We start from the raw sequence: 121,211 nt of genomic DNA on the forward strand, positions 1-121,211 counted from the left end.
TTAGCCATCAAACTGGCTTCTAGTTAAGTGAGCTAAAACCCCCCCGGGGTCCTGAAGTCAGGTCCCTGAGTTCAGCGGAATGGATTACAAAGTGGAGAAACTCTGAGCTGAGCACCCTTTAAAGTTTAGTCTGCCCCATGTCATTTTTTTCTACAGTCATACAACAGTTTCGTAGAGATGAGTGTCATTTATTATGAAAACTGCTGTTACATCACAGCCAGCATTCCAAAACAGTGTGTTAACAAAAGCTTGTCTTGATTATAAAGGAGCTCGGAAATCATGATCCTTTCCAAAAGTAATTACCGCCTGCTGAGTCATTTCACATGAGTCAGGGTACTGTGCTCGCCTATGAGTACAGCAGAGGAGGAGGAGCACCTGTGGTATCCAAACAGCTGAGTCATTGCTACAGTGTAACCAACAACCCACAAGAGGATGTCTGTAAAAAAGCAAACCGTGGCTCTGGTGTGGTGTCACAATACTTCTGAGGCGGAGAATCCCAGGTTCATCTCTCCTTCCCTCCCTTCTGAGGTCAGTGTGAGGTAGAGGGAAGGCCGCACGCTGGGCTGAGGACACTGCAGCTCCCTGCTTCCTCATGCTTCCCGGTCTTCAGTCTATACAGGAAGCTCATGGGCCTCCTGGGAATGCAGTCGCCTCGGATCAGTGAGGTTTGTAGCACCTCAGCACGTCAGTGTGTGCATTCCAGTGTATTCCTATGTTCTGTTTTGTCAGCAGGCAGAAGATCCTATTTGGATGCATTCCACATGGGACCAGGATGTCATAGTCACCCCATGGGAGCTTTCTGACCACAAAGGCCCTGGTGAAGGGGCTTCAAATGGTTAAGACTACAGTTAAAATGTCTTCTTCTTCCCCCCTCCCCCCAGCAAAGTAGCATGCTGCACAAGTGCCTGGACGAGGTCTAGGAAGGCAAGGTATGGCTGTCTCAGGGTCAGGTGAAACCTGCTCCTTGCCAAAGAGAATGGGGTAACTGCAAACGGGTTTAGACAAACCAGGAGCTTAAAACAGTCATCAGCATCTTTTCACCTAAGCAGCTTTCCTGGAAATGTTTCCTGTAACTCCATGGAGCTGAGAACCTTCACTATAGGAAAGGGTAACAGGCCTCCTTTTCTAAGTAGGCATGTGGATCTCAACACAGGCCAAAGACCATCTACTCTGCTCCTATCTCCTTATCCAGTCTCCATCTGAGTGACACAGTATGTTTTCCGCACTGGGCTCTAATTATTAGTAAGGCTCAGAAACTACAACCAAAATAGCACAAAAGTCCATTCCAACTTCAACATTGTTCTTTTGTACCACCAGCAGACTCCAGACGGTGCTGTGGCTTCCGTAGCAGATAATCCCACTCTCAAGCTGTCAGGTGCCCTAGTTAAGCTTCTCCCGCTGAATCTGGTAGTAACATGCCTGAAAAATCAAAACAAATGCAAATTCACTTTTTTTTAAGAGTAGGGAAAGAACAATCCCTTACTGAAGGCCTCACCATCTTACCAGGCCCCTCCTGACCTCATCCCTCCAGCCAACGGCCAAGTGTAGCCTAATCGTAATTAACAAGAACAAAAACTTGCACACTTCCCCTCTATTTCTAATTAACAAGAACAAAAACGTGCACACTTCCCCTCTAGTTCTAATTAACAAGAACAAAAACTTGCACACTTCCCCTTTATTTCTAAAGCGAGACTATTATCAGCTGTGTCCGGGTCTTTACTGATTAGGCCGAGACCACTGACAATGCCAAGGCCACTGGAAGCTCTTCACAAACTGATGTTAAGGCTCTACTGCTGAAGACAACAACACAGACTCACCGAACATGGAGAAGTTGAACTGGTGCCTGCCTAGAGCTTTAACCTCTACTGACTAGTGTTCAGGGCACTAGAAGGCACTCTGCACACTACCGAAGGAGAAAGGCAAACACCAACCCCTTCGAACCCTCTGGTCTACAAGAGTGACCTGTCTGTAAGATTTGCTGGTGCAATGGTGGCACAGGTGTGGGAGTAACCACCACTGTCTGATCTGAGTTAAGGCCACTCCATGAGATGGAACTCATGCACGATGCTGTTTGGATGGCCGAGAACCAGAGCCTAGATAGGCCAAAGACCTAGAGGAGAACAAAATACAACTGTCTGGCTGAAGGAATATATTGATAAAATGACTCTCAATGGCATCCTGCTACACTCATAGATCTGCACCTTGCTCAGCCACCATCACAAAAGCTTCCTCCTGCAGCAGATGGGAACAAATACAGATCACAGCCCAGTGAGAATATAGAAATGGCTGTTATCTAAACCAAGGTGTGTAAATTCTAAAAATAGATAACCAACCGCCGGTTATTCCCTTGTTAACTACGTGCAGCTGAACCACTCCTTTGTCCCCTCATCACTGTGAGCTCTAATGTCTACAAGAATGAAGTAGGAACCTTGAAGCCATGTGCCCTGGATACAGCCAAATCTCCAACACCCATAATGTTCAAATCTAACTGGATAATCCTGCAGCTCCCCCTCGCTTTGTGTTTCCATCCTTGAAAACTGTACACTCTCCCTTCGGGAACGAGGTTCAGATCCAGAAGTGGCCACCTCCCTGAGCGCTCAGAAAGCGAAGTTGTCTTTATTAAGCTTTCATATCCAAAGTGAGTTTTCTTGGCTTCCTCCCCAAACCCAACACCGCCTGCTTGATTTTAACAACAGGCAGAAAGCATGTGGCTCTGGATGGGAACTGGAAAGACTAGGGAGAAGGGAGACCATAATCAGAATATATCATATGAAAGATCTATCTTCAATAAAAGAAAAAATAAAGTCTACACTGGATTTTTCCAAGAAAATGGGTCAGGCACGCTCACACTTATGCAATCAATCACAGCTCACACTTGCAATCAATCACAGCTCACTAGCAATCACAGCCTTCAGGAAGCACTGGCGAGAAGGCGACTGAGAGTTGCAGGCCAGAGTGGAAATAAACATCCCCCACCCAACCCTCCAAAAGAGAAACAGAAGGATGTACAAAAAAAAAAGCTGTTACAGATGGATTTCCACTAGGGTAAAGGACAGACTTATTGAGAACCATTCAGTGATGAGAAACATACAGTGTGACGTGCTCACCTTCAAGGTGGTGAACATTATGCCTTGCTCTCCATGCTGGAGAAAGGGGTCCATCAAATCCTCAATGAGGTGAACTTCAGAGCCTAAATTCCGAATCCTGTCCCAGACAAAAAAGATGGAAAGTTCATTCTGCTTCTAACTGGACCTTCCTTTTGAATCAACTGATGATGGCAGGAAACGAACAGCTTAACCCAAGTGAAATTCTGTCTGATCAATTCAAGAGGAGCAGACCAGGCAAATAACACTGACGTCAGGAAAGACTGGTACCTGGCCCGCAGCACCACGTATAAGAAGACAGGGAATAAGTCATCCATGGACCAAAGGAAGTCCTCCTGCAGCGACGCCAGGACACTCTGGGAGATCTCTTCAAAGGTCTGCTGGATCACTTTGAGTTTGTCTGATGGAGTAAATGTTGTGCTGTTGTGAAAACAAAGGGTAAAGATAGCCATGATTTTCCTGATGGAGCATCTTGTGTTCGTTAAACAATAGCCCCTCTAGGTCACATGCTTCAAATCAGACAAACTAGTCAACCAGAGTGTGGAAGGATGGCCGGGATCCTACAGTGTTTGGGGAAAGGATCCTGCAGCTGTCAGGGTTTCTGGTGGGAGCGCCCTCACAGAATGTTTCCTCTGACCTGCTGGAATCCCTTTTCTGAATGAAAGATAAGACAACAAAGATAAATCTCCAGGCAGGCTCTTTGCTCCTCAGAAAACACAAGAGCATATTAGAGAAAAAGAGCCCAAATGTTTCCAAAGAGACTTTCTGATCTTCATGTTTATTCTGACAACATTTAGGAGTGGAAAGGAGAATAATACAGCAAGATCCTGTCTGGGAAAAAAAATGGAGAGAAAGGGGTGGGGACTGCATCCTTTCTACTCTCCCAGTACAGGAACCACTGCTTTTGTCTGACTGTTCGACAACAACATGGGGCTTTACCTGATCTGCTGCAGACATTCTACTGCAGATGCAAAACAAGCATCCTTTGTGGTTGGCAACACCTGCACAAGGAGAATGAGTGTCAGAACACAGGCATCTTCTGTAACAAGAAAAGGACCATCCTGGAGGAGCGGGCCTGCCAGGGAGGACCGGCCTGCTGGGGAGGACCGGCCTGCTGGGGAGGACCAGCTGCTGGGGAGAACTGGGCCTATTGGGGAGGACTGGGCCTGCTGGGGAGGACCAGCTGCTGGGGAGGACTCGGCCTTCTGGGGAGGACCAGCTGCTGGGGAGAACTGGGCTTGCTGGGGGAGGACTGGGCCTGCTGGGGAGGACTGGGCCTATTGGGGAGGACCAGCCTGCTGGGGAGGACTGAGTCTATTGGGGAGGACCACCCTGCTGGGGAGAACTGGGCTTGCTGCAGAGGATCAGCCTGCTGGGGAGAACTGGGCTTGCTGGGGAGAACTGGGCCTGCTGAGGAGGACCCGGCCTGCTGGGGAGGACTAGCATTAACATGAGCACTGCTCACATAAAATGGCATCCTTCACATCAAAGAAAAGTACGTTTGATGAGGAACTAAAATCCACTATACCTTTTTACTTTCTCCAAGGATTGACAAGGTTGCTGGCCAAAATTTCCTACAATGAAACCATAAATTGTTAGTATAAGACATCAGTATGGTAGACACACCCTTTACAAAGGTGATGTTATCTTGGCTTCCCTGCTCCCATTAACAACTTTTCTACAAACTGGTTCTGGGTTTCATGTTTTTATTTACTTTTACCCTATGTTTTAGAAAACATCCTGGAAATGGCTAAATAGTCTGACTGGGAATTCCTGAGAAGCTGTATCTGCTATGAATGAGAGCTCCCGGAAGGAGTCTGTGTCTGCAGAGAATAAGGGAGTCTCAGTGCTCTAACAGGAATTACTTTATCTTGGCTAACTTTAGCTCTATGGAACAGCCACTCCTGGTTCTGAATCTGAAAAATCACCTAATGATAACAAATAAAAACCTCTCAGAAGCTATTAACTTAGCAGAACACTTTTCCAGTAATCCTAGAGCTAAGAATGTCAGGAGACAGCATCTTGAGCCTATAAAATAGCCGCATAGTCCCAACCCTCTCCCTGCCTGTCCCAATGTATCTGTCTCAATGTATCTGCCTCTCTGGTGTACCCAATGCATTTAAACTTTCCTTGATTGATGACCTTCTTTGTTCTTTAAGACTATAAAAACTGCTTCCATGTTAGAGCATGAAACTTGGGATCACCTACATCTGTGTTCCTGATCCATGGTCACTTATACTGGCTCTAGAATGAACAATCTCTTATTCCCTTTAATGAGAGCTGTCATTTTTATGTTGGCAATAGCAGCTGCTATACCCCAAGGGGCTTTGTCACCCTATAGCCTCGGTCTACATAAATAACCACACACTACAGCCCAGAACATGACCTTCATTTACCATTATCACATTTTGTTACTAAGTTATTCCACTGGAAAAAATGACTTCCCAATAAACACACACACACTTTTTGATAGTGCGAATGCATGGCTCTCGAGTAGACTGGAATCAGCTTCATCACTACCCTAGAGAAAAGATGATAACCATTCCCTAGAACATGAACCAGTGGTCTGAGATAAGAAAACTTTCAAATCTAAAACTTTACATTGCAAATGACGAGGGAAGGATAAAAAGACAAGGAACTCCCAAAGATTTGAAGCAGTTAACTATTTGTAAGAAATGGGAGTATAAATTATACACCTCTATTAGGTAAAATGAGTCTTAGTTTACATATGAGAATGTAAGAAAAGCATGTTCAGAGATGAATAAGCAACTTCATAACCATCCTGGAATCCTCTCGGAAACGAAGGCCATCAATACTACAGTGCTGACAGGGCAGATGAGCAGGCTGAGCAAACACACCAAACACAGAAGTAGATGCCAACAAATTCTTGGCGGCGCTGAAGGAGTTTCAATTCAAACTTTTGGTTCTGCTCACAGCTACAGTACCTACCTCTGTACACCAAGAAAGCCCAGGAGAGCAATATCTGGCTGCTTGTTTAGTCGAAGCACACACTCCCAGTAAATGTCTTCCTCTCGGTCATTGTCCAGGGCATAGAGCATGAAGAGAGGTGGGTAGAGACGAGGCAGCAGCACCGGAAGCAGTAAGCCAGAACTTGTTACTACATAACTACAAACAAGAGGTGGGAACATTAATAGTCAGAGATGGAGCTACATATAGACAGCAAGGTCCACAGGATTTTTGCTGCTCTATACATGTAGAGTTGACTGTCTTGAACCAACTGCCAATTCTTTTAGATGACCGGAAACCAAACTGAGAATCTCTTTTGATTCCATCTTGAGGCTGCTCTGGAAGGGTCACCTAACTCAGCACAAGCTGCCTTTTCTCAGCAGCCTTTATGACTAACCATGTGTGGCTGCTCCCTCCTTGAGAGTAGCTAGTACGGTGAGGAACCTTAGACCAGGCTGGGGAAAGCAGCCATCTTTGAGGTTCTGGGAGAGTCCGTACAGCCTTCATACAGCTCAACTTACCCTGGCTCTGGTGACGCTGATCTGGAATCAGTTTTCCCGGTGCAGAAGGATCTTCTTCCAGTGGGCAGAGGAGCAGAGAGGGGAATTGTGCTGCCCTCTTCAGGAAGCTCAGGAAACAAGAACCTAAGTGAAAATTGAAAACAAACCGTATGAGTCTAGATCCAGAGTGGCTGAAAATAGTACATACCAGCTTCCAGCAGCCGATCTACCTAAGGGCCTATGAAACTAAACTGTTTTAGCTCCTTGGGAGTCTCAAATGTCGCTCCCTACAGAACGGGAATGGAGGGAGTGCCATTTCCAAAACCCCTCCCAAACAGGGGCTTATCTAATGAATTGTCTGCCTGAGGTCAACTTGCACCAACTCTAATCAGAATCTCAAACTAACTCTAAACATTAGTGTCCGAATACAACCCCAAGTGAACCACAGAGATCTCAATGTAAATCTCAAAACTCTTTTCTAAAGTGTAGACTTGCTGAAAGTTAATTCTTCAGACGATTAGAGACTAAATTCCTGACTATTTCCTGGGTTTGCTTTTCTTCCATGCCCTGATTTTGTTCTAGAGAAGTGGATCTCAACCTGTGGGACAGCAGTCACACATCAGACAGTCACACTACAAATCATGACAGCAGCACATTACAGTTAGGAAGTGACAACAAAGTAATGGAGTGGTCAGCACAACATGAGGAACTATATTAAAGGGTTTCAGCATTAGGGAGGTTGAGAACCGGCCCTCTAGGCTTTCGTCTTTGACTTCTGGCATATTGCTGGGGACTACCAAATGTTTACTGTCTGGTTTATTTCAGACTTAACTCTTGACCTTTCAAAAGCAGCTTGTAATTTTGTCTATTTTTTTTTTTTTTTTTTTTTTTTGTGGAGTTACAGCTTGTCATCCACACCTGCTCTCTTTATAGCTGGGAATACTAAAAAACAAAGCAAAGAAAGTTCTTTCTAGTGCACATACCTAGCCTACCTAGCCAAGGCTGGACCCGAAACACTCCCACTGCGGGGATGCTTTTCAGACACACTGCTCCTCTGACCCTGACACACTCCGAGTGTGTGAGCATTCTGAACTTGGTAATGTAAGAACATTTCTGGGGCAAATCCCCAAGTGACTCAGTAGAGAACTCACTAGTTTAAAACCCAGCTCACAAACTCCAGTTGCTGCTGCTGGAACCTGTCTTCTCTACCACAGCTCCTGGCTCAGGCTCATTTAACCACGTCTCGTCTCTCACTACTCCCTGGTCAGCCAGGCAACCAGACCGGCCCAGATAGCAAGCACTTCATTCTCGCTTCTGCCTCACTGTCTTTCCTTGTTCTTTAAAGAGATAATCACACTGACATATTGCATGTGTTATCCGTTCTTCCGACTCTAGTCCATACGCTGAAGACTTTTCTTTGTTAGTGTTTGGTTTGGTTTAGACTGTAGCGCTCATCTGGCTCCTGTGGAGTCAATGTGTATACACAGTGCTGTTGTTGTGAAGGGACAGGACTGGACATCATTAGGGACTGAACTTCAATAAACTATTGTGTAGATAACTATTATATTTATTACCAAATTAGACTTGGAAAACCAGAGTTTATTTTAGCCTTCAGTTGTATTAAATGAGAATGCATATAAGGTAGTAAACATCATATGAACAATTCAAAAACGATTTAGTCTATTTGTGGATCTGTAGCATGAGGCCAGTTTTGGATGAATACTTCCTATGATAAAGGGGGACACTTAAGCACCTCACAAGGTTGCAACATCTAGACTTCGGCTGAAGATGCCACATTAACAGAACGCTCTACACTTTCACACGTCAGTGTAGCGATCTTACCTCACAAGCTGGAAAATCCTCTTGAGATAAGACTTAATCTCCTTCACGGCTTCCTGCAGTAACCGGCGGTTGGCCCCGACGCCCACATAAGTCATTCTATACACTGCAACCAGGGTCTCCACAAGCCTGCCCAGTGGGTGCAGAGGCGTGTCACAAGCCTGAGACCAGAAGCAAGAAGCATGATCAACAGGCAGCAAGAGCAATAGCAGCAGAAACCAGTCCATAATAAATCATCTTTCAACAGTGTCAGGAGTCAGTCTGGGGTCAGGAAAACTCAAATACCTGAACTTTCCAAATCTTTAGTCTATCTGAATTGTAAGGAGCTAGGGTTGGGAATACTTGTTTTGAAACAAGTCTCACACTGTAGACCAGAAGCAACATCAGTACTTGGTTTTTCAAGGTAACATTCCATATACGTCCTGTGACATGTTTTATTTTTGCTTTTCTTTTTACATATTTTAAAGGTCTTTACAAAATTGTGTGTGTATGTGATTGTGTACAGACAAGCAGAGGCCAAAGCCTCAGAAGCCTGGGGTAGCCGCTGGCAGTTGCAGACAGCCCGATGTGGGTGCTGGGAAAACTCGGGCCCTCTGCTCTCGGCCGCTGAGCCAGCTCTCCAGCTCATGTGTTTTCTTTAATTGTTGGTTTGGAAATAGGGTCCTGGTATGTAGCTTAGGTTGGCCTCAAACTCCTGCCTTAGCTTTTCAAGGGATAAAATTATAGAAATGTGCCAGGCTGATTTTTATTACATTTGAAATATTAAAATCTTTCTTGTGATGATACTCTACACCAGGAATTCCATTTTGTCCTTTTTGTTTGGGTTTTTCTTTTTCTTCTTTTTTTGGCTTTAACATTTTCTTTCAGGAAGACAACACCTCACTTCAACCTAAGGAAAACACTCTGAAGTCTGTGTCCTTTATTTCTTTGTACATTAGGCCATGAATTCGTACGGAAGGGGCTCCAGCAGCTTGGGCTCTCTCCCGTTAGTCCTCACAGAGTGTGATTCTCTGGGTGGCACAGGCTGAAGCTTCAGCCGAACCCAGGTGCCCTTTTCTTTGGCTTCCTTTATCTTCTGATCGTTCTCTTTCACCTGCTTCGCTTCAGGAAGCCGTCTCTGCTTTTCAAGTGCTTGATGTACTCAATCCGCACACTGATCCTCTTGGCCAGATTCTTGCCCTTAACTTGCTTGTTTACAATGATGTCCACGGCATGCTGGGTGATGCTGTAGACTCTTCTGGTTTTGCCGTGGTTACACTTGGGGCATTCCTTTTTGAACAGTGCCCATTCCCTAGATATCTACACTATCACCCTTCTTGGAGATTCCCATGTACATGGCCAAAGGAACAACTCCATGTTTCCAAAAAAGACCTGGAGAACATATACTGAGTGCCTCTCCTCTTTCCCTTTGCGTTCGTCATTTTGTTGAGTTAACTGGAAGATGGTTCTTTTTTATGGCTTAGGATTTCTACTATAGAGGAGTTAGTAATGGTGCTTTTTACAGAGGAGGATTAGAGTTAACAATATTGTACAGCTCAAAACAGAAGAAAGGACTTTGTTTTTCATTACAAAGACACCTTAGTATCCTGAACTGATCAATATATAATGTATAAATGTACCAAAATATTATACTATTTCCTACAAAATGTAATTATCATCTATCAATTACAAAAAAATAAATTAGAGCTAAATACAGTGGCTAAAACCTATAATCCCTGCATTTGGGAGGCTCAGGCAAGAGGACTGGTCTGAGCTCAAGGCCAACCTGAGCTACACAGTGACCATCTTAACAGAGAAAGTAAAACCAATATTAGGTTAACACTGGAATGATGGTTGTTTGTTTTGGAAAGTCTACAGGCAGACTAGAGATGAAACAAGGTTTCATGTACCTCTGTCTGGCTACATATTTTTTAGCAGATGGCCTAGAAGTCCTGGTCCCTTCCATGAGCTGAGACTTCAGGTGTACATGACCACACCCAGTTCTACAGCTGTTTGATCATTAATTCACAAAGCTGAGGCCATTTTGACTTGTTTACCTTTATTAAATATTTCTTGATGTCATCATATTTATCCACAGAGAAGGCGCCAACGTGCTGGGGGATGTACTCCAAACTCTCCAGAGTCTGAGTCTGTGAACGGCTTAGTATTTCTGGACTGTGAAGATGAGGAGAAAAGGCCAGCATTTCATGTTAGAAAGCAGAACAGGTACATGTGCACCTCACACAGTCACCAACTGAGGAGGAAGTGGAGGGCCTGGCACAGACCCACCCTGCTCACCATGAACATCCGCTGATCTAGCACAGGCTAGCACAGGCTAACACAGTCATCAACAGAAGCTTACCTGAAGTTACATAAATCTACTCAAAATGGTATTGGCTGACTCAAAGCACACAGTCAGCAAGCAGAAGCCTGATGCACTCCACACACCCGACCTGCTACTCACATGCAAAAGAGAAGTCGCATAAAACCGACTGCTAGAAAGCCAGATGTAGCAGCCACACAAAGATCAAAGTCAGCACCTCTTCTATGTTAACATTCAGAGGAATATTTTGTGTTCAAATGTTTTGTCTGAATATGTGGGTGTGTGTGTGCACGCGCGCGCACACACACACACACACACACACAGATGCCACACAGTGAAAGCCACCATGTGGCCGCTGAAAACTGAACCTGGTCTTCTACAAGAGCAGCCTCTTGTAGACCTGTGTCTTCTCCCCAGGAGCACTTCTCGGTATGTGACACTAAGGAACAGAGCTGACAACCACCTGCAAAGCGTACCGAGGACTGGCTCAGGGAAATTCAGTTCTGATGCTCAGCGATGCTTGTGAGTTAGGAAAGGCGAGGAGAAAAGCTAAGGAGAAAGGTGAGTGAAAGTCCATCTATTCTTTTAGTGCTTTGGAAAAGCTGGGCCATTTCTCCCTGGGCTGTAGGCTCTGGCTTACACACTGCACACACTCACCCACTATGGGGCTCTGCGTGTGGTGCAACACATTTTTCTAGCCACTGCCAACAATCTTCCTCTTTGAATGTGACTGTGCTGCTTCTGAACATACTTAGCTCCTGAGCTTACAGGTTTATCTTTTACCAAAACTCAAGCCATTTCAACCATTACTGCTTGAAAAATGTCCCCAGTCCTTATTCTTTGTCCTGTTCTAGGATTCTGGTGGGTTTTTATCCTCTATAAGCGCATACAGTGTCTTAACCACTGAACCATCTCTCTAGCTCTCTTCTAGAAGTCTAATTGCAGACATTTAAACCCATCAGTTCTCCAGGCTCTGCACCCATCCCTCCCCCACCCCGGTCTTCCTGTGGCTCTCCAGACTGTTCCTACTGACCTACTCCAAGTTCACTGCCTCTCCATTAGCACCGCAGTTCTGCTTCTGAGCCCATCGTGAATTCTTTAAGTGACTGTATTTTTGAAATCTAAAACTTATTTGGTTCTTCTTTACGTCCGCTGCCTCTTTGATGGTAATTCCATTTTAACACATTTCAAGGATGACTGTGGCTGCTCACAAGAGCATTTCTGCCATCACTGTACCAGCCAACGCCAGCATCAGCCACCTCTGGGGTCCATGCCTGCTGAGCATCCGATCTCCAATGAGTTAAACCATCTTTCCACATCAGTATTTAGCCTTTAAGCAAACAACCTCAGCCATAAAACTATGAATGCCAAGACAGTAAAGCAATTTCATGGTTTTCATATAGAAAGACTCAAAATATTGATTAGGCTGAAGGAATGGTTCAGGGGTTGAAAGTATGCACCACTCCTGCTAAGGCTCTGGGGTAGGTTCCCAGCACCAACATAGGGTTATTAACTGCCTGTAACTCCAGCTCCAGGGCAGATAAAAACTATGATGTGATGTAAGAAGCCCATGTCCCATGCACAGTCCTTGCTTACCACTCTCAGGAAAACATATTCTGTGCATCTGTTCTATTGAATACAGCAAGGTTTCTTCCTAAGTAGCCTAGAGAGTTTCTAGATGCCTACATCAATAATCTGAGAATATCTAAGTTAAAATGAGGCAACTGAGGCAAACCAAGGAGAGAAAGGGCAGTGTGGGGAAGGGAAGAGTGGGAGGGAGACAGGGAGAGAACAATTAAGGGGAAAAAGAGAGAAAAAGAGAGAGGTGGGGAGAGGGAGAGATAGAGAAAGGGAGAGGGAGAGAGGGAAAATATACAAACACATTTTTCTTCCTTCAAATGAGGTTCTTCTGTTAAAGACAAACCAGTCCAAGCTACTCACAATTCACTCTGGTAGGAGCTTCCAAATCATATTGCATACTGCAATTACATTACATTTCTAGAGGAATATAGCAAATCTGACCACTGTCTGGTTTCAAGTTCCTGACTTAATGTGCTTTACCATGTGCTGTAGGCGTCTGCTCACCTGTCTCTATGTGCAGTGCAGGTGTCTGCTCACCTGTCTCTATGTGCAGTGCAGGTGTCTGCTCACCTGTCTCTATGTGCAGTGCAGGCGTCTGCTCACCTGTCTCTATGTGCAGTGCAGGCGTCTGCTCACCTGCCTCTATGTGCAGTGCAGGCGTCTGCTCACCTGCCTCTATGTGCAGTGCAGGCGTCTGCTCACCTGTCTCTATGTGCAGTGCAGGCGTCTGCTCACCTGTCTCTATGTGCAGTGCAGGTGTCTGCTCACCTGCCTCTATGTGCAGTGCAGGCGTCTGCTCACCTGCCTCTATGTGCAGTGCAGGCGTCTGCTCACCTGCCTCTATGTGCAGTGCAGGTGTCTGCTCACCTGCCTCTATGTGCAGTGCAGGCGTCTGCTCACCTGCCTCTATGTGCAGTGCAGGTGTCTGCTCACCTGCCTCTATGTGCAGTGCAGGCGTCTGCTCACCTGCCTCTATGTGCAGTGCAGGCGTCTGCTCACCTGTCTCTATGTGCAGTTCAGGTGTCTGCTCACCTGTCTCTATGCTGGCGACGGTTGGTGGTCAAGGCCACAGCAATATTATCCCATGCTTTCCAAACGTCCCCTTGGCCGGGGCTCTCACAGCCCAGCTGGCGCCAACATTCATCAAACACTGCTCTCCACTTGTCATCTGCGGCCACTGCCAGGCTTCCCAGTTTCCTGCTGATAAAGCCACACCAGAGGTTATTCGTTTCTGCTTTGGGAACAATCATCCCCAAGAATAAAGACTTTCTACCATCAGTTTCAAATACTTCTGTGACCCAAACTGTGTGCACACTGGGTATGTGTGTGTGTGCACTCCCACACACACGTGTATATACACGCGTGCGGGTCTACGTATGTCTGAGCTTAGCTTGACATTTCAGTCCAGAATGCTCTGTCACCAGCATCTGCACCCTTCCCAGCAGAATCATTTCCATATCTGTAACTTTAACACCTGTGCGCTAGGGCGTATGCTTTAAGATAGGATTACAGATGTGGCCATCTACATAGGTGGCAGCCGGCATAACTTCCTGTTTAAAATGAACAAATTAAAATTTTTGAGCTTGCTTTGGAATATCAACCTGCTCTGCTGGAAGCAAACCACTCAGTAATCCCCAGAGTCAGTACTCACGAGGCTTTGGGCCTGTCCTTCTCACTCTCGTACAGGCTAGGTTTGAAGTAGGTTCCAGTGATTTTTATCCCAGATCCCCATTCTCCACTAAAATAACCTTCAATATAATCTCCATTTGGCATAGTCAGCGTTCCCTGGATAAAGCAAAAGAGAAGCGGGGCTGGAAAGAGTATTTACGTCTACAGAAGTGAGAAGAACAGAATCACACACGTAACACTTTCCTTTCTAATTTGCTTGTTTGCCATTCTCAGTTCTGATAAAGAAACAAAAATGCATGCACACATACCTAGAAAGAACACATGAAAACATTCATGGGTAAGGTACAAAGAAAGACCAGGAGAATGGGAAGACTTAGTTGTGTGAAACACACACTGTACCCCAGTCACAGGCCACTGTGACAGACAGCGCTCAGGAGAGGTCACAGCTGCTAACATCTGCCTTAGAAAGTGCCAGAGTCTAAATCACACTCTGAGAGTCTATCCTGGGAAAGTGGGATATGTAGGATGATGTCATTAGGTAGCTAGGCAGGTCCAGCCTATCATTGGATGAGAAGGAAGAGGAGGGGGGCTGGGGAGTGGGAAAAGGGGCTAGGAAAGGGAGAGGAGGGGAAGTAGAAGAATCAAGATGGAGTCAGTGGAGGAGGATGGTGAACTAGATTGATTTTATCTTGTCTAGGTGGGCAGTTTATATCTTTATTAATTGGCTGTGAATTTGTTTGGATGTTGTACTGGCTGACTTAGTGTCAACTTGACACAGATGGAGTTATCACAGAGAAAAGAGCCTCCTTTGAGGAAATGCCTCCATGAGATCCAACTGTAAGGCATTTTCTCAACTAGTGAGCAAGTTGGGTTCTATAAGAAAGTAGGTTGGGCAAGCCAGAGGAAGCAAACCAGTAAGAAACATCCCTCATGGCCTCTGCATCAGCTCCTGTTTCCTGACCTGCTTGAGTTCCAGCCCTGACTTCCTTTGGTGATGAACAGCAATGTGGAAGTGTGAGCTGAATAAACCCTTTCCTCCCCAACTTGCTTCTTGGTCATGATGTTTTGTGCAGGAATAGAAACCCTAGATGTATTGTGGATTGAGAATTTAACTTATAAATCTACTTGCTAAATTACAAGTTTCTGGAACCTTGATTTTCCCGGGCTGTGGAGGACAGTGTGTGAAAGCGATGACTGAGAGGCAGCTGGAGCGCAGATCAGAATGAGAGCGATCAGGGTCTGCAGGAACGAGGTGTGTGCGCCAGGCATGGTAACTACCCACCTGGGGGACCGCTCAGAGAGGGCGACTAAAAGAGAGACAGCTGGCAGTTTAAGAGTACTTGGGGCCAGCGTGGAGCCGCTGAGATAAAGATGCCCCACCATGCCATGTGGCCTTAATGGTACCAGCATTAATACGGGGATAAAAGATTACCACATTTTTATTTACCGAAACAGGGATGAGGGAAGGAGCAAATTATACCCAACCCGAGAAGGAAGGATGTGAAGAAGACACCACTGAAACAGAAACCCAAGCACTGCAGGAAAACACACATACCCTGAATCAGAGTTGGGTTTTTGAAAACACACACAAGATTAAGTTGAGTATTGTGGTACATTCCTCTAATCCTAGCATGTGGAGATGGGGGCTGAAGGACAAGAGGTTCAAGGTCATCCTTGACTATGTAGGGATTTATAGCCAATTCCTTCCAAGAGGCATCAGAGATTAAATGGAAAATATACCGAGGCAATTGAATCTTAATGCACAAAATGCATTTAGACTTTAAAAACTTTCTAAAGTCAAGAAAAGTAAATGAGAGCCTGTAAACAGTTGTTTCCCACCTTTCCACTAAGCGTCCAGTCATCAGAAAACTCTCCTTCATAGATAGTATCATCTTCTGAAAGCAGAACCCCATTTCCCTGTATGAAGAAGCAAAACACAAGTCACACGACAGACGTCAGAAGACCTGAAAGTGCTCACAGCCACACCCAGACGGCCTCCCACTACCTGCAACTTAGCAAATAGTACTAAGAAAGTCACACAGGGCCAAGGCATGGAGGCAGAAGCAGTTTTTCCGAGAGTCCCAGGCCCGGCAGGTAGTGACACAGGAGGTTCTAGCCTAGCCTGGATTACAGAGTGCAACCTCATCTCAAGAAGCCAAAAACAAAAGTGGAACATTAATTAAAAAATCTTAAAGGTTAGGGAGATAGGGGGTTTCAAAAGGTGACACATATCAACAGCCCGCTCACCGTCATTTTATTAAGGTGGAAGTTGCCTTCATAGTACAACCCAAACTGGGTGACGACCACCCCATGCCCTTGGCATGCATCATCTTGCCACATTCCCATGTACTTCTCTCCCCTACATAGAAATAAGAAGAAAATAAGGATGAAAGCCAAATAAAACAAGGACAAAGTGAGAAAAACTCTTACCGGGACCTGAGTCACAGCCCCGGTCTGGATTGCTGCGGTCACCCTGGTCAAAGTGGCTCACTCCTCAGAGAGAAGACGGTGTGATGGCAAAGGATATGCTTGCCACACTTGCACAGGAGCCTGACACACTTCCCAGCACAGAGCACACTCCATACACTTCCTTGATAACTTTAAGATGTGTTATGAAATCGGGCATGGGAGTGTCCTCTAATTCCCAACACTCAGGAAGCAGATCTCTGAGAGACCAAGACTAGCCAGAGCTACAGTGTGACCGCCTCATAATAAAATATGTAATTAAAGTATAATAATTGAATCAAACCTTTGAAAAATTTTCCTTCCTAAAGTTTGTCATAAAAGGTTTAATTTTTACCCACTTAAACTTAGGGTTTTTTACCATCTCTACTAAAAAAATAAAATATAAATTAGGTATGGTGGGCCACTGCTACCATCTTGCCACTTGGTCAGAAGGATGAAATTAGACCTGGGCTAGAGAGAGGACCTTTACCCAGAGAGAAGGAAAACGTACAATAAGGCAGGAGGTAGCTTGGTGGTGCTCAGAGCCCTGGGTAGAGACGGGAGGTGGGTAAGAGGGAGGCAGAGGTATATAAATCATACAGCTTGCTGGGTATGGTGGCGCACACCTTAAACCCTGTGCTTGGGAGGCAGAGGATCTCTGTGAGTTCCAGGCCAGCATCACTTACATTATGAGTCCCAGGTCCCCACAAGGCTACATAGTGAGATCTTGCCTCAAAAATAAATAAATAAATAAATAAATTAAATAAATAAATAAAAGAAAGAAAAGAAAAATACCTATAGTTTGGAGATCAAAGCAAAAAAAAATTTTTTTTTACATTTACATACTCAGCTTCTGTGTTGGGGGTGGGGGGTTTGCATGAATGCCACAGCGTATGTGTGGAGGTCACTGCACGCACTGAGACAGAAGCAGAGCACTGTACCTGGTGATATCATCAAAGACACCATATCCTGCTTTCTTATCCATTACCCACTGGCCAATGAACATGCTAGGAGAAGAAGAAGTCAGCTTCCCACTCCGGAGAAGACCGTGCCCGTGGCGCATGTTATCTTGAAAGCAGCCTTCAAACACTTCTCCAGAGGCATAGCTGTGGTTGGAATGGACAGAAAGATAACACGCTCATTACAAAGTGCTTACGGGTAGCTGTAATTATATTTACTATTATTGAACATTAAAAAAATAAAAACCCCTCTAGTGGGAAGAACTGGGCCTCAAAAATTAAAGGCAACGTGAATAATATTTTGTATTAACATGAAAAATGTGTTTAGTCTCTTATAGGAAATAAAATAATGAGCTATCAATGAGAAGGAAGAAGGTATAAGGTTTTGTCTAGATTAGAGTCAAGTAAAGAGTTAGACTTAGACTTGTGTAGAGTCAGGGGTTATTCTATAGGTACAATGGAGACGTGAGCCACATTTAATAAGACCATCATCACACCACAGAGGGGATGCTCTTTCAGTGAAGACTTTGCACATGGTTTTGATTAAAAAGACAAAATCTGCACCTTAGAAATTCTGTCCATGGGCTGGAGAGATGGCTCAGTGGTTAAGAGCACTGACTGCTCTTCCAGAGGTCCTGAGTTCAATTCCCAGCAACCACATGGTGGCTCACAACCACCTGTAATGGGATCTGACGTGTCTGAAGACAGCGACAGTGTACTCATATATATTAAATAAATACATAAATCTTAAAATAAAAAAAAAAAAAAGAAAAAGAAAAAGAAAAAAATTCAGTCCACACAAGCTTTGGCTTTACTCTCTAAAGCGGCAGCACAAGGCCGGCAGCCTCTGAGGCGCCGGTTATTACCTGTAGACTCCTTGCCCACACATTCTCCCCTCTCTCCAATGGCCTACATAATGGTCTTCTCTGTTCAGGGCCTTGTTTGGGATTCTGTATTCACCGTATCTGGGAAGGAGGATAAAAAGCATGACAAGACGCACAGATGCAAAGGCTGAGGGGACCACAGGCCTGCCCTGAGTCACCGGCAAGAACCTTTATTTTTAAAGCTAATGAAAAGCAGGGCATCTGTGTCTCTGTCAGTAATTCCCAGCATCCCTCTGGGCAAGTCATGGTAAACAACTGATGTCAGTAGGGTATTGTTACAATAACATCCCTGCACAGTTCCCCTTGAAACAAACTGAAACTACTCGGAAGCAGGCCTAAGGAGAAGCACAGCGGTAGGGCACTAGCCCAGCATTCCTGAGACGCTGCAGTCCATCCTCAACACGGCAGGCCACGGAAAATAACATTTCTCTGTGTTGTCTGTGTAAAGGTGACACTGCATGTCATCTGGCTCCCGTACATACCACCCTCGGTGTTGACAAGCCCGCATATCTTCTGGTGAATCCCAAGACAGAAACAGACGCCTATACAACAGAAGTCAACCTTGTGTTTGGGAAGCAGTCCCAACATCACGTAACTTGTGACCAGATTTAAATGAATCTTCTACTTTAAACAGCATCCTTACCCATCTTCCAAGCCATTCCTGAACGTGCCAGAATACATCTTCCCATCTGGCCACTTCAGAACACCCCTGGAAGACATAAACAAAAAGGAACAACTGTCAACTAATGTTTCAGATAATCAATGCTTTCCACCATGTGACCGCCAACCTTCCCTCCCTGCAGAGATGAAGCATCCTTCACCTGCCATGAGGCTTTCCTGAAAGCCAGCGCCCATCGTAAGTGGCGTCCTTTAGGCGAGTGTCCTTGTAGAAAGTGTATTTGGCGCTTCTTGAGATGGGTGGCTCCTGCCTCTGAACACTGCTGCTGCCTCCATAAAGTGGGAAATCGGATGTCCCCCTCAAAGCCTGATCCACGGCTTGGCTGATAGCCCGAAGCCACTTGGTCTAGAAGCAAAAAGCCCATGTCAGCAAGCTTAAAGCAACAGCCCGTCCAGCACCGCACTAAGTACTGCTGGCTTTTCCGCAGTACTTCGTCTATTGCCTATCACTGGGCGTACTGAGAGATGTAACCAGCTCCTAGAATTTATTGCTCTTAAATTTAAGTCACATTCTACAAAGCAAGAAAAACTGCTATGAGAGTTTGGGGCTAGCCTGGACCACAGAGTTAGACTCTAACTAAAAATAAACAGGTAAATATGGAATGGAATGAATAGGATTACACAGAACAATCAGGCGTCGTGCAATATTCCTATACTCCTGATACTTGAGAGGTTATGGCAGAAAGAATTCAAAGCTAGCCAAGACTACATGACAAGACTCTGTTTCAGGAAAACAAAACAAAAAGGCAAAAACCTAGTTTCGATGTAATGGTTATGAATGAAGCAACCACCTTTATTTATTTATTTTACTAACATAAGAGACAGGAAAGGTTAAAGTTAGAAGCAGTCACCAACCTTTTCCTGGGGTGTTGAAGAAATAAGCGTGAACTGTTCCTCAGGTGTGGTTATCTTTAAGCCATTCCTAGAACGTTCACATGGATAAGCACCAATAATAAAATAGGACGTCATTCCAACAGCAGGCATCCTCCTCTCCCTCCCCACCCCTGTAATCTCAGCTCCACACAAGGGACAAGATACAGAGTAACAGGATCTGTCACCACAGCATGCCAGCCATGGCGGTGCCCACCTGCCGCTTGCCATGGTCCTCACACAGGACGTGTGATTACCAAGGAGCACTTCACTATCTCACGTGTTGGGAAGTGAGGATGAGAAGCCAGCTCCTAACCCAAGCACCCCACTTACAGGAATAAGGAGGAAGAGGCACTTACACACTACCAGCTTCTTCAGAAAGTGGCTCTGCCCAGAGTGTGGCCAAAGGGAACACGTGGTGCGTGGAGAACTGAAAGAGAACATAAAGGCACGTCTGGGATGAATCCACTCCGCCCCAGTCTCTATAAGTCTTTGCACGTCATTACAGTACAAGCCCCTGAGATGGTGAAGAACAGGGGGTGGCATCATCTCTGCTCTGTCACCCTAACACTGCCACCTCTGATGGGTCTTCCCAACTGATACAAGGACCCTTCACATGGCTGACACTTATTCTCAAACTAGAAAAAAACGTCTTGGCTCAGCATGCAGCTTAATGAGAGAGGAGGTGTTTCATATTTAAGAGTTCCTAGATTCAACCACAACCAGCAACCACAAAAACAAGACCTTGAACTCAGCAAACATCAGAGGAGATAATTAAACATTCTTTTATTCAATGATTACAAATAAATCATAACAATGAGTAACATAAACTGACAGTATGCAGCCATGTGCTATATAATGACATTATCAGTCATAAGACAATGACAGTTCCAAAAGCAACCACAGAGAATTCCTTTTGCCTAGTGATCTCATAACTACCGCAGTATACCACGCACTCCTGTGTCCATATATATTCGGATACACTAATGTTTACCATTGTGTTATGGCTGCTAGGTCTTCGAGTACAATAACCCACCGTGTGCGTCACAGCCTGGCAGCACTAGCCTGGGTCTACAGTAGGCTTTCAATGATGTCTAAGAGCGCACGGACATTTGTTTAACGGTAAAACTGCCCGATACCATATTTCTTGCCACACAGCCAATCATGAAGCAGCTGACAACTGTCCACTTCCCAAGGCTTCTTCTCAGCCAAGAATCCAACCTACCTGAGCATGGACCAGGGCATCATTGAAGAGAATGAACCAGTTCACAGAAAACCTGCCAGCATGCTGCAGGGAGAGCGCCCGGTTACTGCTCTCACACAGCAGTCGGCGCTCCGGCTTCCTCAAGGAGTCCTGCGAGCAAGTAAACACAAACCCCAGTGAGCCCTCAGACTTGCATTAATGTGCAGAGGAGGGTGAACAAGATCTAAGGGGCATTTAGGGGAACCTTTTAGTCACAGCAGAGGTTTCCTAAAGCTAGATTTTAGGAACACACAGGAAAAACAGTATCGAGCAAACCAGGTGAAGGGTAGAAGCTGCAGAGGGCTCCGGAGAACCAGGGAAGGTGCAGAACTCTTAGCACTGCATCTTAGAAGGGCATCACCCAGTGCTACTGTGACAAGCGAGGAGTAGAGAAAGGGTAGAGGAAGCAGCCACAGTGGGCAGGTTACCGTCATTTTTCCAGGAAAGGTCTTCCAGAAGCTCAGTGTGTACTCTGCTTCCTTCCTCTTCTTGCCGAGATGGAGAGCAAGAGACTCATAGCAAGAACTGGAATCCTGCAGCTTCTGATACTCTGGAGATGTCTAGAGACCAATGAACAAGGGGGTAAGAGCGTAAGCCGCTGTCCACGAGCTTCGGCCTATGAGCAGCTCAGATGAGTTACAGTCTAACAGGGAGACAATCCGGCCTGAGAACACAGTGAAGGGAGCCAGGGACCAGCAGCCTCAGAGTACTCCAGTAAAGTACGCGTGAACGGGGCAGACACTGGTGGCAGTCCCGGGAAGAGCTGCAGAAATGCAGGAAGCAGAGAGAAGAGAAGCCTCCTGCTGTGTTCTGTGTTCTTTGGGGTTGGACAGGTGCCCTGGTCTATCAATACTACCATGTTAGAAAATACAAACCTAAAAGACTTACTGGTTTACTTCAAACAAAATATAAACAATTGTCAGTTTCCTAAACACGAAGAATTCTTACTGAGAAAATGGCACTGGCTCACACTACTGAGTCCCGTTATTACCTGGCTTCTGAGACAAGAGCTGTGCTTTTGCTTTTAACCTGTTATGCTATACTGCTTAGTTGAAATAAACAAAGAAAATTTCATTTTATAAAGATAATGAATTTGAAAATGGAGATTTTAAAAACCATTTCAAACAACTGTGGATACTGTCCTGGTACACATTTTTAAAAAAACTTGCTAACAGTAGTTTCCTAAAGAGTATTGCAATCTGTAATCTGGGGCACTGGCAGTCAACATTTCCACTGCTATATTAAACTAACTGAGCTGATGACATGACTCAGTGGGTAAAAGTGCTTGCAGCCAACCCTGATACCTGGAACACACCTGGAGAGAACCGATTCCTGCCAAATTGTCCTCTAATTTCAACTTGCACATGCGTACACACATATGAAGTCAAATAAATTTAAATAATATCATTAACAATTTAACATAATACAAAAAAATTTACTGTGTTAGGATCTAGATGTCTACCTTGGCTTTGAATATGTGATTCTGTAATACTGTGGTGTGAGAATATAAAAAAATACTGAGTGAATTATATACATAGTCCAAATGATACCTTTTTATGCACCAAAAAATAACATTGGTACTTTTCTCATCAGAAAAATATTCTAAGTATTGAGAAACTGTCAGGCTCGAAATTGCAAACAAACGTCCCCATGTATTTTGCTCTTAAAAGTTCGGTTTGACAGGCATATACTCCCAGCACTCTGCAAGCTGACAGGAGGACTGACTGCCCAAGTTCAAGGACAGCCTGGAGCACAGTATACAGTCATTTGTATGATTCACCCTGAACATGTTTCAGGGAATTAGTAGTGTTGGTCTTAGCTGCAGGCTTGAGGCTGGTGTGGTGTGGTGTCACTTGCCTTGGTTCCTTCTGTGACTTCTGCTGTGCATTACCAATGCACACACCACAGGGAAAAAACAATGTCCTCCTGTGTTAGGAAAGTATTCTGACCTTGCAAACCCTCAAAGGTATGGGTGTTTATGCACCAACCTTTCAGAGCTAAACCATCTGTAAGAGGGACTCTGACGCCCTCTTCTGACTCCCATAGTCCCCAGTCAACCACATGTGGACAAAATGCTCACACATATACTGTCATTTTTAATTAAAAACAAAAACAAAAATAAAACTCGGGCAGTGGTGGCAAACACCAGAGGCAGACAGATCTCTTAGTTCGTGGCTAGAGATGAAGTCTGTAGCCCGTTGTATCCGGTCCCTCACACTTGCAAAGCTAAACTACATCAGCTTTATGTTGAACTGGAACCAGACTGAAAAAGAAAACCCTACAAGATCACAGTAGGATCGCATGGAGAAACTCCTATGAGCTGTTCCGCTCTGTAGTCTGAAGTCTGCCTAGATCAGGAGGCAGACCAGGATGTGAAGGTTTTAAGGAACCTTGGGGTTGGGAGTTTCTCTGGAAACAAAGTGAAATCACATTTCTCGGCACGACTCCACGAGAACCCAGGCCAGCTGGCAATGCCTTCTCTCCTCCCCAGAGTTTGTGACTTGGAGTCGGCATGTGCTCCACACTCCGACACAGTGAAGGAGCGCCCTCACAGCGCCACAAAGTGAACATGATCTGAAGAAGGTCCTGAAGAAGCGAATCCACGACGCGGGAAACTAGCTCGCTCTAGCCTGCTTTTCCTTTCTACATCCACTACTTCAGAGAAAGAAATCTTGATTAAACACTTAATGGGGCCCAATTTTAATCCACACAAACTGCTTCGAGTATTCAGAGGAGCACACGGGGACCTACCACTTCAAAGCAAGCGGCGAGCTGTAGCAAAACTTTTGCGTAATTATGAAGTCGTCTGATTGGCAAGAAAAACAGCGTGTTCAGGATTTCCATCAACTGAGTGTTCTCATCATTCACTTCTGACAAATCTTGCAAGAGTTCTTGGTTTTTATTTAGGAAATCACTGGAAAAGAGGGAAAGAATCAGTGGGTCATCCGGTATGAATGTTATTAGTGATGTGACACAAAGTCTCGCTGCGTTCTGAGCACACTGCCTAGGTGTTATAAAATGAATATGCATACAGTGACACGACCCGGGTATGAATAACAGAATTAGAATATTTTTACCTATAACACATGGGCTTTAAAGTACAAAGCGTGGCACTGGTAGCAACGTAGAAGAAATGGTTGGTAACAGATCTTTCCCCACGTTCTAGGAAATGAACCGGGCATTTCACAGATTAAGGGGATAAATGATAAATGACTCTATTCTGTTATTTTCACAACCCAAAGTCAAAGGAGTCTGGCAGGTGTGATCACTGCTGAACAGAAACACCAGTGGAAAAGCAAACTCCCTGCTCAAAGCATTAGCACGTTACTAACTTCTTCTAAGTTCCTCCTTTCCTTCGACTGTACCACAAGGTGACCACTGAATTATAATTTCAGGACTGAGACAAACCAGGTGTGATGGGACACACCTGGAATCCCAGAATTCAGGAGGTAGAGGCAGCAGGGTCAGGAGTTTAAGGAGAACTTCAGCTATACAGCAAGCTGAAACCAAGCCCGGGCCACCCTGTCTCAATAATAGTAATAATAATAAATAATAAAAAAAAACTGAAAGACTATATAAGGTGAACACAGATAAAAAAGCAGAAATTGATAAGATGTAAAACAGGAGTCTCCACGGTTTCCTAAGGACTCTTCTGAATAGTTGGTTAATATAAAGGGGGGGGGGCATTTTCTCCAGTGGTAGAGTCACTAGTGATAACCAGGAATAACTATGCTCCTGGTAAAAGCAACCTTAACAATAACACTAAGACAAAAAGAAAGACATAAAACATTAAAAATAACATTTAAAAAAGCCAAGAAAGAGGAAGGGCAGTAATTGAAAAGAGGAAGGGATAGAAGGAGTGGGGAGAGCAAACAATGTGATCAAAATACATTCTACACGTGTATATAAATGTTGTAATTAAGCTTTCTTATGTATAATATATGCTAATATAACATTTTACAAAATGAGAAACAGCAACCACTCTTTGAAAATATTAAAAGCAAGCAAACTTCTGGCAAGACTGACTATAATTTGAAAATTATAAATAAATAAACTAGACTCCAGCCGGGAAAGCAGATCACCATGTTGTCAGCCTCCACTCACAGAGAACAAGTGACTGTTGCCGGGGCACAATGGCCTAATTTTTACCCGTAGGCAAATATTTATAGTCATCCCTTCAAGGCCTTTAAGGGATCACTGAGGAAGAGAGGACAGGAATCTAAAAATTAGAAGAGTGAAGTGTCATGCAGCAGTTTCCACTGAGACTGAAACATTCCATTCCACAGGAAAGATCCTAAAGCAGGAAGGTAAACAAGTACAAAAACTTACAGGAAGTTCCTGAAACTGACCAGATTCTCCAAGCCCCTTTTTTCCAAGATTAAAAAAGCTTAGCTGCAAAGAAGACTCTTGAGACTAGACCAGCTGTCTGGAAGAGGTTTAGACCAGAGTCACTTGAAAGGGACACTCTCCAACCTGCTGAGCTGTCTGCAGGCTATGCAGTGATCCCCAGGTTTCCAGCTTTGTGAACTGTCACCCATGCTGAGAAGGGCTTTGGTGGTGTAGCTGTCTTTCAGTCATTTCTGCTTCAGTATGTATCTCCTCACCCATATTTCTATTAAGTAATTCCCTACAAAAGTCATTGGTTCACAAAAATAAACTAATAAAAGATAAAAGGTCCAAATAAGTGACAGCAATGAACAAGAGAGAACTGTAGCTATGTGGTGACAGCACTCGGGACAATGCTAGCTGTTAGCAGAGCTGAACAGATGAAACAGCAGCTTTCCTGCCATTGCAGGGTACAGTTTCTTACAGAAACATTCTATCCAATCTTCAGAATATAGACAATCCCTGACTCCTACAAACTATTCCAGAAAGCAGAAGAGGAGAAAGAGCACCTCAACTCATTTTATAATGTCTGGTGCAATCCTTTGCTAAAAAGTGGCAAAAAATTCAGAAAAGGATGTTCGCACTCCATCAGCATCGAAGAATAACAACGACCCTGCCAGACAGAACTGGTGTGGGTGGTGAGTGAACATTTGAAATATTTTCTACTAAAATATAGAATGTTTCAGCTTGCATTACATTAGACCAGTGAATTGTACCGGAACCTTTTGCATTACCCATCTAAATAAAAGCTACAATGCAAATATTCTGTGTGAGATAGGCTTTTCTGGAACCATCACAGACATTATCTGCTCTTTACCAACAGTGGAGAAAACATTCTTGTTTTTCACATGGAAATAAAGCAGGCTTCCTGCTGTGAAAGGAGTGGGGAGACAATACCCCAACTAGACATCAAATGCTACCAAGTAAAACCCCCAGTACCAAGAACTGGTTACATAAGAGGTCCTATAGATCGTCCTCAACATGTTGGTTATCCTTCTACATCCTGACAGGAAGACCCTATTGCAATGCACAGTTATATCATCAGACATAGAGAAATTGAGCTATTGTTTAACTGGAAGCTTCACCTCTACTGACTAGCTATCGCTGAGCTGGAATACATAACACACAGTGCTGAGGGGAAAATAACCAGTCGCACCCAGTTATAAAGTCTGCACACTACAACAGTGATGGCCTACAAGGCATGGCCACTGCTGCAAAACTGGCACTATGTGATGGGGTAACCAACCAGATTTCTTTTTAACTGCATTTAGGGCTTACTGCCCAAGATGGAACCCATATAGCATGCCACTGTTAATGAGGTCGAGAACCTGAGACTAGAGCAGGAAATTCTACCATTCCTTTCCTGCTAAATGACTGTAGCAATATAAAAGCTCCTAGTGACACACAGCTGTACCCACTGATGAGCTGCTCAGCCCTCTTTGGAGAAGCTTCTCCTTGCAGTAGAGGGTGACTAATTAACAGAGAGACCCACAGGTGGACAACGCAGGCAGTGAGAGACTTTGGAGCACTCAAGCCTTTATCACACCTTCCCTCCAAGGCTCAGGGATCTATGCAGAGGAAGATTTTAAGCCCAAGGCGGTGACTTCAAGGGAACTCCATCTTCCAGACGCAACAGGGCTGATAAGCACAGGGACTCACAGACAATACGCAACACAACAATCAGGGAGAAGCTTGGGAGGGGCAAAGAATATGATAAAAATATTTTGTCTGAAACTGTAAAAACTTAAAATCAGAGAATGAAAACAAGAACTGGAAGCCTGTACTGTATGGCTGTGAGAAGGACGGCGGGAAGGTGCAGGTGACTTACATGGCAGGCTTAGCAAGGAGCTGGAATCCTCCCATAACCAGGAAATTTGAAACTGATGTGCAATACCTTTGGGTGGAAAAAACAGATACACGGGCATTAGTGATGGGGTTTCAGATGAGTATCTAGACACTTTTGAGAACGTTGTGACCTCAGTGTTGATGAAGTCCTGTCACTGGAGGGGACAAAGGGCAGATGGACAGCAGCAGGAACGTGATCAATGCAAGTCAATAGGAATATAAAGCGATTTCAAAAGCACCGCCATCCGATGCCTGGCAGGTGCCACTAACCCAACAAGCTGGAGAAAACATGGTTGAAACTGTAGGGTTTTCAATGAAAACTCAATCTTCAGTTCAAGTTCTCCAAGTAAGTCTTCAGAAAAGGAATGGCGAAGGCTAAGAAACACTGAGGGAGTGAGGGAGGCGGGAGATTAGAACGTGCATAGATCAAACCCGAGCTCTGGATACTCATTTATGCAACAGATACTAACAGTCCAGGAGTCTTCCAAAAAGAAGCCACTGTGGTAGAGTCCTTTAAGATGTAGATTAGTTTTATTTGCCTCCCTATAGGAATAACTACTCTATTTTGAACAGCAGCCCCAGGCATCAAGAACTGTTTTTTTATGAGACTAACTCGCTGCCTACTGGGCTAAGAAGGCACGAAAATAAAGCTGTTCAATTAAAAAAAACAAAACAAAAACAAAAACAAAAAAATTAAATAAAAAAAGAACTGTTTTTTAAGGCAAAAGGACAAAAGCAATAGAAAACAAAAAAAAAAAAAAAAAAAACAAACAAACAAAAAAATGAAGGTATGGTGGTAAACACAAGACAAAGACAGAAAACTGCATTAATAATGATGAAATCTTCACACAAAGAACAAAGTCTAATTGTAAAAATAAATTAGTGTCAAATTCTATCATCTTTTTATGTTTGATGAGTAAGAAGAATAAAGCAAAGATATTTCTTTCTAGACAACAGCTTCCAATAAATTTACCTTGCCTGGGGCTGAAGTCAGACTAAATCTGAAAGAAAAATACTAAGGTAACTGCAGGTTATTTCAACTGGTGTTGGGGGGAGGGGGCAACTTGAAATATCCTTTTGATTAGCATGGCCTGCAGCTCTCTATAATAAACACACGTTCATTAGTCCTTGGGATATTTATAACCCAAGGAAAACAGGCATGACAGGAACTCCCTGGCAACAGGTGTTTCTCACTGACCTCATACTGTAACTCCATGCAGTGCCTGGCACTCGCTGACACGGAGTCGGTTTCTGTCAGATGGATGGAAAATAAATACGCTACATATAAAAACAACACATATTTCAGACCAACACTGTCACCTGGTCTACATTAAAATAACACTTAAATTAATGCCTTTATTATGATAACAAAATACAAAAAGAAAAACCGAGAAGTAGTTTAAGTTTACAAATATACTTGGTATATTTTTCTTACAAACATGAAAGAGCCTTGAGTAGACATCCTTGTTACTCAGAAAGCACTGTTAATGCTGAATATAGCTGTGTGTCCCCACCACACGGCAGTCAGAAGCAGGCTCAGAACAGCTTCACACAGCTGCTCCCTGAGTTTGTTCTGTATTTCCTCATATTTTGGTATACTTTATGTAAGTAAACAAAATAAGCAGACTTATGACAGAATACTGTTGTTAACCTTTCCCCCCTTAAGGAAGAGGACTGATCTCGGGCACTATCGCTGGCTGAGGTCAAACAGAGCTCTTTGGTTCAGCTTCCTAGTTCAACTGTCCCTGTCCACTGTCCTGACTGGGGAGTGGCTCAGATTCCCCTTGCCGAGACGGAAGATGGGACTGATACTTGCTCTGTGTAACTGTCCAAGAAAAGACTCGAGTGCTTCATGATGACCAGGCTCTGGGCTTCCTTCATGCCCTGCAGGTAGCTGCTCAGAGAGGCTCCATGCTGCCCAATGAGGTAACACAATTTGCTGAACCGACTGGCAACTTCCTGCAACAGCTGGACAGTGGTCACAGTGCCCAAATTTTCTGCAACAAAATAACAACATAACAACTAAATGCTTTCTTACAAATTTGCCCTTTCTGAGAGTACTTACTTTGTTGAAATAAATTCTAATCTATGGAACCCAAACCACTTCCAAAAATGTTACAAAAATCAACTTCAGTAATCCCTGAGATGGCTCAATAGGTAAAAGTCCAAGCTATGCGAGCAGGAAGACCTGGCCTGCAACATCAAATGGGAAATGGATGTTGGGAGGCAGGAGGATCCCAGGGCTTGCTGCCACCAGTCTAGCCTAAAATTGACGAGCTCCAGGTTCAGTATGAGTAAGCTAGATAGTGACAGAGAAGAACCCAGTGTTCTCCGAGCTCAGTACAATCATACATAGGCCGTGCACACCTCTGCAACACATGTGCACATAAGCCACACCCACGACCTTTCCATAGGAACTGTCAGGTCTCTGATTCAGTAGATTTGGTATTAGCATCTCAGGACGAATGCTTCTTTTAAAAGTATCCCAGATGACTCTCTTTTTTTTTTTAAATATCAGCCAAACTGGAGACTGAATGAAACTAATACCTGTTAAATTTTAAAAATAGGTAATAGAAAACAAAGAGAAATGAATTATTTAATTTCACACAATGGTAACAAGGTAGCAGCCAAGAATTAAACTCACTTCTACAAATAGACATTTTTCTTTTTTGAGATGACTCTGGACTTTCATATCCTCTGGTTCTCTCTCCCATGAGCTAAGTTACAGGCACATGCTACCATGCCCTGTCTTATGCAGTGCTGGCAACTGACTCAGGACCTCGAACACGCCAGGTAAGCACTCTAGCAACTGAGCTCCATCCCCGTTTGGACTTAGCTCTTATTTAGAATCTTAAACTCTTTGTACTGGCTGCTAGTCCACTTGACCCAGGGAGGAACCCAACTCTTCAGCACAAGAGTAACCTACACTTAGGGTAGCTTAGGTCACTCTCAGTTGTAGAGGGCATCAGTGGATTATCTGACTTTCCCAGGCTACAGTTCCTCATTTCTAGCAATGAGGCTGAAGAGAATAACCAAGACCAACAGAGAAATCTGACCTGGGCAGACAGTAGACTCCCCTTTCTTCAGAACAACCCAGGAAGTCCCTGTTGCATCTTTCTCTTGCCTAAATCCTATAATTCCTGAGCCCATCCTAGGGAGATTTTACACAACAGGGGCTCTACAACTCTTACAAAGCAAAACAAATCGCAAACAAAAAAAAAATGCAAATCCTCAAGGTACATGGGGACTGTATTCCCAAATCTGGTTTCATTATTCAGGAGTGGTGGTCCAAGCTGCAGTGCTCGGGCGAGGCATGAGGAATAGGAGCTCAGTCATCTTTACAGACTTGAAGGACACATAAGACCCTAATGCAAAACTAGAAAACAAAACCCAAGCCAACAAAAGCAAATTGCTAAGTTAGCTGTTGCAGCAGGTATTTTCCATTAGAAACAGTGAGCTCAGCATACAAGCCCACATTTCCTTACCGAGGTAAAACTGATGTGTTGCACCATTAGCCTAAATCCTGAGCCCCAACAGTGGCTACAGAGTGAGAGAAAAAGAGAAAATCCCATCTCTGCTTTCTGTTTCTAGGCCAAACCTAGAAAAACTAAAGGACGGGGAAAGGTTGTTTGGTTGCTGAGAAGGCTGTTTTTGAGACAGGGACTTATCATATACCGCAGCTCCGAACACTCACTTTCTATGCCTTGCTAATGTCCAAGAGACCACAAATACCCTGGACACAAGGATGAGGCAGCCCAGGGACCATGGGAACTACTTCCTCTGCCTCACTGCATCACTTCCACCTCCGCTGTGTGACCGAATAATCATCTCATTAATTGACTCACATATCTGAACCATATAATTCTATCAACTGTAAAAAATAATTAGGGAAAGCAATCCATGGAAGTTATGCAGTGTGTAAGGACCAGGATGCACAAGTATTGCTCAAGCCTAGTTTCTAGAGACAACTTTCCCAAAGAATATACTTCTTTCTTTGGCCACATCTTCCTAAAGCCCCAGTCTCTACAGTATAGGAAGGAGGAGCTCAGGAGACTGTTAAAACAAGACTTGGGGAATTGCTTGGGCTCTGGGGCAGGACATGGGGGACAAACCATTAATGCAAACAGCTAAGCAAGGGACAGGGGCACATGCTTAGGTACCAAGTAATGGTGACACAGGTTATCTGAGGTCAGCCTGGGCCTTAAACAAGCAAACAAACCACAAAAAAGCAGGCGTGGTAATTTACACCTGCAATCTCAGAAATTGGATGGCAGAGACAAAGGGATCAAGAGTTCAAGATCTTCCTCAGCTACATGGTGAGCTGGGCCCAACCTGGGCTATAGGACGCCCCGTCTAAAAAGCAAATGAGCAAATAAATAAATATGCCTCTGTCAATACAGAAAGAACAGCTAAAATGAGAGCCCTGATGATCTGGGGGTACAGTGGGAGGTGGAACTTACCTAAACTGAGAAGAGGCCTAAGTATCTGTGATTTGATTTCACTTAGTTTTGAGTAAAACCGTCTTTCCGTAGTAGCCAACTCATGGAGACTGGCAATGTATCCCATGATGTTCTTATCCACCAAGGCGAGATAGCTGTCTTTTCCTGCTGTTACTCTGCTTATATATCCAAGCTAAAACAGGTGAAAAGTAAAAGAGTAAAGATGAAATATTTACAAACAGCAAGCTGGCCTGTTGTATGTGCTCACAGTGGCAGACAGGGCTTACAAGTGAAGATTAACAGCAGTGCACACCACAGCTCTCTTCATCTGCTTTGGAGATGGTGTATTCACACACCACTGTCAAGGTGAATAACCTACTTCTATTCATCGCCAAGAATCTCAGACATACAAAGACGCAAATGATAAGAGTTACACATCTCAGTGCCCTTTAATCTCAGGACTCTGGAGGCCGAGGCAGACAGATCTCTGTGAGTTTGAGGCCAGGCTGGTCTACAGGGCAAGTTGGGGGGGGGGGGGTAGGCCAGAATTACACAGAGAAAGCCCTGTCTCAAAAAAGCAAAAACAAAACAAAACAACCAAAAAACTTAAAGAAAAAAGAAAAGAGTTCCACATCTCAAGACTCGCTTACAGAAAACAAGATCAGTGAGAACAGGAGCCTGCGCCATAGCAGGGCCTCTGCACGATCTCGTCTCTCACAACACACGTGCCAGCATACAGCCAGCTGTGATAGCTCAGGCCTGTAATCCCAGTACTCAGAGGTGCAGTGGGAGGAATGATGGCAGTTCACATGCATCCTGCCTACATACCGAGTCCTACTTAGCCTGGCCTATAGTGGGAGACCATGCAGCAAGAAAAAGAAAAGAGAAAGAGCCGGTGTGTGCAAACAGAGGATCAATTTAAAGCCAGCCTCAAGTATGAGACTCTACTTCACAAATCAAAATCAAAAACAAAATAAGGAAAACACAGAAGTGCTTTGGGATATTGGCCTGGACAAAGACTTTTCTGGATATGACCCTAAAACACAAGCAGCCAAAGAAAAGCTGACAGATTAGACTATTATACTGAAAGCTTTGGGTAGGGGCAATAAAGTGAAGAGACAATCTACAGAATGGGAGAAAATGCCTTTGGAGTATTCCTCCAACGAAGAGGTAATATCCAGAGTATAAAAGAACTGAATAATCTCAGTAGCAAAAATTCCCAAATAATCCAATTGAAAAGTGGGAAACTAACCTAAGAATTTCCCAGAGGGTATTCAAAGAGCCAGCAAAAACACTTAGGATGTCCATTACTAAAAATAAAACAATAAAGTACTTACAAGGAAAAAAGAGGGACTTATACGCCTCATTGATAGAAACTTAAATTAGTATGGCCAGCAACGAAAACAGGATGGTGGTCCCTTAAACAAACAAAGAAACCTGTAAAAAGAACTACGGCTCGATCCAGCAACCCCACTACTCAGCATTTCCAACAGAGTTGAGACCAGTATGTCAGGATGACACCTGCAGTCACATGCTCTCACAGTGGCCAAGATGCAGAATCACATAGGCATCCCTTGGCAGAACACACATGAAGAAAGGAATGTGTATGTGATGGAACACCACTCAGCCCCCACAGTGAACATTTGCTATTTGTGGTAACGGGCAGGACTAAAGGGCAGAGAGTGAGCGGTCAGGCACAAAGACAAAGCACAGGCTCAGCAAGTGACTAGAAAGCAGTGGTTACCAAAGGGAGTGAGGACGGAGTCAGGGAGCACAAGGGATCAGCGAGGAGGAGGACAATGTTTGACCTTGCATACGGTAGGATACGCATTAAGAAGATGGTGACAATAATCAGATAAAAAGCCAAGCATGGTGGCACATGCCTTTAATCTTAGCACTTGAGAAACAGAGACAGGAGGATCTACATAGTGAGTTCTGAGACAGCCAGGGCTATGTAGAGAAACCCTGTCTCATAAAACAAACAAATAAAAAAGAATTAACTGAGTGTCTCAAAATAGCCAGTAGAAAGGGATTCTGAATGTTCCTATCAGAAAAAGAATGTCTAAGTTGATGGAGATGCCACTTACACTGATGTGGTCGTTAACCACTGTACATATATGATGAGTGCCACGTGGAACCCACAACTGTCTACAGTTAGCATGTGCTAAGGTTCTTCTCTGAAAACTTTTTCTTTTACATTTGCCCTTCCTAGTAGGAACAACATTAATCAATGTCTTTATTCACATTTCCTTGCTAAACCAGGCAGGCAGGCTGTACACTGTGGATAATAACCTTCCAAGGAAATTGCTGACATACACCAGAGCCTCATCCCTTTCATCCTTTGTCTAGACTCAAGTCTTCCAGAGGCCATGTGATGACAGGCCAGCTACTGCTCAGGGCCAATCAGCATGCACAAACAGACTACATGTAGGTCAAAGGCCAAACCTTGACCAATGCTGCCTTTGGCAATTAAGGTCTTGTCTCAATACATTCAGAGCTTACTAACAAGAAAGCCAGAGTAACCACAGTCCATAAAACATTTTCGATGAGAATAGATAATCCAGAACGTACCAGCACTGAGGGCTACACTTCCTTTTGATATGTCTCTGTGAGGATGTGAGGGAAGCAGAAACAAGCTAATAGTCTAAATATATAAATAAGCGAGGCAGGAATTAGAAAAGCAGACATTAATATGGATCTTCAAAAGAGAAAGAAGCAGCTAAGCTAGCAGAAATGAAAGCCAAGGAAACAAGGGCCCAAGATAAGTCCCATCAGTGACTTTTTGGGACCATCTGTCTCTGTGAGCTTAGCTCAGAAGCCTCAAGTTAGCACTGTCCAGCAACAGAAAGAACTTATGGTATCATTCACCTGAGGGCTCTGGCAGACTTCGCTGCACGACTAGGTTCCAGTACTAGCACAGCAAAAGAGAAATGAAGAAGAACAGCTCAGAGGGTGGGGTGGAGGAACCAGGGGTTAGTTCAGGAGGTGAGTTCTTGTCAATGCACACAAAGCCCTGAGTTCCAACCCCAGCATCACATCCAAAAGCAAGCAAACAGAAAGCACAGCCACAGTATTGCTCCCCAAAAATACTGCCTCAACAACCTCAGATAAGGTATGGGCCGTGCTGGAACCTGATGACACACAACAGGGATCCCAGTTCCTCAGGAGAAGGGGGCAGAGGTCTGCACAGCAAGTTCCAGGCCAGGCTGGGCTGCATGCTTATCAAGGCCTTGCCTCAGAAAGATAACAAAACAGCATACGCAGACACAGAGGTGAAGCGGGGAGCCACAAAGCCCTACCCCATGGCCCTCACGTTACAGTGGGGCAGACAGCAGACAAGAACATCACACAGCAGTTTACACAGTGACGGTGCTGTGGGGAGAGGACAGCAGGAAAGGGAGGTGAGGAAGGAAGACTGAGAAGGGCTGTGCTTTTTACATCAAGGTCAGGGACACCGCAGTCACAGCAGTATTCCTCACGCTACAGAACATGGGCCTTAGGATCCAATTCCTACTGGAGTTCACCTTACTACAGGAGAGAAGCACTGGCATCTTTGTACCACGGGGATTCTCTGGCAGGGTGTCACCTTCTGCACGGTCCTGTCGGCCACTGTAATACAGCCCAGGCTGGAAGTCTTCCGTGTCCACTAAAAACAAGGAATAATCCTGGCCCGCAGCTACACTCCAGACTCCATTTTCATTGCTAACCTGAAACGACAGAAAGATGCTGTCTGTCGAAGGCAACTAAGGAGAACTCAAGTTGCATGGAACAGAACAGATTACTTAGGCCGGCATGAGGTAGTTAGCCAGGCCTGTGAGAGTGGACCTCTTCAGCAACGTACCCACCTACCGCAGAGCAGAGCAAAAGAAAGACACTGCTCAGCTTTTAAATTTGAATTAGATTCATAAAAATCTGAAAATGTAGAATATGGAAAGGAAAAGGCATAGCTCCTAGTTCTAATGTTATTTTTTGTAGGTGTTTATAAACAGCCTATTTTACAGTGAGGAGACTCTAGAGCCCTGCTCTAATAGTAACACCTAGAAAGACCTTTGCCCATCCACGATCCAAAATCTACCGGCCGGGGGGAAAAAAAGAAAGAAAAGAAATCTCGACAATGAAAAGGCTGGATGTCATTATTGCCAACTACACCCTTGGATGCTAAGATTCAGTTTCCCACTTGTAACTCACTATCTCTCTGATGCCAGTTCACTGTGCCAACTCCCAGGATGCTGAAACCGGCAGGACCCCTGAGAAGCCATCTACGTGGACCTAGACCAGTGGCTCTCAAAGAGTGGTCTTTGCAGCAGCAGCAGGAGCATCACCTGGAAACATGTTAGAAACGCAAACTCTCAGCCACAGATTACCCAGGAGGGATCCGGCTTTCAGGTGACTGACAGATGCAAACAAGCTTTAAACTGCTGGTTTGCAAGCACTGGGACTCCACACAGTAATCCAGGAGCTTCCATCAAAAGGCAGTAGCCAAGGCTCTAGGTACCCTGAAATCTACCACTTATTATCATCCACCACTGTCCTGTCTGATGCACGGCCTTCCTCATAAGACTTCCTTAAAGTGCGCTGCAGCAAAATACGGCCCCGGCTTCCTTCCACCTCTACACAGGTAGACCCTGTGCACCTACCCAGGCTCTGCACATCAGATGACCGAGTGTGCATGAGTGTGCGTGAGTGTGCATGCACTGCCACTGCTTGTGTCTCAGCTGCCTTCTCTGAACATGGCAATCTCTTCTCAAAATCAAGCCATCCAAACGATGGACTTCCAGCTCATTGTGAGAAGAATGAATTAAAACATTTACAGGAAGAAACACCCAGTCTATGTATGTGTCTGAGATACGGTCTCTGCTGTGTAGCCTAGGCTAGCTTTGAATGCCCCCACTACCTGAGTACCAGGATTTCAGGGGTATACTACCAACTCCAACCAAGTACAACATGCCAGAAAATGTTGACTGCATAATCTCCAGTCAAAACAAATTCAGGAGGATGGAGAGATGGCTCAGCTGTTGAGTGCCCTTGCAGAAGATCCAGAACCGGAATGATGGCTGACAAGCATCTGCAACTCCAGGTCCAGAGGATCTGAGACATGCATGCAATGCACTTACATGCATGTCAGCAAAGCATTCGTACACATAAAATAATTCTTAAAGAGACTTACATAAGAAGTCCTGTGCAATGGCTCAAAGGACAAAGATGCTTGCCTCTAGAGCCTGGTGACCCGAATTCAATGCTAGACAACCAAATAAAAACCAAAACACACACACACACACACACACACACAACCCAATTTCAGAACTGGGAATGGTGGCACACAGCCAGTAGGAATCACAGGAGTCTAGAGGCTGAATAGGAGAATCAAGAATTTAGGACCGGCCTAGGCTTTATGAGATTATGTCTCAAAAATTCAAATCAAAACAAAAGCTCTAACTCAAATCTCACTAGACTTTTAGCTTTCATAGATTAATTAAGATGGTTTCAAACCATCTGTGGCTGTGGTGTGTGGGTGTGGTGTGTGGGTGTAGCTCAGTGCTGGAGGTCTTGCTACCACATGCAAGGTCTTCGGTCTCGTCTACAGACCACAAGAAACAAACAAATACACACCCAATTTCCAAATACAACAAACTTCATGCTGTACTTTGTATACAAAGTTCTGAGACTAACCTTATAACAAATTCCATGGTGCTAAGGCTAAACACAAGTCAGACTTTCAGCTCCTCTGACACCACACTACAGCATTTTCTTTGGGAAGATTTCCATTTGTTTGCCCTTTGTCACTTTGCTGGGAATGGAGCTCGCACACTCATGATTGCTGGGTGACTACTCCAAGAATGAGCTAGACCCCCAACCCTTTCTGGAGAACTTCTGAAATAGGGCCTTTCTAAATTGTCCAGGTTGGCCTTGAACTTGGCTCTGTAGCTCAGACAGAACTTGAATTTCAATTCTTCTGCCTCAGCCTTCCCAGAAGCTAGGACTATAGGCTTGTGCCACCAAGTCTAACCCCAAAACCTTTACCTCATGAGTAGGGGTACTTCTGCTTTGTTTTTAAAATGACGGGGCAATGAATCTTTGTTTTTAAGTAACAGTAGCTGAGATGCATACTGAGAAAATGTTAGCTGCTAAATGCAGGACTGGAGAGATGGCTCAGTAGCTAAGAGGAAATGTGGAGCGTGTACAGAACCCATACCAGAGCTCACAGTTACCCATACATACTCACAAGTAAAACTTTCTAATTTAAAAGGAAAATATTCACTACTGAAACTAGAAGCAGTGACTTAACATTCCCCAATGTTTTCTTCAGTCTTTTCGTTTGAGTAGAACTGAGATCACTGAAGGGTGAGCCACTGCTGTGGGCCTTCAGCAGACACATGCATGCTGGCTATTTGAACCACACTCCCCTCACACTCTTACTCTCAGCAGGGCGTCTGTCTGGGACAGAGAAAGGCAGCCTATTATGATGTGCTCCTGGCTCACAATATCCTGCCTCTAAACACCATAGCAGGAACCAGCACTACTGGTTGTATGCTGGCATTTCTTCAAGGTGTTAGAGCAGGGGAAGGTTGGAAAATGCTGATCTGAATGAAATAGAACGGACTAGCAACTACTATCCTCTCAACAGTGTTACATACAACACAGAGTTGTATAAGCCTTTAGCTTTGCTACAGAAAGGGGGTTAACAATAGGTTTACTCTGGTATAAGCTATAAAATAAACACATACAACACCAAAAAATTATGGCTTGCCAAATTCAAGTTTAGAGAGAAACTAGAGAAGACATTATTTGATGAAGTAAAGAAAAAAAATATACCAAAGAAAACAACTTGCATTTGCTAAAAAAAAAAAAAAAAAAAAAAAAAAGGAAAGAAAAAAGAAAAGAAAGATTTAAATCTTCAGTGGACAGTTAAAGCTATGGAGTAAAAACATTTTTAAGAATTACATTAAGTAAAAAAGGAATGGCCTTGTGTCATAAAGCCTTTCTTAAAAAATAAAATTTTAGGAAAATTATATTTATAAACTAAATTTGACTACAAAACAATTTCCCTAAACATATAAAGTGCTACAGCACAGAATCACAGAATATATTGCTATTAGGTTTATAAAAGTACCTTTGAGAGTCGAGGAACCGTTGTTGGGAACTCCGAATGCCCCAGCTGACCGAAGGTATTACTGCCCCATGAGTAAACCTATCAGCAACAACAGGGGAGCAAACATGGCATGTAAGTTTAATCTTGAATGTTTATTCTGAGCCTTCTCAATCACCTATAATCACAGAAATTATTCACACTAATTTTCTACTCTCTTAATAACAGGGAATAGCTGGACACAGTGGCTCATTCCTGAAATCCTACCGCTCAGAAAGAGGAGGTGGGACAAGTTTCTAGTCTGAGCTAACTTCTCAGTACAGGCAGCCTGGATTACAAAGGCTCATCCCATTCCAAAAGAAGAACAGAAATGAAACCTGGCCTGCTGGGACAAGCTTACAGTCACAGCACAGTCAGGAAGCTGAGGAAGAATCTCAACTTTGAGGCCAGTCCACCTCCACAAGACTCATGGCACAGAGAGAAAGTCATGGGTCCCATCTGCAGACACCTTTTCTTCAGTGGTGCAGCCACTGGTAATGTGCATGTGTTCCTATAAATAACCCTACTGAAACCAACTAGGATGTATGTATGTATGTATGTATGTATGTATGTATGTATGTATGTATGTATGCATGCATGTTATGTGTATGTGTGTATACTTCATACAAATACACCTAACACACACATCCCACATTATGCAGACACCCACACACCTATATCCCATACACACAAATAACAATACATTTTCTTAAATCCTTGAATACAGGGTGTGTTTGTGTGTGTGGGGGGTGTGTGTGTGTATGTGTGTGGGGGGGGCATTCATTTCTTTAGAAAAGTCCTGAGCAAAGAATTCTAAGTCAATGAATATGCACATCTTCCAGCAAGGTCCCATTTAGATTTCTGCTACCATTGCTTTTCCCTGTGTCTTAAAAATAAATGTGGAGCTGGAGAGATGGCTCAGTGGTTAAGAGCACTGACTGCTCTTCCAGAGGTTCTGAGTTCAAATCCCAGCAACCACATGGTAGTTCACAACTACCTGTAATGGGATCTGATACCCTCTTCCGGTGTGTCTGAAAATAACCACAGTGTACTTATATATAATAAATAAATAAATCTAAATAAATAAATGTAATATCGTCATTAGGTAAAAGTAGTTTTAAATTTATTTGCTGAATTATTTTTTGTCACTAGCCATCCTATTTTTAAATTCTTCACATTTGTTTGTTTGACTGTCTATGGGGGAGGAGGAGATTAACATCAGGGTGAACATGTGGGAATCCAAAGACAACTTTCAGGAGTCATTCTTGCCACTTACAGGAGAGACCCAGAGGAACCCAGGCTTCAGGCCTTGAGGACAAGCATCCACGAGGGCCTCTCTCCATCCACCCCTCCCACTGCACCTCTCTTCAGCCTCGCTATGTAACAAGGGATAGCCTGGATTCTTGATATCTCCTGAGTGCTGGGGTGACAAGCATGTGCCACTAGGCCTGGTTTATGAGCTGGAGACAGAGCTAAAGGCCTCGAGCACGCCAAGCCAGCACTCTGCCAAACGAGCTACGGTCACAGCCCCATGGTAGGTATTTTTGGGCCTATTAATGTTCGGATTGGTTAGGACTGCTGAATTATTATGAAGACAGACATACCTTCTGTTGTAATTTGATATCAAATCTTTTTTTCTACTTTAAGGTTTCTGGGAAGAAGCTACCTAATATTTGGTCTTAAACACATATAATTCTATTTGTTTGTTTGAAGTCTGTGCTCTATTTAAAAAAAAGAATATAACAAATTCTATTTTTTTTTCCCCTACAAAAAAGAAGCCAATGACTCTGACAGCATTTACTGTATACTTGGTCTTATTTCCTAAACTGTTTTAACATACCTGTCCTGAGACATCCAAAAGATATGTGGGTCTGCTTCTAGTGTCAGGGTATTTCTGTTCAACTGAGATCTCAACATCTTAAGACAATTTTCCTTAGGGTTTTTGTATAAATTGTATTTCAAAACAAAAATGAGGTTTTTTTCTTGGTGTCACACTAAGAATCTTCTTCATGAGGAAACTGAGGCTCTACTACATGGAGACTCGGGTTCCACTAAGAAAGGCCCTGGAGTGGCAGCTCGGGTTAGATGGAAGCTCTATCCAACCAGACCAGTGCCTTTTAGATGAGCTTGATTAACTTCTCTTGCTCTCCTCCCCTCGTCTATAAAATGGAAACACTGCCCAGTGATACCTAACTGCTCAAAGGAGACAGACGGCTCTGCCTGACAGTACAGTTGCTCAGAGATAGTCTAACCAGAACAGCCTCCCATGGAACCATGAGCAGCACTGCAGTTAGCCTCTTACCTGAGATTTCGCAGTAAGTGCGAGGGAGTGGGAGCCGCCTGCCTCCAGGTGGATGACCTCTTTACCGTCCAGACACTTGACACACAACGGCTGAAGCCTTAAAGAAAACAAATACACACAGACACAAGTAAGTGTTCTCAGCATGAATCATACCCTTTCTCAAATTATACAGCCAGTACTGTCAACAAAAAGTGTCAAAAACAATTCAAACTACTTCTAAATATTATACATAGTTTCATTAGTTTTTAATTGCAATGTTGTCTGTCATCACTAATTAAGCCCTGTAATCCAGAATCCATTAAGAACCATAAGGCTGAGCTGGAAGTGGTACATGGGCTTACATCCCAGCACTTGCAGACAGGAGGATCTCTGCAAATTCAAGCTCAGGCTGGACCACACAGTACAAGCCTATCTCAAATAAAAATGGAACAGAAATGTAGAAACTGTAGAACCAGAAGAAAGCAGCACAGGGAGAAGAAAGACAACTTGTGGTCGTGGTTCCCTTCGCTCTGCTGAGCCATGTTAGCCGCTGCTTCACAGTCTACTCCCACAACTGCACCCTTCACATAGCAACACGTTAATGCTGGGAATGCCTGTTAGACAAAGTGACTGTCTTCCTGGTGTGCACAGTTTAATGCAGAGACAGTTACCTTAGGAGTATGGCATAGCTGCATCTTTTGGGGTCAGAAACCTAATATAACTAATCTTTCAAAGGCAGACCCCCTAACACCACGGTCTGCATTCCAAGATGAACAAACATCAAAACAGATGAGGACAAGTCTGCACGGACACTCCAGTCTCTTATTGTTTGTTGTTGTTGTTTTGAGACAGCGTCTATGTAGCCCTATCTGGCCTACAGCTTGTTATGTAGACTCACTTACCCACCCCCACCTCTTTCTTGCCACCATGCCCGGCCTCCAGTCCTGTGCAACTGAGGGTTAAGGTGACAGCTTTTTATCAGCAGTAATGGTATATAGTCCTGCTGGGGGAAATAGGTGTGTGGAGGCATAAAGAAGGTTATTGCCTAAGCTCATTGCCATTGGTAAATGCTGGTGGCACTCACCTGGGCAGGACATCACCGTGCCCCAGCTGCCCTTCCTTGCCTTTCCCCCAGGTCCAGACCTCTGTTCTCAGGGAAGGCAGGAGGGCATCTGCTTCTCCACTGTATGTGGGAGTCAGAACCACTGTCCGCGTCTTCACCCTTGCAGCCTTTCTTAAGAGCCTGGGGGAGACTGAAGACAAACAAGGGCTGGGTACAGGGGCAGGAAGCACAAGACTCATGCTTTCTCTGAACATTTATAAAAATACTTTCAGCTTCTTTGCAACAGAGTAGCTTTACTGGCCAAATGAGTTTGGGAAATGCTCATGAAACCTACAATCAGAAGCCTGTTAAAGTTTAATCTGTCATACTGCCAAGCATTTGGCTGCAGAACCCTTCTCTGTGTAACATTTATCAACATCCTAGAGAACTTCGAAAGAATATGCTAAATAAGTGGTGTGGTAGCTGATACTTACATTGCCTGCTGAGGTAAGAAGACTGCTGAGAGTCTGAGGCCAGCCTGAACTATAGAGTCCCAGGCCAGCCTGGGCTAAGTATAAGACCTTGTCTCAAGAAAACAAACAAACAAAAACAGAATATGCTATAAAAGAAAATACTGCAGGGTTCACAAGTACCTTTTCTATTTCAAAATGCAGTTAAAAGCTAATGTTTTCTATGCCAAGTTTCAGTTTCAAATATATAACAAATAAATACAACAAAGGATTAGTTTTAAGACACAAAACTTTTAAATTTTATGATGGGAAAAAGGCTTTGAAAGGGGATTATCAAAAATCTGTCACAGGGGCTAGAGAGATAGCTCAGCAATTAAGAAAACTGGATGCTCTTCCAAAGAACCTGGGTTTGATTCCACATACAATTCTAGTTCCAAGCCATCTGATGCCCTCTCCCTATCTCCATGGATACCAGACATGCACATGGTGCACAGAAATAGATGTAGGCAAAACACCCATACACATAAAATAAACTAAAAACAACAACAAGCTTTTACATATCTGGATGACTACATAGGTTAGTGGGTTTTTTTTTTTTTTTTTTTTTTTTTTTCCTTTTCTTGGCTGTCTTATTGCTGTTTGTTGGGAGACAAGGTCTAGCTATGTGGCCCTGCTGCTCTGAAACTCACTATGTAGACCAGGCTATCCTGCTACTCATAAGAGTTCTGACTGCCTCTGCTTCCAGAGTACTGGGACTGAGGTGTGGCTCACTATGCCTTGCTAGGTTAACTTTTGAAAGAATGTTACTAGGTTGTATGGTGTTGAAAACAATGTATAACATGAAGTAAATCTTATACATCAATGTGGTAGCAGGAAAATCTTTAAACAGTTGTTAAAGAAACGAAGTTATATCCTGTAACTATTTCTGAAGCAGGAACTGGCAGCTTTCTCCTAAAGCCACCATTTTAGTAAACCACCATTATAGAAACTTCAGAGCCAGAATAGCCAGCCCCATAACTGGGAAGACTAACTTGCTACATCATAGCACGTGATGCTGGGAGCAACCAGGACTCTCCAGAAGTCAATCCACCCAGGCATTACCTTGTGACAACAATCCTGGGAGGGAGAGTCTTCGACTCCCTCCCTCTGACTCTTCCTCTCTGATATCCATGAGACTTGAGCTTTTCTTCCCTTGCAGTGATTCCTGTTTCACCTGCTCTTCTCTGAGATCTTTCAGACTGTCTGGGCCCGTGGAAGCACCGCCCGACGGAGTGCCCGTCTCGCAGGGGGCAGTGCTATAAAAGTTCATAACTTTCCTGAGAGACAAGGCCCCAGCTTCGTAGGTGGCAGCCACTCTCACCCCAACAGCAGACGCACAGGAGACTACCAAGCTGTTGAGGGCTGAGGTGCTTGTGGTTGGTGGACTGTGAAGATCAGGAACTGCTTCTTCTACAAGAGGCTAACACACATACACAGTATATAAACACACAAGCAGTCGACAGTAGCTATCTGCATAAATCAAAAACAGAACCAATGACGAGGTGCCTGGCTGTAACCTTAGCGTTAAGGAGGCTGAGGTGGAAGAATGAGGCCAGCCTGGGCTACGCAGCAAACTCCAGGCCAACAACAGAACTGCTTATCTCCTGCCCCAAACCATCCCCTCCTGACGGCTGAGTTAACAGACTTCATGGGAATGGTGCTTCTGCTTGCCTAGGTGTCATGCTTCTTAGCGGCATGTTAGGACGATCTCTGGATGCTTTATAAAGCCAAGCGTGGGAAGATCGAGGCACAGAAGGGTTCAAACGGCTCTGGCTGCAGCCCTGGAGGCTGAGGCAAGAGGAGCTCAAGGTCAAAGCCAGGGGGCCTGGCCTCTCTCCCATAGGAAGACCTGTCCCAAAGAGCAAACAGACATAAAAAAATAATAATAATAACTGAATGTAATGCAAGGTGCCCTGAGAAGAAGGTTGGAAAAACTCAAATTGCTATTACTTTAATACAGTTAGGAAAAATTTAACTGATTACTTGCTACTAAGAAACAGAAGAAATAGATTTTAAGAAAAGAAGGTTGTTTCTAAACCACCTTATAACGAAGATTTAGATATAGGCATTACATAGGAGAAAGTTTTATGCCCTGACCTACTATCCCTCAAAGTACATTCTTAGCCTGACCCATCAGTGACTTATCTCCTATGACACAGTAGGTGAGCATGCTACAACCTTTGCTCTGGTTACCACAGAGGATAAAAGAAACCGGTTAATAATTAAATACATGGAGCTAGTGTTCTTAGCATGCTCTGTGGGAATATTAGAAAGTTCAACAAAAAATTCCCAGTATCGGTGACAAATAGGTTGAAATGTCAAATACTGTTTACTAAAAGGAAAAAAAAATCACTAGATATACCCAATAAACACAAAAAAGCTCCTGACATGTAACCATGGTTACACTGAAAAACTATTGCTTCTCATAGGAGTTGATGGCTGAAAAGACAGCTCAGTGGTTTAGAGCACTTGGTTCAGCCTCTAAGGCCCATGCCAGGGCGTTCACAACAACCTGCAACTCCAGTTCCTGGAGATCCAACAACTCTGACCTCCATGGGCACCTAAATTCGCATGCACATATGCACATGCAGAAACACACAACTACTCATAATTAAAAGTAATATGATTTTTTAAAGTGTTTCTGGGGACTGGAGAGATGGCTCAGTGGTTAAGAGCACTGACTCCTCTTACAGAGGTCCTGAGTTCAATTCCCAGCAACCACATGGTGTCTCACGACCATCTGTAATGGGGTCTGGTGCCCTCTTCTGGTGTGTCTGAAGATAGTGACAGTGTTCTCACATAACATTTTGAAGTTACCTCTAAGCAAATAAGTAATCTAATTAAAACAGTCAGCAGAGGCTTGAAAACTACATACAATTAAAAGCAAGTACTCTGCTGATTTAGCTCCCGTGATAAGGTGTTCAGTGTTACTGTGATTTCTACCCTTTGTGGTTGCTATATCTGTAATGCATTAATCATATCTGAGAGGGAGGCTCTTACTATTAAGGAAATGAAAGGCAGAAATCACTGCCCATAGACTTAAGCTACTGTTGGTAATGTATACTATATACATGTATGTATGCATATATGTATGCATGTACATATATGTATATATGTATGTATATATGTTATATGTGTATTCTGGCATATGTGTGTATACATATATGTGTGTATGCATGTATACGTTTTATCTTTCCTTATTCTGAGGTGCTGAAAGTCTCAAGCATGCTTGGCAAGTGCTCTATCACTGAGCAACATTCTAGCCATTCAATTGTATTTACCCAAATAAAGAAAAATTAATTACTAGCCATTTTGATTGAAGACATAATTTTAAAATTTATAGTCAACCAATAACAAAGAAGAGCATATAAATTTTTCTCTGTTCAGTGTAAGGCTAAAATGTTACTTACAAAGATTAAGTTAAATTTAATAGGAACACAAACTGCCAAAACCAACATACATGATAAAATAAGTTCAGAGAAAAATGCAGTATCTTATGGCTTTTTTTGTTTGTTTTTTGGGAATACAAAATTTTAATATTGGTAATTTGAAACCCAAATGAGCTGTGTACAATAAGCTTTTAACCTTAAAGTTAATAGATGAACGACTTTTAAAAGGATAAACTTGTCTTCAGTGTTTGTTTTTGAGACGGAAACCTCTGGAGCCTGGGGTGGCCTCAAACTTGAAATCAGGCAAAGTCAAATTTTTTATAAACACATATATTCTAAGAATCTTCTATAAACATTCTTGATAAATTAATGTTGCTTTGTTTAGATTTTTTCTTATAATAGTTTACTCTTGATTTAAAAAAAAAAAAGAGAGAGAGAGAGAGAGGTCAAATTCTAAGTTCAGAGTTTGTGTGAAGCAGGGCTGTTTGCAAAAGCATGCCACCTTCTTCCTCTGACAGGAGCTTTGGGAAGAAAAAACTGTGGAGACTGAGAGAAAAGAACAGAAGCAGTTCTGTCCTCATTAGATGCTTTGCTCCCTGCCCCCCACCTTTGGCACAAAGCAAATCCCAAGTAATCCCAAGAGAAAATAAACTGTCTTTTTGGAACAATGTGTCTCCGGGAGAGGGTGTAACCCATTCTGAAGTCTTCAATGAGAATATTTTAATAAGGCAAGTATTTCCCCACCACAAATAAAGCCCAGTAACTTGTAACTGAAAACAAAAACTAAAATTAGGACAAACCTGAAACATAAAGTTAAACCTCTAAGTTTCCTTTCTGTTCTGTTTTTACTTTTGCTTTCGTTTTGTTAATTGTAGCCCTTGCTGGCTTGATACTATGTGGCATAGGCTAGCCTCGAATTCAAAGCACTCCGGCTACAAATCACTGGCATGCACAACCTAATCTGGAGACTGTAGGTTGTGATACATTTGCCTACAACAACATGCTCTGCAACCTAGTAACCTCACTAGATGGGAGAAAACATCCAGAACAGTCCAGAAGCAGCTCTGTGAGCCTGGTTGTACTCTTCTGGGGATTTCCAAAATGTGGGGTCTCAGCCAGGATGGCAAAATACAAGCAAGGAAACAAACAGCAGAAGGCCACTTCTAAAGCAAGCCAAGTACATCTTTTTGAATTAACACAGGCTCCCTCCTCTTTGGGCTTGCTTAAAGCCTAGACACAGAGGTACAGCACCCCGGTGGGGGGAAACTTGCTGGACTTAGGGCTTTAGCTCCTAAAGGAACACAAAACCAAGACTCCACAAATAACCTGTTATAAAATGTAGCAGCTACCTGGACCTGGGGTGGCTTTTCTCCACGCTCATGGCTCTCTCTCAGCGAATGCTCTGATAGCTTCTGCAGGTATGCAGTTACCGCCTGGGTGTCTGGGTATGAGGGAGCTGTTCCCACGATGTTCTGCTGAGTGGAAATGGCACTGTCACTTGTGGTCTGAGCGCTCCCGATGTTCAGTTCAGCGCCGACCACCGTGTTCTCAAACACCTCTCCCTGCCCATCCCGCGTCTCTGGGTTAGGGCTGGTAGCAGGGCTGGCATGCTTTTCTGCTTGAGATTCCGACAGTGTCACACCTAAAGGGCAGCAATGGCTGTCTGATATTATCACATGGTCCTCTTTGTCTGTCATAGTGATGAGCAGCTGGCTGCACTGGTTGCATCTCTCTGGGATTGGCTTCAGGTCCTGGGGAGGGAGGCACTGCACAAGCGCCAGGCTGTGGAATGCACCACAGGCCACCTGGAGCACCACTCGGCCAGCAAGGTGTTCCACCTTCTGTGGCTTTGTCACTGGGAAGGTGGTGGTGATGAGACCCAGCTGACAGCCAGTGCCCCATGCCCAGATCTCTCTGCTGAGTGACAATGCCAGTGTGTGCTCCTCGCCACATGCCAACTGCAGAATCCTAACTGCTAACAAAGGGCTGGTCTCCGAGTCAGAAATGCTGACAGGACTTGGCTCTGGCACCAACTGCTGGTCAGCTACTGCACACTGCCCGGCAGCATTCTCCCCCCACATGTACACCACCCCACTTTCTGTCACGGCTCCACTGTGGAAGCTTCCTGTTGCCACAGTAACAACACGATGCCCAAGCAGGGCACTTTCTAGAAGGGGGTTGCTTGGACAAACTTCTGCTGATTCACTTTTCCAGGGAAGGGTCCCAAAGCTGTAGACCTCACCATCTGCGGTTCAGAAGAGAAAGAGGCGGGGTTAGTGAACTAAGTAGGCACTTCACTGGCGAAGGCCTTCAGAAGCATGTTGTGAAGACTCAGAAAAGCGGGCGGCGCTTTGCTCTACCCCCTTCGGCACAGCCAGCACCACAGGCTGCTACAAAAGCAGCCGGCAAACCAGACAAAGTTCCCGCTGTGCCAACCTCCATGTGCCATGCTGTGAGCTGAAATTTGTCTTTCTTCTTTTCCCTCTTTTCTTTTTTAACTACAGATTGAACCCAGGTCCTTTCCTGCCAAGCATGTACTATACCACTGAGCTCCACCCATTCCCAACTGAGCGAGTCTGCATTTTTCTGTAATCTGGACACTCAAAACCATGCTATTGCTTAACATGAGAACAATGAGACACTTTCTCGTAACTGTCCCAGCTTCTGTGAGACAGGGTCTCCTACTGAAACCTAGGCTGGCTTGGGACTAGCCATGCAGCCCAGGCTAGACTCAAACTTATGGCAGTCCTCCTGTTTCAGCCTCCTAAATGAGCAACAACATCCTGACTACAACTCTAAATAATTTTTTATTAAACCATTACTATTGATGTGTATGTGAGATGTGGGGGGAGGCTCATTCCACAGCACGAATGCAGGTCAGAGGGCAATTCCAACGAGCTGGTTCTCTCCTCAACCTTCATGCAGATGAGGAGACCAGACTCGGTTGTCGGGCTTTATGACAAGCTGAGCCATCTCACAGGCCTAATTCTAGATGTCAAGGTACCATATGCGTCAGAAGTTTCCAAATATCTTGCTTAAACATTTTCAGGTATTAGCATATTAATATTAATTAACATATCCCAAATATCTTACTTACAACAAGGGACAGTTCTATAGCTCAGTGCTGGAGTATTTTCTTAGGATTATGTGAGGCCTCAAGTTCAATCCTCAGTACTACAAAAAAAGACCCCCAGAATTCTCCCAGATATTCTTGAGAATTATACATTTTCAAATCTGTAGCATAGATACAAAACTTAGTTTACATTTTTCAAGTACTTCCTAAGATCTTAATAAAATAAATAATTTTATTAAATTAAATATTAATTTAAAATATGTGATAATAAAAAACAATATAATGCACTAGAAAGATACGCTCATGTTTGTTTTGTAACACTTCTAAATCCAGATTTAAGCTATTTCCTAGTTTTTCTTCTCAGTTCCTAAAATAAAAATATAAGACATTATTAATACTTAGATGTCCTTTATGCAGAAGTTTAAAATTAGCAATCAATGTGCATCTCGACCCAAACCAAATTTTCCAGGACTGGGTGGATAAACTGGCAACAGGATTATGACTCTCTATGTGTCTCTACCTAGAGGACGAGCACCACACAGCGTCTCTAAGCTGGCTTCTATGACCACGATGCACCGCACTGAGACACTATGACCTGTGGCTACAGGGGTAGCAGGAAGAAATCTCTGACAAGATGGAGCTCAGTTTGGATTCTGCACTCACTTCTTCTTATCCATGAGTAACGGAAGCTGAGGTACCGAGGCTCCAAGTCCTGGCACTTGACTGTTCAAAGCTCCAGGTCTTATTAGCATCACTGTTCTGATATGTCAAAGCAGCCTCTGAGAAACACTTCATGAGGTCAATTATGTGTTGACTACCATAACATTTTTAAACTACAACTCTCCCTTTTATTCCAGTTCATAGAAAGTGTTAAATTAACAAATAAATGTAGTTCTTGTAGAGGAGTTGAGATACACTTTGAGAACCAAGGGGTACAAGCTGCAGCAAAGTACAGAAAAAGCCTGCAGTAGTCAGTAACCCTTTCCTGACCTCAAGCAAGGCATGAGCAGGGCTGTCAGCAAGGCTAAGCCACCTTTCACATACCTTCTGTCAGAAGAACTCCATGCCTCACACCAAGGGCGGCCTGAAGAACTGTCTTTCCTCCCCAGCCTGGCAACCTCTCTGGTGTTAGAGAAAAGGATCCTGCCTGCCAGACATGGACTAGGCCTCTTTCCTTGGATCCTTCTGCCTCTGTTGAGCTACAAACATTTAAACACAAAACAAAATAAAACAATCATTCCCACAACTCAAAGCTGTTACCTTTTGCCCTCGATAATTCTTGAGACTGTATCTTTCCCCTCCTGTATGTCTGTGTATGTATTGGGTGGGGGGCTTGAGTTTGATATTGCACCTCCTACCAATGTAGACACAGGAAGAGCTGGGTCGGGTAGTTTAATCAGCATTTGCTTTATGTGTGACACCAGAGCTGAGGCAATACCTTTTCCAGAAAAGGCTAGAGGGTAATCTAAACCATTGATTACTTGCCTCTAAGCAATAAACAAGGCCTGAGATATTTTTATGTTTTATATTTTGGCAGCACAAATGTCCTAACTTGATGGAAAAGATATGAGGAGCTGAAATCTGCCACTTTATGTTGACTTTAAGGCTAACGGATTTACATGTGTTTGTGGTGCTGGGGACTGAGCCCAGGGCTTGCAGATAACAGGCAAGTTCTGTACAACTGAGCTGTCTTCAGTCCAGTACTTCTTAAAGTTTTTAAATATTATTATTTGTATCTGACATGTACTTGAACATGCATAAAGAGTACAACAATGTGTTAATCCTATACATGCATGTATATGTTATGGTCAGTGTAATTACTGTATTCTTCACATCAAACATTACTATTTCTTTGCATTTGGGACACTCAAATATTTTCTAATAGCTATCTGGAAATACACAGAACTGGGTGTGGTGACACTAGACTGCAATCCCAACACTAGGGAGACTAGGGGTCAAGCATTCTCAGTTGGAGGACAGTCTGAGCCTCAGAGTGAGGCAATGTCTCTATGAGAGGGGTGGAAGCAGGGAGGGATGGAGAAGGAGGGAGTCAGGGAGAGAGAGATCATTACCATCTATCATCTACCCTACAGCCTGAAAAAACATGCTAAGGCTCCTATGCAAAGACATTCGATATATTAATCACATCCTCTGGAAAGCACCGTTTTTCCTTCTAGTTTCAAGAGATCAGCTTATTGCCTTCCACATATAAGTAAGGAGATGTGGTAGGTGGGGACAGGCTTTTTATACCTGACTTCACTCAACAGAACATCCACGCATGCTGCTACAAATGACAAGACTGCATGTTTTGTTTTATTTTACGGCTGAATATAGGCAACTGATTGTACACACAACTTCTTTTAACCCATCAATGAATACTTAAAAGTTAACATCCTAGTTTGGCTACTGTCAGAGGAGTACATATTTCTTTCCGACAAAGGGATTTCCTTCCCTTTGGATATATTTATTATACAGCAGTTCCACTGGGGGCTGGGGTATAGGTGTTTGTGTTTTGAGACAGTCTACATAGCCAGGCTTGCTTCAAAGTCCTACTTCTCAGGCCTTAACTTCTCATGTGCTGGGACAGACAAGGGCAGGACACCATATCTGCCTTTTTCTAGTTTGTGAGGACCCTCTATTATTCTCCATCATTTAGATCTTTTTAAAGAATAAAACTCCTAACTGACAACAGTCCTCTATGTCTTCCTTAGACTGTTAAGAAAGAATTCTCTCCACACCTCCCACTGAGACAGTATCTCAATGTGCAGTCCTGGCTGGCCTGGAACTCTCTATGTAGACCAGGCTGGCCCCAAACTCAGAGATCTGATTGCCTCTGTCTCCCAAATGCTATGACCAATGATATGTGCTACACATGATGCTTTTGTTTGCTTGTTTCTAGCAAACACATATTCTTCTATTTTAGTGGAAGCAGAAAAATTTGTTTAAACGTCTCTACTTTTGCTAAACAATATTTCCTTAAATTTTAATTGGGCTAGCTGCACAGTGGTACGCCTTTAATCCCAGCGCTCAGAAGGCAGAAGCAAGCGGATCTCTGAGTTGAAGGCCAGCCTGGTCTACAGAGTGAGTTCCAGCACAGCCTGGGCTACATAAAGAAACCCGTCTCAGAAAAATAATAAAATAAAATAAATTATTACTGAGCTTAACAATGTATGGAAGGAAATCCACAACTTAATCTTTTTAGTATCTTCAGTGAGTAGTTTTCTAAGGCGAGACTGAAACTTAAAGGCTGTCTACAAGAGTTTTTTAAGATAATAAAATCCCTTTATAAGCATAAGAAACTAATAAAACTTTTCTCTAATCACCTTTACTTAAATAATTTTGTCTCTTTACCTACCAACTGCAAATGCAACCATGTGCTCCTACTTAGTACCACTGAAAAGAAAATCAAACTCAAGAAATATTAATTTCAAACACGTGGAGTTGTTTGTTGTGCTATCCTAGAAGAAGGGGGGGGGGACATTTACCTTTTCTTCTTTGAGTCCATCGGTCAGGAGGAATACTCCATCACCAAATCATTTCGTTAGCAAAAGCTCTACCGAGACCTAAATAGAGAACACTAGGTAAGCACAAAGAGTGGAAGGATACTGGAATACTCTGCCAGTGTGTCTATTTGAAAGGGAGGGGAGGGGAGGGGAGAGGGAGAGCAGGCCTCTAACAAGTGTACATTCAAGAAACTATTTAACGGTTTCATACCCTGCCTACTCAAAGTCAAATACCAAGACTGAGCCTGCCCACAGAGCTTATAAAATGCCTGCTGGCCGTCAAATGTAATGTCAAAGAAGAAAAGGCTGAAACCTAACTGTTCCAGGAAACAAATTTATCAGGTTCATAAAAAGTATTATAAAGGAGGAAATTCAATCTGCAAATCAACATATTCAGGACAAAAATGTCACATGGATAGTGGTAGTTTAGATGTCCCCCATCTATGTGAATACCTGTCCCCAATGGATGGAACTATTTGGGAAGGATTAGGAGGTGTGACCTTGCTGGGGGGCAGGCTTTGAGGTTGAGAGCCAAGTAGAATTCCCAGTGCACTCTACCTTCTATTTGCAGTTCCAGATGTGAGCCCTCCACTGCTGCTGCTGCTTTGCCTTCACTCTGCCTAAGCCCAATAAAACATGCTCTTTTACAAGCTGCTGTAGTCATGGCCTTTCATCACAGTGACAGGAAAGTAATACCCATATCAAGGTTACTTTTTAAGTGCTCTGGGACATAAAAACTTAAATTCCAACTGGGAAAGATTTTTTTTTTAAATCTCAGTAATGTATTATATTCAAGTCATTCTAATTTTCAGTAATGAACACAAACGTTAATTACTAAATTTCTTTGTGTTTAACTAAAATATAACACTTTCCATTTACTGGAACTTCTGTGGTAATTTCCCGAAGTCAATCTCAATTCAGTACTAACAAGCTTCAAACACAGAAGGGCTAGAAGAAATGTGAATTTTAAATGAGCTACTTCTAGGCCCACCATTTGCCATTTGATCTACACAGGATAAGAGTATTGGTGTGGCAGAAGCCCTTCCCCCTAGCCAATCAGCAGCTCAGCATCTCTGTGACATTACTATACCTAACATGCTAGCTGTGGGAAGAGCTGACCGAAGCGCTCCTGTGCCCAGTGCTCTCTGCTGCTTCTTTCCAACACAGCTGGCCGTGCTGCCTGGAAGCCAATGAAGTCCCACTGTAGTTTAATAAACTAATGGGAGGGCACTTGGCACACATGGGCTCTGGACTAGTTCTCCAGTGTCCATGCCCCCAAATATTAAAATAAAAGCCTCCACCCAAAACCCAGGTATAGTAGTTTATGACCACAATCCCAGCTCTAAGGAAGCTGAGGCAGAAGACTAAAAATTCAAAGTCAAGCTGGTCATGGCACGCACCTGTGGCCCTAACACTAGGTGGATGGAGGCTAAATGATCTTGAGCTCAAGGCCAGCCTAGGCTACATAAGCACTACCTCAATAAGTAAATACATTAATTGGTAAGAAAGAAAGAAAAAGTTCAAGGCTAGCCTGAATATACAACAATCATTCAGTGAAAAAGAGCTAAATAAAAACTGTTGTGTGAAAATAATGACCCACGAGTTTAAAACTCAATGTTTAAAAAAAAAAAAAAAAAAGTAAAACAAACAAGCAAAGGGAATACTGGACACATTCCAATTTAACAATGCCCATAATAGCACCAAAATTTATTTTAAAATATACAGGCAACAAAGCTCTATTTCTGTGGCCCTTATAATACTTGGACCACATGTATAATTTTCTGCAGAGGGCACAGCACGGTCACTGCTCTGCAAACAACCCACACTGGCAGGGCATCTAGGTCCATCTGTTTCTTCCAGACTGCCTGGAATCTCACTGCTTCCCATCTGTGTATCCGGAGGAAATTACTTTCTACCTTGTAAGTGTTTAATTTAGAATGGCTTGGGATCAAATTTGGATGAAAGGAACTATAAACAGATGGTAAATTTGAGTAAACTTGATGCTATTAGTACAGAGAGTTATTACTGTACTAACTCTCTGTTCATGATGGTAACTAGCTCTGGTGAGATGATCGTTTCCCAGTGTGCAGTGAATGCTCACTCTAGACTCGTCTGTATAGGCCAAGGGCTGCACTTCAGATTACATTTTAACACTACCTAGCAGGAGCCAGAGGACCCTTCTAGGAGGGCATGAAATTGTAGAGCCACACCTCATTCCTGAAATAGATCCACATCAAAGCTTAGCAACCAAACTTGAGGTACACTGACTATGATGGCACTTATGATCCCAGCTATCAGGAAGCTGAGGCAACAGAACTGCCATGAGTTCAAGGCCACCCTGGGCTGCAATGGTGAGTTCCAGTCTAGCCTGAGCTGTAGTATAAGAGGCTGTCAAAAAAAAAGAAGTGGTTTAAGAAAGCAAAACTATCCAACAAAAGTGGAGGCTCACGAGATGGCTCTGCAGTGAAGAGCAAGCACTGCCTTTGCACAGGACACACGTTCAGTCCCCAGCTCCAGGGGCACCAACACTTCTTGCATTTTTCAGGCACCTGCCTACACTTTCATGTCCATGTGTTCACACACACATACACACACACACACACACACACACACACACACACACACACACACACATTTTCCTAATAAACACATTTAAAAAAGGGGGGGGGCTGGCAAGATGGCTCAGTGGATAAAGGTATTTGCTGCCAAGATTGTCTGACTTGACCTGAATTCAGTCACTGGGACCCACGTAGTGGAAGGAGAACGTACCCTCTGACCTACATATGTATACATGTCAATACATGTATATACATGAACACAAAGAATAAATAAGTTAAAGGAGCATACAAAGACATTTTTTAAGGAAAGAAACGATAACAGAACTGGGTGAAAAATGCTACAGAGCTGACCCTCAAAATGTGCAAAGGCCAAGGAAGAGGAGCGGCAGCTACCAACCTGAGGAGAAAAACTGCAGAAAAAGATAGTCAAAGAACCTTTTCTGGCCTAGTTCAACCCATAGCAGACGTTTCGCTTGCAGAACTAGACCTTATTCTTTTTGGCCTTTCACTCACAGAACTTAACAACTAGAACCATTAGTCTAGGTTGCCTGTGGGGGTTGACTTATCTTCAAGGCCGTTCCATAGATCAACAGACTCTCCATAAGACAGGCAACCTAGACTAATGGTTCTAGTTGTTAAGTTCTGTAAGCGAAAGGCCAAAGCTAGACTCAGTGGGGGACCACTTTATAAGCTATAATCTCCTTCACAGCAGAAGGATGTAACCCTCCAATGACGCATTAAAACTAAGAGCAAACTGGTTCTCACAAAACTGACAACACCTTTAGAGTCCACTGGCTACACAGCTTCCTGTGAGGAAGAAATGGGCTGCGTATAGTTAAAGATGATGTTTTAATATAAGGATCTGGGAATGTCCAAAGAGTATGGTCTAGAGTCCTAATCATTGAGGGGGGAGGGAAGCGCTATAAGCCACCTTGGTGATATATGCCTATAATCCCATAACTTGGGAAGCTAAGACAGGAGGATTGCCTTGAGTTTGAGGTCAGCCTAAGTAATAATACAAGATCCTGTTTTTAAAAAGAAAATCTATGAATCATCTATTTTATTAGACTCAGAAATCCAAAGTCCAAAGACTCTGAAAGCTACCTTTTTACCCCCTTTTTTCACAGCAAAAATTCAATATGACCTCGATTCAGCCAACTATAAAATCTGACCTGAACCAATAAGGGGCTGATATTTTGCCTAGGGCAAATACTGTCATGCCCCTCTTGTTACAGAACTATCAATATGATCACAAGCTGGCACAGAACCCCGGGGAGGTGGTACATAATACAGTTTACCCTGTGTTCAGGAGAGAAAAAAGCTCAGTTCCAAAACATATCTCAACATTTCCAAATAAGGGACTTGGAACCTATTCTTTTTTTAAAAATCACTATAATTTTTAGTACACATCTCCCAGATTTTAACTTCTTCAGACTTCGTTCTGCTTCTTCAGTGTGCCTTGTTTTTATTTAGGGTAGGGAGTGGAGATAAAGTCTTAAATGTTGCCCAAGCTAGCCTCAAACTACTGGGCTGAAGTGATCCACCTGCAACCAGGGGCCCACTGTACTATCTTGTGTTTTTCTAATATGATAGCGCTCTATAAAGAAGATATTAACCTCAAGATGAAAAGAAGCTAACTTGTATTCTCTCTCCTCCCCACCATCTTCTCCGCCTCTCTCCTCTTTTAGCCCTAGCTGGCTTAGAATTGGCTATGTAACTAGGCTATTCTCACATCTAAAGACTCAATTCTCATCTCTGCCCAGGGAGTATGGAGAATGCAAGAATGTGCCACCATACCACGCTACGTCTCTGCACGCTGGCTTAAAATAGGTATCTGGAAGCAGGAGTATAACACTTGTCTAACAAGTCCAAGGCAAGCCCTGCATGGGGTATTTTGATTAAAGTAATAGCAACTACCTTTACAAGAATAACGATAATTAGTGATTAAGACTGAACAGGACCAGTGAGATGGCCATGTGGGTAAACCTGCCACCAAAGCTGACAACTTCAGTTTAGTCCCTGGAACCCACAGGGCAAAAAGAGAAAACTGGCTCCCAAAACTTGTCCTCTGATCTCCACTTGCTCATCACGTCATGAACACACCCACACAGACTTAAAAATCACACACACACATAACATACACAACTTAATTTCTAAAAATGACCACACATTAAGATAGGCTACCCTGGGCTACACCTGACTCTCAACCTTGGTTCAAGAAAAGTAAAGCCAGGGACAGGAAAGTGGAACTGAGAAAACTGTATTATGAGCTCTGAAAGGAATTCACAGATTAACCAATGGCACTGGTGACTTGCACACAAAAACTAGATTTTCAAGTAGACATCCACAGTTTGTTTCTTTTTGTCTCCACAGGTCGGGTGGAATTAGGAAACAGAACTTCACACCGCAGCCCAGGTTGCTTTGAATTCTGTAATTCTCCTGCCTTGGGCTTGTAAATCCCAAGATTACATATATGAATCACTACACTTGACTAGTGTTTCCTCTTTGAAGTTTGAGTTACAATCTGCTGTAATGAAATTAGCCAGAGTTCACACTGTGGATATAGTGACTTAAGAGAACCTGGTATTTTACACAGGTAAAATACTTAATAATGCTTTTAGAGTCTTGGTCACTGTGTTTGCCTGTGAGTTAAGGCACTCTTGGACTCTATTATCTCACTACAAACATTCTAGATACCAACAACTTCTTTCCAGATTCCCTGCTACTCACACCTTTACCAGGTGTGCAAGGCTGGGGACAGCTCACCTGCACGAACAGACATGCTAACCAACTCTAACTGTCAAAGCCATCTCAAATCTCAGCCTCTCCTCAAGACGCCCTTAAAGTCCTGAGTAGGGGAACTCAGCACGTTAAAGCGGGAATGAATTCATGCCTGGTTAGAGAGCTACCTTACTTACAACTTTGTATTTATAGGATAATGCCCTTACTTAGTCTTGACCCATTTAAGCTCCTGAGGTCAGAAAGCATGAAGTTTTTTACGCTTTGTATCCATACTAACCACTACAAACAAGCTGACTACATTTAAGGGAAAACCTAATAGAAGGCACAGCCCCAATACTCAGCTTATAGTCTGCTTGCTTTCTGTTGTTGTTGTTTTGTTTGTTAACTTTTTATACATCTATTTAGAGAGATCAAGAATGAGGGTGTGTGTGTGTTAAGTGTGTATGTGCACAGGGTGAAGAGCAGTGCATGAAGATCAGAGGGCAAATTATAGAAGACAGTCTCCTTCCACCATGTGGGTCAAGGGGACTGAATTGATGTGGTCAGGCTTGGCACCTTTACTCTGAGCCTCTCCCCACACTAACCCTTCTTCCAACGGCTTGATGCTTTAACCTAGACCTAGCAGAACTGAGTACACTTCTGATTGTGAGAGTCCTCTAGGTACAGCTATGTGGCCATTGCACAAGAAACGCCCAGTAACACCCATTTAGTTCCTTTTTGTACCTCCTGTGCAACTTAAAAATTTGAGTTTTCCGAAATCAGTAAAATTCCCGTGAAGTATTTTATAATATTGCCATGGCATAAGAGGCGTAAATTGTTATAGCGTCTTGGGAATTGGATATAACTGTCAGAATTATAATATCTTAGGACAATGCATTTACTAATATACCCAATTCAAATTAAACAAAGTGCTCATTACTTCATGACCACATAAAATCTGTCTATATCCAAACTCCTTTCACAGCATTATGAATGCATTTTCTCCCTGTACTTTAATTTCAACACGGTTTTATGCTCGACTCTCCCAAGAATCCCTACCATTCCCACTTCCCTGCAGCCTTTAAAACAGGCCTCACTCCTTATGTCCTGGAGAAGGCATTTCCCAGGACAGAGTCTGTTTCCTCTCTGCAGAACTGTTCTGCAGACAGGAGCTGCCAGGCACACTGCTGTCCCTCTGCAGGAGACAAGAGCTGTTTCAGACTCTACTACTTTAAAGCTACAAGCAAAATAATGTACACAGGAAAAGAGCCCTGGGGTAAAAAAAAAAAAGTGCAGTTCCACCAAACCATCTTAGTCACTTATAAAAATAAATTATCAAGCCTATAACAGATAATAAAATATTTCAAGCTTGCTTCACCCCACCACCGAGGATGGTCTCAGCTTGCGACTCTTGTCCACACCTCCCAGGAGCTAGGTTAGAGGTGTGTGCCACTGCCCAGGAAGGTTCACATGGAGCTGCCGACTCTATAAATACAACCCTACAGTTCGGTTTGCACAGCACAGCTTGCTGTTCACTCTCTTAGCTGTACATCCCTTAGCTGTACACATACACATCAACAAAGCTACTGATCCCAGCTGACGAGGAACAAGCCTTACTGTAGGTAAATACCCTCTGGCACTGGCTTCTTTCACTAAAGATAATGTCCTTTGTGTAAGTACAGACCCAGTTCACTCCTTTTACCAGGGGAAAAGTACACTCAGCTGCGTGAACAACCAGCTAGCCTGTTTTCCGGGAGTGCAGCTGGATTGTTCTACTTCACTGACGTTATAAAGTGTTCTATCATCAGTCTTGTTACCTCTGTTCGGAAAACTGCCCCAAATTTAAGTTGAAAACTTGACTCAACTGTATAACTCACTGGCCGCAAAATGAACTGCCCAAAAATCCCGTCTTAATTGTGAGAATTGGAAAACACAAAGCAACAAACAAACAAACAAAACCTGCATATCTTCTTCAAATTTAAAAGAATTATATAATCACTCAAAATTTCTCAATAACTTACTGATTTTTTTATTATTATTATTTTAATTTTTAGTCAGGCAGAGTGCTGCATGCTTATAGTCCCATCACACAGAAGGCTGGGACGAGAAGATGGTGAGTCTAGGCCAGCCTGAACTACATATCAAAAAACAAAGCAAAAGCAAAATCAAACAAAGGGCACAAGCTAAACAGATCACCATCCTATGTCCCGGAGACGAGTGGACCAGACAGGAAAGTGAGCGCAACACCATAAAGAACCACCTCATACCTTGTTTCGGCTCACTGATATTCTCTTAAGGCCTGACATAAGAGCTGACACTTTTTATTACTTAAAAAACAAATTGTTTGGTTGGTCATTATTGGGAGAGAGAAACAGAAAATAAAAGTCTCCTAAAAAAGAAACACCAGGCTGGGGAGACTGTTCAGTATCCCCAATACTCGGGTAGAAGTCGGCTCAGCTGCATGTCTGAGGAGGCATGAAGGGGTTAGCAGATAGATAGATAGACAGACAGACAGACAGACAGCAGATGACCTCTATCCTGCCTACACACACGCACCCCACTTAAACACAACCCTTCTTACTCTGTAACTCAACCCACAATTCTAGGCTGGCCTAGAACTATGTTGCCCTGTCCGCCCACTTGAAATCTCCTGACTAGGTCTCTGGAGTGCTGGGATTGCAAGCAGACATCACTGTGAAAAGCTGTTTTCTTTCTTTTTTGTTGAGAGAGTACAGGGGCAGGGAGGGTCTCACAACATAGTTCTAGCTGTCCTGCAACTCACTGTGTCGATAGACCAGGTTGCCCTGCTTCACTATGTAGACCAGGCTGTACTGTAACTCACACCCTGTAGACCAGGCTGGCCTTGAACTCACTAAGATATCTCTCAACACCAGTACCTGATTCTCCACTAAAATCCTTTCTTGAAGGCAGGCACGGCTTTAATCCCAGCACTCAGGAGGTAGAGGCAGACAGATCCCTGAATTCCAGGCCAACACAGAACAATTTCCAGGACAGCCAGGACAGAGAAACCTAGTCTCAAAAAAGCAGGGTGTGGTGGTTCATGCCTACAATCCAGCCCTGAGAGACTGAGACCATCTTAAACTACAGAGTGAGTTCCAGGCTAGCCTGGGTAACAGACTGAGACTTGAACTGGTTGGGTTTTGTGGGAGGTGCCAGCCCTAGGCAAATGGATCTGGATGGTGTAAGAAAGGTAGCAGAGGGTGAGTGAGCCTAAAGGCAAGTCAGTAAGTAGCTTTCCTCCAAGGCTCCTCCTGGCCCTGAACTCTTGGTCCTTCTGCCCCTGGAGTGTTGGGGTCACAGGCCTGCACCTGCCCAAGCCACCAGTGCTGACCAGGCTCCTGACTGCATTCCTGCCCTGACTTCCCTCAAGTGATGGGGTGATGTGAACCACATAAACCCTCTTCTCCTCAAATGGCATTTGGCCATGGTGCTTATCACAGAAACAGAGGACAGGACAGACCCTCTCACAAAAGAAAACACACTTCTCTCCAACATCGCCTCTGCTTCATTAAAAAGAACTATAGAAAGCTCTTACAGGCTGCTGCCGTCGTTTAGAAATAACTGTTAGAAGGAATGTGACATGGATGAATGTAGGCCTGTAATCCCAATATTCCAAAGACAGAGGCAACAGAACCAAGAGTTCAAGGCCAACCCTGACTACTCCACTGTATGGCATGTTTGGAAGAGGCCTCAGACTACTTGTTTTAGACTCAGCTGATCACACAGAAACTAAAATCAGAACTCCAGCAATATTCTCACTAGTCTTCTTCACTTAAAGAAGTAAAGACAATCCAACAGCCAAAGTGGGGTATGTGTGGTGGGACACACCTGTAATCCCAGCAGTCCAGAAGCTGAAGCAGGAGGATTGAAAATTCAACACTGGTCCAAACTACAAACCAAGACCTTAGCTCAAAAATAAATAAATGTAGTTTCTGAACATTATGTAATATTTCTTCCCAAATTACCTGTCTAATACTACTATAGACTACTATGTTTTCAAAAAAAAATTATTACACTTATTTATTTATTATTGTGTGTGTCTATGCAAGCCTCTGGAGGTCAGAGGTCAACTCAGGGCAGTCAGTTCAGTTCTTTTATCGTGAGTTTCAGGAACTTAACTAAAGTCATCAGGCTTGGTGACAAGTACCTTTACCTGCCGAGCCACCTCCCTGGCCTATGCTTTCCAATTTTAACAATATGAAACAGCTTTTGGACTATGAACTCCAAATCTGCCAATACTAGCCATAATCCATGAAGTCATAAATTTTAACGAGGTGAAGATTATATCAGGATTTCTCATATTGAAATGCCTTTATGAAATACCAAAGCTACGAGAGATAAGCTTAAAATCATTTTTTCTTCTAAATACAAATTGTAAGGATATTTCTGAAATGAACATGGTTGTTCTATCAGAGACTGACAACTGGGAAGCCTGTGTCCCTGGAGGGTCCTCCTACCTACTGCTGACTGGGCAGAGAAGCTTGTGCCTTGTGAGGGTGCCTCCCACCACCTTACCTGTCACCCTCCCTGCTCACTTCATGCCAGTGCTTAAAACTGTCATAACCTTTTAATAAACCCAACTCTGCTTCATTCAAAATATCTTTCCTGCTTTTAAAAAACAAAAGGTCACTATGTAGCCTGGTTCCTGATATACCAAAAAAAAGTAGTAACAATAAAGAGTTAATATATATGAGTCACCCCAGGGTCCAAGCATAGTAATGAATGATACATAAACCATACTGTAAGTACTAATACCAGAAAAGCCCAGTGTAGAGATAAGGAAACTGAGGCAAAGAGGATCAAAGAAAGATGTGTTCAAGGTATTTCTAGATCCAAAGCCTGGGACCCATATCACTATGGTAAACCAGACTGGGCTACACAGTGAGTTAATGAATCAAAAATGTAAAATAACCAGCAAATTTTCACTGATCTCACTACCTAACACACTGTGATGGCTATTCCTAGTTGTCAACTTGACTACATCTGGAATGAACTACAACCCAGAAATGGAGGGTTCACCTGTGATCCAGATCTTAAAGCCAGAATATGCAAGCTTCTGACCCAGATCTTGACATGAAACATACAGATCTTGAGGCCATGAAAAGCTCAGGGCTAGGCAAGGTAGTACAAGCCTTTAATCCTGGGAGACTGAGGCAAGCAGATCTGAGTTCAAGGCCAGCCTGGGATGAAGCAAATTCCAAATCTGGGCCACACCTTCTGCTAGAGGTCTACATGGGGACACTGGAAGAAGGAAGGCTCTCTCAGCCTGCTTGTACTTACTTGCCAGCACATCTGTTGGAACCTACTTCTTTAGGATTCCAGCTTATTCAGAAGACCAGCAGAAACAACTACCCTCATGGGACAGAGCAACTATCAGGTTCTTGGACCATTCACAGCTGCCCATTGTTGGGTTAGTTGGACTGCAGACTGTAAGTCATTACTATAAATCCCCTTAATATAGACATTCCATACATTCCATGAGTCTAGAGAACCCTAGTACACACATGTATATGAGAAAAACAAAAAAGTATGACTTACAACTTTGTTGCATTTTCTTACCTGCTCCGAATAAACCTACATCACACACACAAGTTTATCCTTGACCGCCATTTAAAGAACAGGTACAACTCTAAGAACAATAAAGTAAGAACCTTAATTTGGGTACAGCAGTCAGTTAACCTGCAAGAAAACGCTTTTCTTCACCACCCCAATTCAACCAGTGTGGTTTTCCTCTTTGGTAACCACAGAAATACAACAGTAGCTTGCTTCTACAAGTCTACAGTTGCTTGTCTGCAAACAGCCCTGTTGCCTGGAGGGCCAACATCAACGTGAGGACCATTTTCTTAAGATTGCTCCTGTGTTCTTCCCGGTCTCCACGAAGCTTATTCTCTCCTTTGATGGGTCACTTGATATATTAAGGGATTTGGCCAAACTGCCATTGACCAATACCAAAGTCCTTTTCATTTTCCGCAAACCTTGTTTCAAACCAGTATCTGCCCCCCCCCCCCTTCACTTTTTACCGCGATTTGCATCCTGGGGCAAACCCACCTAGGACACTCAGCAAGGTTCACTTGGGCGCCCAGCTGGCAAGACTGGGCGCCCAGTGTGGACGTTCAAAAAACCCTCTGAATGAATGGGCGGAAAGCAGCGTGGGTGGAAGCGGGAAGAGGGGACCCGAAGGAATGCCACACAGCTCGGACCTCGGCAGTGGCGCCGAGACCGGGAGGGTGGGACCGGGGCCGAGCCACCACGTCCGAAGCTCTTCCACGGGCAGGCGCCGTCCCCGCAGGCCAGCCCAGCGCGCTCCCACACCTCCGCCGACCCGCCTTCGAACCCGAGGACCGCCCGGACCCGCGCGGGCTCACCTGACGCTCCCGCAGCTCCGCGCTCCTCGCCCGGCGCGAGCCCGACTGCACCGCGGGTACGCGAGATCAGCTGATTCACGGGGGCGGGGCCTCCAGGTAGGGGCGGGGCCTCCGGCGGGCGGGCTGGAGAGTCAGGCCCGCAGAATAGGGAGGGCTAGGCAAGAGCCCGTGACGGTGTCCGATAGGGATCAAGATTGCTCCGAACGCAACAGCAACTGCAGGCAAGTCAGGGCAGAACCAATTGTCCTAGGGCGCAGTGTAGAAGCAACCAACCGAAAGACTTGGGGAACCGACCTAGCGCCATGAGCGTTTCCATGGTAACGATAGGCCGTGCTTTGAGGATGGAGGCTGCTGCAAGTTTTGTTACCTCCCCAAACTGCGAGAGATAAAGAGAAAAATCTTACCTCTTAGGACATGACTGCACACGTCTTTAGTAATCCCAAGGTTTGTAAAATGAAGATAGCAGAATCAGGAATCCGAGGCCAGCCTTAAGACCCTGTCTCAAGAAAAATAACAAAAGTGGAAATACGAACTCTCTTTAAGCTGCATTTTCATGGATTATTCCCTAGTGATGATAGCTTCCTTCCCTCCCCATGACGTCATCTCTTCCCGAATGTGCGTCTGCCGCGTGTCCACCCCAAACGGTAGAGTAAGGGTGAGGTAGGAAGAAATTATTTCCTCCGGGCTCTTCGATACACAACGTTAAAATTGTTTTGTTTGCTTCACGGTCTCACAACAATCCACACTTGCCACGGTCTTAACCCTCCCGCTGCACCCCCAAGTCCTCCTTTGAACATTTTCTGTAACAGCTGCTTTTGGAGCACAAGCAAGAGAAAAATCTGCTGCTACAGAGTGTGCGTCGCTGAACCTACAGTGTACTCCCATTTAAAGATAGATATATTCCCCGAATCTAATGCTCCTGCGTATAATGCCCCAACTGGTTCCTCCAACTCTGAGGCCCTCACCAAAGCCTTATCAACTTCAGTGCCAGAGCAGAAAAATGTACTACAGCCTTGAGAATGGCGCCACCAAATGGTACAAACCAGAGATGTCCTGCAGTTAATGGAGCCTGGGCTATAGACCCCCTCTAAGAAGCTACTACACAACTAAAAAAAGACAACAGGGAAAGAGATGTATTCAATGAGGCTGCACTAGGAAGAATAAAGGGTCTGGTCCAGTAACGCCCCACGTCTACCTTTGGTGTCCTAACATGAGGTTTAAATAGAAGGCTTCTGGTGTGATCCTGCCCATGGTAAACACATCTTGATTGGTTCTGCCAAGAGAACTGACAAGTTATCAGAACTAAGAAACAAGCCCGCCCGCTGGTTTGCACCGGGAACCCCAATCTTTTCCTTCTTGAAGAAATTCTAATTCTTTGGGACCATTATTCTGTTAGTCAAAAGGAGGGGCACATGTGTCTCTCCTTGGAGTAGCTTCACTCCTCTCAGGATGGTCACACAGCTTCGGGCTGAGACATCCATGTGGCCGAACTTTATTTTGGAGCCTGAACCAGTCATTTATACACTAGTACATGATCTCCGAGTTCTCTCCTTGGGTAACCCCACCCCATGTGCTCTTAATCCCTTACTGAGCTCTATCTTGCTCACCTCCTATAAAAATAAAAATTAATTTTCTTCATCTCCAGTTCTGAGACTTCCAGAGGTGAACTGCCTTCGTTTCCCCTAACTGCTGCCAAAATATCCACCTGCAATCAATGGCTTCCTCTTCCTGTCCTGGAAACATGTCCTCTCAAGCCAACCCTGCTCCCTGAATTAAGGCATCATCCTCCTAATCCACTTAGAGACTCACCTACTTTTTTCAAAATCAATTCAACTCCTCATTCTTTCTCCTCAATAAAATAAGTCTATGTCGTTTTGTTTTTAGTAATTTTTCTTCTTCCTTGCCTCCTGTGCAACCTAACGATCTACCTCTATTTTCTTTTCTTTTGTTGTTTCTCTGTGTAGCTAGATGCTTAGTTGTGTTATTTTACCAATTATATGCCGCTCATGTGGCCTTTCGGAATACACAGAGGGATGAATATCACATTTAGCCTTATAAAGTCTATGTCTTAGCTCTGAAAGAATAGGTTTAAGAGTGTCCCCCAAAACACCCCAAAACAACCTGACTGTGGGCACTGCTCTTGGTTGCCCACTCGAAGAAACCAGATGGTAAGGCACTATGGTTGAAGACACCGTACACTTTCATCACAAGAAATGTTGTTGAATGTGGAATTCATCAGGAACTTATTCTCTAGCACCTAGTTCTCACAGCACCAGGACTATTTTATTTATGTGCAGGCCACTTCAGGGGAAAAGATATCAATGTTCCCACTCACCACTAGGCGAGCATGCTACAATGCAGACTCGCCAGGCAAGCTAAGTCTCTGGAGTAGTGGTGGCCTTGCTGTTTAGGGTGTAACCAGCTGCTTTCTGGTTTGACCTGCTCCAATGGCGGAAGTTCATTTACATACTATAAAGCCCATAGCTGCAAAGGTCATAGGCCCTAAGGGAAATCTACTACCGTTGTTTTTCTGATTGCCAAAAACCTGCCTTCTAGGTACTTGTGTTTGTGTCCCTAGATTAGTGGGATCTCTTGGATAAGAGAAGCTTCTCTCTGCACCGAGGAGCAGTTGTCCAGACGCTGAGGACAAATAACAGTTGAAGGCTCACTCTAAGTGGGATGGCGACGTCGCCATCTGCCCTGTAAGGATGGGGAGGAGCGCTGGGAAAGGTTCTCCTAGACACGTGTCTGCGTCCATGAACGCACAGTAGCGGTGGTTCACTGCATGTGATCAAAACCGAATTTTAGCACAGGTGGGGGAGGAGCACATAAGGCTCCACCCCTAGCCTAAGATTCATTGGAAGGTGATGGCTGTTGAGGGAAAGAGAGTTATTTTTATTTGGGGACATAGCCACCACTGGTAGGTTGCCCATTCTCTAGTGAAAAGCTCCATGCCCATAAGAGCAGCACTAGCTGGACTCAGTGGGCATACATATACATATACACAATACACATATGTGTACACATCATATACATACATACAGATGTGTGTGTATATGTGTGTGTGTGTGTGTGTATATATATATATATATATATATATATATATATATATATATATATATATATATATGCAGTTGGGATGAGGCCCAAGGGAAGTTGAGAGAAGCAAGGGTGGATATGATCAAAATACACTGTATACATACAATAGTTTAAAATATTACCAAAAAAGGATATTAGGACTAGGGAGATACTCAGTAAAGAGATGCTCTTGCAGAGGATCCAAATGTAGCTACAAGCACCCACCTGGAACAACTCACAGCTGCCTCTTCAGGCCTTCACATACATGGCATTCATATACAGTGATACACACAAAATAAAATAAAACTTACAAAAAAGATGGCTACCCCCTGAGTGGAGGATGGGAACAGAAGTGTCGGAAGAACGGACTTTGACTTAATCGTCTGTTTTAAAAACAAACAAACAAGAAAAAAAACCCTTTCTTTTGAGGATCTATTTGTTGGCTTTGGTTTGCTTTGGGTTTTGGTTCTCTAAGACTCTAAGACTGGGCCTCATATAGCCCAGGGTGGCCTCAAATTGTCAGTGGAACCAAGATTGGCCTTGACTTCCTGGTCCTCTGGCTCCTTTCTCCTGAGTGCTGAGATTAGAGATATGCTCTGCCCCACCCCACTTCAAAACTGTCAAACGTGAAGAAGATTCAGCAGCTCAGTGACACAGAGCTTGTCTGTTGCCCCGGTTTTGATCCCCATTGGCCTTTTTCTAAAGAAGCCTCACTTTGGGTGGTGGTCTGGACATGCTTGGTCCAGGGAGTAGCACTATTAGGAGGTGTGGCCTTGTTGGACTAGGTGTGACCAAGTTGGAGGAAATGTGTTACTTTGGGGTGACCCTCCTAGCTGCCTGGTAGTCAGTCTTCTCCTGGTTGCCTTTAGAACAGGATGTAGGACTCTCAGCTCCTCCAACACCATGTCTGCCTGCCTGCACACTGCCATGCTTCCCGCCATGATGATAAAGGACTGAAACACGGAACCTGTAAGCCAGCCCCAAATAAATGTTGTCCTTTTATAAGAGTTGCCTTGGTCATGGTGTCTGTTCACAGCAGTAAAACCCTAATGAAGACACCATGTTTTAAATAAACAAGAAGCAGTTTGAAGAGGGAGGACATAGGGAGGATCCACGCGGTGTCAGGTATGGCACTGGAGCCTTCTGAGACCTTCTGCACTGACCCAGTCACCAGCTAATGGCGAGTGATCCAGAAAAACAAAAAAACAAAAGCCAGCTTTGTCAAGCCGTGTCTGAATCCCTGACCAGTCTCCCAGACATGCCTCGCTTCCCCGAGTCAGAACATTTGGAATGTTTGGTTATGCAGTAGCAACTGACACAAGGGCAGAGTGGTGGCTCATAGATACGGTAGTGACAAGGACTTCAGATGTGTGTGGAGCCTAATTTCAGCTTCTGCACGTGTCCTTGTGACCTTGACTTGAGTCATTTTAACCTATGTGTAAGGAAAAGATGATGGGGCACCAATGAAAGGGAAAGTCACTGAAAGGAAAGTCACAGGGCACCAATGTTGTGAAAAGATGACGATCTGAGTCACGGCACCAATGTTAGGGGAAGGATGAAGAGAGTGGGGGGCATATGGCCCATGGAGGTGCGGTGAGGCCTGAGGGCAAGGGGGATGCCTCTGGGGGGGTCCATGTTGGGAATCCCTTCCCCCTGAGGGACCAGCCACACAACAGTATAGTACAGAATAGAGTTTATTCAGGTCATGGGAGAGTTAAAAGGGTGGTAGAGGCAGAGAGAGAGAGAGAGAGAGAGAGAGAGAGAGAGAGAGAGAGAGAGAGAGAGGGAGGGAGAGGAGTAGAGGCCAGCCATGAGCACGTGGAGGGAGAGGGGGGAAGGGAAGGGAAGAGGAGGGGTAGGGGTGGGAGAGCAAGGCTGCAAAAGCACAAGAGCAAGAGAAGAGGAGGGGTCAAGCAGCTCCTTTTATAGTGTCAGGTCACTGGGGTGGAGCATACCTGGCCCCTGCTGGGTAACTGAGGGGTGGGGTATACCTTGCTGTTGCTAGGTAACTGAGGGGTGGGGTTTACAGAATCCCAACACTATGTGCCTTGACTTCCTCACCTGTAAAACAGGGATGGCAACTCGCCTAGTTTACTAGTGAAGTGAAGATCAAATGGTTTGCCAAATATACGGAGTTCATCTTTCATGGTACAAAGCAAAAGCTGTATGTGGCTGACCTATAAGAATACCATTAAGGAAGGCTGAAGGAAGAGGATCACAAGTTTGAGACAAGCCTAGATTATACAGCAAGACTTTGTCTCAAAGGGGGTTGGGGTGGGGATGATTGAGCAGCTGGATACACAGCTGGATACACAGCTGGATACACAGCTGGATAGCATTCCTGAGGCAGGGGTAGGAGATTGGGAGGGTCACATACATCGGCTACAAACTGGAGGCTAGCTTAGTTCACATAGTGAGTCTCTGAAGAAGGAGGAGGAAGAAAAGGAGAGGGCAGGGGGGAAGAGGAAGAGGATAGTGGGAAAGGAGGGATGGAGTATTGATAACTCAGGCTATGTTCTTCATCTACTCTAACTTGGAGCTTGAGTTGGGGGCCGGGGTGAGGGGTGGTGTTGCAAGGACTGCAGGAGACAAGGAAGGCTCCTCAGCACCACCGCAAACACATACATTCCAGAGAGAATAGGAGGGGAGGAAGGAAATATATTTCCTTGGAGAAGTTTCAAACTATAATTATTTTAACTGAGTAGCAGTAACAGAGAGGGTGTGAGGTAAAAGTGTGGGGGCAGGTTTCCCAGGCTGGGAGTGTAAGCTCAGTGGCAAAGAGCCTGCCTAGCAAGTGTGATGTTCCAGAGCGCAGAAAACAAACAATAAAATCCCAAACCCAAGCACTAAAAATCAAAATTCAGTAGTGTGATAGCAAACCTAGATCTCCTATTAGTTAGACTCTGACCTCAAAAGGAAAAAGAAAGGGTAGCTGAAAATCACAGGTGGAGAGGGTGCTGGAGAGGTGGCCCAGCAGTTAAGAGCACTGACTGCTCTTCTAGAGGACCCAGGTTCAATGCCCAGCACCCACATGGCAGCTAACAACTGTCTATAACTCCAGTTCCAAGGCATCTGATGCCCTCACACAGACGCATGCAGGGAAAACACCAATACACCAAAAAGAAAATATAAATAATGAGTTTTTTTTAATGTATGTGTTCTCCGGCTTATTTGTCTTTGACACATATATCAAAGATCTGTCTGCATGTATATATGTGCATTACATGTGTGCTTGGTGCCCAAGGAGGGCATTAGATGTCTTGGAACTGTCATTACAGACATATAGTTGGAAGTCACTATATGGGTCCTGGAAACCAAACTCTGCCAAAGCAGGAAGTACTCTTTACTGGTGAGCCATCTCTCTAGTCCTTTGTGGGTTAATTTTTTTTTTTTTTTAAGATTTCTTTATTTTGTATATGTGAGTACACTGTCAATGTCTTCAGGCACACCAGAAAAGGGCATCAGATTCTATTACAGATGGCTGTAAGCCACCATGTGGTTGCTGGGATTTGAACTCAGGACCTCTGGAAGAACAGTCAGTGCTCTTAACCGCTGGGCTCATTTTAATAACAGTATAATATTCATTTTATTACTAAAATTTAGACAGATTTGAGTGATTTGTTAAACCAGTTCAACATTTCTAAGAGACAAAACACAATCCACTTTTCCTAGTTCCCTACTCTCCTTACTCCAGGTTTTGACAACATTCAGAATTAACACTCAGAAAAGCTGCAGAGACGCTTAGATGGTAAAGTGCTTCCTATGCGTCCTGAGGGCCTGGATTTGGATATCTAGCACATGAAAAGGCTCAACACAGCAGCTATGTGCTGTAATCCCAGCTCTGGGGAAAGGGAGACGGGACCAGGGCTTGACTGCCAGCTGGTCCAACTAAATTGGTTAGCTCTGGGCTCAGTGAGAGACTCTGTAAAAACATTAAGAGGGGAACAACTGGGGAAGAGGTCGGTCGCCGCCCACTGCCTTCACTTGCATGTGCATGGGCACATGTGAGCATACAAACACGAAATGGAGAGACTAACAGAAGGGAAAACTGGGGCACACAGAGCTGTGTCTCAGACCGGTCAGATAACAAACAGCTCTGGCTCCCAGCCCATCTTTTTCATATCTGTATTTGCAGTATGCATTCATGCTCATATATAAAGACTGTCATTTAGACTTTGAGTCATTTATTAGGACTCTGAAAAGTATATAAAATATAGTGCAGACCCTGAAAGGGCACAGTCATCAACTGGTTATAAAAACAGTGGGGCTGGAGAGGTGGCTCAGCGGGTAAGAGCACTGACCCTTCTTCCAAAGGTCCTGAGTTCAAATCCCAGCAACCGCATGGTGGCTCAAAACCATCTAGAATGGGATCAGACACCTCTTCTGGTGTGTCTGAAGACAGGGACAATGTACATATATAAATAAAATTAATAAATTAAAAAAAAAAAACAGTGGGGCTGGAGAGGTGGCTCAGTGGTTAAGAGCTCTGGATGCTATTCCAGAGGTCCTGAGTTCAATTCCCAGAAACCACGTGGTGGCTCACAGCCATCTGCAATGGGATCAGATGCCACTCATAAATAAAATGTAAAAGAAAAAGAAAAAAAGAAAAGAAACTGACCAAGCAACAACCTGTAAGTGATAGAGGCGCTCAACCTCGGGGAGATGAACATGGGAGAGGAGAGGGCAGAGCAAGGCAAGGCAAGAGCAGCCATTAAAGGCCGTCCAGGATTTAAAGGATGCAGAGGTAGCTGGGCATAGTAGCTCACACCTGTGATCCCAGCAGGAAGACTGCTGGGATTTGGTTTTTTTTTTTTTTTTTTTTTTTTTTTTTTTTAGGCTAGCCTGGTCTACATAGTAAGTTCCAGGCCAACTTGGGCTACCAAGGGATGGCTCAGTGGTTAAAAGCACAGATTGCTCTCACCCACATTGGGTGGCTTACAACCAAGTGTAACTTCAGTTATGGGGATCTGACACCCTTTTCCTACCCTGTGGGCACGTGCACTCGCTCATGCACATGGCACCCCCCCACACCCGCACACATATACTCATAATTTAAAAAGAAGGGCTGGAGAGATGGCTCAGAGGTTAAGAGCAGCGACTGCTCTTCCAGAGGTCCTGAGTTCAAATCCCAGCAACCACATGGTGGCTCACAACCATCTGTAATAGGAGCTGATGCCCTCTTCAGGTGTGTCCGAAGACATATAAAATAAAATAAATAACTCTAAAAAAATAATTTAAAAAGAAGCCCTATAAACTAAATAAACGAATCTCTTTTAAGTTTTATTTATTTACATGTTTACTTATTTATTTTTGTCCTTTGTGTTCTGCCTGCATGTCTGTGTGAGGGTGTCAGATCCTCTGAAATCAGAGTTACAGACAGTTGGGAGCTGCCACGTGGGTGCTCTGAAACCAATCTTTAACTTACACTTTTGTTGTCTATAGAAAACACTTTCCCCATAAATGAGCTTTATACAAGGAGATGCTAAGAACCACACTGGTGGATGTGGTAAAGTGGGGACTGAGTAATCAGAAGATTCTACTCATCTCAAACTGAAAACTAGTCAGTCAGAGGTTGATTGCCACCTGTAGGTAAGCAGAAGTTAATGTCATTTAGAGGAAGCACATGCTGTATGAGAATACTTAAGTCTTGACCAGGAACAGCGGAGATCCAGGGAGACAGGCCTGGTGAGAAGGTGTTCCGACTAGCCAGGGTGCACAGAGATCTCTGCAGAGAGATCTCTGCCAAGTGTGCAGAAAGTGCGCCCTCCCGCCCCAGCTTGGTTCAGGGAACCAGTAACCCAGCATCAGGCTATTCCCAGTTGGAGGACATTGAGTGCAGAACGGGCACTCAGACCATCCGCCACCAGGAACAGATGAGATCAAGGGACACAGGCCAGGTACAAGGGAGAGGCAAGAACCAATCACTGTCAACAAGACCACATATAATCACAGACAACAAGATGCTTAAATAAATTGTGCTTAAATAAAATGTCTCTCTGAATTTTAGGGGAAGAGTGTTTCAAGACAGGGGTTTCCCTGTGTAGCTCACAGACTGGCCTGCTGCCTTTTGAAGGCCGGAATTAAAGGTGTGCACTACCACATCCAGCTTATATCTGTACTTTTTTCTCTTATTCTTTTTATGTCTTAAGTCTTTTTGTCTGATAAACTCCATTATATAGCCCAGCATTCTGGAAATATTTTTAAGTCACTAAACTCCAGGCTACTAAAAAAAAAAAAAAAAAAAAAAAAAAGTAGCATCCAGAAGATTTATTGGCAACTGAATTCATTTGAAACTTGGAAATTGTTTTCCCTCAGATCCATGAGATAAATAATGGTTCCTGCCCAAACTAACTTATGAATTTTACTTTTGATTTATGGTGCCAGTCTAAGCAGCGTTTTGTGATATTTTGTAGTAAACAGTCATTTTTCATGAATTCTGGTTCTCGGAAAGAACTATGACTGGGGAGACAAAACGAGGTGCCTCACGGAGAGGAAGACTAGGGGACAGAAAGCAGTGCCCCTGTAGCCTGAGGCCAAAGGGAACGTGTGCTCCATACAGTGTGGACCAATACATCTCCCCGGGGATGGTGAGATGGCTCAGCCAGTAAAGGTGCTCCCTGCACACACGTGCGGGCCATGAGTTTGAGACCCCAATCCCACCTTAAAGTGGAAGAACACTGACCTCTGACTTCCACATGTTCTCTTTCTCCACACTGAAGTTTTATTATGCATACAAAAGACCAGAAGTGGATACACAATACATACACCATAATAAAATCCATATCCAGGAGGTTGTAATTCAGTGGTAGAATGTTTGTCTGATATGTCCAAAGGCCCTGGGTTCAATCTCATAACTGAAAAACAATCATAAACGTCTGAAATTAGCCTGAAATAGTTTACCAAGAAACTAAATTCTAAGAATAAGATGTTAAAAAGCGACGTTGGTTTAGCCAGAAACAACCTTTCTTCTCAACGGGGTATGAAGCCACCAGACAACTTAAATTCATCGAGAAGCGGCCATGTGCCTGGGTCTTAGAAAATTTATAGTCACCTTTTTAGGTGGAGGGGTAGGCAACAAAATCACCACTTTTCCACAGGAACTGCCTTCACACCTAGATGGAACGTTCCTTTGCTATTTCTCTCAGATTAAAGTACATGTTTTTAAAGTGTAGTATTATTTTTAAATTTTTTTACTAGTTTGTATTAGTTGTGGGAAATAAATTTTACCGTGACATTTTCACGTATGCATAGAATGCACCTCGATCATGTCCACGGTCCCTGTCACCATCTGTTTGCCTTGCACTAGCTGTCTGCCTTCCTAAATGGCACACGTTGCTTTTTATTTGTATGTTCGAATGTATGCATGGTTTGTTTATGAATGTATTTTGGGTGGATTTGCTTAAAGGCAGGGTGCATGTAGCTTTCTGGCTAACATCAAACTCACCATGTTAACTGAGGATGTTCTTGAACCAAATTCCCCTGCATCCACCTCTCAAATGCTGGCTGACAGGTGTGAGCCACCACGCCTGGTTTAACCTGTAATTGTGTATTTATGCATTTATCTATCACTGAGATATAGCAGTAGGTAGCTCAGGCTGGCCTGGAACTAGCAGCAATCTTTCTGGCACATCTTCCTGAATAGTTATTTATTTATTTTTTTTAGTCACCTTAGTTAACTGAGAGACATTGGTGTCTGCTCAGGCTCCTCTTCAGTTCCAGCACTGGTAAGCCCTGAGGACTCGGAACACAGCTTCCACCAGGGAGTCAAGACCAACCTTCCTTCCTCTGCCCATCCCTCCTTCCTTCCATTTTCACTCTTTCTCCCCCTTGTTCCTTCTCTTTCTTCCCTCCTGTCTTTCCTTCTCCCTTCCTCTCAAGCTGTATCTTCTCTCCTTGTTTCCCGCCTCCATCTCCCTCCTTGGCTATTAGAGATTACTGCTATGTCAGGGGAACAAACTGGAAGGGACTGTACTTCTGAAGAGGAGGCGTGAACTAAAGGTGTCGCACAGTATTTTGAACGGCTTGTTTTCATGGTCCTTTTCATGTCCGTACATGAACATTTCAGGCATGGTGGGACGCGTCCAGGTGGTGAGGTATTGCAGCCACCGCTGGCTGGGTTGATACCAGCGGCTGCCCACCCGGCTTCTTTCCGCACATGCTGAAGATAGTTGGGAGAGTAAGAAAAAAGCATGGAACAGCCGAATAAGATGAAGAAAGACTTTTTTAAAAAGATGCACGTACGTGTGGGAAAGGAACACAGGAGATACGGTCAAGTCAGCTCTGAGAAGCAAAATCCTAGGAAAACTGGAGTGTTGTGCTGAGACTTGGAGTTTAGAAGAAAAAGTTGACCTGGTCAGGTCTTGTCTTAGCCACCAAGTGGCGCTGTTGGTACAAGGCTGTCATCCTGGATCCAAGGTCAGCAGGAGCTCAGGCCCTGGAGAAGGAGATAGAAGCCTCCTAAGATCTCACACACACAGTCCCTGGGGATCAGATTTTACGCCAGATTTTTTTTTTTTTTGTAATTTGTGCTTATTTTGTATTTATATATCTGTAATATATGCATCCTAAAAAGTAGCACTAACTTCCAGTGTATATATTTTTTAAAAAAGGAAAACAGACCTATGCCTACTGCTTAAACTGGAGTGTACACTCCAGTGTCAAAGGTAAGAGGCTCCACACTAGGCTACTCTACCTCCACAGAGCAAGATGCTTTAGGACTAAAGATGGCAGGAGCATTTTAAAACACAGAAATTAACAAGCGCACAAACATACCAACATTATTGGCTTTGCTTCAAAGTTTTTACAGTATGTATTCAGTGTGTGTGTGTGTGTGTGTGTGTTGTGTGTGATGTACATACCATTTGAGTCATCACACTGTAGTATGAAGCTGTGTGTTTTCAGAGGTTATTAGAACCCGTTTGACAAAACTAGGTGCTTGTACTGAACAAGGTGAATTTAAGTGACCATTGTCTACCTGATATGTAAGTATCTCAAAATGTGCAACTTGTCTTTGTCAGATTAGCAGACAATTGCTCTCATAGCTTCATGCACAAAAAAGAATGTTTCTTCCCAGCACCAGAGAAACACAAACTGTGTTTCAGCAAAATCCACAGCAACCAGAAAGAAAAGGCTCATGCTCCTTTAAAAAATATTCTTTTATTTATTCTTTGACAATTTTTCTCACAAGTATACAATGTATCTTGATTATATCCCCCCTAACCACTCTCCTCCTGGATCCCACAACATGCCCCCCATCTTCATATCTTTATGCTTCACTAAGTTCAGTTAGATCCAACTACAAGCTCATGGGTGTGGTCAACCTTCCAGCAGCCACGCCCTTAAGCAGCCATCAACTGCCAGAAGTTTCTTCCTTCTCAAGTAATGCTTGCTACATAGCCCTTGTGTGTATCCGTAGCTTCATATATGTCATTCATATATGTATCCCATAAACATGGGATATAAATAGAAGGCTAGGGAGGGAGAGGGAGGGTATTGATTAGAGTGGTTTACAGGCTACGGTTCAGCAATAGCTGTCTCCCATTGGGGCGTCTAAGAATCTAGCCCTTGTTCAGTTTATGAGGCTGAATGTCCCAAAGAAGTAGGCTCTAATAACAGCAAAGTAAGAGCAAGGATAAGTAGGTCTTCCCTTTTCAAGTGATTCAGCCAGACACTCAAGTTTTAGGTAATTCTCAATGTGGTGAAGTTGCCAACCATCACACGCAGTTTCTAGGTCTCCTTTGCACCTGGGCTTGCCCGTGTGCTTAACGTTATGTATTATTATTATCAAATGTTGATGCGCTTACTTGTGCTTAATTTTCATTGTGAAGTTGATCTTTTACTTCCACTGTCTTAAAGAGTCAGATACCAACTGGTGGTGTTTAAAGGCATATGTGAGGCAAAAATGACATGTTCCCCAACTCAGGATTTCTGAAATATTGAAATTGTTTGCACAGAAATGTCAAGTATCCAATTACTATGTTTAGTTTGGTAGCTTTAAATTCTATTTTCTCAGGGATAGACCCTTACTTAGCATGTACAAGGCTATGCAGGAAAAATATATTCCATGTTCCTTGCCCTGATAACAAATTCCTGCCTCCTATTCTCGTTTTTCCCACTAGGGACCTCACCTCCAGAACAGTATTTTACCTGTTATGGGTCACGACTCAGCCATGTTGGTATGCCCAGGAGTGCTAAGTGGTGCTGTGTATGTAGATCCACATGCTAAAAGGACTGGAAGACAATGGCCTAAAAATCACTTCCCAGGCAGGGAAGTCTGTTTACAAGGCATTGCTTTGAGAGATGGCTGGTACAACAGTGAAGTTATGCAGGCCCACTGTCTAAGGCAGTGAGGGACCCTCACAGACATCTGCCTGCCTTTACCTCCCAAGTGCTGGAATTAAAGGTTTTCACCCCCATGCCTCAACTTTGACCTTTTTCTTTTTTTTTAAATTACATTTTTATTTTGTGTGTATGGGAAGGACTGAGGAGTGTGGCACAAACTGACTTTCACGGAAGTCAGAGGGCAACTTTGGGGAGTCTGTTCTCTCTTCTCACCACATGGGGCCCAGGGATCAAACTCAGCTTGCAGTGTGTGTGACTTTCTAAATGATTTAAACACTGAGTGTGGTGGCACAAACCTGTTATTCCCAGCAACCAGGAGGCTGAGGCAAGAGGTCACTGGAAGTTAGAAGCTAACCTTGAGTACACAGTGAGTTCTAAGCAGCCAAGACAGGACAACACAGCAAGAACCTGTCTCAGCTCCTCCCACTCTCGGAAGATTGTGCTTTGTAAGGAAACAACAGAAGGATGACTACAGCAGACTTGGGTCCTATAATGAGGAGCTCCTTACACATTTAATCCAAGTCTTGAGTCAAAGTAGAAGCAGAAAGTGACATTAACAAGGCCAAAGAATTTAGGAAGCTGTGACAGGAGCATTGACTCGAGTTCCAGGAGTTTCTATGATGACATTGAGCTTGCAACCAAGCATCTTCCCAACGATGACAGTGCCGGATGTCACAGCAATGGTGACTGTTGTAATTTTATTGAAAGCCTACCTGTTCTGGTCAGAAATGAACAGGGAGATAGACAGATGGTAGACAGACAGATGGATAGACAGATGTTAGATAATACAGAGGATAGAGAGGATAAGTGATAGATAGTTGATAGATATATGATTGATAGATGATAGATATGTATTGATTCTGGATGGATGCATTTTAAGAAACATTGCTTTTTTATTCAGGACATTCAGGCTTCTTTGTTTGTTTATAAGTTGTTGTTGGTTGGTTTTTGAAACAGGGTCTGAATATGTAATCCAAGTTGGCCTTAAACTGGAAATCCTCCTGCCTCCCCAATCCTGTGTGTTACAAACTTGCACCACCAGCTCCTCTGTGTCATCCCGGACCCAAAGTCTAGCTATTTATCAGGTTGTCGCTAACCTTATGACTATCCTCCTGCCTCAGCTGTTCCAGTGCTGGGGTTGCATGCATGAGCTACTACCTCAGAGATTTTTGTCTCATCCTTTGATAACAAGAGTAAGACACTAACAGGCTTTGTTCTTGGTTTTGTTTCATTTCATCACGTGCCTTCATCAATACCGTCATTAATAGAAATCATTCTATTTGTACCTAAGTATTCGAATTCCATTATGTGGGACCAGTGCTTATTTTTCACATCTCTGATCGTATTTTTCATATTAGTACTGTGGAACACCTGAGATTACCCACGAGATAAAGAAAAATTATTAGATGATGTTTGTTATGAAATAGAACGTGTCAGGAGTATTTGAGTACCTGGCAGGCCCCTGCCAAGGTGTTCCCCTGAGAAATCATGCCAGGTGACAGACCTAGTATAAAAAAGATTTATTGTGGGAGAAGGGAGCCGGGACCTGGAAAAAGGGTAGAGGTAGAGAAAGGGGGAAAGACAAAAAGAGAGAGAGGCCAGTTAGGAACACATAGGAACAGTGAGAGAGTGGAAAACCAGGAGGGAGGGACTGGGGTAGTGAACAGTCTTCTTCTTCCTCCTCCCCTTCTCCTCCTCTTCCCCCTTCTCTTCCTCCTCCTCCTTCTTCAATTCTCTTTACATCCCATTCATTGCCCCCTCCCGGTTCCCCTCCCACAATCCTTCTCCCATATCCCCTTCTCTTCTGGGGGGGGGGGGCGGTGCCCAGTGAGTAGCCTTCTAATAGGCTGCCACACCTGGTTCTTAACCTGGCCTGACCACTGGACGATGATGATGAAAGCTGTTGCTAGGTAGCTGTTGGGCGGAGCCTAGCGGAATTGTCTGTAAGTCAATAATATGCCTTCCAAAGTGTTAAATGTAATCAAAACAGAGGAAACAGGAGAAATATGCAAACTCTTAAATAAACACAGTAGTTTGAATTCACAACATTTGAGAAAGAAAAAAAGGACCGTCAAAATGTTATAGAAAAACTAAACTGAAATTATCAATAATCTATAGTTTTATTGCTAAGTTAAAAAGAAAAAGGCAGAGTGGCTGTGGTACACACACCTGTAATCCTAGCACTCAAAGGTGGAGGCAGGAAGGTCAGGAATTTATCCGCATCTTTGACTACAAAGCGAGTTCAAGCCCAGCCCACGTGAGACTTTCTCAAACCACCTAATCGATAGATAAATAAGGGAATGAATGAACGAACCATTTGTATTAACCCAGCTTCACTGGAAAGAGGCTGAGAAGAAAGGGGAGGGGCGGTAAATACAAGCCCGGGGAAGGTGGGGGTGGGGGAGAGCGCAGGGGTGGGGGATGGGAGTGAAGAGCGGGGGGGGGGGGGGGGGGGGCAGTTAGTGAGCCATGCTGAGTGGGCCTGGAGGGATTTTGCTGCAACCTGAATTGAGCTACAGTTTGCGCCTTTCCATTTAAGGGGGTGTCAGGCACAGGGGGGGGGGGTGTCTCAATTCCAGGAGCTTCCTTCTTGTGGTTCTTCTCTGAGGAGAGGGAGGACTGTAGCAACAATGTGCGAGCCCCAGGCGGGCAGAGCCTCCTCTAGGATATCCACCTGTCCATCTCTGTCCTCACTCAGAAATCTTTGGTAACAAAAAACGATTGTTTAGGACACAGAGCTAAAGAAAAAAAAAAAACAACCTTAAAGAGTCATCCAATGTTTTTCCCTGACCTTCAGCAAACCATGAATTATTAACATTTGAAAATTCTGAAGGATATTTTACAGTTTCCCTTCTCTGGTTAGTAAGCAGCAATTTAATCCTTCAGAAATAAGTCATCTACACACACACACACACACACACACACACACACACACACACACAAAGAGAAGCTAATATAGCTAAAATAATCCTCTATTCAAGCATCTTTGTGAGTTAACTGCATAATTCCTTCAGCTTACACAAATGCTGACCATTTTGAATTTTTAAAACTTATTTGTTATATGGTACGTCACCTGTAATTCTGGCACTTGGGAGGCTGAGGCCAGAGGCTTGCCACAAATCCAAGGCTTCTGTGAGCTACATTGTGAGTTTCAGGCTAGCCTCGGCTACAGAGTGAAATACTCTCCCACCACTCCCACATCCCAATCTAAAATTTATGAAACAATCTTAAAACAGGACTTAGCTCATAGGTTTTTTCTTTTCTTTCTGTTCTTTTTTTTCTTTTTTCTTTCTTTTTTTTTTTTTTTGCTTTTTGTTTTATTTTTAGGAAGGTCTTAATAAGTAGTCCAGGCTGACCTTAAACTCAGGATCCTTCTGTCTCAGGTTCCTAAGTGCTGGGACTATACATAGGTCTGTGTCACCACATCCAGCTAGGATATAATTTGTCTATGATAAAATTCACCATCTTCCCGGAGGAAAGAGTCAGCAGGTTGCATATGCCATGGTGTGCATGTGGTGCTCAGGACAACTTGCCAAAGTCAGTTCCCTCTTTCTACCACTGGGTCCCAATGCAGAAGTCAGGTCAACAGGCCCGGTGCAGAGCCAGTTACCCAGGGAACCGTCTCACCAGATCCAAAATGAGCATTTCTGAACATTTTTATTATAATGAATAGATGAAAATTTACTATAATGAAAAGTAATTTCTCTCAGTTGTATGTCAGTCAGCAGTTTAACTGTGTTTGAAGTGTAACTGTTTTTATGCCTCGTCTCTGTCCTTTGTGCATCATTGGTCTCTCTTACCTTCTATCTCTCTCTCTTTCTAAGTGTCTCAAACTTTAGTAAATCTTTGAATGGACTTGCCTTAGATAGTATGTAGCAATTTGTTTCTCTTGTCTTTATTTTGAGATACAGTCTCACTCTGTAACCCAGATGGACCTTGCTTGCTTCCCAAGAGCTGACAATATAGGCATGGACCCCATACCTTTCTTGCTTGTAGCAATTTTGGAATAAAACTTAAAATATACACTCAAGGTTAATGTCTTAGGGTTTCTATTGCTGTGAAGAGACACCATGACCACAGCAACTCTTATAAAGGAAAACATTTAACTGGGGCTGGCTTACAGTTTCAGAGGTTCAGTCCATTAGCACCAAGGCAAGAAGCATGGTGGCATGCAGGCAGATTTGGTGCAGGAGAAAGAGCTAAGAATTCTACATTTTGATCCCCAGGCAGCAGGAGACTGCCCCACTGGGGTTAGTTTGAACATATGAGACTTCAAAGACCACTTTTACATTGAAACACTTCTTCCAACAAAGCCACACCCACTCCAACAAAGCCACACCCATTCCAACTAAACCACACCCACTCTAATAAAGCCACACCTACTCTAACAAAGCCACACCTCCTAATAGTTCCACTGCCTATGGGCCAAGCATTCAAACGCCTGAGTCTATGGGGCCCATTCCTATTCAAACAACCACATTTAAATGACATAGAGTTGAGATTTAATGTCTGAAAGTTCAGACGTTAACATCCACGGTTCATAGCCCTTTTTCTCACAGAAATTGTTGTGTACCTTATTGTGATTGGCATATTGTGATGGCAATAATATTATGCACCTCTCACAGAAAAAGAGTTCTGCCTACAATCTCAGGCTACAAAGCACTTTGATCTAGATTAGATTCCTGGAAATGCCAAGTACTAATATGGTATCTATAGACCCTAAATATTAATTATACCTTTATGAAAGAAAGGAAGGAATGGGGGAATGAGGAGAGATGTGCACATACACACACACCACTCACACACACACCATACTCTCACACACATTCACACACACAACTTCTGTTTCCTCTTTATTTGAAATTTGAAAAGAATCTTACTATATAGTCTAGGCTAGTCTTGAACTCACCACCCTGCTGTTTCAGCCTCCAAAGTACTGAGACTACAAGTGTGCCACTGGAGGCTGGAAAGATGGCTCAGTGGTTAAGAGCACTAAATGCTCTTCCAGAAGTATAGAGTTCAATTCCCAGCAACCACATGGTGGCTCACAGCCATCTGTAATGGGATATGAAGCCCTCTTCTGGTGAGTCTGAAGATAGCTACAGTGTACTCATATAAATAAGATAAAATCTCAAGTTAAAAATAAGTAATGTCTTGCCTATATTTAAAAAAATAAAGTGTGTCACCACACCCAACTCAAACTCCTCTCCACCGCTGACTCTCCCCTATTTGCAGAGTACGATCAGCACAGGTATTTATTACATAGTGTTTGAAGGAATGGCTGCCCTGTCAGACTGAGATGAACTTTTGTTAGGAGGCAGAGAAAGAGAAGGAATCCTCAGCTTTCTTTCCATCCTATCGTTCTGTGGTTCCTTTGACTCCAAAAGTTGGCTAGGTTGCAAACTTGTTTTAATGTTGGAAAACCAATCTGAGACAGAGCTCTAATCCTGGGATTGGAGAAGCTGAGGCAGGAGGCTAGCTGGGTTACTGTGAGAGACAGTGCCCCAAAAGAAAAAAAAAAGTTTGAAAACCAAGATGTTTTTAGATGAAAGCAAGGGATAAAACACCCCTCAGCACAACCACTTTAGCACCGGGGAAGCCCCATAAACACTAGTGTGATGCAAATTCTGGAAAAGTGAGTGTAGCCTCAGAACTGACTTGTGGCTGGAGTAAGCGCACTCCAGTGTACCCGGCTGTATTCTCTCTGTAAGAGCCTCCTTGTTTTCGGGTATGCACTCACGAGCGCCAGCCGCTGCGGTTCTGAAGCAGGGTTCTTTGCACTGATGAGCTAAAACTGCTGAAGTCGTGAGACTGCTGTAGGCAGAGCCCCGTGTGAGTCACACGAAAGCTCCACTCAGCTGACCTCTGACAGAGGGGGAGCGGATGAGGAGAGAAGAGGCGAATGGGAAGAGGCTCGAGTGCGGGTTTTCTCCTTGAACCTGGACTAGTATGGGTCAAGAGCTATGTGCAAAGAGGCTTCAGCCGGGATGCAGTTGCTACCACCGTTCGGAGGGAGGGGAGGCGCACAGTTGTCAGAGAAGCCAGCCTGGAAGCATCGAGCCTGCTGTATTTGAGGTACTTGTATCTCGGGAGGAGCATCTCTAGTAAACCAAGCAATTCAGACAGACACTCCCTTTTGTAGCAGGGTCTGGTTCCTCTGCGGTAGGTCTAAACTCATAAAAAGAAAATTCTATTAAAGTCACAGAGGATTTATGGCTGTAGTTATCAAGTTTGGGGATGTACTTGTAAACCAGAAGAGGGGAATAAGCCTTGGGCTTGGCCTCTTTTGACTTGAAATAGAGAAAGTGGTTCTTCTCGGGACATCTTGGAGCTACATTGCAGGCTGAACTGTAGAGGGCAAGCTGCCACTCCGGGAGGTCCGCTGTGGACTCTCAGTTTCGGTAGTTAGCTCGTGATTATTAGCAGTGTCTTATTAGATTATTCTAAGGCGTTACATTAAGTAACAAGAAGGTGGGCAGGTATGGGACAAAAGGAGTTAAATGAAGAAATTGGAAAATCCCTTCAAGGAGACTGGGTTAAACTGTGCAGGTAAAGGGAAAATTTAGTATTTTAGTAATTGGTACCATGGTTGTCTCTAAGAGATCTGACTTTCAGGAAACCTGCCTTTCATGGGTGTGGGAAGCCTACAAAACAACAACAACAAACAAACAAACAAAAACCCCAAACCAACCAACCAACCAACCAAACAAACAAACAAAACCTGGCAAATAAAACAAAGAAAAGGTTTTGCCAGGCACCAAAATTTGACTTTGTACACATTTTGCTCCTGTACTTTCTGTTTCCTCTAGCTAACAGACCTAAAAGAAGCATCATGTTCCGCGTCTTCATTTCACCCCAGGGGACTCCAGGCTGCCAGTGCCCAGCACTCGGAGAGGGAGAGGCCGTGGAGTAACAGTGGCTCTTTTCAGGAAGAGAGTCTGAGGCCGGGGTTGCCATGGGTGAGTGAGAATTGCATGGGTGCTTGTCTAGGGAAACCCACCCTCACCTTCCAGGGATGCCTGTGTGGGCTTGCATGTCCACTCACACACACACATGCACAGGCACACACACACACACACACACACACACACACACACACATGCACAGGCACACAGACACATGCATACACATACAAACATACACACACAGACATGCACATATAACATACAGACATACACTGGCACACATGCACACAGACAAACACAGACACAGAGACAAACACATACAGATACACACATGGACACATACACAAACACATAAACACACATGGACACGCACATGTACAGATACTCACATACACATACAAACATATGCATACACATAGACACAGACACACACAGACACACACACACACTGCTAATGTTCCGGGGAAAAGATTAGTCAACATATTTCTGATATGTTCTTTCTATCTCCTCACCTCTCACCATACCCTCTGAGCAGAAGAAGAGCCTCCCTTTTGGGGTAGCCTCATCTTACTTGAATTTGGAGAAGCTGGGTGAAGGTTCTTATGCCACAGTTTACAAGGGCATCAGCAGGTAAGTGACTTGCTAAAGACTTTTGATGAGGGCATCTCCTATTGCATCATAAAGCCAGCTGACATAGTCCACACATTCACAGCCTTTGGGACTGTGGCAGGACATCTGGGCCACCATGTTGTTTCTGGGAATTGAAAGCCAGGACCTCTGAAAGAGCAGTCAGTGCTCTTAACTGCTGAGCCATCTCTCCAGCTCTAGACATGGTGATTTTAAAAACCTTGAAAAACAAAACGAACAAATAACAACAACAACAAAAAAAAACCCAAAGAAAAAAAAAAACAAAACAACAAAAACCTAGCTAAAATCAACCACTGAAGAGGGTAGACTTTCTCCACTGTTGACCCCTAAATCAATTACTACCTAGCGAGAGAGTCAGTTGGTGTCTTTAGAGCTTTTCTTAGCCTGTCCTAAATCTCAAAGTGTGGGCTATCTACGAAACTATGTTCTGCATTTGTAAAATATACCACATGGTTGGAGAAAAAGAATGCTTATCCAAAGCCCAACTGTACCTGGTTTGGTGATAGGGTTCTGGTTTTTCATTTACCTTTATTAAGGGTAAGAGAGTTGGAAAACCTTATTCCTTAGCTTATGATGCTCTGATAGAGAAAACAATTACTTGACGAAGTCATATTATAAAAGGACAAATACTATAAAACTAAATATTTGTGTTTATCTTAGAATTGCATATTTGTGCTGTCTTTGTTAAAATAAGATTATCAGGGAATGCAATTTTAATTATGTAGAACCAGGATTTGACTCATGACCACAGATTATCCTGGGAACTAAGAATATAATATATTGCTTTCAAGAAACTCGGTTTAGAAAGAAAAATTGCATCAGAAACACTTCCCAACCTGAGTTGAAATCTCTATGTCCATGTAAAGATTCAGATGAAGCTATGAAAGCCTTAACCCCAGCGCTGTGAGGACAGGACGGAGTGGAGGCAGGAGGATCAGTGAAGCTTGCTAGATACTAGGCTACCCTACCCCGGTCGCAGTGAGAGACACTGCCACAAAGAATAACATACGTATTATACATATGACAAAAGAATAACATTTTTTCACTACATATAATATACCACAAAAGGTGGTACCACAGGCACATTATAATAGCCTAATAAAAACAAAACTGACCTCAAATATCCAATAAGGCAGGGCAAAGTGAATATTTACCATACTATAACCAAATATGAAAAGAGGCCAATATTGAAGAAGGAGGGGGTGTGGTGTCTGCAGGACCACGTGTACTCTATGGTCCTGTTTAGGAAAAACAAACAAACAAACAAACAAACACTTAGTAAATAAGTGAATATGCAGTTAGAAAAGTCCACAGAAAAGTATGAGGGCAAAAGATTGACTTTTAGTGGTTGAAACTGGAGGCTAACATGAAAACAGAACATTTACGATAAAGAGCCAAGTGTAGTGGCGTATCAGGAGGCCACCGCAGATATATCGAAGGCTATCTGGGGCAGAGTAAGACCTTGTCTCAAAAAACAAAAAATAAAAAGAAAACAAAATGTTCTAGCCACTGCAAAAAAAAACCAAGACTGAAGGTTTTTTGTTTGTTTGTTTGTTTGTTTTGTTTTTTGGATTGTAACATGATTTTTCTAAATAAGGCTAATAATCTTAGGCTAATCACCTAAGAGAATATTATATCTAGTAACTCGTAGCATTTATGTGATCAGTTTGCAAAGCCAAAACAAGTTGTTTATGTATTAGAAATAACTATTTAGACAACATTGTAGAGAAAATGATTCTCACAAAAGCAATATATATATATATATATATATATATATATATGAATGTCAGTATATATGACTGTCAGTATTAAAATAAGCGGGATTCACAGTTGCTGTGGCAAAGACTTAAACCAGACAGTTTGCTGAAATCAAATAAATTTTCTGTGCTGTTCTATTTATTATGTTCCATGTCCTTTATCTGCTACGAGTCCTCTGGAGAACTAGAGACTTCCATCCGTGTGGAGTGTGGGAGGAACACAGATGATCAAAGAACTAGTCAAACAGTGGCTCAAAGGGGGATGGGCGTCAGGAAAGGAGAATGGGTAGATCCAGAGGGCGGAGTGGGGGCAGGGTAATCACAGCTTTAAATGGGGAGGTGAGAGGAGAAAGAGATATTCAAACAGGGCATCTGAGAGAAACTAGATGCAGGGACGAGGAGGACAGTTCCAAGCAGGGCAGAACCAAGTTAAAAACAACAACAAACCAAACCAAACCAAACCAAACAAAACCTTCCCGTGTCAGAACCACAAAACCAGCCCGAACGTGGGGGAGTTGGAAGGAGGGAAGCAGGAAGAGCCAGTGAGGATGTGTGTGCGGCAGCGGTATTCCATGGAGTTTGCAAAGATAGAGCAGTTGGAAGCCACTGGTTCTCTGACTTGAGGTTTTCGTGTTACTAAGCAGAGGTGCCCCCTGAAATACTTAAGGAAGTGGCGGTAAATGCCAAGGATCAGCCTCCGCTTGGAGAGGGGTTCTGAGGAAGGGGCGCCTGGGAGCCGAATAAATGAATAAATGAATAAATAACTCAAGGTCAGATCGTGGGTCGCAGCTGGCGGCCTATGCTCTGCTGGAGACAGCTTTCAGCCTGCTTTCTCTCTGGTCTGCTCTCTGGAGCTCTCCAAGCAGTTCTCCCTTGCTATTCTAAAACATTCACTGGATAGCCTAGTCTTATCTTAACGATCAACCCAGTCATTTATCCCAGGATCCCTTTCGATCATCCTATAAACCGGCATCCGGAGACCCCAGCCCCTTAATTCTTAGGCGACAGCTAGCACACATTTTAACATTGCAAAATAATTCAGAGATCTGCCTGCTTCGGTTAAGCTCAGACAATAGATAGCAGGGTGGGACCCCTTCAGGAAATTACCATTTCTACCACACCTGAGCCTAACCCTGCTCCGTCCCAGGCCAACCCAGAACTCAGGAATTTGTCTGCCTTTGTAAGCATAAAAAAAAAAAAAAAAAAAAAAAAAAAAAAAAAAAAGCACTTTGTTAGTGCTTTATCTGCATGTACACCTGCATGCCAGAGGAGGGCATCAGAGCCCATTACAGATGGTTGTGAGCCACCTTGTGGTTGCTGGGAATTGAACTCAGGACCTCTGGAAGAGGGGTCAGTGCTCTTAACAGCTGAGCCATCTCTCCAGCCCCGATAAAAAGGTTTTTAAGTTCAAAATTTGAAACATAAGTGAGAGCAAGCGCAAAAATCTGGGTAGAATGTTCCTGTGAAAAGGAGAAATAAGAGATAAATAGAGAAGACTGAGAAATGCAGTTCCAAAAGTAACGAAGTTGAAGTTAAAATGTGATACCCACAGAGAGTGAACTGTGAAGAAAAATCCAGTCGAAGCCAGCACTCGGGAGAGGTTTGGCAGAGCTACATGGGCACCAACGGAAGAGCTTCCAAGGGGCAAACCTGCCAAAACCAGGGCACAAAATTAAGTGGTATTGAATTATAACCCAAAGAATAAAATATCTATGAGTTTCTGCAGCTACAAATGAATGGCTCAATAAATTAATAAAGAAGAGAGAAGAAATAAATCTCCCACGCAAAAGAACCGCAGATACCTTAGGTGGCTCTACTTTCTCAGAAGTGGATCTCAATGGATCCATTCCCAAAGTGCAGGTTACACTCAGTGCTGTTGATCCTAAGATAGGGGTGGTGGAGAGTCACTTGCCCAGCAAGTACAACCTCAGACAGGTAGTCAGTCAACGTCAATAGTCATGACAGGTCCCCATGATAGAATATGGTTAAGATGCTCTGGGTCTTCCCCCAAACTCAGAATTCCAGTTTAATCTTCAGAGAAACATCAATGGGAAATGAATGTCATTGGAGTGCATGATGGGAAATGCCCAAATAATCAAGAACACTTCTATGGAAAACCAAGAGAACTATCAGGAAAACACTTTAAGAGAAGGTCGTCCTTCAAAGTTCTTAACCTGCACTCCTCAAAACCATCCAGGAGACCAAACCCAAGGCAAAACTGCACAGCCGGGGGCCGGGGTGAAGCTAGTAAAACTCTACAACTGAAAGTAGACCTGCCTAGAATCTGGACAGGAAGAAGGACGGGAAGTAAAGGTTAAAGAAATCCTGGCTGGAGAGATGGCTGAGCAGTTAAGAGTCCTGACAAGGATATGGGAACTTTCTATACTGTCTTCTCAATTTTCCTAAAATTCTAAGCATGCGTTTTTAAAAATGAAGTTAAAATGGACAGAGCTGAGAAAGTTGCTCAGCCGTACAGCTCTTTAGGAAGCGCCCTGGACTCGGGTTCACTTTAATAAAGACGTGCAGTGCTTGCTTTGTAACTTTGCAACTCCACATCTACCTTAAGGAGGTAATGGGAGCAATGGAAAGTATTTAACTGCAGGAATGTTCACCATGGTCATGGTTTTGCATTGAGACAGTCTCATGCTAGCCCAAGTTAGCCCATAAAACTCACCATGTAGCCCAGGCTGACCTTGTGGCAGCCTTCCTCCTACCTCAGCCACTCAAGGGCTAGGGTTACAACTGGAGCCACTATGCCCAGCACAGTATTCTTAAAATAACCCCAAACTACAATGTATAAGAATTTGGAGTTGGCAAAACACATTGTGATGTATTTGTATGATAAGATAGTATAACGTAATTAAATTCCACATTCTACAAGAGGGAATGATAAAACCAGGCATGGTGGCTGGCACTTGAAAAACTAAATAAGAGTTTTGTTATGAGTTGAAAGACAGCTGGCCTATTAAAATATATCACATCATTGTGGTAAAGAACTCACACAAAGTCTTCTTGGATAAATAAGTGGAGAATAAAAGGAGGGAGGGAGAGGGACAGGAGAGGGAATGGGGAGGCCTAGGCACATTGGAGAGTGCTTTGGAAGCTGCTATAAAACACTGGCTGTTAACAGGCTCATCCAGAAGGTTTGGAAGTTGGAGGCCAGCCTGGGCCATATTGCAAGACCCTGTCTCAACAAAACAAAAACTTGCATCTTCCTACCCTCTGCAAAAACAAAAATAAACAACAAAAAGAAAGAAAGAAGAAAAGAAGGAAGGGATGAAGGAAGAAAAGAAAAGGAAAGGAAAGAAAAGAAAAGAAAAGGAAAGGAAAGAGAACATGGCTGTTACCTGACATGAAATGTGGAGATACTCTGAGGTCTGAAAACTGAGGTGTTGACTCTCACTTTCAGATGATGTTCCCAGCTATGCTACTGAGAGTAGACAGAGGTACAAGTGTTCAAGAAAGGGGACGGTTATGAAACCACATCCAAAGTTAGGTGACACACAAGGCTGGCTTAAGTGCACCAGAGGGATCAGAAGGTGATGGAGATGATGAAGGAGATGGTCTCTCTGTGCCTCTGTGCTTTCTCTGACTCTTCTTCTATAAAGAAAATATAACACCTTAGCAAGGAGAAAGATGTTTCAAAATATATATGTAACATGTGTTATATATAATGAGCTTTGTGTTTTGAGAAAATTCTAGGATACGTTGTAAAGAAAAGATTTTTTTTTTTGTTGGTTTTTGTTTGGTTTTAATAGAATCTCCATTGTAAACTGTTGCTTCAAACCTCTCAGTGAGTAGTGTGTCTGCCCCACCCCATTCTAGGATAAATGGACAACTAGTAGCCCTAAAAGTCATCAGCATGAATGCGGAGGAGGGAGTCCCTTTCACAGCCATCCGGGAAGGTAAGAACAGGAAAAAGTGGACCCCAGAGATTGTTTTGATTATTCAATGTGGTAAAAACATTGTGGAAGATTCAGTCTACCCACTCAGCATGTGGTCTCTGGGATCTCCAGAAGTGATGACTATAATTTCAAAGTTTTATTTTGTTGCCAACTTCCCAAGATTATTTACACTATTATTTTATTATTTGTTCTTGAAGATAAAGTTCAAAACTGCTGTCCATATTATAATCTCTGTAAGCATTTACGAAATGTTTTCCATATGTTTAGGTTCATGTTAAAGCCATGTCTATATAACTCAGAAATTCATTTTAAAAAGAAGTGTAACAGCATACTAATTTTTGGTAGAGATTTCCCTGATCGTAGTCTGTTTTTCCTGCAGTATTTAGGTCCAACAAACACACACACACACACACACACACACACACACACACACTTTTTTTTGAGACAGGATCTCACTAAGTTTCCCAGGCAGGCCTTGAACTTTCAACCCTTCTACTTTAGCCTCCTGAATAGAAGGTATGTTCTCTCTCCTTCTGGGGCTATCTCATTCATTTTTTATTTTTTTTTCTTTAATGAGATAGGGTTTCAATAATTTGCCTGAGCTAGCCTCAAAGCTAGTCCTCTTGCCTTGACCTCATAAGAGCTGGGATGAGAGGTATGCCTCACCAATCCTAGCTTTCTGTGTTTTCTTTGCACCCTGGACAACATAGTAAGTAGATCCAAGTTTGCATCATCTGGTTGCACCAGTGAGGTGATATTGGGTCAATGCTTATCTAAGATTGGACTGATAAGGTGGGTAAACATGTCTTTAGTCCCAGCACTTGGGAGGCAGAGGCAGCTCTCTGTGAATCTGAGGCCAGCCTGGCCTACAAGCTAGTTCTAGGGCAGCCAGAGATACAAAGAGAAACCCTGTCTCATTTTAAAAAAAAAAGTGGCTGATAATAGCATATAGTTCATGGAGCTGTTATGAAGATCAAATAAGAGTACACAACAGTCTCTTTTCAGGGTTCAATGATTAGTCATTGCTATTATTTTGTTGATTATTATTTTAGTTTATTACTTTTGGATCATATTTTACTGATTAGTGAGAGGATTTATACCACAGTGTTTAATACTAACAGCTTAAATTTAAAGCTAACAGCAAAAATACAATCTATCAACATTTCACCTAGGGCTTGCTTGCTCGCTGGCTTGCTGGCTTGCTTGCTCGCTGGCTTGCTTGCTTGCTTGCTTGCTTGCTTGAGACAGTGTCTCCAGAGAGCCCAGACTGGCCCCAAACTCATTGTGTAAACCAGGATGATCTTGAACTCTAGATCCCCCTGCCTCTCCCCGCCCCCCCCCCCAAAGGCTGTGGTTAGAACGCTGCGGGAGTGGAATCCAAGGCCTCAAGCGTGCTAGGACATTAGTGACTTTTCTGTTGTGGCGATAAAATACCACTGCCAAAGGCAACTTAAGGAAGAAAAGTTTACTTAGCCCCCAGTTCCAAAGAAATGAGTCCATCACAGCAGGGGCTTGGGAGAGGCAGAGCAGCAAACCGCAGCTTTGGCAGCAGGAACAGGAGGCTAAGAGATGGCGCCTTCAGCCACAGAAGCAGTAGAGCAAACAGGAAGTGGGTGATGCTTCACACTCTCAAAGCTGAGCCCGCAGTGATGTACTTCCTCCAGCAAAAGTGCTCTGTCCCCAAACAATGCCACCCAGTGGAAACAAATATTCAAATACCAAAGCCTATGGGGTACACTTCTCATTCAAACCACCACACTAGGCAAGCACTCACATCAGCTGAGCTAAATCCCCATGAGAGCCATTTGAATGATGGGATTATTATTTGTCTGGGGGGGGGGGGGGGAGGGGAGGCAGGGATATAGCCCTTCCTCAGCCTTACGTTCTTGGTCTTAGCTATTTATCTTCCCTTCTTTACTGAGTATTCACTACATGCAAAAGGGTAGTGCTGAATGTTTGAAAAACGAGCAGAGAAAGCCCCCCATTCTTCATTCTGTTGTTTTCAACCTTAACAGAGCAGACAATCCAAACACAAAGAGTGTAGAGGTTGTTGTAAACAGCGAGTCAGACTCGGTGTAGCTAATGGAGGCAGGTTTTAGACTGAACTTAGAAGACTGGGTTATGCCAGCAGGCATTAAAAAAAAAAAAACAATTCTGAAAATGAGTTTATAATTCAATTTGATGCCATTTTCAAAAGTCTCTGAAGCCCCTGGGAAACATTTTACATTTAAATAGAAAGGCCAAGCGTTTATCTGTGTAAGCAGGGACTCATCTTGGTAGGTTCAGGTGCAATCTGGGGAACACACGGTTTTAAGCATTTAAAACGACGGAAGGCTGCACTTACTGGTGTACTTATTAGTGGTCCAGACAAGAACGTGATCATGTTTGGAGACAGATGTGCGGATGGGAGAAAGAGTATTTCTGAACACAATTTAGAAAAAAAGAAAAAACCACAAGTCACCAGACTAGAGGAGGCTCTCTGTGGTTTGAGTTCACTGATGGCTCACACTGGGCTTTGTTGCTCTTTTCCCCCAGAGCTTAAGTTCTCCAACTCCGCATCTGGCAGTCACAGTGAAGTGTGTTTTGCAGCAGGTTTTGCTAACAGATGTTCTCGGCCGGCTCAAAGCCCCCGGGTGTGTATTGTTCGATGTGCGTGACCGGGTCTCGAATTGCATGTTCTCCCCAATGCCGCTCCCACACAGGTGTTCGCAATTACAGTTAGCGTTCCTGTGTGGACTTCCTCGGCTTGTTTTATAGGACTGGCCCTACTGAAAGCTTTGCTTGTATGATATGAAAAACCACAAAAGGATTTTGACACATCGGAGGTGGTTCGACTTCCAGTTTCCAACAATGGCCGCTTCTTTTTTCTCCAGGGTTAAAAGCTTGCAGCCTTGAAAGCAAGGCCTCACTTAAGAACTTTGGCACCGGCTCATTTTTCCCTGGTTAAGATCTGGATGCCCATGAGACCCGAGAGTCGGAGGTTAAATGGGAAGGGCTGGGAAGCGAGATAAGAGCAGCTGGAGTACATTAGTTAAAATCCAGGGTCATTAGCGGAAAAGGCAACCGAAAGCCACGAGCGGAGAAACTCAAGAGTAAGACAGCCCTTCTCCACCCTTGAAGCAGGAATTCTTTTCCTGAGCAATCTGCTTGCTTTCAAGGTGTAGCAGCCTAGGGCTTAGTGAATGGGCTTCTGCTCTGTGCGGACAGTCTCTCCAGGTAGAATGTATGTTTGTTTTCATATGATCTTCACATATAATATCATCAGATTAACAAAAGTCTGAGCAATAGCACTAAGGGAAATTCTTACTAGGCGTTCATGCACCCTTTAGTCCTCTTAATGCCTTTAGAGATATTATAGCATATGGCCAAACTTTCAAACACTATCTGATTCAAACTCAGAACACTACACTACGTGCTGGGTATCTGAGCTGGCCAGGCACTTTGCTAACTACTAGAGCTGAAACAGCACCCAAATGCCCGCTATTCTCGTTTGCTTCTCTGTGATACCGAGGGTCATAGCCAAGGCCAAACACATACTGGGTAAGCAATCTACCGCTAAGCTGTTTGCCCAGCCCTCTTTTTTATTTTTTATTTTGAGACAGGGTTCCACCGAGTTGCTCGGGCTAACCTCGAACTCACCTTGTAGCCCAGGCTATCTTTGGTCTTGCCTTGGTCTCCTGAGGTAGGTGGAATTTCAGGGCCAGGCCTATTACTATTCTCATCCTTTTGCAAATTGTCATCTCAGCACTCAGGAGGCGGAGGCAGGAGGATCACTATAAGTTCAGTGCCAGAATAGTCTGCATAGCTAGTTCTAGGCAAACCAGGGCTACCTGGTATCAAACAAAACAAAATGGGGGAAAAAAAGATAAAAAGATCAGAAACTTTTGTAGCAATTTAAGAGAGTCTTTTGTTATTGACTCAGAGTCGCATTTCAAATGTTTATTTTTAAAGCTGGGAGAAAATATTTTGAGCAGGTTGGTTTTCTTTAACAGGTTTTATATGAATGTACCGTAGTTTCACTGGATTCTATATTGATATCCTAGGAATGGACCTTAAATACCTTTCTAAAAACAGCCAGGTTTTAGTTTGAACCTAATACCTTCAGCCTGTCTGCTCCATTTCCTTTAGGAATAAGTCATATATATACATTCTTGTCTGAGAACCAGGCATATGACAGGCCTCCCTCCACCACAGGCTTTGTTAACCCCTATCCCAACTCCTGGAAGCACAAAGTGTTGTTGTGTTGTTGTTGTAGAAATGAAGGGGTTCGAGCCTCAGAGAGGTGGAGTAACTGTCTGACGTCACAAACCTACTCAGCATGTGTGGGTACTAAAGTCTGTTGTATTTAAAGTCCCCTGCTATACTACATTAAAACTGCAAACGCTCACACCATTTAGGCCTCTCCTTTAGCAAAAGTAAAAGTGGGAACTAGAAAGCGGCTCTGGTGCTCCCTGTGTAAAAATGGGGGCAAACTCAGAATGGGGGCATGCTCCAGAAAAGAATGTGACAGTGTGTGCTCAGTGGCTCACCCTCTCCTCCTGCCGTGATGGCGACATTTAAATGAGAAACAGTTGCCACTGAAATCCTTTTGAGATCACAGTAAAGCAATTACTCCTAATCCATTTGTGAGACAATTCACTAAAAAGAGGTTCAGGAACCTTGCTGGGGTCATCCAATAAGATCAACAGAGCAGACTCTGATTAATATCTCAAGTCAGCTATTACCACAGAGGGATGAGGGTGGGCCCAGCTGACAGGAGTTCACATCAAGGACATAACTTATGCAAGCACATGCTTACAGTCCTATGAGAAATAACCCCAGGGTAATGGCATATGAGAGGGATTTTTTAATTTAAAATTATGATCATTATTATTATTAATGTATGTGGGTGTGTCTGGGTGTGTCTGTATGTGCCACGATGCCTATGTGGAGGTCAGAAGACAATCTGGTACAGTCGCTTCTCTTTGTCAATTAAAAAAAAAATTTATTTATATGAGTACACTATAGTTAGCTGTCTTCAAACACATCAGAAGAGGGCATCAGATCCCATCACAGATGGTTGTGAGCCACCATGTAGTTGCTGGGACTTGAACTCAGGACCTCTGAAAGAGCAGCCAGTGCTCTTAACCAGTGAGCCACCTCTCCAGCCCCTCTTTGTCAGTTTTTACACAGATTCCAGGGATAGAACTCAACCAGACTTGTGTGACAAGCACCCTTGTCCACAGAGCTAGCTCGCCGGCCTTAAAAGAGTTGTATTGGCACGTACCAATTATCCATAATATGGGTTTTAGTGTGACATTTTCCTTCTGTATTTATTTCCATCCTACTCACCCCACCTGTATTTCTCCACCATCTCCACTCTCCTGTCATTTTGTGGGGAGTGAGCTGGTGAGTTATTAAGGCCACTTACAGGACTATGAACAAATCACCAGCGGCTATACCAGGGAAGAGAAGCCTTTGTCCCTGAGGAACTGTTAATTTCCCGGAGATCCTCAGGGAGGTATGGGAACTTGTGAGCTCCTCTCCTCCATAATGGAATGTTGATAGGTCCCGTGTCTTGCAGGCCGTCACAGAGACTGAGAGTTCCATGGCAGTGGACCTGCCATCCCCTGAAGATAGTGCTCTGCAACGCTTCCAGCTTTTACATTATTTCCCTTCTCCTACTCCTGTACATTCTCTGAGTTTTGGAAAGGGTAATGCAGATGCTTTATTTAAGGATGATCATCCCGTAGACACTTGTTCTTAGCACTTTGACCAGTTATGAGTCTCTTCAGTGACTATTTCCTGGTACACACAGGAAAAGAGAAGCCTCTCTGATCAAAGCCGACAGCATCATCAATCGATGGATTTAAGCAGAAATATTCAAAGGCAGTTCATCAGGCATATCATGTTCACTTAGCAAAGCAACAGCAGCTTTCCTACTGGGACCTATGACCCGAGCCACAGGCTTGCGATGGGGTTTATATACCAGGTATAAATTCCTTTCTTTGGATCAGGCTTCAAATCTCAGCTTAAAGTGGTTGGCTACCCCCTACTCCCCCAAGTACATCACTATCACACCAAAGGGCACAATGTGACGGGAGGTTAACTTCCAAAGAAATCAGAACTACCCACTTGCCTTTACCAAACATTTCTCTAGGTCATACTGTTTCTTGGGACTCATAACTTGACCCCTTATCTTGGTTTGTGACTCTTATGCCAGCGAAAATGTAGCGTAAGGAATTGTAAATCCTTTATTGTTCAGTGTCTAATGGAGTTGGGATAGACTCCATCATTGACTCCTGCATAGACTCATTAGAAATGGCCTAGTCTTTATTGATTCACAAACGTTTATTGAACACCACGTGCCAGGCCTGTGCTAGTGCTCGAAATGCAAAGTCAGGAGGTAGGGTCAATCTGTGTCTTTAAGCAGCCTATACCCTTGAGAAAGCTTTGGTTGCCATGGTTACTAGGTTATACAGATCTACTCTAGACTTTGGGAGACAGACTTGCTTTATCTGTGACTACTATATTTCACATCTTTTCCTAAACTCAATAGAAGAGTATAGAGTAACATCATCATATCATGAACCACTGTGCTGGGAAGGTTGTGAATGTGAAAACAACCTTTCCAGCATCAGCACGCTGGTTTTAGTATCTTTCCTCTTTCCCAGTTGACTTTAGTATCTTTAATCTTCAGATCAGAGCCCAGATCCTGCTCTAGTGACCAGGGAGTCCTCAAAAGTAGAAGAAACAAAGACCTTTTCTCCCCGGGTTTCCTTCTCATCTAAACCTGGAGGCTAGGGCACAGTATGGACCCAATCTCATACTAGTAATTCCATGAGCTAAAGATTTAAAGTATGACCGGCTTTTCATGAAAATTTCCTATTAGTTACTCAGTAAAACTCCATTTCCACATGGCTTTTCAGGATCCTGGGGTGTTGACAAAGCAATGGTAAACATGATCAGGAGATAGAACAATTTTTGATCTAGGAGAGGAAGGTGCCTAAAAGGAGCAAGGAGCCAAAGCATCTTCAACAGAAACACAGCCGTCGACTCTACATCTATGAATGATATTATTGAAGACATCATCACAAGACCAATAGTAGGTTAACATTCCTGGAACTCTCCTAAGAAGCACCACGGATCCAGTAAGCAGAAAAGGCAAGAGTGGCTGTTCTCCGAGAAGCCAAGGGGAGAGTGACAACCTGCACGGGTGTGCGTGTGTGTGTGTGTGTGTGTGTGTGTGTGTGTGTGTGTGGATAAGTACGGATCTGGTGGCAGGCACTGATGAGTGTGACAGACGGGAATAAAGCAGAGCTAAGGAATAGAGGCCCTGAGGTGTTCGAGGTGGAAGGCTGTGATTTTATGTGCAATGAGTGGACAAGGAAGCCGGCATGTGACACAAACATTTCTAGCAGAGCCCTAAAGGTGAGGGAGAAACCATGCAGACCAGAGGAAAGAGAATTGTGGGTGGAGAAATGGCAGTCATAGCATGAGGGGCAGGGGTGGGGCCATGGGGTGCATTTGAAAATGAAAGTGTCAGAGGAACAGTTAAGAAGGCACTGTAGCCAGAGCAAGGGGGTAGGAAGGAGGAGGTGAGAGCTAAGGAAGGGTGCAGAGCAAGTGTGGGGAAAGGGAGGCAACTGAGGTTATCCTCAGGCCTTAGGGTTTCATTGAGTGAGATGAGAGGTCACTGTGGGGGTTGGGAATCAGAAGGGATTTGCTTTGACATTTACAGGAAAGAACCACAGTTCTGACTGTTCCAGAAGGAAGAGTCAGCAGGAAAAACAAATGGGGAGAAGCTCGAGATGCCTTTGCTAGATACTGGCCTGGCCCGGCCCAGCCCAGGACAGTGGTCAGCCACACAGAAAGAAGGGAGGGCTCAGATATGTCTCTGCAGAATTGATGATAGATTTTCAGGTGGGTTGGAGGAGAGCAGGAGAAAGGAGGCTGAAAGGGACTACCGTCTGCATGTGCTCTAAACCACAGAAAAGGCAAAGCTGAGTCACTTCAGCTCCTGCAAAGCTTTGGTGAGTGAGGCTAAGACTGCCAGTACAAATAAGTCCACAACAGGAACGACCAAGGGACACTTTCCCTTTCCTGCAAAACCAGATTCCCGAGTCTGCCTCGTCCTCGTCCATAGTCTCTGGGTGTCTTAGCATTGTGCCGGACAAAACATTCCACCATAATTTTTAAAGGAAGCCTGAGGAGTTTTAGTAATATAATTATGTAAGAACAAAATTACGTTAAAAATGAAATTAAAACCGGGTGTGTTAGCAGGTATCGCAATCCAAAAACTTGGAGACTGAGGCAGGAGAATCATTACAAGCCTGAGATCAGCCTGGCCTATGCTTTTGAGTTCCAGGACAACCAGGGCTGCAGACAGACCTGATCTTAAAATTAATATGTAAAGAGTAAATTAATTAATTAAAATATTTGTAATATTCTTAGCAATTTGTTTTTCCATTTCCTTTGGAGGAAAATGTGATTTTGTGTGTGATATTAAGGATAGAGCCCAAGGCCCTGGGCATACTAGGTAAGCACTGAGCTACACCTGTGGATTTTGTCCTGTCTTCATACTTATAGAATTAACTCGCAGTTGAAAGGGAAATAGTAGAGTTGGTCCGTAAGAACCCTGTGGGCACAGCTCAGCAGAGCACAGCAGACAGGCGGGTACAGAACTCTTCCAACTACAAAACTACTTGTTTTTTGTTTGTTTGTTGTTGTTTTTGAGACCAGGTCTTTCTGTGTAGCTCTGGCTGTCCTGGAACTCGCTGTGTAGACCAGGCTATCCTTGAATTCACAAGGATCTGTCTGTCTTTGTCTTTTGAGTGCTGGGATTAAAGGCATGCATTGATGCTCAGAGCTAAACTGACTTTAAAAAAGAAATAAGAGTAGTGGCCACGTTAACACCCACTGGCTTGCACAGTGCTGTTGGTGCCACTGCTAAGCCACCTGATAGGACAAACGAGTTTCTCTGCCTTAATGTGTGCGTGTGTGTATCTGTGTGTTTGTGTGTGTGTAAGAGAGAAAATGTGTGTGAGTTTATATGTGTGTGTGAAAGAAAGTATGTTTGTGTGTGAGTAAGAGACAAAGTGTGTGTCAGTGTATATATGTATGTGAAAGAGAAATAGTGTGTGTGTATCTGTGTGTCTGTGTGAGGGGGATATGTGTGTGTCTGAGTGTGTATGTTGATGTGTGTATGTGTCTGTCTGTCTGTCTGTGTGGTACTGAGGACAGAACCCCTGGCCTCCTGTATATGAACTGAGTGCTCTACCACTGTACTATATACCCCAGCTCATCTCTATGTCTTCCTTTCATTCCCAGGCATGTTCTCAGCAGGTTTTGGTAATCTGGCCCCAGCAGCTCTTTCCTGATGATGTCAGCCAATAGAGGAAGGCTTTCCTGAGTTGCTGGGGTTTGCCTGTCTTTGAACTAATTGTCACTGAAGCTAGGAGGGCCTGTGAAGTGTCCAATTATGGACACTTCTAGGTCACATGGCAGCTCTTGGGTAAAGGCTGGGTAGCTCAACTAGAAGGGAATGGACTAAGAAGTATTGGCTTCCTGAGGACAATAATGGTGTTCCAACTAGAAGGGAGACAGACCATCAGGGACCAAAACCAATTAACAAACACAGCATCAGGTTCCTGAGGGAATAGGTGTGTTCTCAGATGACATAGAATACTTGGGTTTATTTGGGGAGGGGGAGAGCTGCATGTATGTGTGCATACCTGTGCTTGTACATATGTGATTAGGTGTGTGGAGGCCAGAGATTGATGTTGGGTGTTTTCCTCAGTGGCTTCTCTACCTTATTTGCTGATACAGGATCTTTCACTGAACCTGGAGCACACTGATTTCTAGACTGGCCCAAGAGCCCTTGCCTTATCCTTCCAGTGCTGACTGGCATTACAGGTCTGCACTGCCACACCCAGCTTTTCCTTCTCGGGATCCAAACCCAAGTGCTCATGCTTGTAGAATAGGCATTGAGCCACCTCTACAGCTGAGTTTATTCATTCTTAATATTGCAGAACTCTATAGTAGGAAAGAGTGGTGCAGAAGGTTCATCAAGTAGAAATGTAGTAACAAAATCAGAACATTGATTTTCAGGGTTTTTTTTTCAATATGCTATTTTCCTTTTTTTTAAATTAATGTTTTTATTTAGAGGACAAAATAATCAGTTTCAACACACATATACATATACCACATAGAACATACATAAAAGCATACATACATACATACATATATGTGTGTTGGTTCCACAAATAGCAAAAAGTTGAGCTTGCCCTCCTTAATTACTTCTACGTTATTTAGGGAGGAAGGGTCTCTAACTGACCATGTTTGCTGACTCAGCTAGTCTGTGTAGGTAGCTTGTCCAGAGACCCCTTTTGCCCTCCTCCTGGGTTTCAGGTGGGCTGCTGCTCCTACCTTGCTTTCATGGGGGTGCTGGTCATCAGAGGCAGTCCACACACTTGCATGGCAAGCGCTTTACCCACTGAGCCATCTCCCCAGCCCCCTCTGCATTTAAATCTTGACCTTGACGCTGTGAGAGAGAATATGTGACATCTTGTCCTTTGGCACCTCTGCTCTGCCTCAAGTCAGGGGTTTTTCATCTCTCTGGAACTCTCAAAGACAGCTTTCCTGGGCCTTTTGAGGCAATCACTCCCCTTTAATTAGATGCTTTTTATGGGGTAACAATGGGGGCAGGTCACGGTTATAGTGGCTTAAGCTAAAATGCCAGCACCAACAAATAAATAGATAAGTAGCTACTTTTAGAAACCTGACAATGACCTGCTCCTTAGCAGGCAGGAGACAGCTGTCAATGGAACTACTCCCCAAAGCTCCCCAAGCTCCGAGTTCTCCTTTAAGCTTGCTTTCATTAGAGGAGGTTTGCACTGTTCCCTCAATAAGCCCATCCCTGTTGCACAGCTTACCATGGTTCTTGACTCCACACCCTTTTCAGTCATTTTGCTCCCCACAGTTCTTTACTCCATGCTCCTGCCCTGCCTCCACTGACCATGTCTATTAGCTTCCTTGGCCCCTGGCTGGACTTGACATTTTGGAGCCTGGCCACTTGTTACAAACTCTAAGAGGTGAGTCACCAGTTTCCCACTCCTCCAGTGGCCCGTGTGCCTCTGAGCCCAGCCTCCTATAGCTCTGAATCTGGGATGGTGAGAATCTCAGAGGAGAACCTCCCACAGTGCCCAGAGTGCTCTGAGGAAATGGATTAGGTGGGTGGAAGCGATGTTTGCAGCCATCAAGACGATCGGAGAGGGCAGTGGGTCACCATTTTTACAATAATAAAAGTCCGTTGTCATTTCAAATATTCTTCCAGAAAAGATTCATTTCCAGCAGTACAAACCTATGACTCCTTGATTTGAAATGTTTAAAAAAATATATTGGTTAATAGGTACAAAGGAGCACTTTCATTATCAGTGATTGATGTAATGTCTTGTTTAAATCTTTCTAGCGTCTCTCCTGAAGGGCTTGAAGCACGCCAATATTGTCCTCTTGCATGACATTGTTCACACCAAAGAGACTCTGACGTTCGTATTTGAATACATGGTGAGTTCTCTAGACTCTCGCAGCACATAGGGGTAAAGCCTGGTGCTTGTATAATGAATCTGTTAATATTTTATGACATGATAAAACTTGCATTATGGTGTGGAAAGCCTGACGGATCATTGATGTTCTGAGTGCGACCTTGCTGCTCTCACTGGCAGTTATTTGTGCTTCTTACCTGCAGTTTGTCTGTCCTGTCTCCCTCGCCACCAGTAGTAAACTAGATGCTTTCTCAGGAAAAGGTGGCACTTTTAAAGGCTATTTTCATTGCTGGTAGAACCTGAGTTGTTTCTTTGACTCAATGAATAGATATGCAACACAAGATATTTAAAGACCATATATAAGCTTTCTAAAGAGTAGTTGTATTTTGGAAAGAAAAAAAATTCAAATGAACAGAAGAAAATCCTGATGAAAGCATACTTGACCTGCCTTCAAGGATGCTGGAAAGTGAAACTTTGCTTTGCTGTGTGTTACATGGCCAGTTACTCAAATGGGTGCCTATGGAGCAAGAAACAGGCTCTTTTGCACCAGCATCCGACTAGAAAGTCACACTATATCTGATATTTTTTATTTAGTTATTTTTTTAGATTTATTTATTATGTATTATGTATACAGCATTCAGCCTACATGTATGCCTGCCGGCCAAAAGAGGGCATCAGATCTCATCACAGATGGTTCTGAGCCACCATGTGGTTGCTGGGAATTGAACTCAGGACCTCAAGAAGAGCAGACCAGTGCTCTTAACCTCTGAGCCATCTCTGCAGCACCTATATCTGATCTTAACAATGGGATATCAGAAAAATCTGGCTATACTCTAAAGTATTGGTATTTTTGCTGTACTTCCTCACCGGGTCTATGATGTGATTTAGGATACTAAGTTCCACTAACTTCTGCCCCTCCTTTCTCTGCTGTTTATTCAGCATACCGACCTGGCCCAGTACATATCTCGGCATCCTGGAGGGCTTCATCCTCACAATGTCAGGGTAAGTACTTTAAGGGTCATGCTCTCTGGCCTGCCCACAACAGAAGCATCTGGAAACAGACAATCGTCACAGAGCTGTCTGTGGCACCATAGCAGAAGATGGAACCAGGTACGGTGGTTTACACCTTCGATCCCAATGCTCTGGAGACTGGCTCAAAAGGGTTATTGTGAATTCAAGGCCAGCCTGGCCTGCGTAGTGAACTCTAGGTTGCTTATACAATAGTGTGAGAGTCTGTCTCACAACAACAGCTAAGCAAACCCAAAGAAGAGAGACATTGATACTCTAGTGGGGGATGGGTATTATTACTCACAGTACAAAGATGTTTAGCTGGACAGTGTAAGGCAATGGTGTCTTTGGATATATAGACCAATAAAATATTATTACATCAGAGAGAAGTAAATCTGGACCAGTATCAAATAGCCCCTCTTCGTGGTGGGCTGCTAGGCCTGGGGTGAAGTTTGCAACTCCTGTTCTAGAAGATTCTGTTATATACAGAAGACTAAATCCTACTTTCTAGTTCCTCGGGGAAGAAATCATAAACCCTTAGCTAGCTGCAATTCTAGAGACCATTGCATTTCGAACTTCTCATTCTCCATGGTTTTATTTTATCAGTGAAATGACCAGCTCTTAAAAATAACTATATGAAAGTTGCATTTGATGCAAATTTTTCATTTAACTAATATTTATGTGTTCATTTATTAAAGAAACAGATACCGAGTGTTTAATGCTCCGTTGAGTTCTGGTGATGAAAAGATTGCATTTCTTATTTTCAGTGAGTTTGAAGAGTGGCGTGGACTCTCTCCCAGGTAGTCAGAAACGGTGTTTAGTACTCGGCTGTGTGGAGGGGGACTTCCTGGGATGCTTAGTAAGCAGAGATAGCCCAATCCGTACAAGGAAACGTTTAAGAAGGAGGTTTGATGACAAGGAGTGGTGAAGAGTAATAAAAATCAGGTAGCACTGTGGAGACAGATGAAGAACTAGGCAAGGATGGCTGTGGCCATACAAACTCCCAGCATCTGTAAGGCTGTAAGGCAGAAGGAGCTCAAGTTCAAGGCCAACCCTAGGATATAGAGATCTTGTCTCCACACCACCACCATCAAAGCGGGGTGGTGGGGGTGGGGGGAAGTGGTGTCAGTCAGAAAGGGAGGGATCAAGAAAAAGAGGTGTGTGGGGAAACAAGAAAAACGTGTGGGGGTGTCAAGGAGCATCCTGAGGATAAAGCACATTACATTGTCTTGTGTGATTTATGTTATTGTTGTTTAAGGGATTTTATTAGTTTTTAAATGATGTGTGTGGTACATGTGCATGTGTGTGTGAGTGAGTGCCAAGTACCCACAGAAGCCAAAAGGAAAAAAAAAAAAAAAAAGGAAATTGATCCCCTGGTGTTGGAATTACAGATGGTTGTGAGTTGCAGAGTGGAGGTTGGGAGCCCTAACTCCTGTCCTCTGCAAAAGCAGACAGTGCTCATAGGCCCGGAGCCACCTAGCGGGCATCACCACCCTTCTGGGTTAAAATGGCCGCACTTAAGAGTTTCAGGAGAGGAGTGCAGGAAAGCAGACGTTGGACTCACTGAGAAGTGCAGTTTTACCAGGTGCGTGGGAAGGACAGCCAGTGGGGACAGTGGGTACAAGAAACTGACAAGCCAACATGATGGCTTTGGCTTTAGGCTGGGTCTAGCCTCGGGTCACTTTATGAAGATGAACAGGAGGCTAAGGAGAGCTTGGAATTAGAGGCTGGTTGGATAGAAAAAGGCTTGAAGAAAAACCGATTTCGAAGCTTGAGCAACTCACACAGCAGACACTGAAATGAGAAGGATAAAGACACAGAAGACATGATTCTTACCCTCAGGATCTTCTGCCCGCTTCTGGAATCTATGGGTACTGTATGCAGGTGGTGCACGGTCAAAAACTGTGCAGGCAAAACATTCATACACATGAAATAAAAACTAAAAAAAATTGTTCAAATTTCTGATAAAAAGTAAGATCTAGTCCTGTGGCAATGCAAAGACGTGTTTTCTTGTTTGCTTAACTATTCGTATTGCATCTTATTTATTAGTTTTGTGTGTGGTGGGGGGAATACGCACATGTCAGGACACAGTATGCAGGTCAGAAGACAACTTATGGGAGTCGGTTCTGTCCCTCCACTGCATAGATCACGGGAATCAAACTCTAGTCACCAAGCTTGACCGTATGCTTCTAGCTGTGGGGTGGAGTTGGGGGAGGGAATAATATGATTAATTATATTGTGTGGAGGGAAAAACATTTATGAGGAAGAGGAGACCAGAGGCAGGGGTCCCAGTTGGAAATAGCTGGGTGTGCATTAGCCTGGAGCTCGTCAAACCAAGTGAGGAGATGACTAGCTAGGGATCGGGTTCAGATCGAGTCTGGATGTGTTTCTGGCATTATCCGCAGTGATGCAGAGGTGAACCGACTCTGAGGGGCAGGGATCCAGTTAAGGACCTCCAAACCCTAAAGTACAGTAGCCATGGCAGAAATGTAAGGGGGCGTGGCAGAGAGTAAGGAGTTTGGGGAGAGTTTGGTGACCAGGGCAAGGAGAGGAAAGGGGCGGGTGGGCAAGCATGCTTGAGTCTTGAGTTTTATTGGCCAGCTGAGTTATGGCTGGGTTGATGGAAGTGGGAGGCGTTGGCCTGGAGAGAAAGAGGAGTGGCTTTAGAGTGCCTAGCAACTACTGGGGGCAGGTTCTGCGCAGGGGTGGGGTGGGGTGTCTCTGCAGGGGGGGTTGTCTCTGCCAGGTAAGGAGGAGGCTGGGAGCAGTCCCATGGGGTTGGGAGTACAGACCGGGAGCAGATGGTCAAATGAGGGCTCCTAGTAGGACTCTTGTGCTTAGGGGAAAGAGAACTAGTGGAAAGAGCAAGCTGCTTACAGAACTGTGAGATGTGATTGTCTGTAAGGTTATAAGTGTCCACAGGGACACTCGGGTGTGGAAGTCAAGAGAAAAGATGATTTCAAGAAACACGCAGCCAGGGGGTCATCACAAGTGTCAGAGGCGGTGTGACTGGAGACACAGCCGTCCAGTTTGTTCCCATCTTTAGGGCCTGCCCCCTTCTTGGGTGAAACCAGGTCCTTGGCTTTGCCACAGAAAAGAATTTCAAAAGAATTTCAGGTTGAACCAGCATGAGGCAGTGCTGGAGTTTATTGAAAACGTGTGTGTGTGTGTGTGTGTGTGTGTGTGTGTGTGTGTGTGTGAGAGAGAGAGAGAGAGAGAGAGAGAGAGAGAGAGAGAGAGAGAGAGAGAGAGAGACAGAGAGACAGAGAGACAGAGAGACAGAGAGGCAGAGAGGCAGAGAGGCAGAGAGACAGAGAGGGACAGAATGAGACAGGGTTTTGATATGTGAGCCTGCCTGTCTTGGAACTCACTCTGTAGACCAGGCTGGCCTTGGACACAGAGATCCACCTGCCCCTGCTCCCCAAGTGCTGGGATTAAAGGCGTCACCACCACCACCCGGCTATTTAGGATTTTAAAAGCTTTTGGATTTTCAGTGATTACTGAGTTTCTAAAAGATATTCCTTTCTCTATATCCATCCACCCCTTTTTGGTAATTGTGGTTATAAAGTGGCTCTAGAGATATTTTGAATAGTTACAATTTGGTGAGGTAAGACTAGGAGCCACCAAGATTTTCCAACACGGTTGGGATATGTCCTTTTACTGTAAGTGAGCTTTCTGGTGATATTTCTGGAGAATTTTAGGTATACAGTCGGATAAGGATAAAGATTGTAAGCAAATCTTCATTGTGTTAGAATTCTTGACTTCCAGCCAGTGAGAGGTTTCAGTCAGACTCTGTACTGAGGTCTCCTATACTATCTCTTCCCACGTCCCAGAGTTGTCTTTGTCTTTGTCCTGCTGCAACAAATACCACTGAAAATTATGTTCTTTACTGCAAAGACTTTGCACATTTGTTAGCAGTGCATTAGTAAATACAAGAATTTATGGACGTGGAGTTCTATGGAAGCAAAACGCTAGTCTGAGGTAGGGGCAGAAATGAACTCCCTAGGGAGAAGCAGCCATGAATTTCTAGTTCCCAGAAATAAAGTTCAGCAGTAAAATCTGAATTTGTAATTCTTGGAATTAGGGGAAGTTAAAGATGAGCCTCCAGGAAGTAGGCGCCCCGGCATGAAAGGCCTGCTGTGCCTACAGTTCTGTGCTGCTTCATATGAGACCCATCAAGGACATTCATTTATTCTTCATACAAAACAAAGGACCCCATTGTGACATCTTTAGAAGCGTATTGATGTTATCCAATGGCATTAGGCAAGGAGAGAGCAATTTGAGGTCTCTTTCTGTATAGTTCTCTCTGATGACAGTGTGGAAAGTGGACTGGAAGAAGGGGAAATTCTCTTTTGTGTGTTCGTGTGTGTGTGTGTGTGTGTGTGTGTGTGTGTGGTGTTATATTCCCTTAACATTTACCCACATCCACCCACTGTCCCCTCCAACTCCCACACTGCCAGTCCCCTCCCCTCCTGACTCTTAAATGCTGGACTAACGCCTTGACAGCTGGTTAAGACAACGGTTACAGATGTGCAAGGATGCTGAGAAAGTGCCTGGGTCTGCGATCAATTAGCCAAAATTGATGGGTGAGGGAAGAGTCAGCAAGAATATCTCTGGCTTTGAGCAACAAGATGGATGGTGGTGGATCAGCGAGGGAGGAACAGGAAGGAAATGGATTTGGGAGGGATACAGTGAATTACATTTTAGCTTGCTGAGCAAGGGCATTATGGGATGTTTTAAGTGAACTTCAGACTATGCGAGTCTGAAAGTCAAAAGAGAGTCAAGGTGGGGGGAGAGTGGGTAAAGTGTTACTGAAGAAGCAAGATACAAGAAGCTCTGTTCAGACCCCAACTGCCATTTAAAATCCTGGCATGGTGGTGGGCGTCTGTAACAGTGCAGTGAAGCTGAAGACATCCCAAATCCCTGGGGCTTGCTTGCCAGCCAGGCTTGCCGACACAATAAGGTTTAGGTTCAGTGGGAGATCTTGTCTCAAAAGATAAAGTGGAGGGGCTGGTGGGTTAAAACACTTGCCACACAAGCCAAGGACGAGTTTGATCCTGGAACCCACTGTGGAGAGAGCAGCCCTCTTGAGAGTTGCATACTGCACCACAACACACATGCACCTTAGACCTAATGATGTTATGAGGAAGCTGGAGGAAGCTAACATTCATTCAAGAATGGGAAGCATCCACTTAACCTTTGGAGAGTGTTCGGGCAGAGTCAGTGTGACGAGAAGAAAGTTTGGAAAAGAGAAGATGTAGTGGCTCATGCCTGAAATTCCAGTACCACCCTGAGCTGTGAGGTGACACTGTCTTCAGAAAAAGGAAGAAAGAAGAGAGTAAAGGACACTACCTCAGTGACAGACACACAGGGTGGTCTGGAGGTGGGTTATAAGAGGAAAAACGAAACCTTCTGGCTATTTTAAGACATGACCAAGGAAGGTAGAGAATGCTAATGAAGTTATCTTATTTCTGATTGTGTGTGTGTGTATGTGAGTTTGTACATGTGTGTGCATGTGTAGAGGCCAGAGGTTGATGTCAGGTGCTGTCCTCAATTGCTCTCTGTCATCTTTGTCACTGTTCTGTTGCTGTAAAGAGATGACACCATGGCCTTGGCAACACTTGGGGTTGACTTACAGTTTCAGAGGTTCAGTCCATTATCATCATGGTGGGAGCATGGTGGCAGGCAGACATGGTGCTGGAGAGGAGCTGAGAGTTGTACAACTTGTTCTACAGGGAGAGAGAGAGAGAGAGAGAGAGAGAGAGAGAGAGAGAGGAAGAAGAAGAAGGAGGAGGAGACAGAGCCTGACAGAGTGAGACAGAGACAGGCAGAGAGACAGAGAAAGAATGCCCTTGTGTGGGCTTTTGACACCACAAAGCCCACCTTTAATGACGCATTTCCTCCAACAAGGTCATACCTCCTAACCCTTTTAATATTTTCAAATCGTGGCACTCCCTGGTGGCTAGGCATTCGAATATATGAGCCTATGGGCACCGTTATTACTCAAAGTACCACATACTTCCTTTCTTTTTTAAGACAAGACCTATCACTGTACCTGGAACTCACGATTCAACCAGGTTAGCTGGGGATCCTCTTGTCTCTGCCCGTCAAGCACTGAGATTATAGATTATAAGTGCATGCTGCCACACCCCAGCCGTCCTATGGATGCTGACTCTCTAAACCCAGGTCCTCACGCTTGCACAATAAGCACTTTACTGACTTAGCCATCTTCCTAACGTCTTATTTCTGATTCCTGAAAGAACAAGGCTCAGGGACAGATCCTTCAGAAGTAGAGGACCTTGGCCTCCTCTGTCCAGACTTGGTTGATCCCATTGTAATCTATCTTTGTGTTTTTTCCTTCCTTCCTTCCTTCCTTCCTTCCTTCCTTCCTTCTTTTCTTTCTTTCTTGCTCTGCTCTTTATCTGTCTTATTTTTTAAGATGGTGTCTTAATATTTAGGTTACCCTCAAACTTATAAATATGTCATCCTCCTGCCTCAACCTCTCAAGTGCTAAGACTCCAGTTGTGGCTTTGAGGGACTTGTATCCCAGATGGCATGAACTCAACAGAATTATTTCATCAGGACCTAACTCCAGGGTGTGGGAAGCTGCTCTGAAAAGAGCAGCCAAGATCTAGCTTGACACTGATTGCGAAAGCACCTTCAGGTTGGTGCTACCATACATGTTGGAGGGAGAAACTGGCTTGTGGGGGTGGGAACATGAGTGGGTGGCGAGGTTTGGTAAGGCTAGAGTTTTAAGATGCTATGAAATAGCATACTTAAATACCCTGGGGCTTTACCACTTACACAAGCTAGGAGCCTGAGGAGGCGGAGAGGAGAGGGGCTGAGCAGTGAGTAGGAGGGAGGTGGCTAATTAGTGTACAGTGTATACACCCAGGTACTCTGCTGACCCACTAAACAGCTGTCTTTGCTTCAGGTAGCTGCTCTTGTCCCTTTTAACACATACTAGATACTTCTCTTATTTTCAACTTTGAATTTAACAGTTTAAAAATAATTTATAGAGACAATGATTTGTTGATTTCTTTTTCTCATACCTAAAAACAAAATAAAATCCATCACTTTTGTGTGCATGTATGGAGGCTGGGGTAAGAAGACAGCTTTGTGGAGTTGATGTTCTCCTGCCACCTTGATGTGGCGTCTGGGTACTGAGCAGAGGGTTCCAGGCTTACTGAGCCACCTCACCCTCTCCTTCATTTCTTCCTTATTTCTTTTAAAAGGGTTTATTTATTTTTATATGCATTGATGTTTTGCCTGCATGAATGCCTGTGTAAAGGTGCTAAATCCTCTGGAACTGGAGTTGCAGGCAGTTGCAAGCTGCCCTGTGGGTGCTGGGAATTGAACCTAGGTCTTCTGGAAGAACATCCAACACTCTTAACCTCTGAGTCAACTTTCTGGCCCTGCTTTATTTTCTTAATACCATTTAAAATTGATTTCCCAGCTGTGTCTACTGGTATCATATATTTAAAAGGGGTTGTATTGGAGCCAGGAAAAACAAAACAATTGTGAACTCCAGACAACTTTGACCTGACATGCCAAGTCATCTGTGGGGAAAAAATTATCTTTCATATCTAAATTAATACAAGGGCTCCCAGGGAGACCTCAAGATTTCACTTTTTTTAAGGGAAGGATAACTCCTTCAGTATCAAAGGAAAAGCCAGGGGAGCTAGAGAGATGACTCAGTGGTTAAGAGCACTGACTGTGCTTCTAGAGCTCTTGAGTTCAATTCCCAGCAACCACATGGTGGCTCACAACCATCTGTAATGGGATCTGAGGCCCTCTTCTGGTGTGTGTGAAGACAGCTACAGTGTACTCATATAAATAAATAAACAAATAGATAAATAAACAAACAAATATTTAATTAAAAAAAAGAAAAATGCTAGAATTCTTTGTTTGGGATACAGTCTACTTGATTCACATGACTTTGTCTTCCTTTCTCAACAATTCTATAAAACTTCTCTCCCTCCCTCCCTCTCTCTCTCTCTCTTCTCTCTCTCTCTCTCTCTCTCTCTCTCTCTCTCTCTCTCTCTCTCTCTCTTTCTCTCTCTGTCTCTCTCCCTCCCTTCCTCCCTACCTCCCTACCTCCCTTCCTCCCTCCCTCCCTCTCTCATCTCTCAAGAGACACTTTCACTATGTTCTTTTAGGGGAGTGTTTTTGATTTACAACACACAGTGGTTCAAATGTCCTTAGATACGGTGTTCATTTCTTCCAGCTTTTCATGTTTCAACTTCTGCGGGGCCTGGCGTATATCCACCACCAGCATGTTCTCCACAGGGACCTGAAACCTCAGAACTTGCTCCTCAGTCACCTGGGAGAGCTCAAACTGGCTGATTTTGGTGAGCTGCCCTTCCCCAGGTCTCCTTCTGGCCTATGAACAATGAATCTTTTGTGTGTGCTTGTTTGAGGCATTGGCCAGACTTGCCCTTTGAAAGCTAGAGCCTAAGAATGTGATGCTGTGTTTGGATGTCAAACTGACAGACAGGAAATGTGAGGCTAAAAGGAGGGAGAGTATGGAAGGTCTTCAGATTCCATTAAGATCTAGCCGGAGGCTTAAAAAAGGTCTTCATACCATCCCAATGTCACATTTGCTGTAGTGATCTGTGGATTAGACTGTACTTAGGAAATGTCCCTATATCTAAGTGCATAAAGACAACTCTGTCAGAACAGATCACTATCCCAGGATGGCAGAACAGAGAGGTTGACCCTAGAATGTAGCATAAGTGGAAATGACACTTGTTCCGCACCCTTAAATGACAGCACCAGCTTGACTACATTTCTCTGTAACTCTTTCTTTCCATTTTAGCACATATCATAGTTTATATCTATAGATATGTAATATAGAAATTTATAAACACATATATGATTTTAGATTTTATTCTTCATTAGCAAGTAGTTGAGAGTCTGCTTTTGCCTACCATTATATCCCTAGTGTAGTACTAAATGATCAGTAATTTTTTTTTAAAGATGGGATTTCACTATGTAGCCTTGGTTGACCTAAAGCCCACCTGTGTCGACCAGGCTTGGCCTTAAACTAGCAGCAATCCTCCTGGCTCTGTCTCCCAAATGTAGAGATCACTAGTATGTACCATCATACTGGGCTGACACACAGGGTCTAGTGTTTTATTTGGTTTGGTCTTTTTGGGTTTTTGTTCATTTGTTTGTTTTAGACTATGGGCTTTGTGTATACTAGGAAATTGTTCTTCCATTCGGCTGCCTTCCCAGCTCTGACACATTGGTCCATGAGACAAGAGACCAGTCTTTTTTGTTGGAGGATATCAAATGACATCCAGAGGACTTTGCTTTTCGGTGATGGCTCATCCCAATACACCAGCGTTTAGCAAATCTCCACAAGACAACTCCTCTTGTTAAGGTTTCCCCAGCTGTGGGTGCTGCTGTTCTGGGAGATGGACCACTGACTCACATTCTTGTTTTGCAGAGAAGCAGTTGAGAGGAAATGACCTACATCTACTAACTTGGACCAACGGCCCTCTCTCTTTTTCTACTAAACTCGTAGGGAGTGTCCTAGACTACAGAAATGGAAAGCAGATCTATCCATCCTGAATTAAATCATTGCACCGCTGCTGTGAAGACCCACAGCACAGGGTTTTAGAAACAGCCTTCACTCACCAGAGCAGTCAGAGCTTGTCATGGTGGCCTCATAGTGTCATTGTCCAGTTTTCACCTGTTCCATGGCTCCACCATCCTACAGACATTGCCCAGACAGTTCAGCATAGCTGTCACCCCCATCTCATCAAAGCTCAGAGCAAAGAGAAGGAGGAACAGAAGCCACAGCCATCCACTAAGGGCATGACTTGGAGGTTCAACCTCACCTCTATTCAGAAGTAGGCAAGAACTTAAGTCAACTGACCATACTTGGCTGCCTCATCTAGTTACAGAGCAGGTCTAAATTAGGACTCCTTCTTGCTGCAATATACACAAACCTCAGGCTGGTCCAGCGATTCTGGTGAGAGTACCCACCATTGGCATGTTACCCTCTGTGCTGTTTACTCTGACATGTACACACTCCGTGGTACAGTGTGTCACCATGCCCCCTGGACAGACCCAGGACAATGGGTGCTATCTTCATTCTCTTTGGACAGGTCTTGCTCGAGCTAAGTCCATTCCCAGCCAGACATACTCTTCGGAAGTGGTGACACTCTGGTACCGGCCACCTGACGCTTTGCTGGGAGCCACCGAGTACTCCTCTGAGCTAGACATATGGTAAGAACTAGTGCCCCCAAAATGAAGATGCCTGTGATGGTGGCCTTGCATCTTAGCAACTATTCTAAGACAGATAATCATTGTTTGTGCATTGAAACCTTGAAACATCAGGTACTTAGTGGTGCAAATACTTGAGTTTTGCATCCCGTGGGTTTTTTACAGTTAAAGAGACAATGGTCAAAGAGGACTTGCCCAAGGTCTGTCCTGGTGCTCTTTTGTCACACCCTTCTAGTTTTCCTCTTGACTCCTTTGCTTTCCCCCACCCCTTAACTGTTTGCCATCAGATAGACATACGCCCTCAAACTAATGACAGACAGGCAGGCAGACAGGCAGGCAGACACACACAGACAACGTAGTAAAAGTTAATGTTAAAAGACAACTCTTCCAATCAGAGGTTGAATGGGACCCATGATACAAGCGTGAGAACTGGGGGCTTGAGGACGAGGAGGGTACAGTGGTGAGGGGTGCTCTCAAGCCTTGTCATCCTAGAGCAGGGAGGACACATTATGGGGGTTCTGGAGAATCAAACTCAAGTTGTCAGCTTAGCAACAGGCTCCTTTGCCCACGGAGCCATCTGCCAGCCCCGTCAGCTTCTAGAGCTATCCCAGTTTTGTGAGGATCACATTAGCTGTATAGTGACCTCACAGGCCTAGCCAACTCCTCAAAGGTAATAACATATCTGAACCTTTCCCATAGCTTTGTAGAATCAGGGTCTGTATTTTTTAAAAAATCAATAATAGTTGTTTTGTCTTCAAATTTTTATTTTTAAAGTCCAGCTGTTATTTGATTTGAATGTGACAAAAATAGCATTTTCTTTTTATTTGGATAACCAAAGAGTTTTTTTAATTAGTTAAATATAATCACATCATTTTCCCTTTCCCCTTCCTTATTCTAACACCCCTATGTCTCTCTCCTTGTACCCTTACAGAATTTATGGCCTCCTTTCTTTAATTATTCTTACAAATATATAAAAACATGCTGATAATGTGTGTGTATGTGTCATACATGTATATTAATATATATTAAATATATAAATCTTAGATATATAATATTTATCTCTCTATATATTTTAAATATGTAAATACAATCTGCTGAGTTCATTCAATGTTGCTTGTATGTATATGATTTCAGGGATGACCACTTGGTATTAGAGAACCAATTATGGGTCTAATACCAAGGAATGGCTAATTTTTCAGATCTCGGTACCACTTCTTTTTGTCTAAGAGTCGGGCCCTGTGAGGCCTGCTCCTTCCCTGTTAGCATTTCTGTTGGTGTTCTCATCTGGGTCTTGTGTAAGCAGCCATATAGTTGAAGCGCTGTGAGGTGAAGCTTCCTTGTCAGTTCTAGGAGACGTAAGCTCAAAGCAGACTTCCGGGACCTCTGGTTCTTACAGTCTTTCTGCCCCTCTTCCTCCATGCTGCCTGAGCTTCAGGCAGGAGTTGTGTTGCGGGTGGGGCGAGGCACCCTTGATCTGCTGTTCTCTGCATCGTTACAGTTGCAATGGCCTTTCTGTTGCAAAGAGAAGCTTCTTTGATGAGGGACAAGAGCTATAGTTATTTGTGAATATAAGGATAAGTATTTAGAATGCAGTTAAGCAGTATGCTGGTCTAATAAAATGAGGTTAGTAGGTTCTCCTCTAAGACCCAAGACCTCACTAGCCTCAGTAGTTGGCTGTGTTTTCAGTGCCAGGCGTGATTTCCTTCTTCATAAGCAGGCCTTCAGTTCAGTGAGAAAGCTGTTGGTTGCTACCAAGACATGCATGGCACTATTGCACCCTTAGGGACAGCTTGACTTGCCAGCCATTGTTCTGGATCACAGGTGTCTCAGCTGGGTAGGACTGTCCTTGTTTCCCTCCCTGGGCAGCCTGCATAGCGCCTTCCAGTACTGTGACAGCTCATCTTCAGGGGAGAAATCCTGCAGTTCAGACCCCAGCAAATCCTCTCAGTCCAGTATGGGCAGCCCAAGTCAACAATAGTTTGTTGTTCTTGTTTATTAAGCAGGTAATTTCAAAGCAGGATTAAACTTTCAGATTTCTCAAAGAATTAAGAAAGGAAGACATTTCCCCCAGTGTGACTTAGTTTGCAGGCTTCCTCGACTGAGCGCCATTTCTAGAGCAGTCACCTGCTACTCAGCTGCTCTCTGGAGCTGTCAGCCTCCCTGCTCTGCAGGCTCCACTTCAAAGGCCTTCAGCAGGCTCCGCTGTGCTCTGCCTTTAATGATGCCTTCCTCCCAGCTTGTGTTTCCCAGGCAGCGGAGCACCTACTACACATCAATTTAAACATTGTTTAATTATAGAATATTAAAACAATTATATATATTATATATAAACACACACGCTCTTTCAATCACACACACACAAACACACACTTTCTCTCTATCACACACATTAACACACACACACACTCTATCTCATACAATACACACACTCTATCTGTATCAGATACACTAACACATATACACACACACTATCTCACACACACACACTCTATCACACACACACACACACACAAACACACACACTTTCTCTCTCTATCACACACACACTAACACATACACACACATTCTTTCAATATATATATACACACAAACACATACACACACTCTCTATCACACACACACACATACACACATAGATACTTTCTCTATCACACACACACACACATACACACACACACACACACACACACACACACACACACAGATATGGGCCATTTTGTCCCACCTGCCAGGGGACATTTGGTAATGTCTGGAGAATCAGTTGTCACAGCTGGTGGAAGGCACTGGCGGCAGGAAGGCAGAGACACTAGGAATGCTGCTTAAGGTCCTGTACTGCCAAGACAGCTCCCAAGGAAAACATTTATCCAGCACAAAAGTCAGTGACATCACACCAAGAGCACCGAGGCAGCTTCCGAAGTGTGCGTACAACCTCAGCACCACCTGCATTGGCTGCATCCCAGTCAATACTGCCCCATGGTTGTGGGTACCTTCCTTCCCTGCCAGCCTGCCCTCCGTGGAAGGGGGAATCTTACCTGAACTTTATCACAGTTTTCAGTTGTCATCCCCTTTCTCCCTTTAGAAACAATAATTTTCTTTTTGTTTATGTTCTTCTTTTAAAAATTAAATATTTTACCTTTGACTACTTTTGATCTTTTAAAATATTTTAAAGTTACGTTTATTTATTTATCTATCTATTTATTTATTTAGAGACAGAAATGAGTACAACAGCTCAAATATGAGGTCAGAGGACACCTGGCAGGAGTTGGTTCTTGTCTACTGTCTGGGTCATTGGGCTTTAGCAGGTTAGCCACTGTGCCAGACTTAACTTTGAGCTTTGTAAAAATAGTGTGGCAGTGTGTGTGATGGTGTGTGGTGGGGTATGTTTGTAGTGGGTTGTGTGTGTGTGTGTGTGTGTGTGTGTATGTGGTGTACAGGAAGGTGGCAGCATGTGTGGTGGTGTGTGTATGTGTGGTGGGGTATTGTGTAGTAGTGTGTGTGTGTGTATGTGGTGTACAGGGAGGTGGTGGCATGTGTGGTGGTGTGTGTATGTGTGGTGGGGTATTGTGTAGTAGTGTGTGAGTGTGAGTGTGTGTGTATGTGTGTGTGTGTGGTGGGGTTTTGTGTAGTGGTGTGTGTGTGTGTGTGTATGTGGTGTACAGGGAGGTGGCGGCATGTGTGGTGGTGTGTGTCTGTGTGGTGGGGTTTTGTGTAGTGGTGTGTGAGTGTGTGTGTGGTGAGCTGTAATGCAGCACTGAGGCTCATGATAGCTCTCATTTGTAATCTGAGTGCTGGGGAGCCTGAGACAGGAATACATGTAGGAAAACGACCATACACATAAATAAAATAAATTATTTAAGAAAAAAGAATTTGTAGAGTGATTGAGGAAGATACTTGATTCTGACTCTGGACTTTAAGCTTCCTGCCCCTCCACCACCCCCTGGCACACAGAAACACCATATATATGTATTACATATGTTATATGGAGAGAGAGACAGAGACAAAAACAGAGATACAGTGTCTCATGTACTCTCGTAGCCCAGGCTGGTTTCAAACTGCATGTAGCTGAGGATAACCTTGAACTCATGATCCTCCTGCTTCCCCGTCCTTCTAAATGTGCACCGCTGTGCTTGACTTCCAGGGCTTGAGCGTGACACCTGCTTAAGCCTTCTTCGGTGACGGTGATTTTACAAAGGGTTATAGCTTTTTGTTTAAGGCCCTCTGTATGTATCCACAGCATAAGTCCTTATAACTCTCTTATTGTTGACTGTCTCCTTTGGTCCTTACATATGCTCCCTCTCTCCAAGCACGTGGCATTTGATAGTTATGTGTCAATTTTATTGGAATTATATCTGTGATACTTTTCATGTGATATTTTTTATATTTAAAGCAAAACAACAGAAAAGAAACGATGAGAATGCACTGCAAAAGAGCATCCGGGCACATGAGTGGGCACAGGCGACGTCATTTGTGAAAGCTTTTAAGGCCTTAAATAAAGATGGGTTCCCTTGGATAGGATTTGTACTTGAAAATGCTGGAGATCATACCTATATATTTTTAATTAAAACTATACTTTGTTGCAATATCCTCTTCAACCCAAATTAAACCCATTCAATGAAAACACAACTCAGGAATTAGGAACACAAACTGTGTGTCTACATTGGGCAGATTTACCACTACACTCTCTTTTCCCCTCCTAGGAGATCCCTTATCACTTGCTGTTATAACAGGCCTCCTGTTCCCGCTCCTTCCTCTCCTTCTCCTCCCTGACTCCTCCTCTTCCTTTTCCGCTCCTTTTTCCCACCTCCTCTTCCTGTCCAATCATGTATTGACTTAACATAAATCTACAATATTTCATGCATAGCAATTTAGTTTATATCTCATAACATTATAGTGTTATGATTTATATAGTTTTAAACAGAGAAGAAAGGCAAATTTTTCTGATTGCCACCTCATACCCTAGCCCCAGAGGCTGGAGAGATGGCTCAGAAATTAAGAGCACTGTCTGCTCTTCCAGAGGACTGGGTTTCACTCCCACCTACATGGTGGCTCATAACTGCTTGTAATTCCAGTCTCAGAGGATTCAAAGCCTTTTTCTGAACTTCCTGGGCACTAGGCATGCATGCGGTGCATAGACATACATGTAGGCAGAACACGTGTACACATCAAATTAAAATAAATCTTTAAACTTTAAAGATTTTGTGTAAAGTTTATTTTATATTATGTTTGGTTGGTTGGGTTTTTTGAGACAGGGTTTCTCTATGTAGCCCTGGGTGTCCCGGAACTTGCTTTGTAGATCAGGCTGGCCTTGAACACACAGATCCAACTGCCTCTGCCTCCCCAGTGCTGGGATCAAAGGTGTGCGCCACTACACTCATCTTTTCTGAACAAATTTTTAATCACATTTTTCTAAGGTTAATACAGCAAATATATTCAGTGACATCATGTCCAGTTCATATTGCACTATAGGCAATGAAATGTAATAAAAGTCCAATTTTCACAATCACTACCTCAAAGGAGTAGCACATGTTGGATTCTTCTAGAACGTAACCTGGATGTGTTTTTCTTTAAGACGATTATTAAGGGTAACGAACGCAGCTCAATTGGTAGAGAACTTGCTTAGCACACACAAATCTCACAAATCAGCACCTCCCAGCCCCAGCACCCCAGCAGGTGTGGTGGTGCATTCTTACATGCCCAGCACCAGGGAAGGGGGAAGGTAGAAGGCAGCTAGAGTTCAAGGCCATCTCCAGCTACATGGGGAGTTTGAGACCAGCCTGAATGCTGGAAAACAAACCTGGGTCATTTGAAAGAGCAGCAAATGCTTTGCTGAGCCATCTTTCCACAACATTTAACCCCTTTTGAGACCCTTTTAGTTATTAATGTATCTTACCTGTCAGTCTAAGATCTAGATCTTGAATTTTTTATACCACAGTCTACTAAAAAAAAAAAAAAAAAAAAAAAAAAAAAAAAAAAAAACTATGATTCTTGGAGGAATTGTCTGATTTTAAGCTGGGAGCAGGGAGTGTAAGAGGGACTTGGAACATCTTATTGAAACAAAGCATATTCTCTTTTATTCCCATTTATTTATTTATTCACTTTATATCTGATCACATCCTCTTCCTCCTTCCAGTCCCCCCTTCATACAACCCCTTCACAACTCCCCTCCCCTTCTTCTCCAAGAACAAACCCACCCTGGCACCTCACAGGACTAGGCACATCCTCTTCCACTGAGGCCAGACAAGACAGCCCAGTTAGGGGAACAAGATCCACAGGCTGGAAATAGTCAGGGTAAGCCTCCCACTCCAGTTATTGGGGGACCTGTATAAAGACCAAGCTGTACATCTGCTACATTTGTGGGAGGGGGCCTAAGACCAGCCTGTGTGTGCTCTTGGGTTGGTGGTTCAGTCTCTGAGAGTCCCAAGACTCCAGGTTAATTGACTCTGTTGGTTTTCCTGTGGAGCTTCCTCTAGTTCCTCAGTCCTTCCCCCAACTCTTCCACAAAACTTCCCATGCTCTGTCTAATGTTTGGCTGTGGGTCTCTGCATATCTTTTGGTCAGTTATGTAAGACCCCTGTCGGCAAACATAACACAGTATTATTGATAGTGTTGGGCATTGGTTTGTGCCCGTGGGATGGGTCTCAAGTTGGGCCGGTTATTGGTTGGCCGTTCCCTCAGTCACTGCTCCATCTCCGTCCGGGCGTTTCTTGTAGGCAGGACGTTTTGGGTCGAAGGCTTTGAGGGTGGGTTGATGTCCTTATCTCTCCACTGGGAGTCCTTACAAAATGCTAGAAAATAAATGGAGACATGTCAAAAGGACATGGGAAGCAGTCCGGAGAAGCTTCCTCTGGCCAAATCCGAGACACTTTTAACATCAAAGTAAATTATAAGAGAAATTAATTATAGCTTAGTGAGTAAAGTAAGAGTCCATACTGGAGACAGCTGGCTAGCTAGCCAGAGGGCTGGGAAGAGAAGTGTCTCCCCACCCCACCCCCCAGTAAAATGCCAATTAATGACAGAAGGAAAAAATCCTGATACAGTCGGCAAATCGCTATTGTGCAATCAATACAGTAGGACTAAGCTGAAACAGGACTCACTGATGTGTAACTAAAAGGAACAGTTTGCTGAAGACTGAGCCATGTACATAGTCACAAAACACAGTTTCACAAATTACTTATCAATTACATATCAAAAAATAGTAACTTTATGGCAGAGAAACTTGGTGGACCACACCTTATAGCAGCAATTAAAAGGATATAATGAATAATGGGAAACCTGGAATGTTCTTCCAAATAGGATATGCTGAGCACCCAATGTCATTTATGTGGTATTCCTGGAAGAAGAATGTCTACCCAACTTTGATTATGAAGAATTGTCAGAGAAGCCCAACTCAAGGGACAGTCTACTAAAGCAACTGGCCTGTAATCTTTGAAAGATCAAGGCTTTGAGTTTTTTTTAAAGAGTCATTACACACACACACACACACACACACACACTGTAGCTGTCTTCAGACACACCAGAAGAGGGCATCAGATCCCATTACAGATGGCTGTGAGCC

At 43.8% G+C, this 121,211-nt stretch overlaps 2 protein-coding genes across 5 annotated transcripts in view; one reads left to right on the forward strand and one right to left on the reverse strand.

The window, feature by feature from the left end:
- Nucleotides 1-224: 224 nt before the first annotated feature.
- ALS2 (alsin Rho guanine nucleotide exchange factor ALS2) lies at nucleotides 225-64,783 on the reverse strand. Of its 3 annotated transcripts, none has more exons than XM_080932708.1 (34): nucleotides 64,664-64,783; nucleotides 52,577-52,654; nucleotides 50,136-50,290; nucleotides 47,368-48,263; nucleotides 43,692-44,049; nucleotides 42,163-42,331; nucleotides 41,100-41,196; nucleotides 38,783-38,860; nucleotides 35,196-35,378; nucleotides 31,693-31,864; nucleotides 29,049-29,229; nucleotides 27,216-27,281; nucleotides 23,753-23,915; nucleotides 21,430-21,561; nucleotides 20,984-21,112; nucleotides 20,118-20,188; nucleotides 19,744-19,810; nucleotides 19,032-19,234; nucleotides 18,854-18,919; nucleotides 18,193-18,291; nucleotides 17,309-17,473; nucleotides 16,170-16,281; nucleotides 15,762-15,839; nucleotides 13,945-14,078; nucleotides 13,326-13,493; nucleotides 10,447-10,564; nucleotides 8,414-8,571; nucleotides 6,593-6,715; nucleotides 6,054-6,230; nucleotides 4,633-4,678; nucleotides 4,044-4,105; nucleotides 3,375-3,524; nucleotides 3,108-3,204; nucleotides 225-1,419 (listed from the first exon to the last, which is right to left on the reverse strand). In XM_080932708.1, exons 2-34 carry the CDS (start codon nucleotides 52,594-52,596, stop codon nucleotides 1,381-1,383), a joined length of 4,932 nt encoding a protein of 1,643 aa, XP_080788834.1. In that variant the 5' UTR covers nucleotides 52,597-52,654; nucleotides 64,664-64,783; the 3' UTR covers nucleotides 225-1,380. The 3 variants fall into 3 exon arrangements, with proteins under 3 accessions (XP_080788834.1, XP_080788835.1, XP_080788833.1); XM_080932709.1 differs by lacking the exon at nucleotides 64,664-64,783 and adding an exon at nucleotides 64,260-64,314 and having other exon boundaries at nucleotides 13,326-13,490; XM_080932707.1 differs by lacking the exon at nucleotides 64,664-64,783 and adding an exon at nucleotides 64,260-64,314.
- Nucleotides 64,784-83,627: 18,844 nt separating this feature from the next.
- The window catches only part of CDK15 (cyclin dependent kinase 15), a gene marked incomplete at both ends in the record, with an annotated part of 84,934 nt that continues 47,350 nt past the window's right edge, over nucleotides 83,628-121,211 (forward strand). The window contains 8 exons of one of the 2 annotated variants that reach the window (XM_080933498.1): nucleotides 83,628-83,753; nucleotides 84,488-84,637; nucleotides 85,119-85,213; nucleotides 90,814-90,893; nucleotides 102,343-102,437; nucleotides 103,355-103,417; nucleotides 111,651-111,774; nucleotides 113,539-113,659. In XM_080933498.1, the coding sequence (XP_080789624.1) occupies nucleotides 83,628-83,753; nucleotides 84,488-84,637; nucleotides 85,119-85,213; nucleotides 90,814-90,893; nucleotides 102,343-102,437; nucleotides 103,355-103,417; nucleotides 111,651-111,774; nucleotides 113,539-113,659 (854 nt within the window). The remainder of the gene's footprint in view (nucleotides 83,754-84,487; nucleotides 84,638-85,118; nucleotides 85,214-90,813; nucleotides 90,894-102,342; nucleotides 102,438-103,354; nucleotides 103,418-111,650; nucleotides 111,775-113,538; nucleotides 113,660-121,211) is intronic. The other variant, XM_080933499.1, reaches the window with a different exon arrangement.

Source organism: Micromys minutus (genome assembly GCF_963924665.1).
Source record: "Micromys minutus genome assembly, chromosome: 19".
NCBI lineage: Eukaryota > Metazoa > Chordata > Mammalia > Rodentia > Muridae > Micromys > Micromys minutus.

Coding starts and splice junctions, on each gene's coding strand:
- ALS2 (XM_080932708.1), bottom strand. CDS start 52,596: ATGGACTCAAAGAAGAAAAG. Junction 48,264..50,135: donor TGGAGTTCTTCTGACAGAAG/GTATGTGAAAGG, acceptor TCTGAACCGCAG/ATGGTGAGGTCTACAGCTTT. Junction 19,811..20,117: donor TCTGAAGAAGCTGGTAGTGT/GTAAGTGCCTCT, acceptor TGAACGTTCTAG/GAATGGCTTAAAGATAACCA.